This window comes from Ammospiza caudacuta, chromosome Z, assembly GCF_027887145.1.
Source record: "Ammospiza caudacuta isolate bAmmCau1 chromosome Z, bAmmCau1.pri, whole genome shotgun sequence".
Classification (NCBI taxonomy): domain Eukaryota; kingdom Metazoa; phylum Chordata; class Aves; order Passeriformes; family Passerellidae; genus Ammospiza; species Ammospiza caudacuta.
In genome coordinates, this window is record NC_080632.1 from 22,962,344 (window position 1) to 23,092,650 (window position 130,307).

At 42.7% G+C, this 130,307-nt stretch overlaps 2 protein-coding genes across 2 annotated transcripts; both read left to right on the forward strand.

Moving 5' to 3' along the window:
- Nucleotides 1–9,700: 9,700 nt before the first annotated feature.
- On the forward strand, nucleotides 9,701–35,661 carry SLC49A3 (solute carrier family 49 member 3). The gene is made up of 10 exons (XM_058823792.1): nucleotides 9,701–9,879; nucleotides 19,726–19,884; nucleotides 20,769–20,988; nucleotides 26,715–26,791; nucleotides 26,909–27,046; nucleotides 27,612–27,728; nucleotides 29,269–29,421; nucleotides 31,213–31,370; nucleotides 32,243–32,355; nucleotides 33,778–35,661. Exons 1-10 carry the CDS (start codon nucleotides 9,751–9,753, stop codon nucleotides 33,930–33,932), a joined length of 1,419 nt encoding a protein of 472 aa, XP_058679775.1. The 5' UTR covers nucleotides 9,701–9,750; the 3' UTR covers nucleotides 33,933–35,661.
- Nucleotides 35,662–51,155: 15,494 nt separating this feature from the next.
- On the forward strand, nucleotides 51,156–108,273 carry LOC131571349 (neuronal acetylcholine receptor subunit alpha-7-like). The gene is made up of 10 exons (XM_058824041.1): nucleotides 51,156–51,280; nucleotides 67,026–67,165; nucleotides 80,449–80,493; nucleotides 82,162–82,271; nucleotides 84,577–84,656; nucleotides 85,868–86,035; nucleotides 87,707–87,901; nucleotides 89,176–89,262; nucleotides 102,484–102,593; nucleotides 107,752–108,273. The coding sequence occupies exons 1-10, from the start codon at nucleotides 51,202–51,204 to the stop codon at nucleotides 108,271–108,273; spliced, it is 1,536 nt and encodes a 511-aa protein (XP_058680024.1). The 5' UTR covers nucleotides 51,156–51,201.
- The last annotated feature ends 22,034 nt before the right edge of the window (nucleotides 108,274–130,307 follow it).

Sequence of the window (130,307 nt, forward strand, 5' to 3'; positions counted from 1 at the left end):
TCAGATCTGTGTTATTTTCCAAGTGCATAGGTGAAAAGTAAGCAACCTCAGCTTTTTGAAATGAGTGCGCACACTTCCCCTCTTACATTAAAGCTTTCAGTCTACAAGGAAGCTCATGCAGCTGATGTGTTCAATGTGGAAATGAACAGCTGGATTTTAGAGCATTAATATAGTAAAATAAGTTGGTTTTGTGTAGTTTTTTTCCTTTACATTAGTGATGAGCCAGCATAGTATACTGCAGCACCAGCCTGAATGGCTGACTGCATTGGCTCTGCTATCACAGTTGACCTTTGTTTTACAAGCAACCAGTTCTACACAGGTCACCTTCACTGGCCTCTGTAGTATCTAATTTATCCCATGCTCTTTTTATGAACAGCTCCTCTGGGTAACACATTACAGTGTCTCTCTTCCGCATGTGCAAAGGCCACAATGACAATCAAATATCAATCTCATTATTTCTGCTGGAATAAAAACTGTTCAGGTCTGTCACGTGGAAGCTTTACCATCCATGCAGTCTATGAGTTTTTCAAAATCAAATGATAATTCCAGCTTCATAGTCTTAAGCCACAGGATGTAAACACCCCATCTCTTACACAGAGGCTAATTATTCCCTAAAAGTATTTAAAATTTTCTGTAACAATTTTGATTTTAAAAATTTGTGCTGCTGAGAATATTTAAATTGTGTAATTGCATTTTCAGATATATTAGCACATGTGACAGCACAAGAGAGAACAAATCAGCCTCTGGTGGATAAAGTTCTAACAGGAGTTGAGCTTTAAAGCATTTCAGTAATTCTGCAGGACCATAAAGAGAATTTAAAATCATAACAATTGGGATCTGTGTTAAATACTTCTGTCTTCATATCTGTTAGTTATACATGGAAACAAGAACTGGGTATTTGCTCAAGGTGGGAAGCAACTGTGAAATTCAGCACAAGAACACAGAAGAAGTTCTTTGTGAAACACTATCCTATTCTTACAAATTTGAAGACAGACCTGAACTATACCCTATGTATTTTCCTAACAACTCCGTGATACTGTAAAAAAAAATCATTAAAACTGAAAAAAGCATCAAGAAAATAGGCATGATTTTTAACTGGCTAGTTTTTACTTTCTGGCCTGGTGTAATAAAAAACTAAACAAATTGGTCTTTCTGCAGAAAACGTGTAGTTTTCATGCATTTCTTCCCCATATCCACTCTACCACATGAATCTTTTCTTCTGGTCTTCAAGACATAGAGTGTCTCTTTTTGGTTGAGTGGACAGCAGGCAAAGGGCAAGTGTGCCTTGGCTGGCTTGGAACAGGCGACAGGATGCCAACTGCCCAGCTTAACTCTACTTCTGAGCTTTTGGGGAGCTCACCAGAAGACAGAATACCTGACCCTTCTCTGCCTTTCCTTATGCACAGTGCTGTGTCTTCCTTCTTGTCTTCCTAGAAACCAATTTTTACAAAATTTATATGACAACAAAGCCATTGGGATTTCCAGCATGACTGAAACAGGTCAACACACACAAAAAGTTACTTATACAGATCACAGACTTTTCCCTTGGCAAAAGGAGGGGTCTTCTAGTGTGGCACTAAGCAAATTGTACTTCTTTCACAAATACTTGCTAGCTCTCATTTTCAGTAACACTGACTACATGCATGACAAACATAATTACTTTTCCATTTCTCATCCTTCTGGGCTGGTTTAGGTCCAGTTGGTTTGTTTTGTATTTGCTGGTCAGCAGCTATATCAGAAACAAAAGAAGGACTGAGATTAACTGGTTAAGTCTGGACTTCAATGAAGCTTTCACATGCCACTTTCTGCCACCACTGTGTAATAGAAATATTGAATTGCTCTTTTCCAATTACACAAACTGACAGCAGAAGACCAGGAGCAAAGCAAGCATGCATGCCTCCATGTGCTGTGGGTGTGAGAACACACTGCGCGTCCTCCTGCAGAGAGATTAAGAAGTCCCCTGCTGGGGATTTCTGGCATGCACAGATAAAGGCAAAACAGAAGAGGAGGGAAGTAACCTTGTACACCTTTGGACTTTGTTGTCCAAAATCCTCTGCCAGCCTATATACACCTTGGCCAGCCTGTATAATTGAGCTGCGCTCTACATCTGAAAATGTGTTTAAAGCAGAAGGAATGCATTAGTGCATTTGACTACTGAAAGGTAAAACTACAAAAGGTTTTTAAGAACTCTGTAGTTATTAGCAGTCAAAAATGACAACATCCTCTTTGTTGTTTTGAATTAGGTTTAGGAAGGAATTCCATTCCAGAAAAATGTCCAGCTGAAGGGGCATATAACAGAATGTGCATCCAATGACATGGTAAAGTCCTCTGAAGAGAAAATAAAAATACCACAAAATAGGTCTTCCAAACACTAGAAATTGAACTGAGATGACCGATATGCAGAAAAGGCCTAGATAAATTACCCAACTTTTTTTGTTTTTCAGCGAGAAGGAAAAGGAAAGAGGAGGAGGAGAGAGAGAAAAGAAGATAGAAAGGCAGAACACAGAGCTACTGTCTACTGCTTTCTGGGAAGATGAGCAATAATGTCTTGAGGTATTTAAAAACGATAATGGTATGGCCTTTGCACAGTATCCTTAAAGCAGATTTAACTAAGTCCCTTGTGTGCTCTACCTGGATAGCACCAACCATCTCTTCTCATCTTCACCTTTGTTGCAGTGGACCTGGAATTGTAGCTGTTGCCTTCTGGGATCATCAGGCATCTAATTGTGTTGGCAATATGTGGATCTTTCTGCAGATCTTTACTTCATTCATTAGCTCCCATTTAACATATTTCTTTGTGCAGAGAGCAAAGGACAAATCTGGGAATGTTTCTGAGAAAAAGGCTGTCTTGTCTTGCACATACCTGGGGTACAAGACCCAGACACTGCTGACCCAGTAAGACACCTTTGTGCTGACAAAGAAATAAGAAAGAAAAAAAGAAAAAAGAAGAGCAGAGACAATGCTGCCTCAAGAAAGTTAATTGTTAAAATTTCCTTTTACTTCAAATTGTAAATTGGACCTATTTTGTTTGGATTCTGCATTCGCTTATTTTAAATGGAGCATGAAATATGGTCTGATATAATGACTCTGAAACACTTTCAGCTATGCATGTTTGCAAAGCCCTTAAAATTAAAATTAAAATTATTACGTCTTTTTACACATAAAATACAATAAAATAGTAAACTAAAGTATTATTTCCATTTCTGTTCTTGAAAAATTTATTCTACAAGGTGCTAAGGAAGCTGTGAGTTCACAAAGGACAGATTTTTAGATAAACTATAATTCTACTTGCTTGTCTTGTATAAGTGGGAAAAATTGGTACAAGTATAAATGGAAACAAAATAACTCAAGGAGAACTAAATACAAAATAAGAAAATACTTTGAAATAGATAGGAAATTTTTACATCTTTCATTGAGTAGTCTTAGGCTTCACAAAAGACTGGCAGCAGAAATACAGCAGTCAGGAGTGTGTTTTACTTCACATTCATAGGATCCCTTTTCTAAGGCATGTGTAATTTTTTTTTGCCAAAAAAAACTGTTGTGAGACTGGATCTCCCCATTTGAAGTAATAGTTGTAGCTACGAAGACAAACTAGTACTCAGCCTTGGGAGAAGGAACATCTCCACAAGGAGGAGCGAGACAAAGTGTAGACAAGTCTTTAAGCTTACCCTGCAGAAAATTATTCCGAGATGAGACTGCATAATGTACTTGTCTTTCACTGGCACTTAGAGCAGCAGAGGTGACACAGCTTCCCATGCTTTTGGCAGCTGCTCGCAGTTCCCTTACAGCTGGTTTTCCAGGCTCACAACTGCCAGTGATGGCAACACAAGGAATCATTCCCAGGACCTGCCTCACTGTGGAGAGATTCAGACACTGGACGACTGGTTTGCTACTCAGAGTATGGGACATGCGTTTTGCTGTCTCCTATATTTTTTGTGATTTGACTGGCTTGTTTTGTTCTGTTTGTCGAAGCAAGCAGCTAATCTATGTCTGGAGGAAAGTGTCTGGTTCAGCAGTCTGCAAACATGCCAGTGCAGTGACTTCTGCATTCCTGTTTCCTCTCCATACCTGCCAGTAATGCGGAACTTGCATATGCAATACTCTCTTGCAGTCTGGGAGATACTTTGCTGCTGTTTTGCTCTGTGCACTCAATAATTGCTCTCTCTTCTGAAATCTTTCGCTGTTTCTGTTGTTTTTAATTTATGATCTGCTCCATGAAGGGTCTTAGACTTGTATCGTGGCAGTCTTTGACATAAAGATTTAAATAGTTTCTTTCAATTCACCTTCCACACTGTGCACTGTGGAAACACACCGTATGACTGCTGGCCTCCAGGTCTGCAGAATGAGTCTTCATAGCCCTCTCTGCTAAAAACCAAACAAATACATACTTTATTAGCATTAAAGCATCCAGATTTTAAAAAATTCATGATTCCCTGGGGAAACCTCCTTTTGCTTCTGACATCTAGAAAGAAAAAAGCAATGGAAAGTGGATCCATTTTTTTAACAACAGCACTTTTCACCATATTTTTGTGTAATGAAAATTAATTAAGTCTTGCTAATTTAAACATTAAAACATTAGGAAATGCCAGAATAAAAACTGCTTGAGCAATCCTAATTCCACCTCCACCCCCATACACACATTCTGTATTTCATGAGCTTGCGTGGCCTTTAATTACACTTTCAGATACCATGCGGGCTCCTTAGATAGTACAGAATGCACAAAACTAGTAAGTTTGCCTATCTCCTTCTCCTTTCTCTCTTTATTTTTTTTAATCTTACCAAGTTTTAATGATACATAGCAGAGAGGCAGCATTCCTAAGGTAACAAAAGTCCCTACAGTTTCCTGTGGCTGAGGAAAGAACCTATTAGCACGGCAGCACAGAAACCTGCAGTGTCAGCAGCAAGCAGATGATCCATGCAGGAGGATATTACCAATGCCCCAACCATGATGAAAGGGTTGCAACTTTCTCAGTGCTAGTCAACCCAAAGGTGCAGCCCCAAGATATCTGACTCCTTAGTTCTGCAACTCAGGACATCTTGTTCCTCACCTCTTGCACAACTCCTTTTCACTCTGTCACTCTTTCCAGCAGTGAGGAGATCTCTGAAGCTTCCACCAAGTGTAAGAACAGGCCATCTCAGTGTTCAAGAACAAAGGAGATAAATAAGGAGACCGGCTTGGGTAAATACGGAATTGTGGCAGAACTCCAGTGCAAAAAAAGAATATACAGAAGATGGAAGCAGGGATGGGCTATGCAGGAGGAATTTACAAACATTGCCTGGGCATGTAGGAATGGTGTCAGGAAAGTAAAAGCTCAGCTGGAATTTTAACTTTCATGTCAATAGTAACAAAAAGAGCTTCAGCTGCTAAATGGTAAGCAGCTGAACAAGGAAAATTGCATGTGGTCACTGAGCAGGGTATTTTACTCTTAAGTGGACACAATCAAACCTGAGGAACTCAATGCCTTCTTTACACAGCAAGGTCTCCTAGGGCTTCAGGCCAGGTATTCATGGAGGGGAGAGATCACGATGAGTGGGTGAATTAGGAGTTGCTGGAGAAAACTTGGCTTATACAAGTCCATGGAAATACAAGGGCCGTCTCCAAGGATGCTGAGAGACATCTGATTCCAGCACAAGGTTTCAATCATCTTTGAGGAGCCATGGATATCCCTGCCAACAGTAGAAATGTTGTATTTATACTTAAAAAGAACTTAAAGAACAGCCCAAGCAACTGCAGACTGTCCAATCAAGCTTCAATCCCTGGCAAAAAAGACCATACAAAAAGTTCTCGCATTATATTTCTGAACACATGAAGGAGAAATAGGCAATTGTGAATAACCAGCACAGGCTCACCAAGGATAAGTCATGACAGTGAACATGCCTGATTGCCCTTTTTTCATAAAAAAATGGGATTTGTGGATGGGTGAGAGCAATGCATGATATTTACCTTGAATGTAGTAACATTTTCAACTCTGTCTACCGGCGTTCTTGTATTTAAGCTAAGATATTACAGTCTGGATGTTTAGCCAACTGATCCAACTTTGAATGAGGTCAGAGGGTTGTGCTTAATGAGTTGTACTCTATCTGAGGGCTGCATTGTGGCATCTATCCTAGGACTGATCCAGCAGGAGAATCAGTTGCCCAAAGAGGTTGTGCAGTTTCCATTGCTGAGGGTTTTCAAGACCAGACTGAGTCCTAAGCAAACTGGTCTGACTTCATTTCTGCAGAATCTTAGGAGACAAGAGGGCCAATGTATATGTCTCAAACACCCATATCCAGATAGCTGTGGAGCCAGCCATGGATTGTTGGTGATAACAGCCAGGAATTATTGGTAATAATACACTGACAAAGAACAGGATGTGGCTGGAGAAGAGGCCATAAGGAGGTAGGGCAGCACATTTCTGGGACAAACATCCTAGTTCTGGCTCCTGGAGATGAGCACAACACAGCACAAGTGCAGGGATGAGGCTGAGAAGTGGGCATGGACTGTAAGAGGGGATTGAGGCCACCAAAGATCCCCAAAGCCATCCCCAACCCATTTCCAGAAAAGTCTAGAGGAGTGGATTGCACAGGGTTGCTAATTTGCATAGAAAGTGAGAAACTTATCTCCAGTATGAGGAGGTTTATCTGTAGAAGGTACCACCATAAATCCTGGGTGCACAGCTGCTCCCAGAACCCTGAACATACCATCAGCTGGATCAGTGCTGGAGCCAGGACTTTTTTTCCTTTCACTCTGTCTCCTCCTCTCCAATTCATGCCTCTGTTCTCATTCAACTAACCCCATTACCCAATCCCAGTGCCATGTGCTTACACCAATTTACACACAAAGAGTGTCATTTACTAATAAAACTTGGTAAGATTTTGCAGCCCCTCTGATTTGTAATTTCTTTCAACCATGTGCATCTACAAATCTTGGGTACTCCCCTCCCCCTTAAGCCACAATTTCTGACCTTGCTTGGAACCTGGATGATCCTGTAATTACCATCATGAGGGCTTAATACTTGAAAAGTGCTATGGGTGCAGAATTCTTTTCTGACACAAAGTTATTTCACATTCATTTTTCAACCAAGGTACAGAGATTTCAACTACTCCACTGCTGAAAACTTTCTTTCCCTTACTTACTGTATCAATTGCATAGTTGGATCTGTTCAGTATATCTTAGATATACTCACACATCGCAGACTACAGGTATCCCAGTACAAGTACCTATGAAACAAGAAACTGCTTAACTAAGAAGGAGAAATCTGGCTTATCCTTCCAGATCATAGAAACAAGAACAAGGATGAAAATAGGGACAGGATGGGAAAGAGAGGGTGACACTGGGGAGAAAGAGACTGATAGAAATACATTAGAAACAAACAAAGGACTAGGAAAGAATGAGAAGATGCAGGGCAGATGAAGCCATTCTCCTTCAACACTAATCCTATCGCTGTCCTGGTTGTGCTGCCAATAGAAATGGTGCCTCTGTTCATGAGGGATGTGGTGTAGAGTAGAGGAATGAGATCACAAAGAGCTGCTCGAAATACCCCTATGTTTCTGCAGCTCCAGACCGGTCCTTACAGGGTGCATACAACAAGGCAATACATCTAGAAGGACAAGTGGAGAAAAGGATTAATTTTATTCCCAGGTGTGGGAGTAAATTGTTCTGTTCCAAACATCAAAGCAGCTCTCTTCTGCTGCATTGTCCTTTTCCCTTTCTGTAGCCCAGTTTGACACTGGATTTCTGATGTCTGCACTCAAATGGCAGAGCTGTCACAGAAAGAACCTCCCTCACCATCCTGCTCCAATTTTTTCTGGGACCCTATTTCAAGTAAACAGCACAGGTTATCTTGACATAAATAATATCAAAAGAGGCTAAACAGGGCAGACTTGATTCTGATCTGTCCTACAAATATTTGAGCTTTTGACATATTTTACTCACAAAATAAATCAGTAAGGGAATTTCACATGGGATCTTGGTTTCTGACAGCATTGCTCAGACATCTTTAATGATAATAGAGATTTTAAGCAGAAGAGGGTGTGAGCATGGTGATGCTCATCTACACAGAGTCTTAGTGAAGCTGATTTTCCCACAGGGGTTTTTCTGCCAGGAAAGACAAGGGAGAGGAGGGAATGATGGTTCTTGTGGTGAGCACTGGCCACTGTGCCTTTCTGCTGTCCCACACATCTGGGCTCTTCCTAGCATGTTGGTGGATAAGTTTCTCTGCATATGACAGATCTGCTGAGTCAGGAGGGCAGTTCACTCATGCACACAACTCAGATCACTGCATCATCTGTCTTTCCAGAGCAGGGCAGAAGCTGCTGTGCATCAGCCTACAACATACAAACAACAGTGCACATTTGTCAGCATCTCACACACCTGGCAAACCAGGTCAGGCATTTGTAGATAGATGAACATGTCAATCAATGATATTACCTTAATATTCCCACTTGCTATTACAAAATGTCAACTGGTATTACTAAATGTCAACCCCTCATTCCAGCTAAGAGAGACTAGAAGGCACAATCTATCAGTCAGTAAAGCTGACTAGCTTGCTCACTAGCACAAATAACCCATGCTTCCTTCTACCTTGAAACAACAGGCTTGACATGGGCTAGAAATGGTTTCTTCTTCTTCATTTTCCTCTTTCTATTGCCTACTCCTCTCTGACCCCAGAAAATTTCAGCTAAAATTGTTCATGAGAGAATACTGGCATGCAGGATAATCTTCCTTGCCCACTCTTCCAAATATGCTCAATGCATTTAGCATAAAGTCGTTCTAACAGTAAGTGACCTCAGCCTCTTACTGAGAGGGTGATATGGTTTTAGCAGGTTGTGGTGAGGAATGGCACAAGGATTTCAAAGGCCTGAGCAAGAGGTGACATGGTGGATGTTAGTATTTTAGGGCCATTTCTGGAATCCATCAGCCTGATTTCTCAGTACTGCTGAGGCTGAGTGTTGGTGTGCAGTGGGTGTGTGAGGGTGATTACATCTCAGATTGACATAAAGATGCTGAGGCACTACCAGTGTTCATCTGATCTGGTTACAGGTCTTGTTTGAAATCAGTGGAGACTTTTCTTTTGCATTCCTTTGCATTTTTTTCCCTTGGTGAGTTTTTGGGTAGGAGATAACATCTAGTAGCGTGTCTCTACATCGAGGAAAGACAGCAGCAAAAGCAGTCATAAAAATCCATAACCGAACTAGATATACTTCGGCTGATAGAACCCTGTGGGTCTTACTTCTCCCCTTATTCTCCTCTAGTCCTTTTTCGACTGCAGTAAGCGATCACCCCTCAGACAGGGCTGCTCCCGCAAGGCTTCTCGCGGCTCATGCCACCACCAGCACCCCCAGCTGCGGCAGATGCCGCTCGGCTGCTGCCCGAGGCGACGGCTAACGGGGACTCCCACGGGAACGCGGAGCCGTCAGCGGGCATTAGTGATGGAGGCGACGCTGATGTTGTTTTTTTTGGCGACACACGAGCAGGAGAGGCAGGGCAGACCCCTTCCGCGCACCTCAGCAGCCCCGATGCGGGGCGCCGGGCTTTCCCCCGCCGAGGAGCGCAGCAGGCCACACCGCGCTCCGCGGGGAAGGTCTGGCGCCCGGCCCGGGGCGGCTCCGCAGAGAGGGCACGCCCGCAGCGCAGCCCAGCGCGCCGAGCCGGGCGGCGGCGCGGCCGGGGCCGCCCCGGGAGGCCGGGAAGGGCGGCGGGGCGGGGCCGGACGGGGCAGTGCCGAGCCGAGCCGAGCCGAGCGGAGCGAAGCGCGCCGAGCTGCGATGGAGGGCGCCGAGACGGCCAGCCTGCTGGGGGAGCGCAGCCTGGGGCCGCCGGCCCGCTTCAGGACGTACCGGCGGCGGTGGTTCCTGTTGGCCGTGGTGTGCCTGCTGAACTGCTCCAACGCCATGGTGAGTTGCGGCCGCCTCTCCCGGCGCGGGCAGCCGCTCCCCGCAGCCGGCCTGGGCTGGGACGCTCCTCCGGAGTGCTGGGGAAGGGGGCGGCCGCCGGCAGCCCCGGGTGCCCGAGCAGCGGGCGGAGGCGCGGAGCAGGCAGGGCACACAGCCCTTCCCTGCCGCCTCGCTGTGCAGCAGATCTGGAGAGCAGGTCTGGCCGCTGCTGCTGCTGCGGCTGCTGGTGCGGTGGGAAGACGGGCTGACATGGCTCGCCAGAGCAAAAAACACCTCCTGTTTCTTCCTAGAAGCAGCCAGGCAATCCTCAGGGCTCTGCCCCAGTGCCCTGTCTCAGATCCACCCCCTCATCCTTGGAGCACCGGAATCGGTTGTACGCGCACAGTTCGGAGAAGCGTCAGTCTGGCCGTGCCTGACGGACGGAATAACCGGGTTTTACTTTTGAACTTTGTCGTTCTGGTTATGACTTAGGCCTTCACGCTTTCCTTTCTGACGGGTGGGATCCGGGACACCGAGGGGTGTGACGGGGGAAGGGCAGGATGGGGCGGGAGGGTGTGTGGGATCTCCAAGAGCACAGCAGGAAGTACCGCAGCGTCAAGTCAGCCTGGGATGAAGCAAAATGTGTCCTGCAGCACAGCAAAAATTGCTGCCGAGTACACTTCGTGTGCCATGAGGAGACAGAGAAAGTGTTCATCGTCTCTGAGGGTCACATGTTTCTAGCCTAAGAATAGCAGAGCAGTGTTGAAACGCCATGGGAGAGGAACAGGAGTTAACTGCTGCATTGCTTTCCTGTGACAGCAGATTTATCTGGTCAGGAAAAGAAGCAAGCTTCCTTTCAGGGTCTGTTGCAGATGCAGAACACTATAGGAGTGATTATGCACTAAACGGATGGTTGTATGAACTTCTTTTGGCCTACTCTGCCTTGTTCTGAGAGACTTGAAACATTTGGATGCCAGGTCATATCCCACCTGTTGAACTGATTTAAATTCAGTAGTTATAGAGATAAACCCATACAGCTTCCTCTTATCAAGGCTTAGTGTATGAAAAAGAAGCCCAGATCTTTGCTCATCAAGTCTTTGAGGACATTGTTGATAATTATCAGACTGATGTAGAATTATTCATGTTCTTGAGGATTACCATGCTGTGAATGCAGGCTGTCTGGCAGACAAGATCAGGCACTGCAACCTGCAAACATGTAAATGCTTTGAAGGATGATTAGGTATTCCGTGATGCAAGAGTGCTGGAGTAGAGAAATGGAAAAAACATAGTGAGAATTTGGCTGTATATGGGGAAAAAAATTAATGCACCTTCTCAGTGGAAAATCAGTATATCCTTTAAGAGTGTAAAAAAGTGTTCTGCAGAAAAGCCCCGCTGCTTGCTTGCAGTTAAATTGGCACAGCAGATGAACATTATGTGACACGAAATAAACCCTGGAAGTGGACGGTGACAGCATGGGTGAAGGAAATTGTACCAAGCCTTTTTCAGGATGTCTTGTCAGATTTTGACTTTGCTGAAATCTTAAAGGTGAAACTTTAAGAAACAGATCTTTTCAGTATATCTGCAAGTATTACTGTGTCCTGTGTTTTGCTGAAAACTTTGTAGCTGTGGAAGATTGACCTGTTCTGTCCCCTTTGTATCTTGACAATTTCCTGACTGCCCATAATACTATTTTTCCACGGTATGAAATTAGGCCAGAACTTTACAACTTCAAAGCTGGGTGCCTAGTAAGTATCCTAGAGTGGAATTACTGTTTCTAAGCCATTGCAATGATCTGGAATGGCAACTATGCTAACATATAAAGTTGTAAGCAAACATTTCCTGATGCTAACGTTTCTTCTAAATGTTCCTGATAAAAATCACATTAAAATTGACGTAGTAGTTGAAAGTCCATGAAATCAAAGTGGTTGGTTGCTATTTAAATGTTACAGACGAAAAGATTAATTAACCAGTTCTGTAATGTGAAAAATTGCCCTGCAAGTTGTGTCATCAACTCCTGTGCAGATGTTGCGTGCAGCACTTTGTTTTATGTACATCTGTGTCATTATCTGCAAATGCATGTAGTGAGGACAGGACTTTTGAATTGTCTGGCTTGAACCACATTTGCTGGATCAAGCTTCCAGAATGATGCCTTGTATTCCTCATTCTTGTCCATTGACATGCAGTTTTCTATTAAGTACTGAGTGGGGGAGACTTTCAGTGTCAAGGAGACAAGGTAGAAGCAACTTAACTGCAGGTCAGCACATTTCGTCATGCAGCAAGTACAGGCTGAGAAAGGAGTATTTCTTAGTCTGGTTTAGAGTGTGATTGAGCAAAGCCAGAGCAGACCATGTGGTGATGAAAGAGGTACTCTTCCCTATATCCTCCTGTTGTTTCGTCGTGTGAAATCCTTGCATTAACTGGAGCAGAGTGGAGTTAATATGATATAGAGGCTTTTACACCAACGATAAATATAGCACCTTACTTGTGCTTCTGTTACTGACTTGAGTTTAAAAGCCTCTGTCTCTCCCTGCTGTACAAAGTGGGTACTACCTTATCAGGAATTTCTTGTCATTTCCTAAATAGAGCTGTTCGGGGAATTCCTAGCTGACAATATAGTGTGAAAAACTGCTGCCTTATCTTAGGAATGCCATAAGCAGACATCAGCATAATATACTTGCTGCCTGAAGTCGTGTACAGAGAGGATGTTGTGACCACAGCTAAACTTAGATGATTTATCCCCAGCTGTCTCTTGCAGCACTGCTGATGGGGGGGTTGACATAACTCTGTCTGTGGTTTCTCCCCAGATTTGTTTTGCCAAACTTACGCTGTGGTTTTGAGTATGATTTTCTTCATCTGAAGGCTTAATGTTTAAGAGTGTTCATGCTGTGCTTGCAGCTGCTGTAGCACATAGCTCCTCCCTTTTTTCCTCCTTCCTGCGAAGCTGAACAGGTGGGAACTTTGTGTTTCACAGGAGGGACTTTCTCTTGCTTTAGCACTGGAGACACAGAAAAAGACAGGAGAATGAAACCAAGAGAGCCCAGTGCTGTGCTCACCAGCATGAGCAAGCTGGGAAGGAGCAGGGGAGCAGAGGGTTGGCGCTAGCTCACACTTGGCCAAGTGGCTCCTGACTCACCAAGTGGAGGACTTACACTACCACTCAGTGTACTTGGGAGAGGAAGAAGAGCTGCACAAGTGGAGCCTGGCATGCTCCAGGGCAGGGTGCACACGCTCCTCACCCACACCTGTCTGCTCCAGCAGTGCCCCTGTAGATACGCGTGCGCACACTGCTGCTGCTCTTTTTCCTGCTACTTCTCTTGAGAGCTGTAGAGACTAAAAGAGACATCTTGGCAAGGATCTGGCCTTTTCTGAAGATCACACCTCTGTCCTAATGTCCTAAACTCCTGTGTCAGCATGGGTTCTTTCAGCTGAGCACAGGAGCTGTTTGCTTCCAAGCGGTGTGTCCCTTTTAACCTTAAAGATGAGGACTCTGGTGTAAGGACTTCATCATCCAGTTTCAGGGGAGAAGGAGGCAGCATCCATGTCACATAAAGACCTCTTACATCACCTTGTAAGCTGTCTTCAAGCACATGAAAGAATGCATGCTAGAGTTGGCAGAATTGCTGTAGGTCAAGCCTGTGTGGGGACTGGCGAGCTGTGCTGGTGCCTGTTACGAAGCAGAAATTCCCATTTCATTCCCATTTCACAACCCCCTTGGCTCCGTCTTTTAAAACTGTACATAAAAGTTACTGCAGGCATTTCTACAGTTTCATTCTATAGTCAGCTATACAGTATGTTGGGACAATGAAAAGTACTCCTTATAGCAACCCTCGCTAGCTGATACTGCCACTGACATGGCAAAGTGGCCTGATTCCCACCCTGCCTGATTGCATATGCTTGCTTTCTGCAAATACTTTCCACTTTTAGAATCTTGATTTGTTCATGAGGAAAGCAGGCATTGATTACCAGCTTGCCTTTTGTGAAGAACATGTCTGGCACTGCTTTTGTCAGGGTTGTACCTGGTTATATGTGTGGTGCATCAATATTGCTGCACTTAGAGACCCAAAAATCTTGCATCTGTCATGTATGCTGTTTTCAGCATACGTGACAGCTCACAGCTGTTGGTTACCAAAGTGTAGAGCCTGTGTGCAGTCCCACCTTCAGGCACCACCTTGGTACCACTGCAGACAGAGAGCTGGTGTCTCCCAGCCTACCTCCTGCAGAAATGGGAGGAAGGACAAACACTGGGCTCCCTTCAAATGGGTGGAGGGAAACCAGATCCTGCAGGTGAAATTGGTCCTGGAGAGTCTGTGTGGGAGTGGGAACAGTGAAGGCAGTAGGGTGGAAGAACTGAACCAGGAGTTCTGTTGGAGTTGTAAGGGGAATGAGTGCAGATCTTGGTCAAATTCTGGGAGGAAGAGAGTGGGACACCTGTAAACCCTTACCTGTCAGCTAAGAGTCTACAAGGATATCAGAAAGGACAACATAAAAACTTAAAAATGCAATCAGGATGAGAACAGCTGTAACCTGTTTTGATTACAGGAGTGCCCATGCAGGCCTGCAGTTGTCATAAGATCATGATCATAGAATCATAGAATGGTGTAAAAAAAGACTGGATGTGGCACTTGCTGCCATGATCTAGTTGAACAGTTAGAACATCGGCTGGACTTGATGATCTTATAGATCTCTTCCAGCCTTGAACTTCTGTGATTCTGTGATTCTGTGATTCTGTGTAGGTTAGAAGGGACATTAAAAATCACCTAGTTCCATCCCTCTGCCGTGAGCAGAGACACCTTCCATTAGACCAAGTTGTTCATCCAGCCTGACCTTGGCCACCTGTAGACATGGAGAGTCCATAACCTCTCTGTGTAACCTGTTCCTGTGCCTCGCCAACTTTAAAGTAAATTTCCTAATATCTAATCTAAATCTACCCTCCCTTAATTTAAGGCCATTCCTGGTGGTTCTACCACTGTATGCCTCGTGAAAAGTCCCTCTCCATCCTTCCTTTTAGCCACCTTTAATAAAGATTAAATCTCAGTTAATGGAGAAGGGACCAAGCAGTCTCTGGCTGGTGCAGGAGAATTAAAATGTCAGCTAGAAGAAGATTAAAGCAGAGGGCAAGAGAGCTGAAAGTGGAGCCAGAACCATTCCCAACGTCAATATTAGTCAGAAAGTTTGAATGTCAGTGCCCTGGCCCTGGTGCAAGCCTCATTGTTAAAGAAGATGTGGAAGGGCCCTCCTGTAGCTGAGGATATGAGTTGACTGTGGGTAGAAAACATTTCTGTCCTTTTCTTCTAGTGTTGGGGCATGGCTCCCCAGCCAGACAGCTGTGTGCAGGGGGAGTTACAGCTGTACTCCAGTGTCAGCTGGGACAGGCTCGGGGATCATCAGGGGCCCTTGTGTTCTCTTCCTCAGCTGCTAAGCACAAGTTTTTATAATGAAGAGTGTATGCTGAGGTATGTCTTCCAGACCAGACTAGCAAGCACTGGAGCTTTTGCTATCTTTAAACCTAAAACCACAGTGAGATGAAGGTGTTTCTAAGGCCTGAGCTCAGAAGAGGAGTGTAGGAGCTAAAATTCCTGCCTTCTTCCTGGAGAAGAAACGTCCAATTATTGGAGAATAAACTCCAATAAGCGTCCATTATTACACTCTCTAGATGCATATGTGAGGAGAGAAAGGAGAGAAAAGTCCATAACTAAATGCTGAAGGAGCAAATACCATGATCTAAAACATCAGTGAAATAACGATTGATATTGGATTATACTACAGGAGGAGCTGCAATTTGAAAACAACTAATGCCAAATCTATGAGAGATTGCTGGGGAAGTGAGTTTTGACAGGTGTCAGGGGATTGAGCTCACAAACTCATTGTGGCTTTTTGGCAAGCAAAGGTAAGAGTCCCTGTGATTTAGTGGCTCTGCATGGGTGTGGGAACCCAGGACATCCCTCTGGCTGTCCAGAATGGCCAAGACCCCTGCCAGGGGGCCCAGAAGCCCTGGCACAGAGCCCAAAACACCTGTGGTTTTGATTGTGACCCGTGGAGCAAATTACCAACCTTATATGAAGATCAGCAAGCCACAACAGTTTAAATAGAATAATAGTGAAATTATCACAGGGTGGAAAAGTAGATTTTGAGGTTTCTGGAATGAGGGTTCAGGGGGCAAGATGGAGGGATCTGGGCGTGTCCAGCCTTTCTCCTTCTTCTTCTTGGCCTCCATCTTCTGCTGTGATGTTGGCACTTTTAGACTGGTTTAGAGTAGAAGCTCACTGTCTAACATAGGTGATAAGTATTGGAAAGTTATTATAAACATTGTGTACGTAGTTTTTAGTAAAAAGATATAACACCACCCTGGGGGGAGGCAGAGTGCCCGGACTGTCTTGCTAAGCGGATCTTGGCAGGACAGGAGAAAGAATTTTATAGATAAGATGCAATAAAAAACCTTGAGACTGAGGAAATTAAGAGCCCTGACTCTTTCTTCAAGCACTGGTCTGGGAGAAGAGACTTTCAAACTCTTCTCGGGGTCACTCTGACAAGCTAAAGATCCTGACACATGGGCTTCCATGTAAATCTTTTGATTAACTTGCCGTGGTCCAGAAAGTGAACTGCTGCTGCCTTTCATCATTATCTATTCTAACTTGTGCCAAATTGAGAATTTTGTCAAAGTTTGCCAAAAGGTTTCAATAATTGTAGTACTAGCAGGGCTTTGAAGGAATATAAGCTGTAGTAGGTGAGTGAAAATTGCTTGCCAGCATCGCAGTCAGGAGTTTACCTTGTGGCATCTATTGAGCTGCATTTGGAGAAGCTCATGTGAGCACAGATGAAGCAGTGCCGTGCATAGCAAGAATGCATCTTGATGCCTTCTACAACTTGCACTGAGGCTCTGGTTTTGTGTGGCCTCTCGGGCAATGGAACTGCATGCAGCTTGACCAGACCACAAGGGTGTATTTCCACATAGTGAAGCTTGTGCAGGGACTGAAAATTGCAATGACTGAACAACCCTGCAAGAGGTATCTCTCTGTTTCTACTTTCTTTATCTGTTCCAGAAGACAACAAGCTTCTGGGGTCTGACATCCTATAACCCCACACATTGTCTCTCCCCTTGTATCTGTCACTGTGATCTGCAGTGATAAGCTTTGATACAGGCCATTAAATTAAGACTTGGACTTGATGGTCCTTGTGGCAACTTTCCAGCTCAGAATATTCCATCATTCTGTGATTCTGAGGTTTTGGTGTGCCAAAGATGAGTGAAGAAAATGGCCCTTGGAGAGTGCTGGAGGCCAGAATCTCTCTCTGTCTCTGTTCTCCATTCTTGGAGCTTACAGGACTTTGATCTCACCAAGAGAGAGCTGTATCTTCTTTAAGTGCTCTGAGGGGGCTTACCTCAGGGTGGCCCCTATGTAGGTGCCAGCCTTGGCAATGCAAAGTTTCAGAAAAGCATGTTGGATAAGGGCTCTAGTTTCCAGCAGAAGAGCTTATTAACTGCTGTGGGTGAAGTTACCATAACTGGGAAAACCAAAAGCAGAAGGTGTCATACTGACTGTGTATTTCCCTGAGTAGGCAAAACCCCACAATGCCACCTCTTTGTTGTAGGGGCATTTGGTAGCCTCTTTGACTACAGTTACATCTTGAGCTCCATTGCCCAGTTCTGAATTTCTGTGTTAGAGCAACACATGGTAAACAATGAAACATACTTTTTCTGCCCAGACCCATAAATAGACACACTTCCTATTTTGAGGGACAAGCTGCAACTTTCCACCCTCCATGCTCTCACATGGTTATGCTAGGACTGGAGCTCTTGCTCAGGATAGGAATATGGGGCAGCCCCTATGCTTGGTTTTCTGCATGAAATGGTTTTACTAGATCTAATGGAATTGTGCCAGTGCTTGGTCCCAGATCACCTAGATGCATACAGTCACTGAACAGAAAATGCTGTGCTTTGGCTTGTGGCATCACTTTCCTAATGATGTAATGCATGGTTGATCATGTTGTGTAGAGGAGCAAGGGGGTGAAAATGTAGCTGGCTTACAAAATGTATCATCTCTTTAATTGTTTCCTGGTAGAGTGTTTCATCACCACCACCCCTGCGTAGAAGGCGTTGAGGAACGCAGAAGTGCTGTTGTTGGAAATACACAGCTGGGATTTGTTTAGCAGCAGTTTAGCATCCTGTAAGCAAACTAATGCTCATGTCTCAGTCATGCTTGTAACATCTAAACAGTTACATTAGCATTAAACAATTAAACTCTCATCCCTGTCTGATGGAAATCTGGAAAGTGACCTGGATTAATCTCCTTGTTGTCTAAGAGTACAGTTTGCTTCTGCACCTAGCGTCTTCCTTCACCAGGTTGTAGAAGCTGAGTAAACACCAAATCCATCCCCTACCAGACCTTTAAAGGATATCACATAGGTGTGTCTGAGCCCAGCATGCTGATAGGAGCTCTGAATTGAATACAGGAGGTACAGCATGGCAGCTTCTTTCGGAAAAGAAGAAAGGGCTGATGCTAGGAGTCCTTGCAAGGCTGCTGAGAATATATTCAGAGCTTCTCTGTTACTACCATTTACTCATTGCCTCCCTGCCAGGGGAAAAGCCTAGCTAAAAAATCATTTGTGTGTGGCTGTTGTCACACGGTGACTCTAGGGAGAAGAAAAGCCCATCTCCCCTCTGCTCCTATATAATGTCACAGTTTTTATGGTCCCTGTCATGTAAGAAAAAAAAACCCAGGAACCCTGGAAATAACAAGAAACAGTTTGTAGGAGCACACCTTTCTCTGAGATTTTCCAAGTCTTTTTCAGTTAAGCATAAATGCCACATCTGATGCTGGGTGCAGGATGCAGGCTGTGAGGAGGAAGCTTGTGATGACAAAAGGGAGTACCTGGAAAGCAACTGTGGCTGTAGTTCTTTTGTGGAAAGCTATAACTGAAGTTTTTGCTCACATTTCTGCAGACTTTATAACCTTGAGTATTCAGCAGCAGCAAGATCATCCTGTAACAGTGAGGCAGCCTGTAATCGGCATCATTGAATGGTTAGGCCATTTGATAGGTTAAACCAGTCTTTTTGAAAAGCACTAGGATGCATCTTGGCAAAGAATCTACAGGAACATCCTCTAACTTGCAGTACCTCATTTTCTTTCTCATGGATGTGATCTCAGAACCTGATTTTAGGATCAAGCAGTTCTTGTCATTCTCATAAGAAACCAGAAGCAGACAGGAACAATGAAATCAGTGTCTACAATGAAGTTTAGGGAGCTGTGTTCAGATATGGCGCTGGAAGAAATATGTGGATAGTTGTTGAAGTACCTCTTTTGTGTGTACCTCCCTGTTAGGTGTTCTAATACATTAAATAATGCAATCTCTAGGTAATTTTATATCTGTTGAGCGTGTCTAGGAAGGCAGGGAATAATGTATCTCTTGGCTGACACATAGTAAAGTTCTTCTTACAAGGCCACATCCAGGTGTTAAAATGGAACTGAAAATACCAGTCCAAGTTTAAGGGATCTTAGCTGTAGAGAGGAGGTGGCAGATTCTATTTGTTTATGCTAACACAGAATGAGTCCATGTGGTTTCCATCAGGTAAGTAAATGCATCAGAGCCAACCTGTTCAACATGGGGACAGGAAAGGTACTGATTTCTACTTTTGCCAGCCTCCAGCATCAGGACTAGGGGACTGGGGATGAAGCAGTGAAATGTAAGGGGTGCTCTGGGCCAAGTAACTGCGGACACTGAAGGTTTGAAATTTTATTACCAGCCTTAACATCACAGTTTCAAGGAGAGACTAAGACAGCAAGCCTCCTCAAAACTCAGTTTGAGGGCATGCTGAATTATTATTCTGTTGGGAGTGTTCATGTTTACTGATTTTCAGTCTTTGTTTGGCAGCTCTGGCTGACATTTGCTCCTGTGGCTGATAAGACAGCTGCTTACTTCCACATTTCCCTGGAGACAGTCAACTGGCTCTCAATGGTGTACCTCCTCATCTCAATCCCATTTGGTCTGGTGGCAACATGGGTCCTTGACAGCGTGGGGCTCCGCTGTGCTGTGAGTTGAAGTGTTCTGCTTCCCTGAGGAAGTTTCACCTAGAGGTAGCAGTAGAAGCACAAATCAGTAACGTACACGCTTTGAATAGGAGTCTTCCCAAATGCTGCAGAGAATTAGCAGGTTGGAAAGGTTGGAAGCTCTATCCTAGTTCAGTAACATCACCTCTGTGGCGATGGTGGAGAGAGCAGTGGGAAAAGTCAGAATAAAGTTGTATGCTTGCCTTTTCCAGCTTTAGTTTTCATTGTCTTAGCCAACTGACAGGGACAGATATTGTGAGCTGACTCTGTGAAGTGCTTTCTGTAATTGGGTCAGATTTGCTATGGAAAAGTCTTAGCACCACAATTTTGTTGTCTGGGCCAGTTTAAGGAATAGCAGGACAGAGTGCAAGCAAGAGACCCCTATCAGGTTAGAGCTTGGCCTCTGCTAAGCCAGCTTGCGATCTGTGCACAATCCCAGAATTGTGTTGTGGAATGCAGCAGTGAAACACTAACATGCTAATAGAATAGAAGAACATTTGCAGGATCCATAAGCTGGATGATTCATTGCCATTATCTTTGGTTTGTCACAGCAAAATATGGGTGATGGCACAAACTTGATAGCAAGGTGTAATTAGCGAACTTCAGATTTCTCATCAATGTGGTTCTTATATGGGGCTGAGACAGCCACCTTGCTCCCTGTCACCCCAAGACATTCCCTAAGGAGGCGGGTAGGATCAGGAGCATCTCACAGTGGCCCAGAGAGGTGGGCAGGGTCTGCGGGCAGTGATTACTGACACCCAGTGTCTCCTGTAATGCGTTTGAGACCTTGCTCATGCTAATCCATTGTATTAAGTTCTTCCCGTCAGGCTTCAGCACGCAAACCCTGTTTGTTTCTGCTCACTGCAGGTGGTCCTGAGTGCATGGCTGAACATGGTTGGTAGCATCACCCGGATGTTCAGCGTTCTGAAGTTCCTGAGCTTGGGTTCCCAGAGTTACTGGTACCTGTTTGTTGGACAGTGCTTCTCTGCATTAGCACAGCCTCTTATCATCTTTTCACCAACAAAGCTGGCAGCGCTATGGTTCCCAGACCACCAGAGAGCAACAGCAAATATGATTGCATCAATGTGTAAGTGATAGCTGCAAAGTAACATTGCTGCCTCACAGAACTTGCTAGCAATTTGTTTGCCTTTCAGAGGCAGCAGGCAGAGGAAGTCCTTTGTACTTCAGCCATTTGCCCTTGCAGATACAGCTTCACCCAAAAGTCTTCTAGTAATGTGCAACAACACAGATGAACACGAAGTGGATATAAGCCACATCCAGGTGCAGTGCTCACCACCCAGACTCCTAACCTTCTTTCTCTCTTCCAGGACCAGGTTGTCATCTTTGCCTAAATATCACATAGGATGACGACAGCCCTTAATGTTACTAAGTCTTTAGTGGCCTTAATTTTGCAGTTTCTTAGGAAGGTGTCTTAAATTGCATTGTAGTGCCAGTGGTCACAGTTGCCAAGTTCTGTAACTGGATGGAGGGGAGGTGAGGCTGCTGTGGCAATTTTGCCCACCAGTTTCATCCAGTAGGAACGCTGAGCACATATTCCTAATTGGTATGTACGCACACACAAACAAAATATACTTGTCTGTCTGCACAAACATGTTGGGGATGCTAAATGGCAGGACTATCCATGCAGAAAGCACACTTGCCGTGCTAAGTGCCTGGAATCTGGGAAACTGGATAAGCAGATAAGCTTGCTCTAATCACATTCCTCTCTTGGCTCCTTTGGGCACAGAGACAGGATACCACACTTGATGGACCTGTTTCCTCTCTTCATGTGACACTTTACCCAGCAGCCAAAGAAATCTCTTCCTCTTTTCTCCAAGGACTTGAGAGGTGCTCCAGAAACCGGGCTGGTTCACTGGCTCCAGCTGTGAAGTCTCACAGTACCTCTATGTGTGTGGCAGCCCCATCTGTCCTTCCCTCAAAACAGCAGCAGCTGCCTTCCCTCCCCATTGCCTTGAAGCTGTAAGGAAGGGTTAGGCATGGAGAATGAAGAGCAACCCTATGCAGCTTTTCTAATGCTGCTACTGGACTAGAGCATGGGCACTGTTGTTTAGCAAGAATGGATCTATGGTGTTAGAACAAATGAATTATTTTTGCACTGCTTTTCCTAGTGCTGAGACAGACCTTCACCTTCGCTGCTGGAGAAGGAGCTCTGTTGTCAGGCTCCTGACAACAGGCATTACCAAGGACCACTGGGCACTCAGTGCTTCACTGCCCTGAAGGACTGCAGCCTGCAAACAAAGGGCTCTTTTAAGTGAGAGAGCAGCCAGAGAAGCTAAAGAGCATTTTATTCACACAGCATCCTCACAAATGAATCTAACTATGACAAAGAACAAACCTGAAGAGCAAGGAACAGTGGAATCCCAAGACCTGAAGCTGTTCAGTATCTGGCATTTGGGATGTCAGAGTGCAGGCTGAGTGGTGATTATTGTCTGCTGCAGCACCTGCATGTTGCTCTATGGAAGGCTTCTATTAATAATGCCTGGTTACATCCATAATGTCTGCTGTACAGTATCAGGATTTAATTTCAAGAAAATTTAAATGCTGTCTGGAAGGAGGATCTGCCGCAGCCCCAGTCTTTTAATCCAGTTTTTAATTAACTCGTGGGAAATGTCATTATCTCAATGCTCTTTATGCCCTGTGTATTCAGACTTGTTGCACCTGTCTGTCAGGTAGTTATCAGCTCTTCTCTACTTTGTCTTGAAAGACTTGAATGTCTCTTCTCTACTTTGTCCTTAAAGACTGAATGGCTCCCACCCAGGCACTTTAAAACCAAATTTCCCTTTGCTTCTTTGCACTTGTCTCCATTCTTCCTGTTGCTGATGTGAGCTTTTTGTGTCATCTTGCTCCAATTTATCAGTGCCCACTTCCTGTGTAATTAATGCTGAGCAGCACTCAGAATTCCAGTTCCGTCAGTATCAGTGCTGCATGCAGAAACTGGCTCTACAGCCTTCTGCTGTTAATGCCTATGGATAGGCTTCCATGGGCTTTTGTGATAAATATGAACCTTGCACCCAGGATCCTGCTGAGCAGCTGAAATTACTATGACTCAGCTGTCATAATGATTAATAACTCAGCTCAAGTGTTTGTTCTGCCCATCACTTATAGAGACTTACTCAGAGAGAAGCAGTGCAGGGCCAAGAACTCATCTCCTGTAAAGATCACAAGAAATTCTCCTGTGTCAGAAAGAGCAGGAATTGTCTGAGTGCACTAAAGTGACCTCTGCTTCATTCATAGGAGTCTTCATTTACTGAAGTTTGTTGGTATATCACTTTCTTCACCCTGAAGAGTTCCAGTGCATCAGGATCACTGACCACAAAACACCAAGCCCCACTGCAGAGTACTGCAAGCTAGTCCACCAGGATCTCTCGATCATAATGTATAGTTGATTAACTCAGTGGCCTCCTTTCCATTCATAATCTAGGCCATGCAATAGCTCTTCCCAGCTCTTCCCAGCGACTGAAATCATGTAATTACTCAAGTGGTCTCAGTCTTTTCAAATTTAGCCCAATGCTCACCTATACCTTTCCAATGCTCATCTACACTTTCTGGAACTTCTTCAACATGTTGATAGCTCATGGAAACAGCTGACTAGTTTACAGGCAGTCCCCTACAATGTCCAGTTGCATTTTACCCCAACAGAGAAGATGTAATCCATCTCCTTGGAAACTCTCTTTAATTGTTTCCATGTACTTAGAAGCAGGTAATATTTCACCGGCATCATAAGCTTGTCCTTTCCCAAGCACAGAGTAGAAATGCTACAGTTGTGTGCTACAGGATTATTAATGATGCCTCAGCATCATTATAGAACAGACAGGGGTGGAAGTCACCTCTTGGGATCATCTTGTTCACCCCCCTGCTCAACCACAGTTGTCAAGACCAGGTTGCCCAGGTTTATGTTGAGTCAGGTTTTAATTATCTTCATGAATGGAGGCATAGGAGCTTATCTGTGCATCTTGTTTCAGTGCTGAACAGCTATCACAGGAAAGAAGTTTATATTCAGGTAGAGTTTCCTGTGTTACACTTTGTACACCACTGAGAAAAGTCTGGTTCCATCTTTATAATTGCTGATCAATGTTCTTTTCTCCAAGCTAACTAGTCCCAGCTGTCCCAGTGTCCTTAGGGATGAGAGATGTTCCAGACCTTTAATCATGTCTTTGGCCTTTGACTGAACTTGCTCCACCAACTTGGAACCTTGTATCAAGGAACCCAGCATTGGACTTGGCACTCTGTATGTTTGTCACCGGGACTTAGCAGAGGAGGAGGAAAATGATCTTCCACCTGCTCTTCCTGATGCAGCCCAGCGTGCTGTTGGACACCTTTCTGCAAGGATTCATTGCTAGCTTATAGTCACCTTGCAATCCACCAAGACCCCACGTCCGTCTCTGCAAAACTGCTTTCCAGCAGCTTCTCCAGGCTGATTGGTCCCACCTCTTTAGTGGCTTCTCACATGACAGAATCTCCAGTCCTCTAATCATCTTTTCTCTTTTTTGGACCAGTAAATTCATGTCTCTCCCACACTGGGAACCTGAGAACTGCTCACAGTTCTCCAGATGTGGACTTGCTAGTGCAGAGTAGAGGGTAAAGACCAGCTCCCGCTGACAACACTGCCTAATGCTGAGCCCAGGATTGTGGTGACTTTCTTTATCAGAAGGCCATGTTGCTAGTTTCTGATCAAGTTAGTGTGTACCAGGACTCCCTGCCCACTTCTCCTCTGGTCCTTCTTTGCACAGGTGCTTTCCAGGTGGTGAGTCTGAAGGGGTACTGGTGAATGAGTTATTTTTCTTCCCGAGATGCAGCATATTGTATTTCCTTTAGTCAAACTTCACAAGGTTCCCTTCTGCCTATTTCCCCAGTCTATTGCAGTGCCTCTGAGTGGCAGTACAGCCATCTCTTCTGCAAGTCACTCCTCCCATTGTCACATCATCTGCAAACCAGCTGTGGGTGCATTCTGTCCTATCATCAAGGTAATCTGTATGGCCCCAGTATCAACCCCTGTGGTGCATCACTGATGACAGGGCTCCAGCTGGTCTTTGTGTCAGTGATCACAATCCTTTGGGCCTGGCCATTCGGCAGGATTTCAGTTCATCTCACTGCTTCCTTGTGTAGACAGTACTTCCTCAGCTTGTCTGCGAGGTTGTTATGGAGATAGTGTCAATTGCTCTTTTCTCATCCATCCAGCAGTCATTTCACTGTATTAAAGCTATCAGGTTAGTTAAGCATTTTTCCTTTTCACAGTTTCATCCCTCATGTGCCTGGAAATGGTGGCAAGGATTGATTATTCCATGACCTTCCCAGGGAACAAAGTAAAACTGAAAAGCCTGAAATTCCCTGGATTCTTTTTCTTGTTCTCCTTGAAGACAGGAGTGACATTTGCTCTCTTCCAGTCCTCAGGAGCCTCTTGGAATTGCTTTTAAAGGTAACCAAAAATGGCCTTGCAATGGAAACAATCTGTTACTTCAGCACTGATGCGTCCTATCAGTCCCATAGATTTGTGTGTCTGGCTTACTTAATGTTCTCCAACCTACTGTTTCTCCATTAAGAGTAAATCTTTATTGCTTCAAACTTTACCTCTGATCCCAGGGCTGAAGAGGTGAAGAAGGCATTGAATACATTTATGTTTTCTGTGTCCTTTATCACTGAGTCTTCTGCTCATCCAGCAAAAGGCCCACATTTCTCTTTCCTTCTGCTGCAAAATGCTTAAGGGTACCTTTCTAATTGCCCTTCACCAGGCTCACTAGGCTGGCTTTGGCTTTCTTAACCCCAACCCTGCATGCTAGTAGAAAAGCAGATTTTCTTGTTTGACTGTTTCCAGAATGTTGCCTTAACATTAAAAAATTGTTGCCTGTAATTTTGAATGTTCCCAACCTGAGTCCCAGGAGTGCTGCTTCACACACTGCTCGGCTCCAGCCCCATAATAATGCAACTGCCTCCTCCTGTACAAAATCTGCAAGATTCTCTGCTGCCATGTAATTTTTGTACTGGATAAGTAGCAGAGATCATGTTGTATACCTGCCTGGCATTTGCAAAGGAAATGTAAAGGCTTGAAAGGTCTCAGGAATCAACCTAGTGTGACTTTTTTGTTCATGGCCTTTTGACAAAGAAAAGTAATGGCATCCTGGTGACCCTCCTGAAGAGCATTGCCAGCAGCTTGAGGGAGGTTGCCCATCCACATCTGAAGAACTGTGTCTGGTTGTACATTTCTATATATAAGAAGGATATGGACGTATTAGTGTAAGTGCAGTTAAGAAGCCACTAAGACAATTAAGGGAAAGGAGCATCTGTCATGGCAGCAGAGGCTAAGAGAGCTGTGGCTGTTCACCCTGGAGCAGAGGAATCCTCTACGCAATGTATACATGCCTAATGGTATAGGGGAATACAGAAAGAAAAACACCTTTGTAACTCTTGCTATGTAACACCAGGACACATGATATGGATTCGCCCATTTTAATTTTGTCCCTTTAGCTTGACATTTACTGAGGCAGCCTTGTGAGAGTGAGGACATCCTAGTCCATAGTTGAAAAACAGGTTATACAGGAGTTAGGAAGGGAGTTGAAGGGAGATGGTTTTATAGAATGGATTTCATGCGAGTGAGACAACAGATGTGGCAAGAGTAAGACCACACAGTCAACTTCTCCAAATGTTCCCCTCCTGGTTCTCCCTATATATGCCTTGTTTTGTCCTTGTTCATTACAGTGCTGCACACTGCAGCTGTGATGCTGGCAGGCAGTAGGGGTGGATACATGATTCTGACTGCTTGCATGAAAAAAATATTTCTCTTCTATTTCCTTCCAGCCAATCCCTTGGGCATTCTTATAGCAAACTTGTTGTCCCCTGCACTAGTTCCTGAAGGAAAGCACATTCCATTGATGGTAAATGAGAACTGCTTTAATCAGTCAGCTGGGCTGATTTGGGTTCAGCTGATTTATTTGTTTGGACGTGGTGGAGCTGGAAAGACTGGTAACTTGTCTTGTCTTTTTGTTGCATAGCTGGGTATTTATGCTGTCCCAGCAGTAACAGCCTGTGCTCTAGCAACTCTGGGGATTCATGAGAAGGTCCCGCCAACACCTCCATCAGCTAGTGCCACCAACTCCAACTCACAGCCATTCTTCACAGGGCTCAAAATGGTAAGTGTTGCAACCTAGGGACTGCCATGCTGGAGTGAGGGATGCAGCCCTGCAAGGTGGGGATATGCTGAACAATCTGCCTACGAAACAGACTCTGAATGCCCCTCCTCCAAACCTGCCATGGAAGCCCCTTAAAGGAGATTCCTCGGTATTCCTTCCTTCCTCAGGGAGTGGAAGCTGCTCACAGCAAAGCTGCAAGAGACGCTGTCTGATCATTCAGCTGTGAGCTGGCAGGCGTTCAGATAGCTCAAACAAGCGGACTTGGGCTTATCCAAGAGGAGCATACAACCTGAATCTTCTAAACAGATGTGGTAACAGTTAGGATAGCACATGGCAAAGCAAAGAAGAATTTGAGTACTGAAGATTTCCTCCCTCCCTAACATGGTCCCCATTGTAACATGTCCTCTGGCTGAATTGCCAGGACAAAGCCACACCTTTGTCAATGGTCATAGGGTTACCTTGTCAGCAATTTCAACTGAGGAGTCAGAGTCACTGACCCTCAAGTCTGCTGTCACAGACAGGCCTTTTTCCTCCTCCACTTATTTACATTAATTTCTTTTTTTAGCTCCTGAGAAACAAGCCATACATCATCCTGGCAGTGTGTTTTGGAGGAGGAATTGGGATGTTCACCTGTTTTTCAGCTCTGCTGGAACAGATCCTTTGTGAAAAGGGGTATTCAAATGTGAGTCTTCCTCCTTTTCTCACCACTGTCCACATTGTCTATGGTACAATCAGATTGATATTCCCTCATAAAGGACTCAGAGCAAAATGAAGACAATTGAATATGCTGCAGTCTCATATCTTATTTGCTCATGTTATCTAATATAGATCAAGCAGCAGATTAATCCAGAACACAGTCAGACTCAGTATAATAGATGAACTGCATTTTCATTACTGCCCATGGCCAGGCTCCCATTTGCAAACAAAAATGTTTTCAGGAAAAAAGAATATTGTGATTTTTCTAAGCCACTCCAGAGCACTGCTTATGCAGCCTTCTGTCACCTAGTCCAGAGTAGAATGGGGCCCAGGCAGGCCCTAGAGTGAAGCTGAAGACCAGCTGGTGCAAGCACCTTTTCCTCTTTGGACAGATTTACATGAAGCCAGGGCAGTAGAAGAGGTCAGTAGTACTGTAACAACTGTTTTTTCATCCTTCTCATTACATCAGCAGGTGCTGCTTTTACAGTTCAGCACAGTATGTGCACAGCTGGTTCCTGCTGCTCTCCTCCTCCTGCTTATTGGGAGCCCCCCCCAGTTCAGGCATTTTCTCTCAGCAGGCTGCACTTCAGTCCTGGTATATGTATTGCCATGGGGGTCCTCTTAAAACACCTCTCCAGCTGTTACATATGCACATTAACATGTCTGGCTTCTGTTCACCCCCTCTTCAGCTCCCAGATCTGATATCTGGCTCAGGGGTCTATGGCCAGGTCGCATTTTGCACACTCCATTGGCTTTTAACTGGAAACCTTAAACTTTGCAGCCTTGCTTTATATGCATCCTGATTTGTCTCTGTGTGACTGGATTGTCCTGGCCCTTTAGCCCAGAGAAGCTATTCCATATACCCTTTCCTTCCAGTGCCACTCAAGGTCCCAAAAATGTTTTTCCAAGTTTGTTAAAAGCTTCTCTGCTTTCAGGATTGCTGTCTGTGTTTGAGTTCTTATGGAGCTCAAGAAGTGCCGCAAGCAAAGGGCAATCAGTGCAGGCAACAGAGCTTGTACCCTATCCCAGCCACTGCTCACTGCCTCTCTAGTTAGACTTTGACTCAGCTGATGTCTCCTCTAACATGCTTTGGGTGTGCCAGTGCAGGTCCCTGGTTAGAAAAGGGCCAGGAGGGTAATTATAGACATCAGCAGGCAGTTGGGCCTGTTGTCACCAGTATGGACAAATCACCTGACTGCCCCTGGAAGAGCCCTGTGGCTCCAGGCTGGAATATTTAATGCCAGAGACCTGCTATGGCTCTGCATCCAGCCTCCCTTGACAGGTGTACAGAGACTTGTCATCCTTTGGGAGTGCTGTCACTGTGCTGACCCCACACACTTGTAAAAGTACCTGGACTCTGTCACTTGCTACTCATAGCCCCCTGATGGCCTCAGCTACTGCAATGGGCAGGGAAGCTTTTCCTGCCTCAGTACATGAACCACTGGTAGCTGGCAGATGGGTCAGTGACATTAAAATGTCTTTCCTAACTGCTCTAGTTTCTCATTACTTGTTCTTCTGTCCTCCAGGATTTTGCTGGCCTGAATGGTGCACTGTTCACTGTCTGTGGTTTGTTGGGTGCTTTCCTGCTGGGCTTGTATGTTGACCGGACAAGGAAGTTCATAGAGTCCACCAAGATCAGTTTCTGTCTGAGTGCGCTTGCCAGCATCATGTTTGCCGTGGTGAGTTCTCCCTTGCGTTGTGCCATCCTCGTGGGCTTATTTCTGTTGCTATCTGATTAATCATCAACTTAAATCAAGGTCATTTGATGTCACAGTGTTTCTTAAGCCCTGTGTTATGCTTTGGGATTATCTCTTTGGGCTAGGAATTTCTTGTTTTAAAGAAAAACGTTTTACTGAGGATTTGACTGTGGAGCCTGAGACAGACTGAATTGGGATAAAGATAAATAGACATAATTTTACTTCTCCATACTGGATCACCATATTTGCTTACTGACTCCTGAGACCATTCTTTTAAACAAAAAAAGAAAGGGAATGGCTAAGTATTTATATCACAAAAATGAACAAGAATGTCATGTTTTTCCAACTCCTGCCTTTAACAGTGGTGAGTATTAGGGTTGTAACATTAGTGGGAAGGACGTAGTTATATTCTACTTCTGAAGTAGTTCTTTGAGAGAGACAAGAGAGGCAGAAGAGGAAAACACTTGAATTCAGCCAGGAGAGGAATGCACAACCTGGAGACTTTACACTGACAAGGCCAAGTTACAAGTACTGTACTCAGGCACAGCCATTGCCAATGGGAGCCATCACACAGCACGAATCTGATTACAGCACACAGCACCACAGAGGACCCAGAATGGTGCAGGTTTCTGCTTTCCCAGCAGTCTTATCCTGTGCATTTCTCTTGTGTGATAAAAAGTCCAGACTTTCACTAGAGGGTGATCACACCTTCCCTGGGACCAAGGCCCCAGAGATTGTAGTTCCATTTGGAAGAGACAGACAAATACAATGCTTTTGTCAATGTAGGACAAGGTGCCTAAAGCACACCTTGCATTTTCCCTTTTCATTTTCTGACATTTGTTTTGAGGATGATCTGAATATAATCCAGCTTGCGGGGACTCAGGTGAAGCGCTGAATAGGTAAGAGGCTATGTTAGGAGCAACAAGCAAACCTATTCCACCTGCCCTTCCCTCTTCACCTTCATCCCATCCAGAAGAACTGTTAATTCAAAGTGGTAGAACAAAAATCACCCATTGAAATCTGTTTGATCCCTTTGTGCTTTGAACTCTGATTCCAGACACATAGAGTTTTCCTTTACTTAACCAGTTTAGCTGGGCCAGGTTTGCTGCCATCCCAGGACAGACACCTTGTGTTCCTCTGTGGGAATTTATTACATGGTGAAGGAAGGAGGTACCGGCAGCATGGCTGCAAAGTTCTTTGTCTTTAGTAGCATTGGCTGAACAAGGTCATGCTCTTCCCTCTAGAGTTAGGGACAGGCTGTTCTAGGCACTAAACTAATCTCCACGTTTTGTAAATATTTTAGGTGTTTTTTTTGTTTGCATTTTTGTTTGGATCTTTTGATATTAAAATCCTAGTGTTACAAATGTGTGTCTGATTTTCCCTATCATTTAGCTGCAGCAACCCAGAATTCTCACAAGTAATCTAATGCAAACATAATTTCCAAAATGTTATGTTGCTTTGGGACATAGGTGTGTGTTTCACTTGGCCCTAGAGAGATGTTGAACAAACTACTGGTAAGTTACTGACCTGACCAGTGAAGTTACTATAGTACAGCCATACCAGTGCTTTTCAGATAATTCTGCTGATCCTCTCCTTACTTCAGTTCAACAGACACCTCTCCGTTTTGTAGCCTTCTGTTGACTTTAGAGGGCTGAAAGTAAAAAATTGATTTCAGGAAAAGGTAGGGAATATACTGGTGAGCCACCCCCTGAGACTTTCTCTGCAAAACAGTGCTGACATTGAGACTTTGGTATTGTTTTGTTTTGCCTGCAGACTTCTCGGTTCAGACATCAGGCCGTCACGTTGGCCATCACCAGTTCAATCTTTGGTTTCTTTGGTTTTGCTATCTACCCCATTGCCATGGAGCTGGCTGTGGAGTGCTCCTACCCCGTAGGAGAGGGCACATCTACAGGTCTGATTTTTGTTGCAAGGTAAGCAGGTAGATTAAATCCAACTGAAACATGAGCTTGGGTTCCAGCATTCACACACATACACAGCTAAATGTTTTAAAAAAGGGAGGACTTTGTGGAAGAGGCACAAGAAAAGCAGTAGGGAAGATGAAGGTCTCCATTGGTTGGCACAAAGTATGATTTATGCCCAGCACCACCTGCCTCTGAAGTAGATGGGGGCTGCATGGCTAATAGAGGCACCATTCCCACTACAGTACAGAGTTGAGTCAGTTCCCAGTACTCTGTTGAGGGACAGTGACTGTCCTTCCAGTTACCAATTTACCTGTCTAGGGCTGCCTCTGGATTTCAGCAGGAATGACTTGCTGGAGCTCTAAGCAGTGACACCAGTGATATGATGCTATGTGTTTGTGTCAGGAGGAGGCACAGCAGCAAGAAACTCAGTGAGGGGAGTCAGACACTGCCTTTGAAGGCTGTTGTCTCTTACTGGTTGTGGACTTAGTGACTGCTGCCAGCCAGCTGTGAATGAGGAGTAGGCTGAAGCCACAGCCTTTTTTATATCCTCAGTCCTGCAGTGAGAAGTGTTTCCAAGTCTCTGCCCAGTGAACATGCCTCAGGTTTTTGACAGGTGTAGATCAACACCTGCTCGCCTTCAGAGGGAGCGTACAGTGATCCTGCCACCCTAGCCCTGTGTCTGAAGTTGACCTGGACACCCTGTGGGACAGAACCAGTTAACCAAATGCCTGGGCCAGAGGAATCCAGCAGTAGCTTTCTCTGCTAGAAGGACCATGCTGCAGAAAGAGACATCATTCTCTTCCAGCTGGGGAAGGTGGCACTGTCTGCAGCACTGGTACCTCAGGCAGGTAACATAACTGCATGTTGTCTTCTCCCCACAGCCAGATTGAGGGTGTGATTTTAATGATTCTTCTACAAGCTCTCACTGTCCGTGTTTCTGAGGATCCATTTTCCACCTGTGCCCTGGACCAGGATGGAGCCCTGGACTGGACAAGTAAGTATGTCCTTGGGAAATGATGCTGGACACTTGGTTGCACCCCATGTACTCCCCACTCTTCTCCAGGTCTCAGTGTGAGGAACCCTGCAAGTCTGATTCCTATTGTAGAATATCTTCTAACCCCTTTTCTGAGTCTGATGGTGCACTCCTTGCCGCTCCTGCTAAACCAATCCTGCAAGATTGAAATAGAAAGAACTCTAAGGTGCCATGAATGCCACTGCTGGCTCTGGGTTAAAATTTCTCTTGCAGTCACCCTGCAGAGGCTTGAGTTTCATAAAACTAGAAAGCAGCTGTTCTAAGGGGAAGCCGCTGTCCATGTAGCATAACCAGGGCAGGTTTTCATATCGGAGGCCAAGGTTACAAATGTTTTGACTGAAAGCTACATCCCTTTATTCTGCACACACAGCTGCCTGTATTTGAGCTTTGTTCTCACTTACTCCAGATTTCCCTTCCTTTCCTAGCTGGTCAGAAGAGATAGCAACTGAGATCAACAGGAGCACATAAGTGTTTTCAGTGCGGGCTAAACCCTAGTCTTGATCTCTCATCTGGTTCATGCCACCTGGGGACACCGTAGGCAAAGGCTGACCATCACCTATTAAATATATCCTGCTTGGCTGAGCAGAAACTCCCCAGAATAAGGTCTGCTAGCTGTAAGGGATCAAGGCTTCATAATAACTGTCCCTGAAAAGCAATTTGACTGTTTCACCTATGAAAGTCTGCAATTTGCCATTTAATCAGATCAGAGCTGGATTTTGGGGTTAGGAACCCATTCATATTCCTTTCGTGGTCTGATAGATACAGGAAAAAAAACCTGTGGAGAAGGAGATGAAGATGTTCATTTGGGACACTGGTGAAATTAGAACTACTTCCAGGCTTTGTTGCATAGTCTTTTAGATATACTTTTTCTTTCTTTCAGAAAAGATTCTTTAAACACAAATTTGTCATTAATAAAAGTTCACGTTAAGTGTACTTTTCTACACGTTGCTCTCAGATGATATTACAAGAAGCACTATCTGTGGAGCTGTTCCCTTGTGGACCTCAAGTGATTTGATTCAATCTTTTTTGTAATGTTTTTCACTAACCCCCAGGACACAAACGTGTCCCTTACAGAGGGACACACACTCCTACAAGTACAGTGTCTGCTCTGATTTAAGACCTCCAACCTGGGGGGTCATGCAGAACAGTGTTCTGGAAGCCTTCCACATTTTAAGTAAATACTCTTTCTATGCCAGTGGTAGGTAAAGCAAGACTTGTCTGTTACCAAACTGGTCATGTCCCACTGTGGTCTGCACCCTGTCCTCAGGGGTATCCTTTGGCAGGAGGTCAGACAGAATGTGTTGTTTTGGGGAGCTGGCCTGTCTGTTTCTGCACCCATGGGGAGTTTTGGCTTCACTGCCTAAAAGCGTATCTCTCTCACAGCTCCGGTACTGGTGCTGGCTGGCCTCTGCAGTGCTATGGCTTGTTTCTACGTCATCTTCTTCCACACTGACTACAAGCGGCTCCATGCTGAGACAATCAGTGCTGATTTGGTCAAGGCAGAAGATGCAGCGACAGCACATGTTCCTGAATCCTAAACAGGCCAAAAGGGGATGCCAAGGGCCAGGACTCAGACTAGTGGGCATGGACCAATCCTGAGCTGGTACAGCTGGGATATCTGTGTCATGTTGCACAATAAGCAAGGACTAGAGCAAATAGCACCTTTGCTGTACATCTCTCAGCCTTGTGTTTATTTGGGGATCTGGGCTGTTAAGGGCTGTCCTGCCAGAAAGGTCAAAGTGGCAATGGACAACTATGCTCGCAACTAAAATTTTTAGCTGACTTGATTCAACCTAAAGAAATGCCACAGTGGAGGGTAGCATCATATTTCAGACGTTTTTAAATTTTCATGTATATGGATCAAGGGTGAAGGTTTCAGAAAGATGGAAGCTGTGCCTACCACAAACCCAGTGGAAAACTTCTATTTAAGGACTGTGGTACAGCATAACAACTCTTCCACTCATGTTGGAACTAATTGTGCCTTTTAGCTAAAGGGCAGTAGAAGCTAGAGCATCCTTCCATTCCAGTGGGGATATGTAAGTATGTGATCTGTAATGGAAGTCTGTTACAATAAGTCACTTTGTCTTCTACAAGAAAAGAAAAGCCTTGCTTGTACTGCTGCCTATAAAAGAAAATATCAGTAAGCAGCAGAAGTTAAATACAGCAGCATTTCTCACCCCTCTGCTTCCCTGAAAAATGCTGAGACATTCAGGATTAGCTTGTTTCACTTGGGATTCTGTTTCTTCACCTCTCTTGCAATTTCAGTGGTTTAAGTTTTCACAAGAAGATGAAATTACTGGTTTAGTATTAGACTAATGTGATGGTCTCCTATAAAGCATCACTCCTTGGGGAATGACACTGTAGTGCCTGGCATGATGGAAGCTGGCAGAAGAACTGGCAATGGTGACACTAGTGCAGGGACTTGCCATAAGTTTCTGCAGGTGACAGGGGCTTTGGGGCAGAGACCAAGTAAGAAACAACATCAAAAAACACCTGTTCTCTCTGCAACTGACATCTGTTTTTTAGTGTTAGATGAGATGGGAAGTGACACAAAAGATCCCATTTGGAGTTCAGTTACACTGACAATTACAATGGGCACAACTGGATTTTTCATTTTACAGTACTTCCATGGCAGTGAAATGTCCTGCTTTGAGTTCAGGTCTAGGTGTACTACCTAAGAAATTCTTACTTTATAACACTTAAGTGGTAAAAAAAAAAAAAAAAGTTGGGATTTTGTGATGCTTCATGCTCAGATTCAAGGGAATCTGAGTACTTGCTGATTAAGGGACCTTGATGCAAATTGAACCTGTGACTAAGTTCATCCAGTCCAGGTAGAGGACAGTCCCAATGCCAAGGACACACTGTGCCAGAGGAATACTGTACAAAGCAGCTCTATCAGTGCCTGAATTCTCTCTCCCATTAGCACCTGGATGGTTCTCCCTTTGTAAAACGCGTTTGCATCCTTCTAAGGAGCCTGCTTGTTCCTACAGCTACAGCTATGCTCTCACTAATAAGCACTGATGTTTGTCAAAAGGAGCAGGAAAGAGGTCTGAAACCCAAGTGAAACAAGATTGTTTAAGCCTGTCAGAGGAATGAGATAGCCGTCTTTTGCAAAACTAGCCGGTCAGTTCTGCAGCCCTGGAACTAACACACCAAACAGATTAACACCAAATTTACCTGCCACTTCTGAATTCCACTGTACTGGGAAGCAAGAAGCACTTAATACTTTATAATTTTATATATTTACAAATGTTTATGTTTTTTTAATAAAGGGTGGTTTAAGAAAGCATTAACCTCTTCTCACTGTATTATCTTTTAAAAAGTATTTTATAAATGCAAGTGTTTGATCTGCAGCACAAAGCACAGACCCCTGTATTTGCTAGATGTGCTTACACTGACAATCTGTGAAGTATAATCTCAGATTAATCTCAGATTCTTAAAATGACCATGTGAAATTAACTGCAGGATAAACTATGGTTAGCTCTGTTTTGAAGGATAGTTTAAAGGAGTAAGGAGATACTGCTAGCAACTGTCTCCAAAACCTGTTGTTGCCCTGGTGAGAGAGTCTGCCTTGCACCAGCTGAGACACTATTATCTCTATCCAAGCACATAAAAGAGATGATAAAAAGGGGACATTTTTCTGTATACTAATGCATGAGACATAGAGGTGTGTAAGGCTCTTATTGGATTCCTGATGAGTAGTTGCTCCCTCACTCTATGGTTTGTCATACCCTGACAGTGTGCCATAAAGGTGTGATGGCACTGCCAAGCAGTGAGGCCAGACAGCTCACACAGGTACCTGCTTTGCAGCATTAGCTGTTCCTGCTGGCTCAGCTAACTTCACATTTTGTGTTTAGAACAAAAGAGGCTCGAGTGTCCATGCTAGTCTGTAATTACCACCACAGCTGAAGGAGACTTTCTGCTGTGTACTCTTCTCTTCAAGACTGTGTAACTGATCTATCTCACAGCTCACTTATAGACGTGCCTTTCCTTGGAAAACCTATGGAAAATGTGAAGTTGAAATCTTAGCAGAACAGAGGGATTTTGATGTTAAGGCATGGGCCAGGTATGCTGGGGACCCGTGTCCTTTCCCTGCCAAAGAAGTGGCCTTCCATGACCCCAGCAGAGACCTCTACAAATAGGTCTGTAGGTGTCACTGCAAATCTGCAGAAAGCGTCCTGCAAAGGAGGTGCTGGCTGTAGTTGGGTCTCACTAGAGCCCTTCTGTTTTTGTGAAGTCAAAGCAGAGGAGATGGGACAGTCATGTCACTGCTCCCATTACAGCAGTGGATCAGAGAGAAGCCCTCTGAAACAGGCAAGGTTACACAATCTTGCTGTGGCTGCAGTCTGAGGTCTGCAGTTCTGGCTCTCCCCACAGCAGTTCTGTCTGGGTGGGGACAGCAGACACCACCAGGATAGATAGGACAAATCTCAGATTGCAGGAATAGACATGTTTCTCCTGGGGAAGGGACAGGCAGCAAACCAGTATGCAGAACACACGCTCAGGTGGTGCACCTCCTGCAGCAGGTGGCTGAGCTGCAGAAGGTAGCAAGAAGGGTGCATAACATCAGGGAGACTGAGAAGGTGCTGGATAGCTGGTCCCAAGCTCAGCCTGCAGTGGCCCCCCAAGGCAACGACCTAACAGCCAGAAAAACTCTCTCACTAGCACATATGGAAGGGAGGGGCTAATAATGCAGAAGAATGGAAGCTTGCAAGGACCACAGGGGGAAGAGACTTCCCTGAAGCCTGAAGTGCCCTTGCCTTGCATAACCACTTTTTTCCCCTGTGGACTGAAGAGGAAAGATTTGTCACATCATGAGAGGCACTAGAGCTGAGTAAGGCAGCCCCATCTGCTCCCTGCATAACAACCAGTAAGGCAGCCCCATCTGGTCCCACATCACAGCCAGCACAACTAAGAAAAGGCAAGGGGTGGTAGCAGTAGGTGACTTCTGAGAGGTTCAGAGGTACTGAGAGACCTGACACAGTCTCTGGAGAGGTGCTGCTTACTGGGGAGTCATAGCAGGGATGTCACTGATAGGCTGCTGAGCCTTGAACAGTCCACTGACTATTACACACTGCTGTTTCATTAATTACCCTCTCAAAGGGAAGATGTTTGAAAGGGCCAGTCAGGCAGGTAAATCAACAAATGGTTACAGGCTGGTACCTCAGTCCAGGTTTCAGTTTCTTGGACCACATAACTCACCTTGGGAAACTGGGTGTACTGAGGGCTCATGGGGTCTGTCTGCCAGGGAAGGGGAAGAGCATCTTCAGCCATAGGCTTGCCAGGCTGGTGAAGAGGGCTTTGAATTCAAGGTGTCAGGGGATTGGAACCTCAGTCCCTCTTAGTCCTTCCAGTCTGATGGGAAGTCAGCGAGAGATGGCCAGAGCATGGGGCGGGTCAGGAGGAGAATACATGAAAAGTTATGAAGGAATTCCTGACACTCCAGCCAGTAGGTCTGCTTCATCAGGGACTGAATTTATGCCACAGACATCACAGGGAATGAACAAGAGGAGTTAGAGATGGGCTAAGAGGAACCACAAAGGTATGGTAGGGTGGCTCCTACAAGCCAACAGTCCTATGAAGGGTTGGAATGAGAGGTTACAGATCCTTTTGAAAACAGGCAGGAGAGACAAGGAAAGAGTGTTGCTGTCTGTGCCAAGAACATGCTGAAGTGGATGGATTTCTGCCCTGGGATGGATGAGGAGCCAGCTGAGAGCTCATGGATCTGGATTAAAGGCAGGGCAGAGACAGGTGACATTATAGCAGGGGCTCACTACAGGCTGCCTGACCAGGAACATTGAGCAGATGAGTCCCTCTGTAGACACACAGGAGCAGCCTCACATTCACAAGCCAGGTCCACAGAGGGGACTTGAATCACCCTGAGAGCAGTTCAAGGAGAATATAGCAGGACATAAGCAATCTGGGAGATTCCTGGAACACAATGACAATTTCCTTCTTCAAGTGATAGAGAAGGAGACGTGTTAGGCAGGACCTTGTTCTCACCAAGAAGGAGAGGCTGGTGGGGAATGTAAAGCCCAGGAGCAGCCTTGGCTGCAGTGGAGTTTGAGATCTTCAGGGCAGTGACAAAGATGCACAGCAAGCTTACTACCCTGGACTTCAGGACAACAGATCTTGGCTTCTTCAGGGGTGTTTAGGGATAAAGTCCCAGAGGGAAAAGCAGCCCAGGAAAGCTGGTTGAAATTAGGGATCACCTTCTTCAAGCTCGGCAGTACACCCCAGCAAGGAGGAACTCAGGCAAAAAATGCCAGGAGGCCTATATAGATGTCAGGAACCCCTGGACAAACTCAAACACAACAAGCAAACACTCAGAGGATGGAAGCAAGCACAAATAGTCTGGGAGAAGTGCAGAGAGATTGTCTGAGCCACCAGGGAACAAGTAAGGAAAGCTGGTTTTTGGCCTGGTTTTTGGTAGTGGGGGAGACCACAGAGGTGGCTTCTGTGAGAAACTGCTGGAACTTCCACCGTGTCCAGCAGAGCCAATCCCTTATGGCTCTGAAGATGAGCATGTCGCTGGCCAAGGATAGAGATGACGGTAATGCCTCTGTGATAACATCTTTAAGAAGAAACCAAAACAAAGGTGGGAGCACAGTTTTAATTCCAGCCTGAGAAGAGGATGAAGTGAGAACATGTGAGGCACCAAAGTCAGTGGAGAAGGAGGGGCAGGAGCTGCTCCAGGCACTGGAGCTGAGATTCCCCTGCAGGCCGTGGGGAGATCACAGTGAAGCAGCTGTGCCCCTGCAGCCCATGAGGATCCACGGGGGATGCACAGATCCACCCACAGCCCACTGGAGGAGGCCGAGGGAGACCCAGTGGAGAGAGGGGTCCCTGATTCCAGGCTGGAGCAGCCTGTCCTTGGAGAACTGCACCCCCTGGAAGAGTGACCCATGCACAGCAGTTCTGGGAGGGAGTCACGTTGCAGTTTTGGGAGGACTGCTGCTCTTGAGATTCAGAGCCATGCTGGAGAAGTTCACGGAGAACTGTCTCCCGTGGGAAGGGACCCCATGGTCTCACAGGGGAAGGATTCCTCTCCCTGTGCAACAGAAGAAAACCTCGGGTGATGAACTGACCAAAGCCCCTGTGCCCTGTCTCCCTATGCTCTCCATGGGAAGGAGGGAGCGGTTGGGAGAAGAAAATAAGTTTTTAAGGGCTTATATTACTTATTATCTTCCTCTGATTTTGTAAGTAATAAACTCACTTTGTATCTCTAAGCTGAGCTTATTTTGCCCTTGGAGTATTTTCTCCTGGTTCTTAGCTCATGAGCCCTACGTTAAGTTTTTCTCTCCTCTGCCCAGCTGTAGCAGAAGAGGGTGAGTGAGTGGCTTTCATGGGTGCCTGGCACTTGGCACCCACAGTGTCAAACCACGACAAGTCCTCATAGACATAAATCTGGCCAGGGACAACAAGGGCAACAAGAAATTATTCTATAGGTATACTGTATAGGCACTGTAGCCAGGCTGTCTCAGTCACTGTCAAGTAACACCTGTTTTGGCATTGGCAAAGGCATGGTGACAGACATATTGCTGGGGATGGTCCTGATGTGAGAAGGAGGCTGGACTGAAAATGTCCTGCCAGCAGCACAGCTCTAAGTCCCCACTGAGATGAAGAAAGCAAGTGGGTAGTACCTCATGTACCTCAAATCCCCTCTAGTAATTCAAGCACCATGGGACCCAGACTTTCAGGATCACTATTTACAGTTTCCAAATTATGTCAAGCAGTTCAAATATGCCACATGTTCTGTGGAGGATATCTAGTTGCATATTCCCTGCCATCAGGTATGAAACTTCACAGAATATCTTTAGGTAGGTCGGGGTTGGGCACTTTTGGGTCCAGTTTCATTCTGCAAGAGTCCTCCTGTCTCACACTCTCCATAACATCTTGACTTTGAGAAATCTGTAACACAGTTCAGGAGTTGTGTGACCAAAGCAAAAGCTTTAGTTACCCGTGAATTATAAATACACTGATCAAGACATAAGAAATATCAAATTATTTTAAATACATGTGTAACTATACTCAACTACTGTTCTGCAAGCAGTGTTCAAGAACTTTTTAATACTTTGATGGCACAGCCAGAGACAATTTGTGGTTAAGTATGTGAACCAGTGAAGGGGCAAAGTAGGATTCAGGTTCAGAATAAAGGTCTTCGAGTAGCTAAATGTTGCTAGAAAGTGAGCACAAGACACTGGAAATAAGAAACATTCTAAATACACAGTAGCAAAAGCAAACCAATATAAACAGTGTGAGGAACAGGGGAGACCTCCACCTCATTTTGGGAGAGAGCATAAAAGAAGCTAGGCACAATGGAGGAAAATCAGAAGTCGTAAGACAAGCTTACTTTAGCCTCTGTCCTCAAAGTGCTTTTGTGACTCAGCGCCATTCCCTCCATGACTAGAAGCCACTCAGGACCATAGGCAGCAATGCTGAGAGGTGGTATCTGCTACATGGTACTCATAGCTTACTGAGCACTGAGCTACATACTCACAGGGTGGGAAATGAAGATATGATGAACAGCATGCAAGAACGAATCTTTAGCAAGAACTGTGTTGTTACAGAATAGATCTGCAATTCCCCAGCTGATAGATAAATACACATATATTTAGATATCAGTCATGGTTTGGGTTGCTTTGTTGACTCCAAGCCTTCCATCACAGGTCTCCGTGCCATTTCCCTTTGCAGGCTCCTACAGGACAGATTCTCAGAAAAGTCTGAGAAACCTGACAGCCTTCATTGAGCCTTGTCTGGCACTGAGGAAACACAGAGGAAAAGCTATAAGAGATGCTGCTGTACCTATCATGCAACCTCATCTTAACCCCCTTTTTCCTTGTCAAGCAAGTTGTGAATGGATAAGGGGAGGTCCGAGTCAGGGGCTGCTGTTTCTGGAAGCATGCAGTATGCAAAGGGGAGGCATGGCAGGGCTGAGGAAGCACTCATGGGCAGTGCTTGGAGTCAGCACGGACAAGACAAAAGCACTCAGGCTGCTTAGGTCAGCTAGGGTACTGACAGAGGCAGGCTTCATTCTCCCAGTGTCACCTGGGATGAGTGGGCTGTGCACCCTGCAACAGGGAAGAGTCTTCAACTGGGTAGAGGGGCTCTGCTTCCCAAAGACATCTTCATCTCTGAGGTCCTAACTGCATATGGATTCAGGAGCTTACAGATGTCCTGAAGGTGTCCTCAACGTCCTGACTAGTCCCACCAGCAAGCCTGTAATGGAGCTGGGGAGTCAGTCTGAAGTTGTTCCTCTACTGACAGTCACCAATACTTCCCTGGGTTCCCCCATGCTGTCACAATGGTCAAACTCCTGTGGCTAAAGCAGCAGCCCCTCCATATGGACGGATAGCCCTTGTATGCACACTGCTTTGTCTCTTCCCTCCCTTCCTTGTCCAGCAGTCTTCACTCTCATGGAGCCTTCTTGCCCACAGTGAGGGAAGACAGCACTTCCTACCTGTTCTGACTTGGTGCTTACTGTTTGTACCAGGAACACAGATTGTGCATGCACAGCACAATCCTGTTGATCCTCCAGATGTGGAAGGAATGGGGGATGATAATGCAACTCAAGGAATTCATGGCCTGGCCTCCCCCCAAATAAGTGCTCCTCCTCTACTTGGAGGAGAAAGAAAAGAACATAGAACTGAGAAAGTTACACATTCAAAAATCAAATAGTTGAAGCATAAGCATCCCTTGCCTAAGTGTATCACTTTGACGTTCCACAGTAATTTCAAGATCTTTTTGTAGTTGCCTGTGGGCAAGAGAGAGTGTCCCAAATGCTTTTATTAAGCCAACAGCATTGCTGCCACAGCCAGAAAGGAATGGCATGCAAAGCTGTTGCTGGTTAGTGGTATTGCTCTCAGCACTTGGCCCCAACTGCCTGGACAGCTGGGAGCAGGCCAGCTACGCACTGCCTGGCTGCTCTGCTAAGAGTGCCGTCTGCAGTGGGCTGGGAGCAAGCCTGAGTGCCCCCTCTGCCAGAGGAGAGTGACCTCCATGCTGTACTCGGTGTGGAGGGATGACAGCTTTGAGGAGCATGTCATTCCAGCCCACAAAGCACCACAGGACATGTTCCAGAGGAGGAGGTCCCAGCTGCTCCCCCATCTGCACAGCCCTGCAACGCTCTGGCCATCAGTGGGAAGAGAGCTACCTCCAGTGGCTGAAGGTGAGTACAGCAAATGAACTACAATATGTGTGAAGTTGTACTCATTGGCAAGTGCCTTCATTTAAAGAGAAATTTGGAAAGGAAAACTAACCAACCCACCAGACAATCAGAAAACAACAACAACAACAACAACAACAACAACAACAAAACCTCAGCAAAACAAACAAACAAAACCCACAAAAATCCCAAACAAATCTAACACAAAAATAATGGACTGCTCCAGGTTTGCATTTCTGCAGTTGATCCCAGGGCAGATGTTTCCAGCCAGGGTGACTCTAAGGTCAGCCCGTGCCCCACCACTCAACCTCGCAAGTTCTCCTCCTCACCCTGCGCCCCACATCCCGGGCTCTGCTCTCCTGCCGGCTTGCACTGCCTGCTGCAGCCTCACTACGGCAGTGCCCAAATCCCTCCTCCTGCCCGGAGTCACGACTTGCTGCTGCCCTCTGAGTCAATCCAGGCTTGTACCCTGTCAAGACAAGAGCCCCAAGAAATTCAACAAGGGGGAGTACAAAGTGCTGTCCCTGCTTGCAGTGAAAGAGAAGTGGGTGAGTGTTCAGAACAGGCAAATGAGAAAAGAAAGGCTGAAATGATGAATTTAATTAATTCAAGCCTTTGTTAACTTTTCCTTTTCTTGGCTGGTGAATAAAACTGTAGTGGGTGGGGAGGCAGAGGAGCTGTCCTGGAGGAACCAGGCATTGTGCAAAATCCTTTGGTGTGAAGCTAGCACCTTACTTACAGAAAAGTTGCAAAGAACCTGCCAGGTAGTTGTAAAACTTTATGGCCATTGTGAGTCTATTTTGCAGGAAAGCAGCACACCTCCGTGTTTAAAGCAGTCCTTTCAGACAATCCCCCTTGTAGAAAAGAACTCAAATTTTGGGTGCTTTGAGTAGAATTGGGCAGGGTAGGGAATCTTGTAGAGGCAGCAGGAGCTATGGCACATCACAGTATATCTGGGGTTTGGTGAGACATATGTGGAACCTTTGGCATGGCCCTGGAGAAGTCTGAGAAAGTCTTCAGAGGGTTTAGGGTTTAGGTTGTTACTGGACATTTTAGATGAGTCTTTGGGGGCAGCTGGATGTGATTTCAGATGTATTTCTGGCTCAAAAAAAAGGTTTCAGGGTGTTTAGTGGTTGCAGCCCTGGACACAGGATATAGGAACTTTTGGGAGTCATAGACAAGCTTGTGGTTTGTTTGGCTGCTCCTGGAAGGGACTTGCGGATGTTTTGTGGACTACAAAAAAGGTTTATGGGGTGTTTATAAGAAATTATGGTTTATGGCTCTTTGAAGAAGGACTTTCAGTGGTTCAGAAGCAGGGGCTGGGAAATTGGGGGCTCTGAGGCAGGTTTGGGAGGTTTTGAGGGTACTTGGGTAGGGTTTGCAGGTATTCATGACACCTAGATGGCATTCTCCAGGTCCCATTCAGAGGACCATTCAGACGTATTTGGACGCCTTGAAAGCAGTTTTGGGAGTGTACTCTGACAGAATTGGAGAATACCAGAGATACTCAGGTAGGCTGTGGGGATAAGTGGAGGCACCCTGGAACCGGACTTAAGAGGGTTTTGAGCTGCTGGCATGGGGATGGGGGTGTTTGGAAACATTTAGGTAGGGTGGGGGGAAACTGCTGAGCAAGGTTCAGAGGGAGGAGACTAGAGCAGGGCTTGGGATGTTTGGGGGCTCTAGGACAACTCAGGCATCCTTGGGTTTAGTCAGGCAGGGAGTTGGGGTCCTGAAGCTATTGCCTCCAAAGGAAGGCTACAAAGATGATTGAAGAGCCTTGAAGAGAGGCCATATGAGTACCTGAGGCACTTGATCTATTCAGCTTGGAGGAGACTGAGGGAAAACCGCATCACATTGTTCAGCTTCCTCGTGAGAGGAGGTGGAGGGCAGGCATTCATCTCCCTGGTGATCAGTGACAGGACCTGAGGGAACAGGGTGAACTTGTGTCAGGAGATGTTTAGGACATCAGGAAATGGTTCTTCACCCAGAGGGTGGTTGGGCACTGGAACAGGCTCCTCAGGGAAGCAGTCACAGCAACAAGCCTGACAGAGTTCAAGAATTTGGACACCACTCTCAGGCCCATGGTGTGATTCTCTGGGATAGTGCTGCGCAGGGCCAGGAGCTCGGCTGGATGATCCTTGTGGGTCCCTTCCAACTCAGAACATTTGTGTTTCTGTGATTATGAGAGGCTGGGTCTTAGAGGCCTCGAGCAGAGCTCTTGTTGTTCGAGGCTGTGGGGCTGGTTCGGGCTTTCCTGGGGGCACTAGAGTGGGTTTGCGTGTGCCCAGCGACAACCAAGAGCCCCGAGTTAGTGTGGGGGGCCTTTTTAAAGTGAGCGCAGGTGTGGCCACGGGCTGGCTCAACGCAGCAGGGACACGCTCCGGGCCCGTCTTTGCCGCTGTCCGGCTCCCGCCAGCAGAGGACATCCCGCCGCCGTCCCTCAGCCCTCAGCGCGCTCCCTCCGCAGCAGCGCCGCCTCCTCACGCTGCCTCAGGCCGTGCCCACCCTCAGGGGGCGCCGGCGGCCGCCGCGGTGGAGCAGCGGAGCGGCGCGGCCGTGCCGGGAACAGCGCGGGGTTGCGGAGGCCCCGCCGCAGCGGGCAGCGCGCAGGGCCGCACTCATGGCCCCGCCGTGCCCGCGGCTCCGCGGGTTCCGAGGGGACAGCGCCCGTCTGCCGGGCACGGACAGAGGCAGCGACGGTGGAGGGACACTGCCCCGCGGCGAGAGGGGGAGAAGGAGAAGGGCAGGGGCCGAGGAGTGGGGATGTGTTCGAGAGTGGAAGGGAGAGGAAAAGGGATGGTGAGTCAAGAAGTGGGGGTAGGGAGAATGAAATAGGGACAAGGAATGGAGGAGGAGGAGGAGAAGAAGCAGGAGAGAGCAAAAGGAGACAGGGATAAAGAAAGAAGTCTGGAGATAGGGAAATGAAGGGCTAAGAAAATACACAAAAAGGTTACAGAAACAAGACAGGGCCTGGCAGTAGGAGGAAGAGAAATTGGGAAAGAGGGGCAGAGTGGAAAAAACGGGAAGTGGGGCAGAAACAAAGAGGAGGCATGGGAAGCAGGAAGGAAGCACAGCAGGAAGGAGGAAGGTGGACACTGATTTGGGGAAGGAAATGTAGAAGTGGGAAATAGGACAGTTAAGAAGCTCTGCAGGCCTTAAGGATGCAGGCTGACTCCAGGAGCACAGCTCCCCTCTTGGCTGTGTCCCTTTCAGCAGGACCAGAGGCTGGCATTGCTCCCTCACCAGCTGAGCATCCACCATGTCCGGTGATGCAGACTCCAGCAGCTGAGGAGGCGGAATCGCCCTCTGGCTGAGCTCTGGTGCAGTGCCCTTCACCTCTATGCTTCTCTTTCTCTTCTCTCTGCTTCTCTTGTGTGGGGAAAGGACAGAGCAGGGCCTGAAGAATCAGAGCCTGAGCCTTTGGGGTTAAGGGGCTACTTGTAGGCTTGCCTGACAAGGCTGGAGCTCCTTGCACCTTGCTTTTGTTGTGCAGCTCTTTCCATGTGCCATTGGAGCATGCAGAGTTCAGGTGGCAGCTCCCTTGTCACCTCAGCTCACCCACTAGGCATCAGCTGCCTACAAGAGTGGGAAGCCATGAGATCCCTAGTTCATGCAGACCCTCCTAAAACCATCTGTCTCCCTTTGCACCAGCAAAAGAAGTGGACCCCTCCATAGCTCATTTCCTTGGCTTCCTCATCCTAGCACCCAGCAGAATTTGGATTACCCCAGCCCAGCTCCCTGCTTAACCAGCCAGGTATATTCACAAGCTGCAGTACTTTCCTGTCCTCCAGCACCCCCAGCCTCACCAGCAAGGTCACTTGGCCTGTGTATGTGTGGCCTGGTGTCATCTGCCTTCCTTGGAGAGGAGCTGAACCCACTGAGTGGTCTCTGCAGCTTGACATGCATGGTGAAACCCTGGTGATGTGACTTCTGAACAATGCTCTGTGTCTTTCAGCACTTGACACCTTTGTCAGAATTCCCCAAATCACTCATAACTCATCCAAACCACTCCTGGGATAAAGCACTTTCCAGTACTTCCTGCACTATGAGGGCTTTCTTCATCCTCCTTTCTTCCTGCGCAGCTGTTAAGGTGTCATTGTGGCCAGTTGTCCTTTATCTCTGTTCGCTCACAGCATGAGGTGCTGAGTTTGGCTTGGAAGTCAAGTCAGTGCTAGAAGGGCTGACTTGTTAGTGAGCCCCAGTGCTAGAAGGACTGAGTTGCTAGCAGCAAGCAACTCATGGTTAAAGGTGGTAGAAGAAGAGCTGTCTCACCTGCAGACAAACCCATCCACAGAGGAAGGATGCCCAGCTCCAAACTTGCAGAGTTGTACCAATGTGACCCAGAGGAGACAAAACCTCAAGAAGAGGAGCAAGTCACATAACTTCCCAAGGTCAGAACACAGTCTGAACCCCTAAGTAGAGCTTTGACATGGACCTTGTCTATAAGCCCCAGTTTGCAGCAGTCCATCCCAGGCTTCACAGGGAAATGGCAGTGAGAGAAAATGTCCGCCTCTAAGGTCTTTGGTGAAAAATCCTGGTTTCTGTATTTATGCCATCTGCTTCTGTAGGAAATGAGCAATGAAAATGTCCAGAGCTGAGGGGCTGGTGTACATCCTTACTATAGGATCTCAGCCAGAAGGGCTGGTTTTATCTTCTCTGGGAAAGCCTTTTCCAGTGGCAGCGCACTTCAGGTGGACATGAGAGAGGAGGAGCACGACTTGAACAATAATTTTGTCCTCACTGTATCCTTCCTTAACTACAGCCTGTGAGAGAAGCACACCTTCAGGCCCCTGCACCGATGATGAAACCTATGTAAGCAGCAATCCCAACAAAGAACCTGGTTGCAGCTCAGTAGTGCAATAAGTTGTGTTTTGTAGACTCCACAGTGTATATTTGGTTGTAAGACATGGTCACTTCTGCCAGATGACATGGTTAAATGGCTGTCTGTGGAACAAAGCAACCCAGGCATTTCGAAGAATTCACCTGTAGCCTAATTTTGAAATGTGATTAAGAGCTGAGAATCGCAGAAAAGGACCTAGACTGCAAAGCCCCTGGATTCTGCCTGTCTGCATTTGCATGCTCAAAGTGGGATATTGCAGCACCAAGTCTCCTACTTGCAGAGTGCCATAGGTGGATTTTCCATCCTCGTGAGATCAGTGGCTTTCAGCCTGTGCCCCTGTGAGTAATTTGCAAAATGGAGCTCTCAGTTGAGGCAGCCGGGGCACTCAGGAGTCACTCTTGCAGGAACAGAAATTATCTTGGAGGGGAAAGCTCCATCTGGGGAGCAGGGAAGGTTTCTTCTTGAGGGACATGGGTATTACGTCCATCCATCCTTGGGCCAGACAGCAATTGTGGCCTCACTTTTCTAGCACTACAATTGCTGCTGCAGTGTCACTGACAGGCAGTGAAGTGGTTTGTCATCCCCAGCTGTCTTCAGATGCCACTGCACATGGCAAGCATGGCCATGGAGCTGGACAACTGCTGTCCCATCTGCCTGGACAGCTGGGATGACACTGCCTCTCTGCTTCTGCTAAGATTGCCTTCTGCAGAGGGCTGGGAGCAAGCCTGAGGACCCTCTCTGGAAGAGGAGAGTGACCTCCATGCTGTACTTGGTGTGGGGGATGACAGCTTTGAGGAGCATATCATTCCAGCCCACAGAGCACCATGGACCTGTTCCACCTCAGAGGAGGAGGTCCCAGGTACCCAGCTGCTCCCAGTCCCCAAACTCTGGCCATCAATGGGAACACAGCCATCTCCAGTGGCTGAAGATACAGCAAATGAACTACAATATGTGTGAAGTTGTACTCATTGATGAAAGCTTTCATTTTTACAGGAATTTAAGAAAAACCCAATCTAAACCACAAATCATGGACAAAACTATGCCCCACGTTGTTGTACTGTGGGGATGTGAAGGGAGTAGAAAAGGAGAAAAGGAGAAGTTTAGGTGCAGCTGCCCTGCAGTCAGCACAAATGTCTGGAAGAACAGGCATCTCTGCTGTTGGACCTTTTTCCTAACCCAGAGATGCGACAACTGAGAGGTGTTTTAAAAGCTTTAATTCCATTTTTAGTCTCATGAACAGGGTGTGACAATACACATGTTATAATCCACGCCATCACAATCAGAAGATGACAATTTCCTAATTACATTACACTATATGCATTTCTTGGCCTGTCAACTTTTTGCCACACCATGCTGTAGATGCCTTAAAGCCAATCATCTAGAACTACCCCTCATGTGTCCTATTACAATGTAGCTTTCATAGTTCTATTTCTTCAAAGCATCTAGTCTTATTTGTAAGGCCATCCTGTGAAACTTTTTTCTAGCTCCATTTCTCTCTCACCAATATCTGTTCTATTCCATGACATTTTTAAGTCAGCATTTCTTGTCTCAAAGCTTGCATGTGGATGCATGCTATGTGGGCTTTCTGTCAGGCCTTGAGAACTCTACAAATCCATTTCCCACACTCTGCAGTAGGCTCTGCTCAAGTGATCTCCCCTGCAGGAAGCTGTGATCATGTATCAAACTCACGGATCTCCTAAGCACTTAGCTGCTCCCAATCCCCATTGCTCAGCAGCAGTATCAGACCTGAGACTAGGATTCCTGCTGCCCCTAGTTCCCACAGCACTGCAATAGTCCTGCCATCAGCTGTGTGGCCACTGCCCTGGGCTCAGTGAGCATCTCCTGCACTACGTCTCAGCATCCCTCCTCTACCTTGCTGTTCTCCACTACCTGCTGTCACAGTTGCATTGGGAGCAGAGGCAGCTGTTTGAGGATGGTAGGAAGCAGCAACAGTGCAGTGCCTTGTCCCATCCAGCCTGCACTACTTTGGCTCAAATGAGGCTTTGTTCCAGCTTCTATGGGCTTCCCTGCACAGGCACACAAGGAGCTTTGCCCACCAGTTTATTGACACCATCACAGGCCCAGTGTGGAGGCCCAACATCAAATGGGCCCGGAGGTCAGCAGTGCAGCTGGAGAGTGGGAGAATAGCCCCTCTACAGTCCCTGATGCCACTCCAGGGGGTCTCCCAGGCCAGCCTTCATGGGGTCCCAGCAGCAGTTCCCATTCTGTCCCCCTTCCTACTCATGGGGAGCAAGAAGGAGCCTGGGAGAATCCAGAGGAGGCTGTGCCTGGTTGTTCCACGTGCAGCTGGTCAATGAAAGCTCACCTGGGGCATCCAAGCAAGCCTCCAAAGGGAGGGCCAGCAGCTCTGAGGACCCTTCCCAGACCCCCAGGAAGACAGCCCACCATCCAGTGACAGGATTGAGAGGGCCTGAGGATTCAGCTAAATCATTCCAGGCTGCAGCTGGGGTATATGCCAGCCCCTTGTGGTCTTAGCCTTCCAAATCTATTTAGCGTTTATTAAAAGAAAATGAAAGCATGAAAACTGCAGAACATGTTTGTGTGTTATTAACTAACGCTGGTGGTGTTGCTCTCCCCACTTGTAAAGTTTTCCTCCCCTTTCCTGGTTCTTTGACCTCTGATTTTTCATGTGTTTCCTGAGCATTATAAGTTTGCGTTTCTGCAGTTGATCCCAGGGCAGATGTTTCCAGCCCGTGCCCCACCACTCAACCTCGCAAGTTCTCCTCCTCACCCTGCGCCCCACATCCCGGGCTCTGCTCTCCTGCCGGCTTGCACTGCCTGCTGCAGCCTCACTACGGCAGTGCCCAAATCCCTCCTCCTGCCCGGAGTCACGACTTGCTGCTGCCCTCTGAGTCAATCCAGGCTTGTACCCTGTCAAGGCAGGAGCCCCAAGAAATTCAACAAGGGGGAGTACAAAGTGCTGTCCCTGCTTGCAGTGAAAGAGAAGTGGGTGAGTGTTCAGAACAGGCAAATGAGAAAAGAAAGGCCCAAATGATGAATATAATTCATTCAGGACTTTGCCTCACCTTGCCTTTCTTTTGCTAGTGGATAAAATTGTGGAGAGGAAGGGGAGCCAAGGTGAATGCGAAATCCCACTGTAGACAGCTGGGGAAGAGGGCACTCAGAGCAGCTCCCTGCATCTGGTAGAAGCGATTACAGGAAGGGGTGCACCAAAAATGGACAGGAGATTGGCTATTTTCATATTTTCAAACTTTTGCACTATTGAATCCCCCTGCCACCTCTGCTGGGAGAAAAGGCAGGTGTGTACCACAGGTGCTTGCTGCAAGTTGCCCTGGCAGCTGGGAGGGAGCAGAGGGGGACACACACTAATTCATTTCACTGGGAAACAACTCTAGAGGCACTCGAGTGCAAGCACTGGAAACACTGCAGCCGTGCTGTCTCGAGTTAGGTACAATATGTGGAGATGTGGAAAGCGTCTCCGAGGCAGCACACTCCCCCTTCTTGCAGTACACAGACAGCTGTGTGCGAGGATCACTTGCATTTGCTCCTGACCAGGGAAAGGCTCAGTGTGTTGAGCAATGTGAGTCCAAAGGAATGTAACCTGTTCCTTTGTGTTTGGATTTACTGACCAAGCACTGAGCTGTCTTGGCTCCTGGGGACTGGAGAAGCACATGAGCAAATGCACTTTTCTCCCCTGGTGGGAAGCTGGTTTGATGCCTTATTACCGTAATTGCCAAATCCATCAGTCATTGCAGGCTGTTTTCAAGACTTCATTCTCTTTCACCCTCTGCTCAGGAAGGAGAGCCAGCTTATTTTGACAATGCTCACAGAAAGGTGCTTGGCGTTTGTTTATTCTGCACTGTACCTCTGGTCATCCTTGTTCTTCTCACTCTTTAAAGGTAAGCTAATCTCTGTTTGTCCAGGGCTTTCATTTTTTTGGTAGTGGTTTGGGTTTATTGTTGCTGTTGTTTTGATTTTTTGTTTGGTTTTTGTTTTTTTTAATCTTCTAAATGCTAGTTACATCCAACCCCAAATATTTTTCTCAGTAAGTCTTGTATCTGCTTATATTTTGGACTTCATTAGAGTCACATGCTGGTTTAACTGACTTTTGTAATCAGTTTGGGTAAGTTTGTGGATCTTACAGTGCTGGGATCTTACATTTTTTTAGAGAAGGAAGAAGCGTGTGTGTTTGGTTTTGTGCATTTTTTTTTAATTAAAAGTGAGTAATTTTAACTTCCGTAAATTAATTGAAATGGTTGTGTTTCAAAAGAAATATTTTCTTGCTTTCCTGAAAAATGTAACCTTACCATGGTTTTTTGACAACAGGAAATTATAACTTCAGGCTGAGCAGAATGATTTGGGAATGCTGTAGGTGTGTGAGTGCAATGGTGTTCTACAGAGAAATACAAGCAGAAGAAAATTCATAACTGTTTATTCTCTGTGCATCATGTAGAAATATTAAATCTGTATAAATATATAAATGTATTAACTCTGGTTTGTTTTTATTAAACATACTCTTAGTATGCTTAATAAAAAACATTAAGACAGAGATGGATATATAGCTGAAAATATCTAATGAAAATAATGGGATTCTGTAGTCTAAGGTGTCAGCTCTGACTAAGCTGTCTTCAGAAGTTTCAGCATGGTGCTAAAAAAATAGGAGCTGTGTGATTATTTCAAAACATTCAGGATAGCAAGGCTGACAATAAAGTATTTTTAAGTGAGAATGTTGAAATAGCCCCAGTCATGAAAGATATTTGGTATTCTACACAAAATGTGCTTTTATGGGTCCCTTTCAGCTGCAACATAAATACCTGCAGCAACCAAAAATTCTAAAACTAAGTATTCTAGGTGTGAAGGACCATATTTTGTTTCTCACAATTTATGTATAAAGAAGGATTGTCTTTTTAAAGCAGAGAAAGTTGTCCATCTATTTCAGAAGTGCAAGGGCACTAGAAACTTGCATATATGGGATGTTGCCTAATTTAATCTGCCTAATGTAGTAATGGTACTGCAGAAAAATATTTCCCCACCTTGCTGAATTAAGAACCTTGCTATCTTCAAGATATTTCTGTGCTGCTGTAGGAGCTGAACTAACAGGCGGGTTATAGCATCTAGTTATGAGATAAGTAATTTTGTGGACATTCCCATTTTGAGTAGTTGTGGGTCATGTAAATCCTGCCTTTTAAATAACGAGTAATCACTAATTAATCAGGGGGTGCCTAGTTTATCTAAACAGCACATGAAGACAAACTGCTTTTATAAATAATTCAGAGAATTTTTTGTTAGGTGCTCTTACCAACAGCTTACAAGTGTGCACTTTTACAGAAAAATGTGAAAGCAGAATAAAATTAATCTCTGATAATGTTGGTCTGTAACTGACTTCTGCTTTACAGATTTTTTTAAGTAAAAAAAAAAAAAAAGAAAAAAAGAAAAAAAAGGGAAAAAATACCCAGAAAGACCTGGGAATTGAGCAGTGGGGGCAGAAGAGAAAAAAATCAAGATGATATTAGCATGTTATCAGTAGCAGAGTTTTTTGTTTTTTAACCGTAAATGCAGATGAACTTCCCCCTGGGTTCCTTAGTTCACCCACAAGGAAGTCACACCAAATTCAAATCATAGCTAAAATCACTCTCTCATAGCACTGAGTTTTTTCAACATTGTTCATAGCAATTTATCAAGTACTGAAAACTCCTGTAGGGCTGTTTGACAGGAAAGTTGTCACAAGAACTAGATAAAAACCAAACACAACACATGAAGAAGTCAGTTTTTTTCCCAGTTCTTTCCTCAACTGTCTGCCTCATCCTGACTCTTCTTGCAATAATGCTGGAAGCCCCAGTAGTCATGTCATTTAAGTTGGGTCATTGCAGCCCTCCTTCTCAAAGGGCTGATGATGCTTTTTTTGAGACATGGGTCTAAGGAAAAATCAGGAAACTGGTTTTCAACCTTCCTGTATCCCAGGTGAATACTGTCAGGGTCAGACATCCCTTCCAGGCCAGGGGCAATCCTTGAAGAAGCACCCAGAATGTAGAAGGACCCAGTGAGTCTCAGCAGCTACCTAACAACTTTGGGTGGAGAAACTTGAAAAACCTAGTCTAGGGATTGATTGCAAAGGAGGGATCATTCCTGCTCCTTTTTTTTTGGGTGTGATGCAATCTGAGGGATAGGGTGCAGACAACCCTGCAAGTACATTCTGAGAAACATGTCACAGTGACCACAAAGATGCATAGCCTCTCTGAGGTGTTACCTTCAGATCAGGGCATGGTCACCTAGAGGGTTTGAACAGCCAGGGAGGTTAAACACACACTTGGCTAGTCTCCAGTCAAACCATGTATTCTAATTACTGTGTCTTTATATCCTTTTTTTATTTCTCAAGTGAGACCATTACAGTGCCCACGTGCTGCACAGAGCAGAGTCAGAGCTCTCAGGTTCTTTGTTCTGTACACACTGCCATCAGGGTCGTATCTGGGCAAGTGGCCTTGAAAAGCCCAGCAAAGGCAAAGGCAAGCTGAGGACAACAACCTTTCTCTGCAGTCTGGTGGGAATATAAGTGCTCAGCTGTATGGGACAAATCCTGTGGCAGGGGATGCTGCAAGTGAGCTAACCAGCTCAAATATGTAAATGATGAAGTAATTCAGCCTGACTTGGTGTACCCAGCTGGTGCAAGCAGCTTTTCTTTGGCTCACTCATAAGACAGATTTGAATTGCAATGCTACACCCAATTTCGTGCTTTTTCACACCTTTGCTTATTTCAATGGGGTCTAGTGATCACATCAGAAGAGAACTGATGATCTCTTGGAGCAAATCCTCACAAATTTCTTGGTTCACTTCCATGCAAGCAGGTGCTGTTTCTGCAACAGCAGAAGCATTGGCAAGATAGCCTCAGAAGGCCAGATTCCCCTGCTGGGTGACAATTTCTCTAATGTGAGCTAATTAGACTGAGGTGACACGAGTTGAGAGATCTGTGTAGTAGGAAGAACAAATAATGTTACGTAAATATCTGTATATAGTTAGGAGTCCAAACTTCAGGCCTCAGCTGTTTAAGCCTGATAGAACTACAATGATTTAATCAAACTTAGTTACTCCAAAGAGACACAGTTGAACAGATAAAAGGATTTCTGTGCCTTATGGGAGAACAGCGTAATATCATTGGTAATTTAGGTGGTTGGTGAAGTAGCTGTATTTTTACATCTCATAACTGTTATCAGAGTAGAACCATATGTGAAAGTTAAATCATTTAAAATCTTTCATACCTTAATTAGAGGTCTGAAGGTTGTATTCACCTCAACTCTCCATATTGTCTGTGTTGATGCACTGAATGATACAGTTCCAAAGATAACAATGCAGCTGATGCACATTTAAAATAGAAAATACATGAGCTAGGTCTTACCTTGTACTGGTAGCTCTTTTCTTCCATACTGATGGCATAAGAAGATGCCACACATGCAACTTGCGGACGTGGCAAATTGCTGTCAGATTCCTGCCACTACTTTAATATCTAATAGCACAGACAGCAGAGCTGCTCACTCTGAATGCTGAGAACGTGCTAAGGCATCACATGTGCATGGAGCCAAGGGAATAAATGTACTTGTCCATGGCACGTGCACATATACTCTGTATCAGGAGCTCTGGTGCTATTGATATCTCTCAATACATTTAAGACAGGGTCCTCAGCAAACCCCTATTTCCTCTGCGTTACTGTCTGCTACAGTAACTTGCTGTTCATGCTTGCTTCTTGAGGTTCACTTTATAGTTCAATGAACCAGACCTTGTGCTCAGTCAGTAATCTTCTATGCGCATTCACTGGCACAGCTCTAAGGCTGATCTGTATTATCATGGGCACAGCTGTGACAGTGGAGCTGGCCCAAGCTTCTGAGAAGTTGCCAGGCTCCAGGAGAGTTGGAGGTATTTCCATGTGCATTTGCTGATAGGGATCTGAGCTAAATCTTGTATTAATTCTTTTCAAATGTAACTGGAAAAAGTGGGCAGGTCCAGAAAAAGCAACTGAGTCATGACATCACCAGTGCCTATTGTTGCATGCAGCTATTGGTATAGCAGTCTTGCATGTAGGGAAGGGTCCAGAAGCGGATGAGAAAGTAGCATCCATCTGGTCTTTGGGATGATGCCAGATGGCACCTTGGGTACCTTCAGCCTTACTTCAGCTTGTAGAGTTTTCTGATGGCCTCAGAGCAGAAGTTCTTGTTCCAGGTAGAGGTTTTATCTCTTAAAGGCAGCTTCAGAACTTTTCTTTCTCTCTGGTTTATTTTTCTAAGGCCTGTGGAAAAGAAGATGAGTTAGTTATGGTGGTAGCACATACAATTTCATTTGCATGTGACAAGCAAGGAGGGAGGTATAGTCTCTTCAGCTCTGAAGTGTGATTAAAGTAGATGAAAACCCTTTGCATCAGTCCTGACATGGTTGTTTGAAGATGTCTACTGACTAGAGATCCTACATAAACTAATTAAGAAAGAGATCAAATCTGACTGAGACAGGTAGGACTAGCACTGGCAATCAGTATCAACCCAGGAAATGAGAAAGGCAGACAGGAGTTTATTGCTGTTTTAGAACGCAGTCCTGAGAAAATATGGCTTAAAGAATGAGTTTTGCAAATCAAATACTTTCTGCATTGAGCAAAACAGCTGATGAGAAGGCTGAGACCAGAACCAGATGGAGTGTTTGGAAGTAAGACTCTCCCCACCCAGGGCTTACAATTAAGTCAGTAAATTGCAATGGAAAGGAACCTGTAGTCAGCATGAGTACTTATGTATGTAAACAGTGAAGTGCATGCGTCTCCATCTTGCGTTGCTGTCAATTGGCTTTGCTCAATTAGAAAATCTGTGCTTAATGGGGTGCTGAAACAGATGCCTGCAAACCTTATCACCATTCAGAAATGTGTATTTTCAACACTTTTGCATCCCACAAGGTTGAAGAGAAAACCACAGTCCTCATTTCTATTCTTAATGCAACATAGATTTGATCAGAAAAATTACTTAGAAGAAACAGGCAGGCTTGAGAAGGTCTCATTTCTCACTGAAAGCTCCAAGAGGCTGAAGTCAGTTTGCAGACTGGACTAAGACAGTACGTGGTGTTCACTGAAGCTCAGCTTTGATTACATGGAAAAACATCACTGGTCACTTAGATCTTCGCCATACAAAAGGAGAAAATTAAGTTGTAAATGGGAAAAGATGTGTCTGTGGCAGCTGAGGTGAGGGAGGGTCTGATCTATACAGGTTCATATAATGGTAGAATAATTTGGCTGGAAGGGATCTCCAGAGGTTGTTTAGTCCCACCCTTCTTCTCTGTTGGGTTGTTATCTGAGGAGTCAGCCAGCAAACATCTCCAAGGACAGTGGTGTTCCTTATGCAGAGTACACTTGATTAAAAAAATCTGGGAATGCCCCATCATGCACCTTTATCTTACCGGTCTTGTCCCTGTGCACCTCCCAGGAGAGCCTGGCTTCTTCATGATGGAGCCCTTCCTCATGGAAGCTGAAGGCAGCCAAAATAACTCCCCCTTGTTTTCTCATCTCCAAGCGGATCAAAAGCATATCTCTTTAACTGTAATCCATCTGCTGGGTTACAGCCTGTTGTTTGTGGCCTCCATTTCACTCACTCCAAGGGATCAGTGCTGCCCTGTGGAGGCTTCATGACGCAGAACTAACTGTGTGTCATGTTGTGGGTCTCATTGAGTGCAGGCTGGCTGTAAAGAATGATGCCTCTTCATGTTCTCACCACATCTGAGTCGGTGCATTTGGGAAAAACCAAAAGTAGAAAGTCATATAATCATGCAGATAATACTTTACATAATTCTTAGCCATCTTGTGGGGTTTTTTTGAAGATCCTGCAGGAGTGATAAAGTGATTTGATGGAGTGCTTTCCCTTTAATATTGTGTCATTTTAGAAAGGTAGTCAGCAAACTGAAATCCAGCTTTTATAACAAATATAACAATGGGAAGAAGAGATCAAAACTTAAATAAAAAGTTGCCAGGTAGTTTGCAGTTCCCACTGTTTCAAGTGGCAAATGGGCAGCAACTTTGAATTAAACCTGTTCATGTTCAGGCTTCACACACAATCCGTAAATGGCAACTGGGTAGCTGCAGGAGCTCCAAGCAAAAGCTTTGCCTTTCTTTTATAACCAAACAGCTATCCTGTAGCATACTGTCTGCAGTAGCATTTTGTTCAAGGTCTGAGACTTCTAATGTAATTTCCAAAGATGTTAGGGTCACCAATTATAATTTAAATTTATTGGATTGGTATCTCAGCTCCAGCACTTCAGCACTCCTGACACCATCTGATCTACTTATGTGTTGCCAGATCATATGAAAGAGAAAGTAGATCTAAGGAAACCGGTCTGTGGGTAAGGAGAAGAGACATCCTTCTCCAGAGGAGGTCTCTGTCAAGTGGACAAATTACTTCACCTTTGGGTCAAAATGCTCTAGCAGTCTCAGGAATTCTTTGCTGGGGAATACAAGAGGGCAGTCCAGACAGTACAGAATCACTTTCTAATTTTCAGGCTCATTCTGGTCTCGCTCAGAGACCAAGCATCCCGCATCTGTGACATTGCAGCTGTATTACAGGATGACAATCATGCTCCCTCTGGATGCACAGGGCACCAGTTTTGTTTTAATATTGTTTTGTCTGCACCAACATAATTCGGGAGCAGTAGACTGAAGTTACCAAAGCTTAAAAGCAACAAAGACAGGACAAAATCACGCTCATTCTCTAGAAGTACCTCAATTTCACTGTGATTCATTTTTGCTCTTAGCTAGGATGAGTGACTCAGCCAATGCAGGTATGGCTGGCAGGGTGCAGCAGGGAGAGACCAATATTTCATATAATCACTAACAAAACCAGGACCTGAGCCATGTACCCAAGGAAAAGACAATAGCATCTAGGGTTCTGAAAACAGATCAAGGCTAACCAACACTCAGCTGTCACTGAGACCTTGATACCTTTAAAGTCTGGGGGAAAAAATCAAACAACAAAATTGATGTAAGCTTTTAAGCCATTTTGTATGGATATAAGTAAATCTGGACTGAGTCAGCCAAAGCATAGTACATACAGTTTCAAGTGTCTTAGGTCAGATCTCCACAAACCTTGTTTGATTGGTCACAAGTCCAATTTCCTCAGAGCCAGTAATTTACTTCATCAAGAGGTATTAGAAGCAGCTTTTCTCTTCAATGTGAAATAAATTCAGACTTCTTGCTAAGAATTTTCACACCTTTATTTACAATTCCCTTTGTCTTTGAAGACCTCAACCACCAAAGCCTCAGACTTGTTTCCCTTAGAAAAAATCCCTTGATAACAGCCACTTCTGCTGCCAAGACCTCTGAACTGTCACCAGCTGATTGGCAGCGCAATATCTCACATAGACAGGCAGCATGTTTGACCTGACTTAGTGACAGCTCATGGCTGCTGCCTGAAACAAGGCTGAGTCTTATCTATAGGTGTGCTATGAAAGTTCTGCTCCCCAAGTGTGAAACGGTTTCAGATTTAGGAAACATTTAGAAAATGTCTCTCCATATTTCCCAGTTCACATACTAAGCACTGAACAAATTAGGAGTCATTCAAGGTGCAGTCAAAATTTTCATCTGACTAACCCCCATCCCTTTCAGAGGGCTCTTACATTGTGTTTTTCATTATCCATCATTTAACTTCTGGTGTTGTAAAGACAAACCTGGAACTTTGCATTTTCAGATTCATGTTCACTAAGGATGTTTGTGTCTTGACTGTGCCTTGCAGCCAGTGGAGCTCTTACTTTGTTCATGGACAACAGCTGCAACTTGAGTGATGAGGGAAAAAGGCAGGAGAAGCCATCTCTAGCCTTGCCTATTGCATCCTCAATGACTTTGCTGCTTAGCTTTGCTATGCAAGTACAGGTGGCAGGCTGGCAAGGCAGCAGTTCATAGTTTGGGAAACTAGCTGTCTCTGGGATCATAACCAGCTGATGAGCACTGCAGAAGGAAAAATGGAAAGAAGCACTGCAACATCTCTCAGCACACTGGGCAGTTCCTTTTCATAGTGTTATTGTCTGTATCATTTCCACTCCAGCCTATCCTCTACATTGCCCAGAGTAGTTTAATCATATTACCATTGCTTCACCAATAACATGTTAAGGCAATGGTTTAGAGCAAGATCTCTCCCTCATCTTTGAACCATAAAAAAAGGCAACAAGCTTTTTTTCCTGTTAAGGACATCCCTGTGACTAAGGCATAGCTCTTGGAATCTTTGCTCTCTTCACATCTTGGGACAAAATGATCATGTTTCTCTTTGTGGAAAGTTAGTATATCTCAGTATATAAACTGAGGAAAACTGACTAGAAAAGGCTGATTGCTGCTCAGGCAGGGGTGGGGTGGGCATAGATCAGTGGGTGGCAAGCAATTGTGTTGTGCATTATTTTTCTGCTTTGAGTTTTATTTCTGTCTCTCTTTTTGTGGTCTCCCTTTTCTTCATCATCATCATCATCATCATCATCATCATCATCATCATCATCATCATCATCATCATTATTATTATATTTCATTATGGTTTATTATTAATATGTTTCATTAATATTATTGTAATTTTTTTCTAATTCTTCATCCCCTGGAGGGAGGGGAGATTGTGAGTGACTGCATGGCACTCAGTTGCAGTGTGGGGTTAAACCACAACATCATTGCAGGCTCCCTCACTGCTATTATCTGCACTGGGTTTAGGAAAAAGAACTCCTCCTACCTATTGTTTTTGTCAGCTTAATCAGACTTGCCTAACTGTTTCCACAGAAATCATTATTACACCTGTCAGTTAACTTATGCCTTTCTCAGATCTGAGCTCTCCACATGTGTAGAGTGGACTTTTGATGGGGAGGTGCAGACTGACTTGACCCTTTTCAGAGCCATCTGATAATGCTGTCTATAATGCCATGGCTTCCACATTGATGCCACTTAAAGGGTGAAGCTCATAGTGCTTTCCTAAGAAGAGCTTTCCCTGGGTTGACTGGTTTGGATGCTGAAACCCATAGAGATGAAGGGATGTGACAAGATGCTCTGAAAGCCAGTGGGATCAGGGAGTGCAGAAGGCCAGTCCAGTATACTGATGGCCATATCACTGGTGTCTTGCTTTTATCTTACGGTTTTGTTTCTTCCCTTTGTCTTCCATTACTACTCCTCTCCACAAATCCCAGGATAGTTGGCAAGAGTTGCTTCCAGACAGCCACAGCACTCTGTAATATGTAACAAGAGGTGTCCTTCTCTTCATGACTGCTCCAGATTCCTCCTCCTGTGCTCCCTATGCATCTAGTATTGTAGCAATGACTCTTGTATTGCACAGAGCTAATTCAAACTAGCATTACACTAAAAGTGCATTTTTTGCCTTTACTGGCTGTAGCTGCTTAGGTTTCTGACCTGGAGTAATGAGACAGTTTAAATAATGTTGATAACTGATTGATTGAGAGGCATCCCACTGTTAATACCTCAAAGTGTGTCTCTCTACCTTACACACATCACTCAGCCTTTAAAATACCCACAACCAAGCCAATAGGACCAAAAATATAAGTTCATCCTTTCATTATATCATTTTAGCATGTTGTCATGGGCCTAGAGTCTTTAAGAAAAAACCTTTCCTTGCATACCTTTTTGATACCCATTGCTGCTGGGAACTCTTTATCTGCTATGAAAGAACAAAAATGACCCTTATCAGGAATATTAGGCACTTCTTGCTTAGGAAGTCAAGTAATTTCTCACATTCCTCTGGATAGCTGATTTTTGTGTGTATGCAGAAACAATCTGCATAGCGAGAGACAAAGATTAGAGTCAAAGATTACCCAGAAGGGAAGTAGATTAAAAAGAGGTTTTAAATGAGAGAAATATTCAAATACACAACACATAAACACACACACGCAGACGCACAGGGGGTAGAGGTAGCTGATGTGATTCCATTGTTTCTTATGTGAATCCGCTTCCCTGAAGGCACGATGGCGTGCATTTTAAATCAAAGGGCATTGAAAGAAATAGTGCATTTGCAGCCACAGATAAAAGTAACAATGCTGCACATAAGAACAAAAGCAGATGGGACATATCTGTGTCTCTGGAGATTAAGTGACATATGGCAATGACATGCTTTACATTCTCAAAAATCTGCAAAATATTCAAAAATAAGTTGTTTTTTATAGCTACCAAATCATTAGAACATGCTTCATTTTGTAAATGCTCTTGCCATTGCAGTTCTTTATGCGAATGACATGGTCTGTGAAACAAACTGCTTTTTTCCTGATACTTTTCATGTTGCTTCCCCCATAATTCATTATTGCTTGTAGTGTGTGTGTGTGTGTATGTTTCCTGTGATCATTCTGTTTGGATTCTGAAAGTAATAGCTAAAAATCCCTGCAAAAGTACAGTGATAAACTGAAATGAAAATAAATAATAGAAGGAGCTGTGGCAGGAAGGTTTTAGGAAAACAGTTTTAAGTTCTAGGATTTACCTCTGATAACCATAGTATTTAATGGATTTTTCCTCTGTAAATATTCCAGCTATAAGAAAATGAACTACAATCATTACCCAACTAACAACACTTCACAGTACAATGGCACTGATGTGTTTGTTTTTTATAAATGCCAGAACTTTACTCATTTTCTTTTATGAAACAAGTAACAAACAAAACAAATAACAAACAAATAAACCAAAACAAAAGAAACATGTCAAAGTAGCAGTACAGAGAGAGAAAAGTGACATAGATGTGGTGAAATACTTGCGGAAGGTACAAGGGGAGTGAATAAATGTCACAGCTACGGTATCACTCAATTTTGAGACCTTTCATGAAGTATTGGGGAGCAAAATATATTAAAGCAACAATGTGATGGATCAGAAACATACTGTTGATTGTAACTTACCATGTTCTTCAAAAGGATTATATAAATGAAAGTGATTTTAGGAACTGTCTTTGAAAACAGAAAAGAAAACAAAGAGACATTTTATAATTCAGAGGCATGTTAGCATGCATATATGTTAATATAAAGTAATATGGAAAGACTATGATATTTTGTCTGAAAGCCATCATGTTAGGTACCAATAATCTTGTATGAATAAAGTAATAACTTGTATATTTGGACTCAAGTATCTGCCTAAAGAAATGAGCAACAGCTAGAAAACAGAAGCTCCCCCTCCCCAAAAGTTGAGAGATTATGAAAACAAAACCAGGGAACACTATGAAACAGATGTAGAATGGTTGATAATACAGGTGTCATCGTTGAAAAACTAGTGGAAATCCATGTTCTACTACCTATCACCTTGTCAATATTTCATTATTTATTCTTTGCTGTGCGCAACCAGCCAGAATGTGTCTCAGACCTGCATCCTCAGTTAAGAAGCTGACTACTTTGTGAAAAAACCTGGGGAACTGGAAGGGCTGGACTCTTGCCTTATAGCTTGGGGACCTTGGCATGCAAAGCAGAGCAGGAAAATCAACCAGCCAAGACCAGGCATGACAGCACAGCTCCTGGAAAGGAGAGAGCATCTGTCCTTCCTGGGGGCGCCATATGAATAGTCTGGCCGGACCTAACTGCAGGTTCCCTTGCTGTGCAATTCTCAGCAATTACATCCTGGAAAGAAACATTAAATACGACTATAGGATCTATGCTCAAAAGATTGGTAGCAGTTTATAGTCTATATGAATCATTCAATCAGTGGGCTTCTTGCAGACTTCTTTGCATATGCAGAAGCACAGAAGGAATTTCCAGAGAGGTGTTTAGAAGTTTAATGTAGTGCACAAAAAACTGCTTTCCATAGAGCTCTTAACTGCCAATCCAAGGGTTGGTTGCCTTGTGCTTTCCAGTTGTCTGAAAACTCCAGGAGCAGTTTAGGGAACATTTTCAGAGTATTAAACAATAAATCTTGAGGAACAATCCAGCCCTTGATCTGGTAATTCCATGTTTCCTTTCTGCTGATAAGCCCCAGCACTGGATCCAGCATTCCAGGTCTGTATCACCAGTGCTGAGTAGAGAGAAAGAATCACTTCTATTGATCTACTTGTGTGGTTCTTCCAGTTGCAGCTCAGGATGCTGGTGACCTTTGCTACAAGGGTGCATGGCTGGCTTATAGTCAGCTTGGCACCTATAAGGTTCCTTGGGGCTTTTGTGCTATCCGTCTCATCAGACAGCAAGCCCCCAGCCTTTTCTGGCACCTGGGATTACTCCTCAGGTGCCGGACAACTTTATACTTTTCTTCATTGAACTTCATGGGCTTCCTGTCAGTCGTTTCTCCAGTTCTTTAAGGTCCTTCTGAGTGGCAGAAAACCTTGTGCTGTATCAGTCACTCCTCCCAGTTTTGCACCATCTGAAAAAAAACCCAGCTTGCTAAGGGTGCACTCTGTCCCATCATTCATAACAGTGTTAAATATCATTGTTCCCAGTATCCATCCCTGGAGCACTCCACCACTGGCTGGCCTTCAGCTGAACTTTTTGCTGCTGACTGCAATCCTCCGAGCCTGACAGTTCAGCCACTTTTCTGCCCAGTGTTCACTTATCTAGCCTGCAAGGCATAGACAAATGTGCGTGAGAATTTTTCAGAGATGGTGTCAAAACTCTTGCTAAGCTTGAGGTAAACATCCTACACTGCTCTTCTCTCAAATTTTAATGAGTCTGTATGTTTTCCTACTGCTTCAAAGATACTTCATAGACAAGGGAGACACAATCATGGGCAGTGGGTCATAAAAACTCTCAGATCCTTTCCTTAGAAAACATGCCCTTTGCAGTTACTTTTACTTACCAGTAACATAGGCAAGCAAGTGTGGCACTGGTTTTGGGAGACTGACTTTGCAATGAATGTTGACATCCGTCATCTAGCCTAGTTTAAAAGATGAAACAGTGCCACTGCTTTTGGTTAAACTTGCTGTGACTGAGGGGTAGTCAGTGGTAAAGCTTATTCTACCACTAGTCCTGGGAGATTCAGGCTTCCCCATCACCAGCAAGCACTCCATTTAGCACACAGAGTTGTAGTGTCAAAATGCATTAGCACAAGCATAGGAGAAAAAAAGCAGAAATCTGTCTCGAGTATGAAACATTAAATATTTGAAAATTACAATTTAAAGAAAAAGGCTGTGAACATGTAAGTCAGACTAGACTTCCACCTCAGTTCCCTTCTCCAAAGCAGCTGTAGCAGAGAGATGGCAGCGTGATTAGGCTAGCCAGCTCTTTGTGGTACCAACAGCTGCTGTGGCACTTTGCCAGGACACCCCAGGGCTCCATTGCTTCTGAATATATGTCATTTTGTAAGCAAAACCATGCAGCACAAAAATATATGGTCACCAATGCCAACTCGGCAGACTAAGAATAGATCATCTATGACTGTGTTAACAGCTTTGAATTCAAGAGATTGCAAAGTACCAGGATTACATTACAGAGAGGAAAGTTGAAGAAAGGGTGAAAAACTAAGTGCAGTTCTTGGTTACTTCACCTCACAAAGTTTAACAGGGAAAGAGGCTTGACTTCAGCACGGATGAAGCTCATAGTGCAAAGATAGCTTTCCAAAGCAAAGGGTTATGCTTAGATTTCTGCAAGCCCCCCGTCCCTTGGGGGGCTCTTCAACTCACCCTGACAATGGTAGTACCAGGGCAGTCTAGCAGCCTGGTTGGGTCCAGAAACTGGTGAAGGGTGCTTTTCCCCTTTTAAAAGCTGGGGGAGCCAGTTTAAAAGAAAGGTTGAAGGCAAGTATTATGTAAGTACTCAAGATGAGAGCAATAGTTCGGAAATTAATTTGTTCCCTAAAGCACAGGAGCATGGGTGGGTAGGTGAGTGAAAGGACAGCAAATCTGCTCCAAACTCAGAGCATCTTTCCATAGGACAACATGCGGGATTTTCACGGGTTTCCTTCACACACAAGACATTTATGATGGAGTCTGGTCCTGCTGAGGTACTGGAAAATACTAAGGCTATAACAGAGGACTTAAATCTCTGCTTAAGTAAGCAGGGAAGATTACTTAAGATGCTGAAGAAGGGACATTGTGGTCAGAAAGCACATTGGTGAAAGCACAGCTACCAATACTGAGGTGTCAACAAGGGCTATTGAAGGCTTGCTTACAGCATTTGCTCCTCTGGGTGCCTGTGATAATGTAGAATGTTACGCAAGAGGAAAAAGGACTCATGAAATTGATGTGATGGTGTAATTTACCAAACTGAACCAAAATACTCTTCTTTCTTGTTTACTAGGCACTGCCGTGCTAGAAAGTCACAATCTCCCTTGAGTATCAGCAAAAATGAAAAGAACACAAGTTAAACAGACCTATGGAGTGTTTGTAAACTAAATTTATTATTAGTTTTAAAAGGCATGGCTGCTTTGTTGTAGGGCAGCTTGTCTCAGGCTTGAAGGGTTTGCTAAGCATAGTAAGAGGCTGGGAAGGCAGAATGGGTTGTTATAGTTTGTTTGCACTGTCAAGAAAATATTCATCAACCTCTCTGAGAGAAGTTTTGATCTCAACGTGCAGAGCTCTGATCAAGAAGTAAAAACCGTCATATACAGAGAGTGGCAACTGCAGTGGATAAAAACTACTTCAGTCCAAAATAATAATGATTTAGAGTGTAGATTCTCTCCCAGGGATTGAATTTATACAGTTCAGAGAATACACACTCATGTTGACAGGACTGATTGACCTCAGGGAATCTGCAGCCCATGACCTTCCCTCTCTTAGGTGCAGCTCTTAAGTAGAACTCAGGCTGCCACTAGCCACAGCACCGAGATCAACAGAGTTTTGAGGAAACTAGGGTTCTGAGCAGTGTATCCCAGAAACCTCCTTGCTTTACTGGGAGTCACCAAACCTTTACCATCCATAGTTGTCATCAACCGTGACATCCATGAACCTGGAAGAGTAGGTTAGGTGGATGCTCTCCACATCCACCCCAAAGGTGGGAACTAGGGCATCTTGGAACTTAAGCATAGACTGAAATTCTGCTAATCTTCAACATGTTCAGCTGCTTGCATGACAGCTTTGTGTGGAGTCAGTTCTCAGTGCAAGCTGAGTTAAGCGTGTAATACCAGAAATTCAATGTCTCTGTAATAGCTGTTAAATACTCTAGACTTCATACCACCACCTCAGTAGGTGTTAACAAAGTGTGCTGCCATGGAAAAGAGTCAAGGAAAGTAACCCAAAACCTAGAAAAACTGAAGAGGGTAGGAAGAACAGTTGTTACTCTTTCTTGAGCATAGAAAAAAGCCTGATACATCAGCTCCAAGAAATAAGGGTACCTGTTACCCATATAAACACAATATGGCTAAGTAAATGCTGGCTCACAATAGCCAGCGTCTAGGAAATAAGAACAAGCAAATCAATGAATTCATTTGCTTGCCTTCCAGGAAGCTGCCTGGTAGTTTTGGAGCCTCAACCCTACATCAGCAGGAGGGACTCCAAGGAATGGGGATATTCAGTCAGAGCCCCAGTTATGTTCAGTAACTTCTGAATGTTACTAATGAGTTAGAGTGTTAGTAGTTAATTTTTTTGAGAGTTCATCATTCACATATGCAGAAAAGCTGTGTCACATCCATATGCAGAATTTGGGTGATATCTTTAGGAACTGCTTTCTAATTACAAACCTAATAAGAGGGAGTTTTCAACAAAACAGACAAACACTGCTGGCTGTGTGACAGTGTGAATGACAGACACCTTCTTTCTTTTCCTCTAGTCTCTCAGCAGGGGGAAAGCCAGAGACGCTTGTACAGAGAACTGCTGCGGAACTACAATCGTCTGGAACGACCCGTAGTGAATGACTCCCAACCGCTCGTAGTCGAGCTCCAGCTTTCTTTGTTGCAGATAATTGATGTGGTAAGTTACTTGCTGTTTTCTTCTCTATGGCACCCATTCAGCATAACAAATATGATCTCTCATCTAGAAGACATATTTTTCCTCTTTATCAGGCTATCAGAGATGAAAGCAGTCTGTCTTTTGCTAAGCATCCTCCCAAAATGCTGGAGTACATGCTTTGACACTTTAAAAGAGTGAATATCATCCTAAAAGCACAGCTAGTTCTGACAAAGCATGAGCTTTAAGGAAATGAATTATGTATTTTTTTTCCATTTGTTTTAAACAGAAAAAATAATTCAATCAATTAGAAGCCATGTGTTACTACAAATTATTAATGATACATTCTTCTCAGAGCTGTGTGGGATGCAATAACTGAAGACCATGCATGCATTCAAAGCTACCATCACTGCACTTACACTTTTTCATTAGATATTATAATGGCATTGGCCTCTTCTCCCATCATATTTTTACTGTGCACTGCGCTGAATGAGCGTGCCCTGAGATGAGTTTAGAAATACATAAAAGTAAAACCTGGAGGCACAGCCCTCTAATTGTCTTGACTGGAACATGCTTTTACAGAATTGGAGATTTGACCCACGGAAAATTTTAACATAATAATCCAAATCCTTTTTTTCATCATGAAGAGGATTCTGTATGATAAACCATGATATATATAGACAGGATTTGTTTCGTCTACATGAGAAAAACAAGCAATTTTGACCATCTTCACCCTGTCAGCAGAGCAAACAGGTGAACACACTGGTGCTCTTACCTTCATCCTGCCTTTTCCATAAGCAGTATTTGGAGCTGGTTTCTGATACACTGTCACTGTTACAGAGGGAATAAGGAATAGAGAGAGAGATGTGGAAATATATGTGCAGTCACAAAGCAATTTAACAGAAGCCTCAAATATTTAAGCTTTTTAAAACTCTCACAATCTTTCTGAAAATGTGTAGTATGCCAGTTGCTCTCCCTGGAGAGGCAAGCAGGACTCTGAAGGTGTAGCCCCCCAGCATCACAGCATGCAAGTGGCAAGTCCAGTCAACTGTGGTATTCCTGGAGGCAGGCAGGAGCCACTCAGATAGTGTATGCATCTTTCTGTTTCGAAATGTTACCAACTGCACTGAACTGGAAGAGAGAGGAAATCTGTACTGTCAACCAAAGGCCTCTACATGAATGAAAGAGCAAAGATTTCCTGCAGCTAATTTCAAGTAAATTTCAGCAAGCAATTCTAGGTTTAGCAGAGGTGTCTCAGCTCCAAAGATCTTCCTTCAGTCCTTCTTTATTTCATTTTGGCATTTTCTTTCAACCTTATTTGAAGGTTGTGGGTACTAAAGGGCCATAGAGCTGTAACTGTACATTTTCAAAGTCAGGAGGAGTTACATAAAACAATTTTCAACTGTGTTTCACATTCATATATAAAACCCAACCTTTCAGGAAATTGGTATTTTTTAAAAGTGCTTCATCCACATTAAGTCAATGTCTATTATAAGAAATGTAGTTCCAGTGTTTCCTTTTGGTTGTCCACAATAGGAAATAGGTATGCTAGATGTTCATACCTTTCAGAAATGAAGCTTTTTTCCGCTACATCTTTGTACTCAGTACAGACGCTAGATGTTAATCTGTTTTAATCAGAACCTGTTCCAGGCTTGTGGTCTTGCAAACTGTACCCAAAGTGTTTTAAAAAACACCCAGACTTACCTGAAATTTTTACCTCAGATGATGTGAAAAGGTGCCTGTCTCCTCAGTGCAGGACAAAAAAATTACATGGAGGTTGAATCCCTGTACTGAAAATGTCATTGTGGCATTAACAATGTGGCTAAACCAACCAGCCTGAAAGTGCACAAAACACTGGTCCCCTGGGTCCTTAAATCAGGAATCAATGCAGAAATATGCCAGCAACAAGCACTGTACTTGTAAGCCCCTCATCCTCCACTGCTGGCTGGACAGATGGCAGTGTCTGTCTCCTCCAGCTGCTGAAGTAAATGTCTGTTTAAAAGGAGGCTCGTTATAGCCACAGCGATGTAAAGAAAAGCAGTCAAGCTACAAGGAAGAGGTAACCTCTGTCAGCTAAGACACCATGAGGCAAACTAAGTGGCCATCTCTGCTCAGTCAAATGGGAGTCTGGGGTGAGTAGACTCTGCCTTCTCAGCTGCTCTGCCTGGTGGAAGACAAAGCAGATGGTGCATAGCTCTTCACTTGGGGAAGAGGAAAGACAGCATCACAGTTTTGTCAATGGTGTATGCATTAACAAAGGGAAAAACCGCTCTTTTTGAGGACCTATGTGTCTGGTGTAACATGGCTGGTCTGTCATTGCTGTAACAGAGCAGGATGATAGGCAGGGCCCCAGCATGAAGGCATTTTTTACATCATACTCCCTGGGAAAAAAGCACTCCATGCTCAGGAAAGTGTCACGTGCCAAGACATACTACAGCATTGCTGGACTCACTGAGATACTTTGCAAGCAGTCACTGCAATGGGCATGAGACAGTGGACCCTGTTCTGGTTTCCCTGCAGGAGAAAACAATGTTAAGAAGATGAAAACAAATCTGTTTCATTGTTGCATGGAAATGAGAAGGGGTCTGCCGCTGACAGTCAAAGAACCTTGTGCCTTACCCATGCCAAGACCTGTCATCACATCTAAAGCACTTCTATCTGGGACGGGTTCCATCACATGCCTCCATAAGTCTGTTTCCTACACATACTATATTAAAATCTAATGAATCCTAAATTCAACTTCTGCTGACAGACTGCTGAGAACAGCATTGGTGACAATCTAGTTGCACACTGCTACACAGAAAAGACTGCTCTGAGATCTCTGTGGTTTTCCAAGCAGTAGTACAAGTAACTGCTTAAAATCTCACCTCCTCTTCTAAAAACCCATCAAAGAAAATGTCAAAGCATGACTGCTTTGGATTATGTTTTCTGCTTATTTGTGCATGTATTTGCCTACACAGGATATGTATGTTTTTTAGGATTCAAAGCTAGCCATTGTACTCAAAGCTGAGAAGAACATGTTATCTACTTGTCACAGTTGGGGTAGGCAAATGCAAATGAAGACTTTGGGGTTCGGACTTCTTCCCAAAATTACATTAATTCGTAACTACGGCCATGACAGGCCCATTACATTCAGGAAACAAGTGAGCAGAAAGAGGGACAGTTACCTCCCCTGTTTAACAGCAGGGTTCAGTTCAGTTTGCCTTGTCCTCTGTGTGAAAGGACAGCTTCATGCTGAGCTGTCTCATGTATGCCATTTCTGAGGGTCACTTTGTTTGGAGCCTGACGTCCAGGCACTCCCTGTGCATCAGGAGGGCATTGGCTGGTGATCTCTCTCACAGAGCACTGTCAGAGACTGCCAAGCTCTGCAAACCCAAGCACGGGTAGACATCAAAGAGTACTTGGACCAAAAATTCTCATCTTATTTTGTTTGAGAGCCCAGACAGTTGATGAGGGTAGAGTAATAAAGAAATGAGGCATGGCATTTTCTGCAGCAGAGGAAATGCAAGCGTTTTCTTTTGGCACAATGTGAAAGGAAGCTGATAGGTGAAAACTATTTGTCATCATGAATGATTGTTTTAATTTCTCATGTTGGCATCTGCAGGAGACCTTATCTGAAGAGTCTTATATGTGGTTGCACTGTTAAATAATTAAAAAAAACCAAACATCTGTTGATGTCCCTGCATATGGTGGAGTTCTGTAGTACTTTTCTCCTCCATGTTCAGCCTTCCAGCTGCCACTGTCAGAGGTCACAATGATAAAAAAAGGAATTGCAAGTAACCAGTGGTAAGCTACAAAAGTGCTGAAAAAATTCTCGAGCAATCCATGAGTCATTATGCACTTCCAGAAGCCAAAACATACATAATCTTCATGTATTTTAGGCTGTAAGGTCAAAACAAATACTGTGTCTGGAAAAATTTATTATGGACTGTTCTGATCCAGTTGCAAAATGACTTTTCAGTGTGTAAAATGATTGTGCATCCTAGGGACTGCAGGGTTATCTCAAACCTCATGGTTACGATATCACAAGGTTGCAAACAATCTCACTTATAAACTACAGAGGTTGTTGCCATGGTGTATCAAAGCTCTCCGCATTTTTGGAAAGCAGCAAGACAAGGTAATGTAGGAGTTTAGCAGAACAATAAAAACAAAGATTCACTTTGGATTTTTTTCCTGTAAACTGGGTCTGTGCCTTGCTGTTCAGAGAAGACAAAAGATCTTCACATACTTCACCAAGTGCTCAGGTGCAGTCACTATCACTATAAGCAGCATATTGGCTTAGCAGCATAGATATTTTTGCCTTCTGTACCCAGACCTTATCAAAATGTTGGATTCAAACTTAAGCTTCCACTGGTTTCCTCTAAATCAAAGAATACAACCCTGAAGGAGTTGGAGTTTTTTGTTATTTTGGGTTGGTTTGTTGGGTGTTTTTAGAAACAGTTTGGTAAGAGACCAACTTTTAAATGCAGGCATCTGTTGACATTGAAGCTCCCTTCACCAGCCTGCTCATTTCTCAGGTGATCTGCTCATCAAATAACAGGACTGTTGAACTCTGTCCTCAGGAACTCAGACCTTTTTGCTGAGGAGTTCTCTATGTGAGTGAGAGTTGCCAGAACCAGAGGCTGCCTGTCAGTATACTGTGCCAGAAGTTAAAAGTGAGAAGGCAGGAGGGGATGCTATGACTGGCCCTGGGATGCATCCTGTCTGACACAGCTCTCCTAATGTTAGGTTTTTTACAACATTTTACAACATTCAGATCTGAATGCCTTTAGCAGCTGATATCCTTGTTTTTAAATTATTTTATTTCATAAGCTTTCTAGGGCTGGTTCTGCAGGTGTATTGAAAGGCCAGAAAGTTTCAGGTTTATTTTCTAGCTCTAATTCACCTCTTCCTTGTTAAACTTACCTTACAGCATCTAGGTCATTCCCTCCCACCTTTCATTCTACATTCTCACACATACAAAGATCTATGCTGGGTGTTATGTTGTAAACCCAGATCAACATACAAGCAATTCAAGGAAACAAATAAAAATATGCAGTGCACATAAGCACCTATTCATTTGTTATTCCCAATATAGTATCAGTATTTACAAGATTAAACTATAATCCCTATAGTACATCCCGTAAGAATCTTTTACAGATAGATATCTTCAGCTATGTAAGCTTGACCGTTCAACTGACTCTTTCAGCCCTTCTAGATTAAAGTATCTTTTTTTTTTTTTTTCCTAATAATGCCTTTGTATTTATTTTGGGCTTCCTGCATAGCTTTTGTGAGCAATGTTTACTCTGTATCTCCTTGAAAGACCTACTCTACCAAACCACATATCTTTCTGGAAAGTTTTTGTCACTCTTACCTTGCAAGAGACAATTCAATGAGACCAGAACAGCAAGGCTGATGCAAAATGGTGCAGCTGAGAAGAAAAACAGACTAAACACCATCATAAAAGCTGAAAATCAATTTGTGACCAAGAGCATTAAAATTCCAGACAGAAAAATTACAGAAAGGATTTTAGACCAACAGATTCATTGGAGTTAAATCCCAAAATCTCTCTCTTGGTCACAGAACTCACTTAGCGTGACCAATTTTCAGCTCCAGGAAGAAAAAATAAAATTCCTCTCCATTAGCATTGGAGGATATTGAAAATTGGGAAATTCAAAGCTAATTGAGCAATGAATTATTATTTTGGCTGTCCCCTATGTGCCAGACATTATCAAAATGCCAGTCTCACTAAACCATTAAACATACGTCTGAATTTGCTAGTACAATGAAATTAAGCACCATGGGTAATATGGCTTCCTGACTATTACTACTTGCACATGCCTGCATGAAACATTATGATGGAGTTTTAATTACCTGAACTTTACAGGCATCTTTTTATTTTGTATGACTTCTGCCTCACTCAGCTCAGAGTGGAGGCAGCTCACTTAGTGGGAAGAAATGCCATGGTTTGTTTTCTTTCAGCATGGTTCCCCAAGCTGCACATAGTGGCAGTGGCTCTAACAAAAGAAAGGCTGGTTTGCTTCTGAGAATTTTGGTTGTGGTCATCCAGCTTGGGCATTTCATGATAATTAAACAATTTTCTGTCTGACTGGTGAAAAGACTATTCTCTGTTGTTTGTAGATGTAGGAATTTAGATCTTGAGCTCATGTATATTCCTTAATTTTGGGTAACTAATCTGAGGCATCAAAGATTTGCAGTAAAACAGTTAAGCCAAAGCTGTTGGGGTTGCCTTGAACCTAGTATTTCTTAGTTTCTCTGAGTTCTCTGAGGGTAACTCCTGAGAGACAATGAGTTCAGCTCTTGAGTAAAAAACTTTCCTCCTATTTTCTATCCCTAATCACAGGCTTTAAGAGCTCACTTGAGTTTTGGAACATACCTACATTCCCTTATTTTTTGCTGTGCTGTCACACCAGCATGGTAATATAAAAAAAAAACAACACAGGGAACCTTGCAGATAGGTTGAATGTGGGTCTCTGATAAGTACTCAGGGTTGGTTTTCTCACCAATTCTTCCGCTGTTTTCCTTGTGATTTCAAATGCTGAAAAGGGCAATTAATAATTAATATCCTAGAATAAAGATTTGTGTCTAATCTTGTTTGTTTGAAGCACCTGCCAACTGTGCACAAAATACATGGAGGCTATTTCAGGAGGAGGTATCCACCCTGGAGAATTTAAAAACCACCTACATGCTACGTGTGGATATTTTGGGATTTTAATGGCGGACTGAACAGCTTTTGTATGGTGACATAACACCCTTTCCCTCAGGAACTAAGCACGTATGTCAGTTTATCCAAGCAGTAAGAGAGCAGCACTGTGCTGCAAGGCCATGTGAGGCCCTCTGACCCAGCTTCTGGGGCTTCCATGAGAATTATCTTTGAAATAGAGGGACAAAGCTGGTGGCTTCACTTTTCCCAGGATGTCAGAGAGCTCTGGAGCAGGGAGTCCTGCAATTTGTAGGTCTTTGTGGAGGAACTTGGAAGTCAAACAGTCTCAAGCCCAGTGAAGCTACATTGTGTCACAATTCACACCAATGAATGAGATCAGTTCCCTCATCTTCAGGGTAAATTAGTTCCTAAGTCAAGTACCCACAGTCCCAGGCAGTGGTTGGAAGTAATTTTGCATGCGCAGAGCAAGAACAAGACTGCCTTTTTTCACCACAATGGAAATTGGAATGTTGGGAGATGCTGAGGGGTAAGGAAAGTAGGACGCAAATCAAGTAGGCTTGGGAGACTCTCACCAGTTGTGCCAGTGAATGAGAGGGCTGCCTACTCTGAGGCCCTGACTGGCAACAGAAACTGGCATTTCTTCCCTTATTTCTTACTTCTGCTCTTAGCTTTGGGGAATGTGTGGGTTTACTTGCTGCAGTGGCTTTTGTATCCAGGCCTTTGCATTTAACATCCATGTCTGGTTGGTCTCTGACATTGTGAAAGCCTTGTGGGACTCCTTGACAGGGAGTCAAGGCTTTCACAAGGAGTACCTCTTGAGGACTTTTGATAACCATTACACAGCCTAAGGAGTATGGCTGGCATCCATGTGTTTGCAGGCTTCTCTGGCACAGTCCCTCTTTCAATGCTGTGCTTCTCCGAGTACCGGGTTCTCTTAAACTCTCCACTGTCACCACAAGCGATTGCTCCTGGCTCAGGGGCTTGTAAGGGTAGGAGTATAATCTGACAGGGGCCAAAACCTCCAATATGTAAAGTTCCTGTCTCAAAAGCAAGTGGATAGATTCTGCTGAAAGCAGCAGATAGAGATGCAATGGTAGTCCCCCAAACTGGGGGGGAGAAGAATGCGGCTGGTTAAAGATAGTGGGACAACACAGCCTACACGGCCTACTAACTGCCTTTGTAGTAGCTGCTACACAGTGGGAAGACCGAAGGCAGATTGCACTTCTTGTTGACAGTGAAAGAACACATTCCTCTACAAGACAGGAGGGAACCAATAAAGGCATGACCTCAAGGAGAAGCCAGTGGCATCAAATGAGAGTGTGATTCAAGATGAAAAAACACTTATTTGAAATCACTTCCAGCCATTCATAGGAGGAAATCCTGAGCAACAAAGATATCCAGCTATGAGCACTTGCCCAGATGTATCTTCATCTTGATGGGCAACAAAATACTCAGCAGATGTTTGTTCTTTTGTTATTGCTTTGTATTTTTGTATTTCTCCCTAGTCTTTCGCCTTAGCTCTGGACCCTCCTGTTGGATTTCCATCTTCCTCCTGAGGGTGCTTTTTTTTTGAAGAGATTGAGATGAAGTACTTAAACTTAAGTTATCCCTACCTGGTTGATGTTACCATGACAAGGTTTATTTCAGCTTCTTAATGAGAGCCCTGAAATAAAAAGGCTGTCCAGCAATACTTACTTAAATGTTGCCAGGGCAACCTAGGCACTCCTCAAAATTACTGGCTCTGTGAGCCTTCAACCATTCAATGCATTTGAGTTTTAGATAATCAGCTGAAAATTGCGGGTAGATTGGTGGTTCAGCAATGGAAAGGAGTGCCTGTACAGTTGTAGATTGAGTATACAAGCATTTGAAAGCTTGATCAATTCCTTTGGATATTTTGAACAAGATCCCACTCAAAGATCAGTGTCTCTGCTAACAAAACTTTACAAGTCTCCATGTCAATGTTTTCATGTTACTTGACTGCTTCACTTCTCATCTTCAGATATTCAGGTATAAAAACAGTGGGAAAAAAATTTCAATTACCTGAAGTGTCACACATGACCATTGAGAGTTACTTGTTCAATTAGGGACTTTTCTGATCATTGTCTTGAAATAGTTCAGTGGCTGATTCAACTCCGACTTCTGTGGCTCTGTGAGAGGGCAAGAATTAATGACTCCTGCTGATCATGTGGTAACAAATGTCTTGCTGCATAGATGACATGTAATCATATGATGTGACTACTGAACCAGGAAGGGCTTTGGGTTTTTTTGTCCAGGTGATGTGACCCAAGTAGTTATGGGTAGTTAAGGGTGTTGACCTGGCAAGGGAGCATCTGACAGGCAGTGGTGCACAATGTAGGCAGATGTATATACATTGTAAGCTTTAAATTTAGGGCAGGGAAAAGAAAACCAAACTAAAACATTCACACGTCACAGCATGTGCACCAGAACAAACCAAACTGTCACTTTACATGGGTCAAAGGTGGTAGGAATAAGCAGATATCCAGGGCAGAGGATTAACTGGAGTAAGGCTAGAGATAGAAAGGGGAGAAAATGACCCAGATAAATACAGGAAGGATTTAGAGAACAAGTGTTGCACTCACTTGTGACCACAGCTTTTCTAGCATTTTTAAATACTAGAAGCAAAATTATTTGTCTGAGCTGAACATTTGCAAACCAGGAGAACTGCCAGAGGAATGATGGAACAGCACCTCTGGGAGCTGATAATTTTCAGCCTCACCCAGAATCTTTGCAGGACTGCTTTCAATGCTTTGCTGCAAAAAAAGATGGGAGCTGACCTCTGGCCCAATGCAGAGGGAAGGTCATTCCCGAGGCTGACAGTGCCAAGACAGGAATCTTGAACAGAAAAAGCAGTGTGAGAGATTATTCAGGTTTTCTCCTGGGAGGAAAGGCATCCTCTCAACTAACCTTTAAACCCCTCTGCATAAACCAGTGACATAGAATGAGGGAACTGCCTCTAGCACTTCCCAAGCTCAATAATTACCTTTTAATTTCTGCAAAGATAAGTAACCAGTGATCTCCTGGGACAGACTTTGTCCAAGTTAATTGTTTGTGTGTGTCTGTGTAACAGAAAGATACAGTCCCTTCTGTGCTAAGCTATTTTAGGGGTGCATACAGCACACAGGTCATGATGAAGATGGCAGGAGCTGTAATTCTTCTGCAGCTCTGGAAAGGCCAGACAATCAGCCTACTGCAAAGGCCAAAGTATTTCCTTACAGAATGCAAAGCTACCACAAAGATAGAAAGCTCCAACGACACCTCAGCTCTAAAATGCCTCTCACTCTAACAGGGTTAGAGCTCAGACTCAAGGTTCCCATGGCCCTCCTCTCCTTGGCAGCCCCAGCAGGCACTTTTTCCTTGGTCCCTCAGGGTCCTCCTCCAGAAAGGACTTAGCAGGAGAGCTACACCTGGAAAAATGCCTGCCCACTATGAAGTCAGCTTTGCTGCTTCTGCAAACCAGGTACTTTTGTAAAACTCAGATCCTTGTTTGAAAAATGTTCTATTCTGTCATGCAACAAGAAGGACCCATCAGGCTGCATCTGTTGACCAGCGCTACATATGTAAGCATTTTCTGTGTTTTGCCAAAATGTCAGATGCCATTTAAGAGCTCAGCAGCCTGAAGACAAGGATGGGAATAGCCTCTGAATGGCCAAGAAAACATCCTGAAGTGACTTTATTGTTTCACCCAAGCTAAGAGAAATGTAAGCAGCCCTAAGCCCTTGTTAGACCTTGTGGTTTTACTGCTATCTAAACACCCGACAAGGAAGACCATCATTGCTCTCTAGATAAGCATTTGAGAACTCAAAACTGTAAGTTTTACGTTGACTACGAAACATATCTAAGCACAGTAGACCTGTGAAAAAGCAGGCAAAGCAGACCCAAGACAGTAAATTTAACGTTACGTGGAATACCTGTCTGAATAATTATTTTGAGTCAAAGCTGATTAGTCAGTTATTAGTATTTGACACACAGTTAAACAGGTAAAGACAACAAACTGTTTTGTGAAATACAGAAGTCAGCCCAAGATATCTTCCTTTGCAAGCTGTCTAGTATAAACTTACTATGCCAGAAAAAAATTAGTTTCCTTGTAAATCAGAGCCACTTATGAAAGGCTCCTGATGGAAGGCATCTGCACATGATGGAAACCCCCAGCCTCACATTGGACTTTAATGCATTCCTGTGAGGTTTACATAGGTAGATGACAAAATGAGGAATGTCCCTTCTTCCCCTTCCCTGCAAGTTTCAGTGTAGATGGGAAAAATCCTTAGTTCTGTACAGCAATGGCATTGGCTGATTGTTGCTGATCAGATTTTTAATCATGTTGTTCAGGCTCTTTTAACAGTACACAGAAGGTCTTTGTTAGGAGGACATGTGCAGCGTACAGGTATAAAGCATTCTTTGGCTAAGTGCACAAAATATTGTTAGTACTTGATGTGCAATTCAGATGACCATCATGCTTGCCCCCAGAAGACCTCAGGAGTCACTGGTGGCCAGGAATGCATCAATCAGATGGGCTGGTGGTTAGCCTCTGAGGATCCCTGAGACACAACCTCTGTGTTTCTGGGTTGCTTTCATTTACCAGGTCAGTGGACACAGATAGCTCTGATGACTCTATCAATTACCAGCTCTGGGGTTATTCTTTACTTTAGAATTTTATTTTTCAAGATGGTGTTTGAATCCTCCAGCATCTAAAAAACTTGTCTCAACAAGCCCAGTCCTTCTCTTATTTTTCTACAGATTTTCTTACAATTGCTTCAACCACAGCAACCAAGGGAACAAAAAAGGGTGCAGAAGGACCAGGCCTCTGGAGGTGGGTTGTAGTTTGCATATAGAGAGGAGTACGTTTGCTGGAACAGCAAAGAGGAGAAAGGGAAATGTATGATCAGTGTAACAATATAAAATCACATCTGATTTTTGTGTGGCATCTCACAGCAGCAGAAGCAGTGCAGTCAGGTCTTAAGGGGACTCAAGAAGAGGTACTGTGATAGACAGTTTTATGGGGATCACTATGGCAAAGACCTGCTTCCTATCTGGAATTTAGCTTTCCTGGTAAAAAGGAGCCTGGCTGCAGAGCCTAACTCTGGCCACAGTGCCAAATCAGGAATCCTCCAGAAGTTGATGTTACAGCTGGACTCCTTGCTGGAGTGTTTCTGTAATAGTCAATGATGTCTCCCTTTTTAGGTTGTTGTATTTCTGGAGCTCCAACAACCCAAATGTAAAAAGAGGAGATGATGCTACAGACGAGGTTCATGCTGAGAATTCAGCAGTACCAGTGGTCCAGTGCCTGCTGTGCTGGGGAATCGGTAATTAGGAAACTTCTCTGGGCAGTTCTCCTTCATGCCTTAGGCTAGGAATCTGCAGCTCCTCCATGGGACACAGAAGAAGTAACTCCAGAGGACACAGATAACCAGACACACCTAGGGTTGCAGTGAGATGTTGCAGTTTGATTTTGAGCAGCCCTTCCCTGACACTTCTGGGAAAGTTTCTTTGCATATGTACTGTGAGGGTGACTCAGGAGGGGAGGAGGGAGGAAAGGCAGAACGAATGTAGCTTGAGGTGGGCAGACTGGTATTCTTCCAAAGTGAATATGGCAGTTTAGGTTTTTCTATGCGTTGGAGAGTAAGAACTGCAATAATGACATGACCAGAGAGGGCATGCATGTCCAAGGAGCTCTCTGTATGGTTTAAATGCGTGCCAAGCAGCTTGCAATTGCAATGTCTCCCACCTGAGACACTGCAGACAACCACATAAGCTTCCTAGGGCATGGACACACACAGGGACAGCTGGGCATACAGTGAGCCAGGCCCGCTGAGCAGCATTGCCTCAGCTCCTGGGAGGTGCAGGGCATGGCTGCTGTGGTGTTTGGGAACCTGTGTATCTGCATCACAGTGACTCTGCAGCCCTGCTTCTCCATCCCCACGGTGCAGGTCCTGGACCTGCCGAGTAACTGCAGAAAGCCAGGAACAGAACTTGGGCACCAACAGGGTGGTGAGAACATCTTTGTTTCTGTTATAATAGATTCTTCCCCATGGTCTCTGCATGCAGGAATGAACCTGCAGACTCCTGCTCTGTGAAGGTGTTGTGTGAGCTCCCTCTCATGCAGCATTTGTGTCCTTTTAGCCAAGTGATAGCTTCAGCCTAAGGCCAGCCCTTACTTTCCTTTAGCCAGAGCTAACTTACATAGCAATGATACTTGAAAAGAACAGCACTTCTGGCATTATTTCACCATTGCATTGTAGTGGCAGCAAACACAACATAAAATCTCTCCAGCTGTGACATGTAGTGTGGTACTGAAAAACATCTTGTTTTGAGCAGGTAGCTAGAAGGTAAAACTTGGTAAGGAATTCATCCCCAGAAAAAGAAGTTAATCATCTATTACTTTCCTTTCTATTGTTGATCAGTTATGACAAACACAGGGAGTCTGTAGGTTTAAAGGATAAGAAAAAGAGCCAATATTGTCTGGGCCAAATAGTGGTGTTTCAGTGAGCTCACAATCTACTCCATGGATTTTGGTTTATGTACCCCAAAACTGTGGATTCTCTAAAAGACACAGAAACTCTTCCATCTCTAATCAAACTCTTTCCTCCCTTTTTTTCTTGTCTTTCCTTCCCTCTTTTGTTCAAAGGATGAGAAGAATCAGGTGTTGATCACCAATGCTTGGCTGCAGATGGTGAGTAACCTTTGTTAGTAAAGAAACTCTAATTGAAAACTACTGAATGTGATTTCTTAGCAGAAAAGCAAGACTGCTATCTTATAGATTATGTATAATGCAATACAGGCATTTTGAGTCCTTTAAAATTTCTCTAGTACTCCTTTTAGAATTGAAAATTAACTTCAGGAGACTACATTAATCCTTTGGAATGACCTGTTGACCTTTTGAGCATGGAAACCAACTGCATTGTTTTGCCAGCGGATGTAGTGATCTAGTAACAAAGAGTCCAGAGTTAGAGTCTCATCATAGCTGAGAATAGTATCTTCAAGGGGCTCAAGGCCCTCTCCATAACCAGTGATGGAGACTTATGAGCAAGCCAAACATCCAGTAAAACAGGCACCTGCACCTACCACTTATTGGAAATTTCCACCTCGGCCTGAGACTGGGAGCCAGGGCATCTGTCCCTGAACACAGAAGTGGTCACATGCAGACTACTCATAGGGGGTGGTGGGTAGTCCAGGGACCACAGATGGCCCAGGGCTGCTTTGCTGCTGGCAGCACCCAGGCAGCTCTCTGGGATATTGCCTTCCCTTATGCTTGACAAACCTCTTACATAAACATTCCTCCTCCCTCTTCTGCAACCTGCTCCAGCTGAGTATTCACCTGCATGCTCACACAGAATAAGCAAAACTGACCTTCACTAAGGAAAGGGACCTCCTTTACAGGACGGAATTTCCCATCAGGTCTGCCTGGCTGCCTATGGTGAGGGATACAGTGTTTTCTTCTGCTGCATAAGCAGATCTCCCTAAGGGCCTGTTGTCAGGAAGGAAGCAGTTCTTAAAGGAAAAACCAGTGGGAGACTTGAATGATTAAACTTATTCCACTTTGATTTTCACAGCCAAACACTATCTCATATTAATATGTTCAGCTGAGCAGGCTGTTTCTTCCTCAGCTACCCGCTGGGATTTGCAGCAGAAATGCGCATTTTCATATTGCAAAAACTAACTGAGACAAACCTGTATGACTACAGGATTGTTAGGTCAGAGCCTGTAGGTGTCCTGTCCTTTGCAGAGTTGTTCCACAGATTCAGATGTTCTGCAGACATGTTTCACTGATTAAGGTTTCCCTTGCAAGCCTCCCACTGAGCTTCATTGTAAGTCAGAAGGTTCTTCCCAAAAGCTGTTCCTGCACCTTTCTTGAATTAACTGTGTTGAGGTGGAGGAGATGGGATCAGAAACAGTCCCTTGGCATGTAAAGTTCACTTGCCTACCTCTCATAGCAAGGTGGTTAGTAAAAGAGCCACCCAACCTTTCTAACAGATTAAATTATTTCCACCCGATGAGGAGACTCAGACCATGGTCCACCTACACTAACCACCTCAAAAACCACTTTACTTCAGAACCAGCAGACCTCATGGAAGTGCCTACTGCCAGCGGATCTGCCAGCCATCCAGCAAAGGTTTGGGATGCCTGGACACAAGATGAAAAGCTAAGGACTGTCTTCAGTAGTCACACTGTTATTTCCTCTATATATGCTAGCCTTTCTTAATAATTAAAACCGAGCATTAAACTATTATCATACTGAGGCTATTGCTATTGGCAAAATCTATTCCATTCCCATAATATTACAAAGACCTTAGAAGACTTTTAAAAGCTCATATAATCTGATGTATGTGTTTGTCAACAGTCCTGGGTTGATGTTTACTTGTCTTGGGATCAGTATGAATACCCAGGAGTGCAGAACTTGCGATTTCCTGCCGACCAGATTTGGGTACCAGACATTCTTCTGTATAACAGGTAAGCAAGATGTGAAATGGCTGGTAGGAGACTAGAAGTGCAGAAAATCAGCTATGCTTCACTGATACTAGGGGCCTTTTGCCCTCTATGGCTTTCCCCTTATCCTTAAAGAGTAACAAAAACAAGCAAGCATCAGTGAACACATTTTTCTAGTAGCCCATCTGATCTTCCTTGCTGTAGTTCCGCAGATGTCTTCTTTAACTTTTTCTCAGTTAACACAGAGAGGAAACTATTACAGTCTCTTCAAAATTACTGTATCTGCAGGAGAGCTACTGTCCTATATGTGTCATAGTGTTTCTGATTGAAGTAAACAAATGGATTTTCATCTCACTTCCATTATCACATATTTTATAAACCTCTCCATCGTTCTTCTACTATGAACATTCGCTAATCTGTTTTTCCTTCTATAGAGATGAATCTAGCTCTCTAGACAGCATTGCTGCAGTGTTGAATGAAGTGGAAACTCTCTCGACAGCTGTTTCCTTAATGCTTTCCAGGAGAAGGGGATTTGGGGTTTCTCTAATAATATCTTAATTCTGGACTGATTTTTTTATCTATTGCAAACCCCAGCTGTTGTTGTTCAGCTCTGCTGTCTTACTAGATTTTCCCTCTTATGTCTTTCTCTGACAGTTTTCAAGGTAATACTTTCTAATTACACAGATTAAATTTCATTTTGTTAGTTTCCAGAGTTCACCATGATCTATATTCCATTCCAAATCCTTACTACAAGATATCCAAAGGAGGCCTGGAGATGCCTAGATTGTTTAAGTGCTTTACTTTACCTCAGCTTTGCTTCTTACTGTCTCTTTATTCCTTTTCAGTCTCTAAAAATGAGGTGTACAGCTTGGTCCATATTACTGTAGTTTATAAGAACATGCTGAAATTCAGATAGATACCAGCCTGCTCTTAGGAAGAAAAATAGATTGATTTGATGCAGTTGGCCCTTCACAAATCTGTGCCAGATGTTTCACCCCATTTTCTTTGAAGTTAGGCTGATGTCTATAATTTCACCTTTAAAAGAAGTCAGAATTCTCTTTGATCTCCCCTAATTCACCATGCCCTTCCCTCTTCTCCACAAGCTCTCACAGATAATTGTTAATGCTTCAGAGGGTATTTCGGCCAGTCCTTTCAGTTCTCAAGAGTAAACTTCATCAGCTCTGCTGAGTAAAATCTCTCTTATCTACATTTCCTTAACCTGTTCATCCCCTGTTCTGCCATGGACTCCTGCCACTGTGTGAGAATGGGTTGCAAAGAGTGAGGGACACAGGGTGTAGGAAACTGCAGCTCTCTGCACCCTGTTGTTTTTTCCCTTCCTTTCCTCTCTTCCTTGTCCCCTTGTACTTATAAAACCCCTTTTTGTTGTCTTTTATGTCTTTGATAAATATCACTTGTTCTGGACTTAGGCTTTTCAGTGCCATCCCCTTTGTTTTGTACTGGGGACTGAAGACTCAAGACATGAATAAAAAGCAGACCAGAAGAGTAATGGAGGCTCTGAATTTTTAAAATCTGGTAGAAAGACAGGGTGTGCAGGATGGTGAAGTCATGCAACACAAACCTGCACATAGCCAGTACAGGCAAGGCTCTACAAGCTAGGGGATCCCTCTGTGGCTAATCTCTTTCTAAAAGACCCTCTGGAACAAGCCCCCAGACCTGCTTCTTTGAAGAATCGTGTTCTTGTCTGGCTCATTACCCTTTAATTATTTCAGAATTTTGGAATAGTAAAGAAATTCTTTATTCTTGGTCCCTCCTGCTGTTGGAGTTTCAATGAATCTCCTCCTTCAAGCTCCTAAAATAACTTCTCTCCAGTGGTTTCTTCCAATGCTGGAAGCAAACTCTTGTCCTCTCTGCATCTGAGGAGACTGCAGAGTTGTTATGTCAGGCCACCACTGCTGTTACAATGTATCTGTTACTACAGATATCTGGGTAAGATAACAGATAAGGTGATTTAGGTGGTGAGCTGACTCATTTTGACAAGTGCCCTAGAAGAGCCTCATTGTCCCAACTGTCCAGTTTTGGGATACAGCTAATGTGGCACTTTTGCTTCTTTTCCTTCTGCCTTTTTTCTGAGACATGCAACACTCTGCTTCTCACTTCTTCGAGGACATTGCAGCATGCAAGCAGCCTGCCAAGGTGCAGGCTGAGAGTAACTACGAGGAACTGAGATACTTATCAAGGGACACTTCACCCAGATGTAGGAACTTAATTCAGCCAAAAGATTATTTTTATGTTGACAGTTACATCTTGACTTGCACATCAGCTTGCTTTTTCTTTATTTTGTTCTGTTTTGTTTATACTGTGTTTACAGTGCAGATGAAAGATTTGATGCAACTTTTCATACAAATGTGCTGGTGAACTACTCTGGATCCTGCCAATATATTCCTCCAGGTAGGGCACAGAGAGTATTTATTTACTTTTAATCAAATAATTTCAAGCAGGTTTCCTTCGTGAATGAAACAAATGGTGTTTAAAAGCCCTCTGTGGAAATTTTGCAACCTAATGTTTGCAACCTTGCAAACATTATTAGACTGTCTAATAATGGGACAGACCCACTATGAAAATTTAAGTCCAATATCAGTGGCATTTACACTTTATTAAGCAGTAAAATATTCCTCTTACCAATTTACTCAAAACATCCAGAGGCACCCCTAAGTAAGGCGGTGTGCACTATGTCATCATGTTTTATGTGCACTCCAGCTAGGTCTCTGTTGTGTGGAGAGGTGTGTGAGCAGAGGTGACCCCAAGAGCAGCACTTGCTCAGCATTGAAGCCCCGCTTGCCAGGCTGAGGCTAAAATCCAGGTGACAAGACAATATGGGATTGGTCTCAGCCAGTGGGGCCCAAGTCTCAGTCTCTTTTAATTTCTGTTGATGATTCCCTGCCTGCGTGTTCCAGCATCCAGGACTCACCTGTGAACAGAGAGGCTATTCTGCAGTTGCTCACTGTGGTGGACAAAAAACTTCCTAAATTTTGTGTCATAGCATAGCACTGTCTCCAAGCAGGTCCACAGGGCCCAGTAGGGATCAGCAATCATTCCCTGATGGCTGCTCCCCTGTTGTTCCCTACCCATTAGACCCCTTAAATCATCCCAGAACATGAACTAGACACAACCAGAGTTAAAATCAAGGCTTGGTTACCACACAGATGATAAAGGCCATCACCAAGCAAGGTTTAGGAGACCAATGTATTTTAAAAGGGCTGTGGGCCTGAGGCATGGCCTGTCCAGGAACTCCTTTCAAAGAGCTAGTCACAGAGCAGTAAGCCCCTGGCGTGTACTCTTTGCTCCTGTCAGACCAAGCAACACTGCCTGCAATCTACTAGGGCCAGCTGGCACTGGGAAACAGGCTGGGCTGCTCCTGGTTGGCCACAGTGTCCCAGGCAACCTACCTCAAGGATGCAGTGAGAGAGATCTTCACTGGTGGAGGAAGGAACATTATTCCTCTCATGGCAGCATCTTCCACCTGCAGTACTTGTTTGGTTACCCCATGACTGTATCACACAGAATTTTTGAAGAGGAAACTTGTTCACAATCAGAGACAGATGAGGGTAAGATGAAATGCACCCTGCACATGCTTGATCATGACTGATTTCTGTCCACAGGCATTTTGAAGAGCACATGTTACATTGATGTCCGCTGGTTCCCCTTTGATGTGCAGAAGTGTGATTTGAAGTTTGGCTCCTGGACTCACAGTGGCTGGTTGATTGACCTGCAGATGCTCGAGGCTGATATTTCCAACTACATCTCAAATGGAGAATGGGATTTAGTGGGTAAATTGGCCAATGTATAAATTTTCAATAGTCTAATTTTCAAAGGTAAACCTCAAATATATAGAAATTATCAATCAATTGGACATGGAATGCAGATATTAAAAATATAGATCTAAGAAGAAGTAAAGAAAGAGGAAAAAATCACATATCAGAGACAGCCTTTCAGCAATGTTCATTGAACTGTGTCTGAAAACACTGTGTTCTGAAGCAATTGCCTGCCACTGAGTACATAAATGAAAGCTACTAGTCCTGACGCATCTGAGCAGTTTGTCAGTACTAAACTTGGATGTGTCTCTTGTAGGTGCATGGAACACTACTGTCACATTTACTCAAATACATCAGCAAAAATGATTGGTGTAAAAAGTATTTCAGCAACGCTTTTACATAAAAGGATCTTTCTCACCCAGAAAAGCATCAAAATGTCTCCCAGTTCACAAAATGCACAGATTAGTATGTCTCTCTTCTATGCTTTGGAAAGTACCTGTATTTTCAAAAGAATTTATGTCCAGAACTAGTTATTCAGAGAACTAGTAAGTTATTTTGAGCTCATTTATGTAGCTGTAAGTCACAAGCAATGTTACAGCAATTGATGGAACTTAGACAACTGCAAGGAGAGGTTACGAAAAATATGTTTATCTTCTGGTCCGGATATACAGACAAGGAAATAAGTGCCCTACCCAACTGCATGCAGTATTTTTACCATGCAGGGCAGCTGAGAAATTATATTCAGTTTTATGAGAAGCCAGAAAACTCCATCGTGAAATCCTCCTAAAGTCCAACTATTTTAGAGCAATCCTTCCTTTCAGTCCTCCTTTACAGTGGGTATTTTTGTCCAATAACTTTGCATATGTGATTAAGAGTTTGTGGTTTATCTGCCTTCAACCCTGACTGGGGGAGAACAAAACAGGGACTTATTTAGCTCATACAGCAAAAGCATTAAATAGCACCTCAGGCAAGCCATGGCTATATCCTTTAAAAAAACTTTTCTAAGCCTCTGCCAAAATGCACACATTGTCATATCATCTGTCATGTCCACAGAAACAAAAGAGAAGTGAGCAATTTTGGCATGAAAGATACAAGGTACTGACTTCTTCCATCTCTCCTGATATTTCCAGTGCTCTTGCAGTCCCCATCATGGAGCATGTCAGGCAATCTGCTGCAGCGGGATCACCATGGGCAACCCTGCAGTACAGCTGTATTGGACAGCTATGTCTCTTAACCTTCAGATATATAACAGACTTTGAGCTTAACTTGGCATCCTTTTTGAAAAGTAAGCCTGTCTGTTTTTCCTGACAAAAAAAGGAGCAAAAATGTATAGAGGATCACAGAATAGTAAGAAGCAGTGGCACTTGTCACCCAGAAAATCTGCTGCATGTGCTAGTGAATATCACATCAACAGTGTGTTACCATTCACAGAATGTAGGAAGGCAGAATGCACATTGTTGAGGTTGTGATGCTCAGGACTGTTTTTTTGTGGCTCAGATGAGCTTTATTAGCTAAGCTAGGTTTGAATAACTCAGAAGGCATGAAAGCAAACCCTAGAAAACACAGAAGATGGACCAAGAATAGCTGAGGTGACACACATTGGCTCGTAAACCATCACTTCTTGATCCAGGGAGGTAACTGGGAGTCCTGCCTCTCTCCTCACTGCTCTGATCATCCTGTCTGTAGGTGTCCCAGGGAAGAGGAATGAGATGTACTATGAATGCTGCAAAGAACCATACCCAGATGTGACGTACACCATCACCATGCGTCGACGCACCCTCTACTATGGCTTGAACTTACTCATTCCCTGTGTTCTCATATCTGGCTTAGCACTGCTTGTATTCCTTTTGCCAGCTGATTCTGGGGAGAAGATTTCTTTAGGTAAGTGCTAAAATATTCATTTGTTTTATAACCATCCTATAAAATAGGAAAATAAATACCTCATGGCACTATGTTGCTCAACGAAGAAAGATTTCACTAGAAGAGAGCAATAGAAGTACTTTTTTGGTTACAGGAGCAAGGAAACAGCTTTCTGTATGGCATTCACACATCCTGTGCTACACATAATATCTTGTGGCCTTGGAGGAAGCTGAACTTGTTGCTGGCATAGGAGGCAGTGATAATATTCTGTAATGCCTGTTGTTATGTACTTTAGTACATCTCAATGCATTTCACAGCTCATTGACTCTTGACTCTCTTTTTCAGATGAAACATACTAGGAAGCAAAGAGTGGAAGAGCTGTGAACAGCAGCAGCTGGGCACTGGATTTTCACCTTAAAAATTAGCTCCCAAAACACCTAGTCATGTGTCCCCTGTGAACACAGCCATGGGAAGGGCTAAATGAGATTTACTGTTGTGTGTGTTGATAAAAATGGGAAGGGTCTCCTTCCAAGAGGAGATAGGCAAGACCTGTAAATACACCAGACTGGGCCAGCTGAGATCTTAAGAGTTAATTGTGCATGATTCTGTCTCAGGACAGAGACTTCTAAATCATATGAATTGTCCTCAGTTTTTTGGTTAAAAAAATGTATCTGAGTAGCCTGCCTTACAAAAAATAAAACACAGGCTATCAGGGGTACAATTGCTGTCTATGAAATAAAGGATGGGGATAAGGAAAAGAGCTATTTGAGCTGAAGTACAATGTTGACATAAAAATATGAGCTAATGTTAATGCATTGACCTTTTGATTTCTCAGTATCAGGATGGTTAAGTTTAGCAACAGCCTTTCCACATAGAATAAAGAGCTTCTTTTATAACAGGCTGCATGTCTTTGAGGGATGTTATATAATATGTGATAGCAAAACCTAGGCTGCTGTCTGTGCAAGTCTCTCCTAGCCCTTAACAATCATTTGGGTTTTGTGCAATGTTTCGGAAAAGCACTGTAGTTCACCAGTTTTGCAAGCTTCGTTTCACTCAGCAAAAAAGATTTCTCCATTACTTTGAGAGAAGCAAGGGTTTGTGTGTATTAGAGAAAAGGGAAAAGAGAGCAGATAGAGTTGCATCTAAAAACACTCACACTTTGTGGAAGTTCTAATCGTCATGGGTTTGCCTTAGCTGTATATCAGGACAATGCTTTATTTAACAGCAAAGACATCAGAGGAGCAGCTGCAGAGTTCATTTACCTTATTCTTCCCAAATATGTTCACTCCCTCCAGGTATCACCGTCCTTCTTTCCCTGACTGTATTCATGCTGCTCGTGGCTGAGATCATGCCTGCAACTTCTGACTCTGTCCCACTAATAGGTAAGTTGATTTTCACTGCTTTGTGCACTGTGTATGATAACTCTCAAGAGCTGTTCAAAGCCAATTTGAGGACTGACTGTTACTACAGTTTTGCATTCAGCAATGTCAGGAATGTCAACCTGGATTTCACCATGTGCATGTATGAAAAGGACCTACATGAGGTTACAGAAAGGCACTGGAAATCATAGATAAGCAGGTAACTGCAATCAGGGATTGAGAGGACATAGACTCTACATGGCAGAAAATTAATTTTTCTTCTTCTGCATCACACCACCTCCCTGCAATTACACAAATCCTTCCTGCCTTCCCTCTTCCCTCAATCTGAAGAGCAATTCGGGATACAACAGTCATAAATCAAGTATATCATTGAAGCATTTTTAATGTATACTGAAAACTACGGGGCAGATCATCATCTTGGGATTGTGAGCGAGACAGACATTGTTACAGCCTCTGTTTTTATAGGACTGCTCCTTTACCTTGATCTCATGGGGTCTTATTGCAGGGTAGACAAAATAAACCTGTCCTATTTTACAAAGTAACAAATGAACACTACCTAAAAGACCTGTGATACAAACCAAGACTAAAGTATACATTCTGGACAGCAGAAATGAACAAAATAGTCAACAATATATCTGGACGCTGATGTAAGATGCATGTCACATTTGTATAATGAAAGCCTCAAAAAACTTATATAATGACTAGGACAAAAAAAAAAAACATTTACTCAGACAGCTTCATGGTCTCTCTTCAAGGCTTTAAGACTAGGCCTGACTCTGAGGAAGGAGATAAGCATGCAACAGTAGGTACAATGGCACCCATAGGCAAGAGTTTCTGAAAGCCTCCAAAAAACTTACTCATCTCAGTGAAAGTCAGCAGGACTCTTAGCTTTGAGTCATACATGAGCTTCCAAAAATCTAATAAAAGCTCTTTCTGAGCATGTACCTCGGACACAATGGAGACAGACACAGTTCTAAGAGAAACTTGTGTGCAGGAAGGGGAAACAAGCCATCTTGAACCACTGTTGACATAATTTTGCTGCTTATAATACAAAACAAATCCCATTTAGAATTTGTAAAGAGGTACACTTGCCTATGGCCAGTCCACTAGCTTTAACCTGAACAGTTTCTACTAATACAGTCTTCTATCACAGAAGGTAGGATTTGTACCGAGAAAAACTATGAATAATTATGTATTTTTACGGACTTTGATGTTGCAATGACAGGCAATTTCTGCTTATCAGAGAATTCCTAAAGTTGCTGTAAATGCTATCTACTACTCTCTCATTCTCTGCAAATATTTTAATTTGTTATTGCAGATAATCATGGTGGTCAGGCATGATTTATTCTTATTAAATTTTGGATGTCTGTTCCCATCCCCATCCCCTTCCTCAACTGTCCAGAAATGTTCCCTGAGGACTTGCTGCCTGATGTACCCAGGGAGAGAGTCAGAATGACAAAGCTCTTGTTCTCTGGATTGTCCTTTTGAGAGGTGGATGCAAAGCTGTCTTTCTCCATCTCCTTGGTCTTGCAATCATCCCATTACGATTCTTGATGATCGCATGGATTTGGGCAGGTTCAGATCTCACAATCAATCCATGAGTCCTTCCTTACTATTGCTGGTTGTGTTCCTCATCCTTGAACCATCTCTAAACACAGACACATCAGAGACCTTGATGGTGCAAACTAAGGCAAAGTACACACTGCCTTGATCTTATCACTGTTCACTGTCACTGAATCATCCCCTTCTTTCAGCAGCAAGTCCATGTTTGCCTTGTTTAGCTGTTTGTGTAGTCTTTGTGTAGTGATGGAAACTCTTCCTGTTGCCTTTGATACCCACACCAGCTTCAATTAATGAGTTTTAACATTTCTGACACCAACCATAATGACCAGAAAATGCTCCCAAATTTTCATTTTGTAGCCTGTCTCTGCTTCCCCCATCTCTTCTGCACTGAAGCCCTACCATGAGTTCATAGTTTGGCTGCACTCATCTACTGGTGTGCTTACTTATTTCTTACATTTGCAGGCACTGTGCTTAAACTCTTGCACTTTTCCTGTGCTGCTTTATCTTTCAGAGCATTCCCTGGTAGGATCCCAGCTACTAGTTCCCCAAAATAACAAGTCTGTTCACCTGAAGTCCAAGGTCTATGCTTTGCTGTTCTTAGTCCTCACTCAATTAATGGTCCTGAGCTTCACTATTTCACAATAGCTCCAGCCTAGGTTGCCACTGATTATTATGTTCCCCAACAGTTCTTCATTGCTAGTGAAGCACAATGTGCACCACTCCTGGTTGTACATTATATATGTGCTGCCTTTTGAGCAGTCATCAGGGTAGATCAAGCCCCTGGTGGCAATGAGAGTTTGTGAGACAGAGGTTTCCATGAGTTGTTTTAAGAAATCCCCATGTCCACTGTCTTGGGATGGTCTATTATGCACTCCCATGACAGAATCACTCCTTTTGGCCTCTTCACTGAAGCGGATCCACAAGTTCTCCAGCAGCTCTCATCCATCCAGACAGAAGCCCTTCACACCCAAGTGGCTCCTTCATATAACTTCTTTTCCTGATGAGCTTCTGGTAGTGAGAAATGTCCCTCAACATCTCAGTTTTCCAGTAACATTATTTCTTCACAACTATGTGCAGAGTTTCAGTTGAGCCTGCATATTCCCCAGACTTAATGCATTTTTTCACTCTGATGGTGAGATCTTCTACCTTGTTTCACAATTCTTGAGGTCTTTCTTGCTCTGACTACCCAATACTATTTTTTCCACCCTTTTCTGCTACTTCTGCATTTACATATGGGTTGTTACCTCCCTTCCACAGTATTTCTAGTTTTAAATCCTGCCTTTATCTTCTTGCTCCACACCAAATTTGCAGGGAGACTGCTTATCCATTTGGCTTCTGTGCCCAAACAGCTCTTTTTCAGTAAGTGCTCAAAGCTGGACTGTGCACTTTTACATTATCTTGAGTTCTGAAAACCTTATCCTTACTCTAACAGAGTGACATAGCATGCTTTCCTCACAGTGGTCCTACAAGGTGATCTCACAGAGAATATTTTAGCTGCTAAATAGAATATGCCAGGTCATGCTCATAGTTTTTCAGTTTCTCAGTGTGATCTCTAGTTCAGTTAAAATACTCAGAATTAATACAAGGAAGAGGAGTATATTTGGAAAGCTCATTCCAGTTTTGAATAATCAGCATGGTTAGCAGCAGGTTTCAGGAATGAACAAGTCTTCTAAAGCATGTGGTTTGTGAAGAATGCAGATAATTTGATCTTGAAGTAGAAAGATCCCATGCTGATCTGCTGAAGAGTCACTGTTATTGGTCTTCATGCATTGGGGTGCAGAGATACTTTGAAAACGTGACTCCACATGCTTTAAAAATCTGCATTATATTTTTAGGACCTGAGTTTTTAGAAACAAACATGCATCCATACCTCTCTGGATCTGTCTGCACCCTCACAGCCTTTGCCATTTCAAAGCCACTAATGCCTAACATGCACATGCTGTGCTTTCTTCTTCTGACCTCGGCTTTAACTACTGATCTCTAAAAATATGGAAAAATATCACAGCTGCTGTTGGAGTGTCTTTATTGAGGTAGCAAAGGAGAACTGGTCTAATATGACACCAAGAAAAGTACTAACTTTTGTGATCTGGAACATATTTACAGAGTAATGTGGAAATCATAAGTTAGTTCCTCTCAGTTGAGGGGAACTTCAAATTAAACAAAGAAACCACCTATCAGATTAAATAATCAGGAGGATTCAGGTGGGACAAGACAGCTTTTTTGTACCTTTGCAAAATTGGTCACCCCTTCCTTGGTATGTGTTCTGCATTTTCTGTCTGTTTATAAAGCTACCCAAAGCAGAGACTCTCTTGGTCCACATATCCAATTTCCCCAGACGAGAGATTCCCATTTCTCAGCAGCCTACCAACTATCATGTTAATATATATTAAAAGAGGTCAACTTCTTTTTCTGTAAGGAGCAAGTGACAAGACTTGACCTAGGAATCAGTAGCTGGCAGCTCAGCGCCTTAGAGCACCAGAACCCTACTGCTCCTGCTGCAGGGTAGAGCTTTCATATGTTCCAGTTGGACAGGTTGTCCCCTGCTCTCACTCTGCTTTCTTGGGGCATTCACATCAGTACCTCCTTGCCCAGCAGCATTCTCACTCCCATCCTTCTCTAGCACACCCTCCCTTTTGGGGAAAATATTTATTTTCAAAGCCCAGTTTTCAACAGCACACATCTATGCAAAGAAGGGCACCAAAATATTTCAAAACTTGAATCCTGCCCTTCCACAGAGATTCCAATGGAAGGAGAAGGCCGAACCAGGGAATGATGTCTCTGATTCTGTTTAAAACATTAGTCACCCATAGCTCAGCAATTAGCTCAACCTTTTAAATAAAAAGAGTCGAAGGCCCATGACATCTACAAACACAACAGTTTGGCTAGAATCCAGCACATGTCAACTTTATGAACAAAGATTCTTTCTCTACAGTGTACTGGAAGTCCCTCCTGGCACTTAAAACCTCTAGAGTATAGCTCCTGAAAGCCTTTCAGACCATGGCTATACAGCAGCAACTGTGTCCTAAACTTACCCTTTCTACTGTAGCTTAATCATGCCTTGCGGGAAGTGTGTCTTGCTGCAGCCATGATTTTACTTACTTTTAATTTTCTTTTTAAAGTTACTTTTGCCAAGAGTCCATATAAGTAGAAAACTGGAGTTCATTACTTGAGGAAAGTTTGTACAGAAATGCAGAGAACTCCAGATGTGATACACAACTAAATTACTGGTCTGACTGTGCTAATAACTAGGTAAAATCATAAAGCCTGTATGATACAGCTCAGGTATAAGACAATTGGTTTTTTTCTCTTTTTAAAAACCTGTGTAATTATGCAGATTTGTTCTGAACTATAAATGCCAGTAATTTTGTGAGGATTTCATGCACCTTCCAGTCCCTATTATTGCACTTATCCAGTGCATTACATAGGAAGATGTAACCATGTCTGACTGTGTTGATTTCCTGCTTCAGCAACTAAATCAAAATTGAACAAATACTGCTATTAAAAAGTACTGTTATTTTAATTAGAGCCTTTGTACAAGATCAGGCTCTGCCTCTTGAAGTCAAAGGACTAGGTAATTAATCTGAAAACTACATTGGAGGTATTTAGCTCTACACTGTAAGGACCATTTTTTAAAATAAAGATATTGTGATCCATGTTAAGTGAATGGTTGAAACAAATTATTTTAGAGGTATTTTCAAACCTATATAATTCTATTATTCTAGGTAAATAATAGTGGACAAGGATCTGGTTTTGGTAATGGTTATATGGCCACTTCTCTGGAAAGGATGAGTTCTTTCCTTAGGCAATAGATATACGCCTGAATTCCTTTAAAGTCTTCATATCCCTGATCTGTTTCATAAAACAGTGTTTTCTATCCAAAAGCAACCTTATAATTAAGATTAGGAAATCATGCATTAAGAAGTCACTAAGGAACAAATTCCTCGAAGTCAATGCAGATTCTGAACTGCAACTCTTACATTTCATTGCTATCGTTTGGCTGGAGTCTCCTTAAGATTACACAGTTGGTAGTAATGTGGTCCCACATCCAGTGGTACCAAAAAAAGCAGTGACCAGAATCAAATTTATCATGCACTGTTGTAGGAAACTCTTCAATAATGCTTCAGGATAAGTTGCTAGTTTGGGCTCATGGACTTAAAAAAATTAATCTCCTAATGTAACACTTAATTTCTACCAAAATCAGCCAGTTTTTCAGAAAGACTGATCAATCCACAGCCCATGTTGTCAGACACGGCCAAAAGCCATTGCTCGGAAAATTTGGGCCAAGGCTGTGAGGAGCCTAACCAGTACACCTTCCTCAGTATTCTTTTCTCCTGCCTGCAATATCACCTCCAGAGGGGCAAAACTTTTGGGGCTGCATGGCACTGTCTGCACTTCCCCCCCTTCCTGCAATTCACCTCTGTTTTCCTGTGCTGCAGTCCCACCACTGTGAGGACAGGGTGGCACCGTACACAAACCTTAAATGCCTGCTTTGAAAACTCCACCCAGCTCTTTGCACTTGTATGGAGTTGAAGCTCTGCAGGCTTTGAGTTCAGGCCCCAGGTAGCACAGAAGGTACAGTCACACAAAAAGCAGCCAGCAGCACCCACGGCTGGACTCTTCCAGCTTCTGACTAAAGCTGCAATAAGCTCTGACTTAGCAGCTCTCTGTCCATCCTAGCCCATGCTCTGAGGAAGTATCATTTTCAAAGTACTTTGTCAAAGCAGATAAAGCATGCTTCTGCCCAACAGCCAAATCTTGAAATGAGATATTCAGATGTATCAGGCTGGTCAGATGATTTGTTTCTTCGGTAAACACTTTTTAGACCTTGTAATTTGAGGCTTCCCCTTGCACAGGAGAAGTAGTTAATAATATCTGATTGTCTTCCATGCAAAAAAAATTTCAAAGTGCTGCAAATCCTTATTTTCTACCAGCTCTCTCCAAAATAACACCACTGTATTTTTCTTTAAAATGAGTTTATAGCAGAAAGTGGGGAACACCAGGAAGCTGGTATGTGCACAGTGTTTGAAAGGTTCATAAGTACAAGGAACTGGCACTTCCTATGATTAATATTCATGTGATGCTTGACATTTTGGCTTGATGTATCAAATAAAGCGCAATAAAAATAAAGTTATCTCCATCTTCAGTTAGCAAAATCAAATTTCTCTGTCTTATTTTGCTAAGCTCCTCTGCTTTTTTAAAAATCACAATTTACTTGCTGCTTAGGGCTCCATTATAATGATATTTTCCAGTTGTGTCCCATCCTTGCTGCTCCTTATCATGCCTACGCCATTTCAGTAAGCATGAACACTTTGCACTGTAGTTAAGTACCTTTGCAGCAGATGCTTGGGGTGATTTCTTGCATTTAGTTATAGAGCAAATGAGACTGGAAATTACTAGGACAGGGAAGCAATGTGGTGCTTTGTTACCTTCAGGAGTTACAGATTGTTTTAAGTTAGGAACATAAGGCATTAGTTGCTCTCCCTAGAGAGAAAATTAGATTAATCCGTATTATATTTTTTGTCATCTTACAGTATGTTCTCAGCTGATGCCATCTCACTTTATTCTGTCCCTATGTGAGTTTTAGAGTGCTTTCCCCCCCATCCTTTCATGGTCCTGCCTGGTACCTTGTCAGAATCAGGCCCCTACTCAATCTCTTTCATGAAACAGAAATTCTCATTCATGGCAGCTCTTAGAGTTTAATCTCCATGATCAGTGATGCTTTTCCAAAGCCAAGAGTCTTGGATGTTTTTTCTTTACAGAAGAATACAGTCAAATGAAATTAGGGAACAGTTTTACTTTTCAAACTCCCATGTCTATTCTTCAAAAGCATGTGGAAGGAGAAGAGTTTCAGAACACAATTTCCCTAATCGTATGTCCACTTATGTATTTCTTTGCTGTCTGTGTACAACAGTAAGTCATAAAGAGGCTTTCTCCTCTATCTTTGATTTCTCGGTCTCTCAGTAACTCTGCCATTACCATTTTTAGACTGTCACAGTATCTGCCGAGCACCAGGCCTCATCCCTACCATAGGAGAAAAGAAGAAGGATAGTTGGAAGCCCCTCTGCCAGTATCTGAGGTTTTCATTAACCTACACAGGCTTTAGTTCTCTCACCTGGGCCATTCCAGAAGTAGGAGCAGTTAATATCTCATTCTGAGCTCACAAGAAAAACAAAGCATTCAGCCTGAATGACTGAAATTACCAGACTTAGAGTGGCTCCAACCCAGTTATTTATTTCACATGCAAAAGCTGATGTTTTCTGAAAAAATAGAATAGAAACAGGAGTACCAGTGGGAGACATCCAACATACAACTTGATCAATGTGAATATTTGAGCACAACACTTTCCTCCTTCCCCTAGTATTTCACAGGAACAAGACTGTGATGGGTCACAGTGCAGATACACTCTCTTGCTTGTGATTGACTATGTTAACAAATCTGGGTCTGATGATAACTGCTGGCATGATATGATATAATTGATATGATATGACATGATATATGATACTATACCACTTCTCCATGACAAAATCAAGACAAAACATTCATCTTAGGCATTCTGTTTTGTTTACCCTTAGCAGTCCTTGAAGTTAATCAAGTTCCACTTTAGTAGTACGTCTTCCAAAACATCTCTAAAATAATGCTAAAGTGCTTCTCTAACATCAGATAATGACAAAAAACATCCAAAAATGCTCTTCAAATTATGAATTGCAAATGATTGCTATATTTTTGATGTAGGTGACATCAAAGAACAAATAGCTGCCTGCAAAGAACAAATAGCTGTTCTCACTGACTTTTTAGAAGATCTTCTGACTATCTGTGGTTTTATTAGATCCATATTTGTTATTATAACAGCACCTGATCATCTTCTGATTGTCCTGGGACAGATGATGACAACTCCTAGATGTTAAAACTGCTGTCCAAATTGTTACATAATTCCTCTGGCAAAGAAAAGGAAGAATATCAATTGTACAAGAGCAAATATTTCATACTTCTTGAGATCAACCAAGCATCCAAACCAGCTGTTCTGTTCACTCACCTCTGCTGAAGAAAGCATCCTACTGGTTTTAAAACCTATGAAGAGCATTTAGAAGTGACTGGTACAGACCTCAGTTTCCCTGAGGCATGTTGAGGGGCTCCTAACACAGGGTGGAATTCAAACGAAACCGTCTGTACTAATATGGTCATGCAGATCGTGTACACTGCGGTGAACGATGTGGCTAGAAGGGTTAGAAGTAGGGCTCAGGTGTTTAGGTAGGATGTGTTTAGGCTTTCAATGATTTGGTCTTTTGAGTAGAACCCTGCTAGGAATGGTGTTTCGATTATGGCGAGGTTGCCGATGGTGAGGCGTGCAGTGGTTGTGGGTAGCATCTTTTGGAGCCCTCCTATTTTTCAGATGTCTTGTTCACCATTTAGCCTGTGAATGATGGAGCCTGAGCATAGGAAGAACATGGCTTTGAAGAATGCATTGTCTAACAAGTGTCTGGTGCATTTTTCTGGCTTGTGGCTGTTACCCAGAGCAGTCACTTCCAAGCTCTGCCTCAGATCAGGTGAATTATCATCAACCAGATCCTTGGTCTTTCACATGCACCCTGATCTGGGGTTGCTGTTCCTGACACTTCCCACAGTGAAGGGAATTGTTAAAGATTCTAAGCTAATCTAATAACTAGGAGTTACAAGTTGGACACAGAGGGATGTTTAGTGGGAGTTGTTAAGCATTTTCCTCTTGCGGTTTAAGTAAAAGGGACTGAGCTTCTTTGTAAAACCAGATTTGCTTTTGCCTCCACCAACAGACACATGGGCACAGGACTTTGTGGGGGCAACAGCTTGAAAGGCCTAAATGAATAAAAAGGATTTAGGATGTTTCCTAAAATACTGCTAGAAAGGTCTGGTGGCTAGGCCAAGGCTGTTGCTTGGGAGACGAAATCTCATTGGTCTCTTGTACCCCACCATGCTCCACCTCACCGGAACACATCCTATTTCTGTGCTCAGCCACATCAGTGGAGACCCAGAAAGAGAGTTTGCTAATTCAGGGCAGTGTGGGGCTAGGGTAGAATGAGTGAAGACTGAAGCCTTGTGGCTCTAAGGGAAGTGTTATCCATGAGCATTGTAGCTTGATCCTTTAAGCAGAAAGGCTTCTCTTCTCACAGGCTTGCTGGAGAAGGCTGAGTCATAGTCATAATCAGAGAGGGTGTCAGAGGTTATGTTGAGTTCCACTGTGGGGAACTGCAAGGAGTTTTTTTAATAATGGATGGTCTGGAACGAAATTAAGCCAAACAAGGCAAATGTTATATCTGAGAACCATTTATTGGTAATGAAAAGACAAAATAAAAAGGATTTACTCTACTAAAGAGAGCTAGAGAAGATGGAGCAAGAGGAAGAAAAATGGGAGCGAGGGAGAGAGAGAGAGGAGAGAGAGGGAAAAAGACGACGCTACCTCCAGAAGTTGGGGAGCGCCCTCGCTGTCCCGAGGCTGTGCACACTGCCTGCCTGTGGGCGGATCTTGCAGTGGCTGGACACGAGGGGAGAGGGATCGGGCCGGAGGGCAGGACCCTGGACAGGGTCGCGGCAAGGATCACGGTGGTGGGCAGGCTCGGAGGCGAGCAGGGTTGGACGCAGGTGGCTCAGGCAGGGATGCAGAGACGAAGCAGGCAGGGCACTGCTCAGAGACGCAGGAAGGCAGGGCAGACGCACGGGTGAGCAAGAGCCAGTGAGGGCAGGAGAGCCCAAAGGTCAGCTGGGGCCAGGGCAAAAGCTTAAGACTCAAGAAGCTCCCAAAAGGACAAAAGGCAAAGGATAGAACAGGCCCTAAAGAGACCCCAAGGCTTATAATGCTGATACCTTTTATGCCCCCAGCACCTCCCAAAGTCTGCCTGCTGACAGGAGACCATTGGTCCAGTCTGATGTCCCAGAGCAGTCCATCGGCAGAGACCTTTTGCCATCTGACTGGAGAGTGTCTCTGGGGTACAATGTCTTCAGTGTTCCCCTGCTCATGGGACTGCCTGTCCCATATGGGACATGAACTGGTGGCCAGGCAAAGTCTGCCCAGAGACAAGGCTTTCCTCCATCTTCTCCTAGCTGCCTTCTGGATGTGGCACATGTGCAACCCTTGCCCTGCGTGCCTCTGACAACCATTGTTGAGGCATAATAAAACTGAATTGGCTCCTCACAGGTGAACAGGGACAGCAGCCCTTGTAGCTGTCACCAAGTGATGGGTTTTACCTTGCTGGTGCAAGGGCAAAAGACTGTCAGGAACAGAAATGAGCAGACTGGAAGATTAGGCCATGCTTTTAAGGAGGTGCATGGAGGACAGCACAGGAGTCTTCCTCATCAGTTCTCCTGCTGCAGTAAGACTATGTTTTCTGCTGCCAGGAAAGAGAGGATGTAGGATTAAACCCTGGAAGAAAAGTCAGAAAATGCTGAGTAAGAAAGGATATAATTTCAGAGCCATACCTTTTTTTTTTTTTTTTTTTTTTTTTTGCCTTGTGGGCATACCCACGGAGTTCTGAGGGCTTTCCTTCCCTTCCCTTACAGGGGAGTGGTCAATGAGTCTGGACCCAGGGTCTTGGCCATCCCTGCCTGGTTCTAGATTGTAAGGACAGTCAGGGTTTTCAGTCCAGGGGATGCATGGGCATATGATCTAGCAATTTCTTTGTGATCAATGGCTATTCGTTCTACCTTCTCCTGTCACACAAAAAGAGGCACAGCCTCCTTTTGTGTGATAGGAGAAGGCAGAACTAATCATATCTCCAGCTAGAGATGTGAAAGACCAGCAGCTGTGCCAGTTATTGCTATATTTTTCCTCCACTTTCACTGTTGTCTCTTTAGGACTGCCAAAATCCATCCTTAGAGCTGTGCTGGGCATTTCCAGGACTTTGTGACTTCCTCTCTGAATACAGCACCTGCACCTACTTGATGGGCATAGATCTACCTGCCAGATTTCAGAGATGTCTTGTACACATTTGACTGCCTCACACTAACACATAGGGCTCAAGTACCGTGCACTGTGTCCTCCATCCTTACTTTCCAACTGAAGACTTCAGTGTACCTTGAATGGGAGCACCCCACTCCTCCCCTCAAAATGCAGATGACACATCTCCAGCTTCTTCCTTGCCTACCACCAGGCAAAACTATAAAATATCTTTCTTTATGGGTCCCTGGATCCCTTCTGATTCCCAGGCTGTTCTGGAGAGAACTGTTTTCTATTTAACAGCTGTTCTATACAGCAGTTTCCTGACATCTGTTCCTGGCTTTACAGCACAAAATACTTGGGAGCATCAATGCCTTTGCTAGTCATTGGCTAGGATCTTGAATCAGATATTATCAGGTTGTTTCCAAGTTTAACCAGGTGACTAATTTTCCAAGGATATGTGAAAAATCTTAGCTAAAGCCATTTTAAATGGACTATTTCAGGCCTTTGAAGTCTTGTGGCATCAAAATACGTAGAGTTTAAGGAAGTTATTTACTCACTCATGGTAGTAATTAAACAAACAATATCAACACTGCTGTGTTTCTGTAACATGGGACATGTAACAACTTCCATGAAACCTGGTTTGCTCTGCTTCTGCCTGCTTGTTGACTCTCCTCTCTATGAATAAGTGCAATAGAGACCTTTAAATTCAATTCACCCTTGGGACTATTCTTCTAATCTAGATACGTAATTCATTTTGTCATGAAAAGCCATACCTCTTGAAGCAATTCCAGCATTGTTTTCAGGATGGCCTTAGAACCTCATTATTGTAGACAAGCTTTTTGCTTCCAAAGCAGTAGGATTTGATATTAAGAAACACAGGCAGAAGGAAACTTGCTTTGGAGCTTTGATTGATTTCTTTACTTTTCCTTCAGGCTGCAGGAGGAAGGAGGGCTGGGGGTGCAAGAGGCTGCAGTCTGGGGCAGTGTGATGTGCTCTCCCACATTGCACCACTATGTCAGCCAACAGTAATGCTCCCTGGTATTTTGCCACTGAAGCCTTCAAATGTCATTACCCCTTGGGCAATTCTGCTTTACACTCCAGCACATCAACCTCACTTCTGGCATGAGGAAGCTGTACTGCCACTTGGGACATGTGGCTTCAAGCCTCAGTTCTGGCTTTCAAGATCTTGGTTTCTTTCCTGCACGGCAGATTAAAATTTAGCATTCAAAGAGGCTTTAGTGTACTTTATAGGAACTGGAAGAAGTGGTCTTGAGTGCTAAGAAGAGTAATGAGAAATATGCCTAGCCACCTGGGAGTAGTAGTGGTGCAAAGGTGGGGAACTGGTGGCACTTTTTGGAGGGATGCAGAGGCACCAAGAGGACAGCATCTCCCTCCAGCACCTCTGCTGGTACCATGGAAGGCCTAGGACTGGGAATGCTGGTGTTCAGTGGTGTTCAACTTCTCACTGTCCTGGCAGCAGGCACAAAGGTCTTCTTACTGTGAGGCCCTAGACTCCTTTTCAGGGACAAAACACAAACAGTTTTCACCTTCCGTGTGTTCAGGGCCTTCCCTCACAGGAGAGAAGGGAGTTGAGCAGATACACAGCTCAAATGCTCCAGTGCAGCAAACCAGAGAAGAGGGTGTTCAGATGTGATGCAGTGCTTCTCAAATGTAGATCTTGAGGCATAGCCAAGGAATATTATGTGCTCCTTGTACTTCCCCCCCCTGTAACCAAGTCCTCCTTTTGCTTGCAGCTCAGTATTTCGCTAGCATCATGGTCATCGTTGGTCTGTCTGTGGTGGTAACAGTGCTGGTTCTGCAGTTTCACCATCATGACCCCCAAGCAGGAAAGATGCCCAAATGGGTAAGCAGCTTTGGTGAGAAACATTCAGGAGGTTACTACTGAAAGAAAAGAAAATTGTCTAAAAGCTACAGTAAACTTGTTAATTGTTATAGGTGAGAGCCAGAAGTAGTTTTCCATTAATTTGAAGAGTCAGTTACAAGCAGCATAGTTGATGCTTTTGTTTGCAATTGAAGGGAAAGAGCAAGCATACTAAACATGCTTTTCCACTGAAAACAGTTTCTCCTATTCTCCATAAAAAATAGTTCCTCCTATTTGGCCTTTGTTTTCAATATTGTGATGGAGTGGTTGGGTCATTACAAAGTTATCTCATTCACCACCCAAGTGACAGAATGTGCTAAACAAGCACTAGTCTCTACTGGGCAGTTTGTCTGCTGCCATCTGATTTATTCCCAGTGCATTAGCATGTGAACCCTCTTTTCTCTGCAGCCAGCAGACTTTGTCAGCCCAGAGAGGTCTGGCACCAATGCCAGCTGGCTTTCAAATGGAATGTTTCCTTTAGATTTTCAAGTTAAAAGAAAATTATGTTCTATCTATTTAAAAGATTTTAAAATAGGCAAGATATGCTTGTGTTCAGAGAATGAAAAAGGACAAAAGCAGAAGCAGATAGTCACAGTCAACTATCTACCACCCTGTTTGTAGGAGACTGGTTATACAACATCCTCTGATATCTTGTTCACCACATTTTTCATGCTACACAATTATCCTGACATTTCCCAATTATTTCCCAAAGTGCTGTATGAGTAAAGAACCTCTTACTTTCAAGGTAGCAGGGAATGTGCATTCTGGATGAACCAGCTTGTAGGCAAAACCTGAGGGCACAAATATGGGAGACATTTTTTAGATATCATCATGGACAGATTCTGCAGCAGTGTAACAGAACCCATTTTATTGCTTTTTGACTAGCCCAGACACAATGCCTCATGTTAGTCCACCTCACAGGCCCTGCAAGTCAGCTCTTGCTCTCTACCAGTCTCATGTTTTCTTGTCTGGAAACACAAATTCTCCTTCAGGAGAAACCTTGTTCAGTGGCCTGACAGCTGAACTGACATACATTACACAACATACCATCAGGAAGCAAAAACTGAGGAAGGCATAACTGGGAAGTGCAGATGATAGACTGTAAAAGGTGTAGACCAGACAAGTTTACAGAGCTGAGGGATCTCAGGAGGAAAAATGTGAATGCCAAGTGTGTAGGGAAGAGGCTGACCCCATAAAAGTAAGCACTTATGCTCTACAAGCCATAGCCAAGGCTCAGTTGTTAGAATTTGTGTTAGTCTCTATTCTTTTTGTTGCTGTTTTGGGGTTTTTCTTTTTTTTTTTTTTTTTTTCAGTTTTGCCTGTCCACCTATGTCAGGTGTTTCTTGAATGACTTTTGCTCAGTAAAAAAAACCAAAAAACTGAAGTGAAGAAGTAGCTTAAGAAAGAAGAAAAATTTTTGCATTACATTTTTCTGCATTTCCAGTACCAGCTGCTGCCCTTACCATTTACTTATTCCCACAATGTTCTCTTCGTGTCAAAGGCAGGCATCAGCTTATTGCAAGCTCTAGCCCTGATTAATTGGATATTGTTACAGGATTGTTCTCACCTCCTGCTTAAATGGATTTGTCTGCTGGAGTCAGTTGCAGGGAGAGGCATTGGACAATTTGGCATGTGTGGGAGCTTCTGCAGACCCAGAAGATTTGAATGGATGCATTTCCTAAACACAGCTGCTTTCTAAACCATTTACAGTCGAGCAGTTTTTTTCCCTGCCTGTCTCTCAAGGGGTCTGTGCTTGCACTTTGCAATAGAAGAGGGAGGAGAGTGCCTGTTAGTGTCTATCTTCTCTGTAGGTGTTCACTTTCCTTATACCATTGCTTAGAATTGTGTCTTCCTTTCTATTAATCTTTGATGACTTGCAAACCAGCTTTTTCCAAGAGAGGAATTTAAATCCAAGGTGTTCAGTCAGGGCATTTGTTGGCTACTCAGTTGAGAAATGAGAGCTGCTGGCTGATGGACACTTTTGATAATGTCTGCTGAGACAGCATGGAGAAAAAACACTGAAGAAGGCCCAGCTAAGGAGCTGTTTGGGAGTGGATAACATCAGGTATGGACTACAGCTCAACTGACCTTTCTCTACTGATAGCCAAGACTGTTTCATGGTAAAGAGATATAGAGAGACCAAGCACTGAGGGAAGAAGGGTTTTTGTTGGAAAAGGCAGGAGAACTCTGGGTCTTTGCTGTGCTTAAAGCAGGTTTGTTGTGTTTCAGGCTTCTCTGTTGATATGGTTGAAACTTGGACATGCACAGTTCTCCTAGGTGCAGATGTCCCTTATCAAGAGAGCTTTAACTGGAGACTGTCTGCTCTGGGCTAGGCCAGGCTGGTGGCTGTGATGGAAGCTAGCAGTATAGCTGTATTATAGATAGGAGAGGCTCACAGAGGGGTTGTTGACCTCTAAAGACAGCTGTTCCTGTGTACTTCCTTCATAGAATTCCATATATGACAATGCAGGTGAAAGTGTAGATTCATATTTTCATACAGCTGTAATCCAAAAACCTGTATGCTGCAGCTGTCTCTTGAATTAATTGTTATGACAAGAAGAGATTGATGCCTGAGTGTCTGTGTTTTCAAGGAAATAGGGCATTTGAAATCCAAGCTAATTAAAAGCTGTGTTACTGTCTTCTGGGTATTTATTTTTCTATGGGAAATGGGTTTGACTGTAGTTTTATTCCCTAAGGAATAAAAACCCTGTCTTGAAGGAAAAAGCAGCATTCCGATATAAAAGTGCTTTTTCACCTCATGTATCCTTTCAGAGTTAAGGCAGATGTAATAACATTTTCTAATAAAAAAGTTTGTCTGACTAAGTGTTTTGGAATTTCACATTCCTATAGAATTAACTTCTCTCTCCCCTTTGCAACCAACACTGTTGACACATTGCTAGAAATTAAGACCTTCGTTTTGTTTCATGTTGTCCCATTTTGTGTCCATGAGCAGTCTGAGCACATTATAATTAAGTTCAATTAAAGGCAGAATCTGTTTTTCAGGCTGCAACACTATGGGTAACTATTTGTTTGTGGTGACTATGGAGAAAATAATGAAATATTTAAAGCAAAAAATTATGAATAATGGAAAACAGTCTTTCAGGACTTTCATAGTTTAAACCTAGCTGGCATTTAAGTACCAGACAGCCAGTTGCTCACATCCCAGCTCCCTTCCCTTGTAATGGTGAGAATAAAACTCCAACACTTTGTGGGTTGACAGAAGAACAGTTTAATAATTGAAACAGAATACAATATCATAATATGAATAATATTAATTATAATAATGAGTAACAATAATAAAAAAGAATAACTGCAATGATGAGAGAGAGTAATAAAATGCAATAGAAACAAGTGACGCACTATACAATTGCTCACCACCTGCTGACTGATGCACAGCCTGTTTTTGAGAAGCAATTGACGGCCTCCAACCAACTCCCCACACTTTATATCCTTTTGGAAGATCCCTCTGGCTAGTTCAGGTGAGCTGTCCTGGCTATGCTTCCTCATGGCATTGTGTGCACGTGCTCACTGGTAGAGCACAGGAAATTGAAAAGTCCTAGATTCAGGGTAAGCACTACTTTCCAACAACCAAAACATCAGTATTTTATCAACATTATTCTCATACTGAATATAAAACACCATGCTGTACCAGCTACTGGGTAAAAAAATAACTCTATTCCAGCCAAAACCATGACAATGATGAAGAACAAAACATTGACTAGAGGGAGAGAAGCAAAGTGGCTCACAGAAAATGGTACAGGACTGTGACATAGAAGAGCTCACATTGCAGAATTAAAAAATTCTGTAACTGCCTTTCACTGCTCATTGGTTTTGGCTATTATTATTATTATTCCTATCTGTGATTACTTAGGCTTCCTCCTTTATGAAATTATGCTTGTCATTACAGCAGTAGCTCCAAGTGCTTGTTGTAATTTTCCCATTCCTGTATCTGTACTGTGCAAACGCAGGAGTCAATTTTTCCTGCATCTGAAACATTTTTGCAGTCAAAGTGTCATCCCAAGTCACACATGACCAAAGTAAGCAGGATTATGCAGGGAGTCCTTGGGAGTCAAGGCTCAAAGGGAAAACCAGAGGCCACATCTGTTTCCTTCTTGATGTCAGATTGTTTGGCTTGCAACCAGGATAATAAAGTCATCAAAGAGGCCTATATGCATGGAGGGTCCCTCTCAAGTGCATTGTAAATGCCCTTTTTGAGCACATAACACCTGGAGGATCTTATAATTACAAGATTTTCCTAATTTAGTTTGCTGCTCTTCACACAAGACATTACTGAATCCACAGCCTTTTTCCTGCCTTATATGTTACCAGTAGGAATTCTAGCAGGCACAGGCTCAGACCGAACATCTGAAGGTCAGTTCACTGGAAAAAATTTCTGGAAGCACTCTCTGGAGTTAGCTCACTTAATGACCTTGACAAGGAGCATATGAGGCACAATCTGCCATGTGCACGTTAGAGCATCTTGTGTTGCACCAGCACACAGGAAAATGACAGCAGTTAATAGCGGCACTTAGATTTTGAACTGCTAAATGTAATAGATTTACTCTTTTGAAAAAAAAAGCCTGCTGTAGTTGAACTCCTCAAAGAAATATAAAATAGCTTTCAAAAAATCCATGAAAACCCAACCAAGGTCTTTTAGTTAGATATAAATAATAGCAATGGGGATGGGAAATGTTCTAGAATCTGTCATATTGTGATTTTTTTCAGCAAAATCTAAACATTGACACCCAAAAATATTTAACTGTATCTCTTTCCTTACAATCTGAGAAAGGTTTGAAAACCATGCAGCTAATTTTGGGCTGTCTGCTCAATTGCAGACATCTCAAAGTGTTTAATAAAGGTGAGTCTCCAAGGACCATTTTGTAAAGTAAGATTTTTACATCTCTTTTGCTTTATAAGCTAAGTGGGCATTGAAAATCCCTATGTTCAAGACAGATCCAAAAAAGGGCTATCCTTAGTAGAAGGCTAGACCCTCAAATAACCATTTTGAAAGCAGATAGCTGGAGAATACAGAAATCCATCAGTATTTCTAAGAAACTGTGCAGACTAACTGTAATAGTCACAAAACCTTTTAAAACGATGAAGAGTCTCCTGTATTTCTGCCACGGTAACTCTCTTTCAGGTCCGTGTCGTCCTGCTGAATTGGTGTGCATGGTTTTTACGAATGAAAAAACCTGGGGAAAACATAAAGCCCCTCTCTTGCAAGTACAGCTATTCCAAGCAGCAGCTGAGCGTGAACAGCATGGAAGTGAGCGTCCTTCCCGGGCACCAGTCCAGCAACGGCAACACCATCTACAGCTACCACGCCATGGAGAGCCCGTGCTGCCCGCAGCAGAACGACCTGGGCAGCAGAGGTGGGAAGATGACCTGCCCCTTAGCAGAAGATATTGAGCTTGTGCAAAAGAAAGCTTTAATGGACACTCTTCCAGTGATGGTGAAGATCCTGGAGGAAGTCCAGTTCATAGCGATGCGGTTCAGGAAACAAGATGAGGGTGAAGAGATCTGCAGTGAATGGAAGTTTGCAGCTGCTGTCATAGACAGATTATGTCTGGTTGCATTTACCCTTTTTGCCATCATTTGCACATTTACAATACTCATGTCTGCTCCAAATTTTATAGAAGCTGTTTCAAAGGATTTTGCATAAGGTTTTCAAAGATGAGCATGATAATCAAAAAGTGAATATTGCCAGTAATTTTACTAGATAATTTAACTCAAATAGAGAAGTGTACTTATATGTGCTAACATACACAGAAGGGGATTAAAATAATTTCAGGACATAATTATTCCTGATGTTAGTGATTGTAGTTACTGAATAGTAAATGTATTGAACTCCGTTACTTATTTCATAGGCTAGTGCCACATGTAATTTTGTCATGATCTGTGGTAAGTGATAGACAAGAATTCAATACATTACAATACTATAATATATTTATTACAAGTTAACATTAGTATCAATGTGTTACTTTGAATTTGTGAACTTTTGGATATCGTTAATTTAAATGACCATTGAAATTTTTTGCACAATTTTATTGTTTTCGGTATATCTGTGTTTTATAATTATTGTTTGGTGTGGCTGTGACATGCACTTCTCAGATTTGAAAGACGTATCTCCACAGTCTCATGATGCTGTATATTGTATTTATGAGAATAAACCATCATCATATTAGCTCAAGCTAGCACAATGACTGCAATGCTTTCTTGGTAAATTTGTTAAGACTGTATCTTTCCCAGAAAATCACTTTGGGTTATTTTTTTAAATTTAAATTAGGAAATATTGGTTTTGACATTGGAAAGAAATTTCTTTCTCCTTGTTGACAATCATCTATGTAATTTACAATGCTTGCTTAACTGTTTCTGTCATCTTGAAAGTCTACTTAGTTTAAAATATCACTGCTTTCTTGGAACACAGTTGCCAACCTAACACTAACAAACTCTGTGCAATTAAGGCAGAATCTTGTGGCTCCATAATTTCTAGGAAATGGTCAACAGATTTAATTTGGCTCAGATTTCCTATCCAGTCTATACCACTGAAGTAGTATTTTTTTGAAAATTCTATTAGTACAGTTTCCTTTCTATGTGGTCACTAGGCTTTGTTAAAAGGAGTGCATAAAAGACTAATTTTATTTTGCTCAATTTTAATGTATCAATGCTTATTATGAAATTTCTGTCCTTAAATATTCTCTAATATAATGTCTCTATGTTAATAAAACATAATTGAATTATGCCACTTCCTGGAATATAGGGGGAAAAAAGCTCTATTCTTAATACCAGCTTTTTTCTACCCAGTACTGTGGATGGGAGTGACACCTTTTTTGCATGATTTTATTTTCCCTGCTGATCACAGCAGAGCTACAAAAGAACATGATCTGTTGTAGACACCTTTCCCCTTTGGAGTAACACAACACTTTTCTGAATGTTTACTAGAAGAAAATAGCAATCTATTTTGTTCTCTGGCTGACTTTCAACTTACTGTTCTTCCAGGCTTAGTAAAAAATTAGGATTTCCCCTATCTGCATGATGGGATCCTTCACACCATCATCATTAGAGAAAGAATATGATCATGATTTTACTCAACAGGAAGTACTTCCATCTAAAATGGATGGTGAAGCTGGTAGTTCTATGGATTGAATAAGCTACTGTTTCTTAAAGGAAAAGGTCCCTCAGCTTTTCCACTATGGCCTTTATTAGGTGGTGATACCTGGCTTTAAATGGACACTTCACTGTTTTGAATGTTAAACCTCTGCAGCAGTAAGATTAGATCACAACCATGGATTTATCATACTTCTTGGAGTTGTGTTCAAAAAAGCACCTAAGGAGGTCAGCCTAAGAAGGTCCTGACTACAGTGACCTGTTTTATATTTCACACAGTTTTCCTGGTTACTTCAGCTCCAGGTGCAGCTCCAAGTGGTAGCAATGGTAAAATCCCCTGCTAATTCCATCCATATTTCAGAGAGAGCTCTTCTTCTTGATAGGAGCACTGTGCTCTAAGTAACTCCTTCCAAGCCTGCAGAGAAAACTGTCAGTACCTGGTGATTTCTCCTGTGCATTTTGCTGCTTCTGCTTACAAAATTGTCCTTGCTGAGGTATAGAATGTAATTCAGGAAGGTTTTTCCTAATAGAAAAACCTCAGTGAAGACCAGAATCATTCTGAGGGTTTGGGTTAGTTATAGCAGGCTCTTCTCTTGGACAGCAGCTGAAATACTACTTTCATTTTTCTGTTAGTTAAAAGTTTAAATATCCCATTATTTCTGCAACTTGTGATAAAGGATGCAAATTGAACTTTAGAGCACTTGTTCAAGGACCACTAATATTTTTGCTTGAAAAGCATTTTTGTAAGTAATTTTCAGTGACAGGATAAAAAAGGCAAAAGCTGATGTTAAAGCACGTAGTCAGAATAACTTAGCATCCTCGTGCAAAGCATTTCTCCCTTACATTAAATGAGTTGTTGTATAAGAGTATTTTTAACTAGATGCATAGACCTTAAGATCAGAATGAGGATGGAAACTATCTGAAAACAACAGTGAAAAATTAGTTTAAATAACTTTTTTTTCATATGTAAAAGTTGATAGAAATAAAAAAATTCCATTTATAGGCCATGACTTTGTACTGTTAGATTGTCCCTTATAGACATGCCCTAAAACTCTAATTGCAATTTACAACTCTTCACAGTGGACTTAAACGACTTGCTGATTACTTTATCAGATTGTATATGAGGCAGATCCTTTTGCTATCCACTTATCACTTGGCTTTCTGAAAGGCAATAGCATTGCTACACAAAGTTTGTAGAAAAAACAGTGTAAAATAGCACAGAAAAATGGTTACTGTACATTGAGAACATTGCAGAATAAAGTGAGAACCAATCTAAGATTTTCCTGAGAATTATAGCACACTCGAAAGATTGGGACATACCAGTTAGTGTTGTGGTGTATTTATTTCCAGGAGAAGGAAAAAAATCCCAAATTGATTGCACAAGTTAAATGGCAACAAGAAACTAACCCACAAAATCCAAGCACTTGTAGAAATTTTACACAAGGAATGATGACCTTACTGTCCCCTGATAACACAGAACATGATAGTAAAGGTCATTGTGCACTTTACCTTTCTGAGGAGCACCCTATTTCCCAAAATGCACAATAGGTTTCTGCAAAAAAGCTATTCAGCATAATAAAATGAGAATCTGCCTTGGTTTATTTATCAAACATAAAGAACAATTCATAAAATCAAACATAATCTTTACTTTTGACTCAGGAGTTAGCATATCTAGACACACACATGAAAGTCTGTGGTTTCTTTGGTTTTGGAAGTCAATTTTTGTCTTGCAAGTTTTCTAATTTATCTACCACCATGAGAAATACAGCTGTGTAGCTTCCAACAGCGAATGTCAAGTATTTCTATATTACAGTAAGGTTGCATACGTCTTTCATTTGAAATTAACTTTTCAGTATTGATGACAATAAAGAAATAGGGGATCATGATCTAAATCCATTATTCTGAATTACCAAGTGCCTAGGAAAAGAGGATGCTATAAATCAGAAGAAAGTTAATGAAGAACAGGACTAATCTGGGATTTTAGACAATAAGAATGTTTAATATTGAGAAACCCCCAAATACTGAGAAATCCCTACAGAAGTAAATAAAGGCAAAACATTTAGGGTTTGAAGGCTGAAATGCCTTCCCTTTTGTGAGGCTCCTCTTGGCAGAATTTGGGACAAAAATTTAGAACTCTGTTAAACTCTTGGTGAGGTTACATCTGGGTTAAGGGATTGGGCTGAGCAGTGATCCTCTGGCTGAAAGGCTTTCCAGAATTACATACCCAGTTTGGAATTAGATGCTAAATAAGGGTTTCTAGGTTTGTTTTTGTTTTTTTTCTTTTCTTGATGACAAAGAGACTAAGGGAGAAAGGACATGCAACATATGAAAACCCAAGTTTCAACGTAGGTAAGAAAGCACATGCTCAGAATGCTGCTCCTTTTCTCTCTTGTTGAATGACCTAGAGAATACAAAGGGCTCTGCACTGGCCACAGTAGAAGAGTATCCTGAGTTTGTTTGATGCTGCAGCTGCTAAAGCTAAACTCCATCACAACTACTTCCTGACACCATTTCAGATGGTCTTCAGATCTCTGACTCTGGCTCCTTGTCAAGTCTGTTAATCACACAAATATTTGCACCATTTTTCTCCTGTCCAAGTATGGGACTAAGAGTGGCTGTGTCTCAAGTGCTCTCAAAAGGTGCTTAATCTTAACTTCCAATAACAGAGAATTCAGTTTCCCTAAGAAATTATTTGCATATTTATTACTCCTTGTTAATATCTAACATATAAATGAATCTAGTCATCTCAATCACTTGAAAACCCCACCTTTCATGTGACAAAGCAAAATGTCAGGATTGTTAGCTGATTAAGTATGAATAAAAAGAATCTTTATGGTGATAATCATGATCATTATTAGCAATCAAAGTCCTAATCATGGCACAGTTATTTTAATATTGTGAATACCTTGACCATGTACCAGACACAATTTTGGATAAGAAAGTTTACGAGTTCTTCAACACATAGAGAATTTATTTTGTGAATGAAAGCCTCTGAGTTGTTACACAGGCTGTCAACACACTACCTCTGTAAATTTTCATTTAATGGAAGGAACTGATGAAGACCTTACCAAGTAAAACATAGGTTTGACACAGACCAGATGGACTTGTCCGACTGAAGGAAAAAATGTGTTGAACCAAAAAAACCCAACAAAACAAAACAAAACAAAACAAAACAAACAAACAAACAAAACCCCCCAAAAAACAAAAAACAAAAAAAAAGCCCCAAAATCCAAATACAATTAGAATGCAGGAAAAAAATAACTGAATGCAGGAAAAAAACATTCATTCATTATGATGGAAAACTCTAGAAAGAGATATTATTGAAAAAAAGAGAAAATTCAACAATTTGATTTTCAGAACACATACTTAACTCTTACAGACACTATATCTTCTTGGATTTTTACATCCATTTATGAGAGAAAACAGGGTTTAAATTCCAGACCAATGACAGGAATAGGGTACTGTGCCTTTAGGAGTATCCGTTTCCTCTATAGAAAATTATTTTTGGTGAAATAATTTGCATGGTTATACAACATATACAACATCCAGAAAGGGGAAGTACACATGACACGGTACAGTGAGTACTAATAAAAATAAATTTAAAGATCATATCTGTGGTACTCTCAGCTTTCAGGCACATGATGTTGCATTCCAAAAATTTTCATTATTAACATTCAATGATAGAACATAAAAATGGGAAGGCATCCTTAGAAATCTCAATATCCTCTAATTGTCTGCCTCCCTCTAGGTTAAAGCTGTACATTCAGCTATTTTTGCAAATAAAGAGGACTGGGAGGTTTTTTACACAGAAATTTCATGTCATAAAGGAATGGAAAAACCTTCCTCATTGAGAAAAAAAGCATAAAAAGCAAAAGAAAATGCAAAAAGGCTTGCTTATAATGTTTTTCAAATTGTGGAGGAGAAAAAATAGTCTTGATGGTGTTTCAGGTAGAGATTTCTGAAATCTATGAAATACACCATTTTAGTGGGGCAGATTGTGGTAGAAAAAGGGGGAAGGGTTTTAAACTACAAGAAGAGATTAAATTAGATGTTAGAAAGAAATTCTTTGCTGTAAGGGTGGTGAGACACTGGAACAGGTTTCCCAGAGAACTTGTGGATGTCCTATCCCTGAAAGTGTTCAAGGCCAGTTCAGATGGTGCTCTGAGCAACCTGGTCTCTTGCAGGGAGGTTGGAACTAGATGACCTTTAAGGTCCCTTCCAACCCCAAACATTCTATAATTCTATAATTCTGTGGTTTGATGATTCTATGTCAGTACACACTTATGAAACCTTTCACTCAGCAAAGTTTAGATTTCATCTTTCATGCATTCAAATGTTCACTTTCCAGCTCAAACAAATTAAGGTTTTGATAAGAAAAATGGAATTTCAAGGAAATCCTTATCTGTCATTGGCAGGTACCTGCTCTGGTTATGAAGTGCTGAATGTTACACTTGCAGATCAGCTTCACATTTCCTCTGCAGTTCCAAGTAAGTCTCTGGGACCAATAGATTCATTTGTGTAGATGAGGGATCCTCTGTGGCTGTGAGCTGTGGTTTAACCCCAGCCAGCAACCCAGCACCACACACAGCCATTCTCGCCTAATGTCCCACCAGCAGGATGGACTGGGCAGAGAACTGGAAGGGTAAAAGCTGGAAAACTCACAGGTGGAGAATAATTCAGTTGCATAGGGAATGCAGAAACCACACACACAAGCAAAAAACCCCAAAGAGCTCATTCGCCATTTCCCATTGGCAGGCAGGTGTTTTGCATCTCCAGGGCAGCAGGGCCCCTTCAGGCCTCACAGCGACTTGGGAGGACAAATGCCATCACCCCAAATGTCCCCTCCTTCCTCCTTCTTGCACGCAGCTTGAAATACTGAGCAGGATGTCAGAGGGTCTGGAATGTCCCTTTGGTCAGCTTGGGTCTCTCCCCAGCCTCCCATGTACTCCTAGGTTCCTCACCAGCTTGGCAGTGGGATAAAGCAGAAAAGGTCTTCGCTCTGTGTAAGCCCTGCTCAGAAATAACAAAAACATTTCTATGTTATCAACCCTGTATTCAGCACAAATCCAAAAACACAGCACCTTACCTGACGGATTGAAAAAAACTAACCCTACCCCATCCAAAACCAGTACATGGTGCTGTCATTATCCCAAGGACTTGCAGTCAAAAGCATCCCATAAACCAATAGAATATCCTCAGGACACAGACACTAAAAAGAACATCAAAAAGTGAAAACAATCATTAAAATGTCACAGACAAGGAAAGCCAACCAGAAACCCAGAATCCACTCAGCATAAAATATTGAAGTTCATGAAGGAAGAGATAAGGTCAAAGCCACAGAGAACTCCAAAAATAGATGTACCAATATTATCCTGAATTCCATTTTAGTTAGAAATAATTCTGATGAAAAACTTTCACTATTTTTTATGATCTTATGAGAAGGCATATGATTAGTAGTTACGAGTGCATTTTTATTTGGGTAGCAGTGTCAGTTTGATTGTATAAAGAAAAATTACTGCAAAGAAAAAGTCAAGATTTTTCACTTTATGGTTAGTAGTAGAGTGTTGCATAAGTAACCTTTGCATATCCGTAGAGTCTTTCAGGCTATGAGGACTATCCAAAATTGCAGGTGATAGCTCCCTTTTTCCTTTTATCTAGGGGAAACAAAAGGGAGATATCCTGACATGAACAACTAGCATCCATGTTCTGGAACTCTGTAGCAAACAAATGGATTTCCATTTAGAGCATTGTTTTTTGTTTACTTCGCTTGGAGGTTTTGTTGTTGCTGTTGTTGTGGGGGTTTTGTTTGGCTGTTTTATTGTTTTTTTATTGTTGTTTTGATTTGGTTTTACTTTTGGATTGTTGGTGAGGTTTCTATACCCTGTAAAAATCCCAGTGGAAAAGCAAAAGTGTGGAACAGAAAGACTCTTGGTGACTTTTTGACCATGACACTACAAAGTCAGAGTATTTTACTGAATGTAATTTGCTAGTTTTAACACTGCATACTTAAACTGTACTTGGAATTCATAGCTAAGTTCAGCCCATCTGAAGCACAATTAAATTATGCATAGTGTGGTGATGACATGTCCTTCTAGTCCAGTGTCAAACTAAGAAGACCAGCAATTTCCATGACATGATTGTGCCTTCCTAAATGGAAATTAGTTTCTACAGCTTTGCAGATAACAAGGAAATAAAAGACCACATATTATATGTTGAGAAGAACTGACAATACAAAACATGTTTATGGTTAATGTGAACATCTCCACATATGACCTGAGTGTTTAAATAATGCATTTTTTCAGCACTCTGAATGCTGAGATACCTTGACTTCATAAGGAAGTCAGAGCTGAAGCAGTTTTTTGCTAGTTCAGAAAGTTTCCAATTATATAATTCTGTGCAATCAAATGTCAAAATCCCTTGCTAAATTTATGTGATTCTTACATAGCATAGGCATACAATAATGAGTAGAAGGAAATGGAAGTGACAAAAAAATAATCATCTGCATTAGTTATTGGGTGCATAACATTCTGAACAGGAGAAATTGAAGGTTTAGGACAGTGCAAAATACATAATCTCAAGCACTAGTTCAACTCCAAACATAAAATTTGCCATGCCCTGTTTGTTAAAGTCCCTTGGGTGTTCTTTGAAGATGTGTCCACTGAATACTACCACTCTAGCAAACCTCTCCACGAAATTCCTGCTGCTGCTGAATTTAAAATGAACATGCCCTGGGATTAAGTGTCCCAGCATACTCTCCACAAACAGATCTAAGGTCAGCAGAAAAGACTGCCAGAGATTCAGGTTCTCAGCAGGAGTTTTTTAAAGGCAAGTAGTGCTTGTGGTAATGAGGAGGACACCTAGAGACTTAGCTCTCTCTAATTATGTTAAGATGTCCTTAGCCTTAATTGGAATACTGCTGCCAGAAACATTCTAGACCACACACCTGGGAAAATGGCATTAAGCACACAATATTCAAAGTGGAACGGGAAACAATAGCTCCAGAGAGATCAGACAGATGAAGGGAATGACCCTATCTCAGAGGCTGATCCAGTGCAATCACCTGGAAGGCTCAAGCTGTGGAGGTGCTGACTATCACATATTCCACAAGCACTGTGTTTCAGCATTTTCTCTCAACTGCCCAGAAGTCTCTGTCTTGAAGAATAACAGCAGATTGCAACCAGATGTCCAGGAAGAGACTTGACTTACAGACTTTTCAGTCAGCTGTGTGAATTTTAGATTTTAATTCCAAGTTACCTTCAGAGAAAGGAATGCAAAGCAAATTTGGGCCAGCTTTTTCTTTAATATCTCTGGACAGGTCTCCAAGTTAAAGCTGAGAAAGGTCAGGTTCAGTATGTGCCATCTAGAATGGCTATCCTGAGGTGAATCTTGTACAAAGATTCCTGAGGCTTCAGAGGATATGTTGCATTGGCCGACAGCGCAGAAACCTCATTATTTAGAAAACTACTACAGATGTTCTCCATTTCTTCTGACATACTCAAAAAACCCCAGCATTACCTTTTTTGAGAGTTCCCTCTGAATTCTAAAAACAAGACTTAACAGCATTGTCACAAAATCAGAATTGGATCTCTTGTCTCTTATTCCTAGTTGTTTTTTTTTTTTTTTAATGATTGCTTCCACAGGATAATACTACGCTTTGTATTCAACAATATAACAATCTCAGCTTTTGATGTTTTGGTATTTGTTGGAGTTTTTCAATAGCAAAAAGCAGCCAGATTTATACCATGGGTAAGATGGCCAAGTGAATATGTGGGCTTTTGGAAGTGTCCATGACAAGCATCTGCAAAACACTAAAGATTCCTATGAAATTGTCAGAATTCAGTGGTGAGAGAGAGAAAGAGACGTGTTCATAAGGAGAAGTGTCTTTTCCACAGTTCCTGGGGATGCATGAAAACCGTCTGACATAAAGACCAGCTGATCTTCCAAATCTGGATAAGGCAAAAAATAAGCCACACATGTATCCATGCTCTTCTTCCATGGCTGTTAATAGATGAAAACAGAGGCACTGTTTGTGGTTAGACAGCAATAAGAATGTAATTTTAGACAGATTTTGATGTAATAATACTATAGTATAGTAGCTTTTGTCATTCCCATGTACACAACAAAAGAGCTTTCCTTTTATCTCATTGACTAACCATCAAAAAATCGTTCCAGCTTTTTGTAGCTCAGGGATCACATTTTCTACCACATTCTAGTAGTCTCTTCTTAGCAAGATGACAATCAGTTCTACTCTCAGACGGACAGTGGAGTACTTCTCCACTGAGACAGGGTTTTCCAGGTGGCACAACTGAAGTCTGTGTCATGGAGTTCCCTAACAGAAAAATGTGACAAAGGAAACAGGGGGTTTGTGCAGTGGCAGAAACAGCCATTCAGGGTTTAGTCTTTAACACAGGCAGAGTTTTTCCATGGTGTTCACCACTTCTAACAGACAGAAGGGAAATATTTTATTGTCCTTTCACAGAAGTGCAATATATAAACATCCAGTAAGAATCTCTGGTGTGCTCCTAACATTTTCCTTTGCATCAAGACGAAATCCCACTCAGAGCCCTGTGATACCTTGAGGCTGGATATAAAATTGTGGCTGATACCTGGCATAGGAGTATTTATCCATTGCACAGTGAACATTTGAAGTATAGGGCACATCTACTGAATATTTAGCAGTGGTTCACTGTGCTCATAAAACATGGCACCCATCAAAAGAGGGACAAGCACCCTTGTCTAAGTCAGAATTTATTTATAACCAAGCTCAACATCAATACCACTAAGTATCTGTAAAAGTTCCCAGGAATACAGACAGAAGTGTCCTGATATGCAAATCCAGTAAGAAATTTTATATGTTTAAAAAGTGATTATCTGAAGTTAAATCTGTTCTTCCATTCAGTCATCCTTTATAGATGTTCTCTGAGTTTATGAAATAGTCTCAGAAGTAAGGCTAGTAAATACTAGTGGTAGATGTCAGGGAGTTATTCTCTCCACACATAGAGAGAAACAGAACATGTATATTCTTTTCTGACTGCGGTGCAGGAGCTGTGCACTGCTCTGTTTGTACTTAGCACAGAGAAGGGAACTCTGGTAGGGTCTGCTGCAGTGACCCATCGTGAAGCTTTAATGGGATGGATCCCTCCTGGTGGACAGATCCAGAGCTGCCTGATACAGACTGACTGACCAAAAAACCCCCCAAAACTGCGCTGCCTATACTCAAAGCAGAATTAGTTAGATCTGGCTTTAGTAAAATGGCTACAACTGTAAAGTTACTTTTGTTTACTGACTGAAAGAACACTTAAGCTCTCAGTACCAATTAATTTATTCTGAACTGCTCTATTTTAAGAAACATTAGCAGCATATCTTCTCTACACTTCTAACCAATAGAATAGATGTAATGAAATACTGATGGTTTTTTTGCTTGCAAGCAGGTTTGCTAAAGTAGCTTTGAGACTGAGGTCTAGCTACCAGACCATAATCATATTTTTAGTGAAATGTGGATCCCTGCTTTCCTTTATCAAGGGCATCTGGAGAGTGATTGAAAGCTTTGAGTGAGGTGTCTGTATTCACACCTCAGCATCTAAATGCCTATTGTCATTGTTTTGAGTCAGCTTCAGAACCTTTGCTTTTCACAGACATAAACTAATGGCGCAAGTGCTTCGACCTCCATAAAATATGCTGGGACTCATTCATAGTTGTGTATGGAAACACTCATCTTGCATTTTCAGCAACAACTTATGGACTCTATGCAAGCTCACCTTTCTAAAATTAACTTGGAACATTTGGTGATTCACTGCAAAGTACAAGCTAAAGGATTTGGGTAATGTGAAGGCAGTAGATTGAACTCTTCCTGCACTTGTTATGTGGACTGGGTGAAAGAACTCTTGGTGTATGATGGGCATATAAGTTGCTAAGACAATAATTTCAAATTGTAAGCAACAGAAAAATCTGTGCAATAGCAGACTAATACAAAAGTAACTTCCACTTTCTGTTTTGTTTTTCAGCTATTTCATGCCATAATAAGAGATGTCCTAAATATTCAGAGACATCTCTTAAAGAAAAGAAACATAATACACTTCAGGGCAATTAAGATTTTCACTACAATGTCGTAAACATTTCTAACATAAGAATTTAATGAAAATTATTAACCGTGTGATTAAGGGTAGCTGGGAATAATGCAGCCTAATAATTATTAGTCACAATGCTTTTCATCATGTTCTATGCAGAAAACAATGTTTAGATAACATCCTTTCAAACATACTACAAAACAGAAAAAAATTAAATGCCCTCAGAATTATGGTCTAACCAATAATAGTATTCCTATAGGCAAACAGGGGCAAGCATTTTTGAGAAAAACATGACATGAGAGTGAATGTATTGGCCTTGCTTATCTATCAAATGCACAATATTACTGCAATGCCTATTTGGAAACATAAAGCAGTATTTCTAAAAGGATTTGGAAGTCTTAAGTGATTAGAAAAATCATCTCTACTGCTCAAATAAATTTTCCTGATGAGGTATCATAGCAACAATATGCAACTTTTGTTCCACTAGGGAGAAAACCATGTTTCTGGTGAACAGCTTATATTTAACATTCCTTACATCTTATCACATTTTATTTTCTGATAAACAACTTTAACACTCATGTCACCTAAATTGCATAAATCTCACATATGATTACCCATAAGAGGGGCCAGTGAAAATTTGCCTGCCTTGATTTACGCTGATGTATTAAAGAGGGTTGGTGTTTGTCGCCATCCAGTCTCAGTGAAGTTGGTGAGAATAGTTCCACTACAGTCAGAATCCATCCCTGAGATTTTCAGTATTTTTCCACAAAATGTCCAGTGCTTGCTCTGACTCCAGGAGTCGGGTCCCCCTTCCCTGTTCCCATACAGTTGGTGGGCTCATCAAACAGTAGCTTCTAGAAAACAGGAGAAATGAGCAGAGCTCAGCTAGAGGAGGAGCTGAACCCAGGTTGAACTCAATCTTCCTGCACTTCATTTTTCTAAGAAACATTTTCTGAAGTGCAAGAGGTTTTATTTTCTGATTAGGGAAACTGAGGAAATCCTAAAAGTAGGTGTTTCACCAGCTGAAATTACCACAACCTGTGATTCTGTCCTGCTGCTTGTCTGAGCTGTGATCTGTTGGTGACAAAGTGCTCCACGCTGCACCTGCGAGGGCAGCAAGGCAGCAGGAGCCAACACGATTTAATCTACTTGTTTAAATGGTTTATCCCACCCACCTGCTCTGACATCTCTTCAGATGCAGTGGTTTGCAGCACTGGCAGGGTGGGGCACCTGGTGAGAGGCTGCTAACACTGCAGTTTGTCCCTGCAGAATGTTTGTTAGCATCACTCCTAACAATGATTACTGTTTGGGGTCTTGTTTATTTAAGCACTTGAGTTATAACTCCCAATATTTATGCTGCGTAGCACCTGTCTATACTTAGCAAAAGAACAGTTTAGCTTAAAAGAAAAAAGTGTAATAATAACAGATGCTTTATATTCACTAGTCAAAATGTCTTTGTGAAGATGTTCAAAGCACAAATGAGAATTCATGCTCAATGATGCTTTATACAACAACTTCCATTGATTAATCATGATTTATGATTAAAATTTTTTCTCCTTTTAACATTCAAAGTGCAAAAAAAACTTTTGAGTATTACAAGCTTTAACTTTTTATGCTATAATACAGGCACTATTTCATTAAGTAAGATCAGGATCACCCTAAGTGCACTTTTGTTAGGAGTAAGTTTATTGAAGAGAAAACTCATTTTCATTTTTTTCAGTCAAGAATGTTCACAATATAGAACAGCAGCACCCATAAGGATGAAAGTGAAGCTGTCATACCAGGAAATTTGGACAACATATTTCTAGCAAATGCTTGAACAATTTCATCTCTGTTTTTTCCTGATCCCTGTGCTTTTGTTTATGGCTGCAACTCAAGTATTCTTACAATTAGAGTATTTATCTCTTTATGCTGTAGAGGGAAGAGAAAGAAGAAAAAAATGGGCATCCTTCAGAGAACTATTCAGAAGCCTCATCCTGTCTTTTCTTCTTTTTTCTTTGTTCATAGGATACATTTCCATGGAATATTTGGGATTATTATCCTATTTACATGGCTCACTCCAGAATTTAATATTGGTATTCTGCACCAACTTTCTACTTACGCACCAACTTTCTCAGCTATTTAGGAAGAGAATACCTACACAGGAAAAATCCATTTCCTAAATTTCATACCCAGAAATATACTCTATTTTTTAAATTCTGCACCATTCTAGTCCATTGAATTGCAGACTAGGAATACTATTTAAATTTAAAAGATATGCTTGCAATCAGATTAAAATGTTTATTAATACTTCAAGCTGATCATTTTAAAGACAATTTTCACTGATTTCTACATAAAGAAGCTTATTCTTCTCAGTATGTTTCTAATTTGACCATTAAACTCCTTGTATATATTACTAAATGAGACCTCAAACATGAGGAAATGAGTTAAAATTTTAATGATTTTACTTCATTATCTTAGTTCTAGATGTTATTAATTCCTTGTTGCAAGCCCATAGGAACAAAGTTTATTAAATATTGTGTTATTTATCTTTCCTATTTTCTATGGGAAGAGTTCTCCTTTATTTTGCCAGTAATTCACATTATTGCTATAGAAACCTAGCTGGTATAACTAATTTTAGTTTATGGACACACACTGGAGCTTTTTTCCCCCAAGTAGAGAGCTATGGAACCCCTACACTGATTTCGTTCAAAAACTGCTTCTAAAACCTGAAGCTGATACCATCTTCCCAAAAGGACTGGTATGTGTTTTGTTGCCTAATGGATTTAGAATAGGAATTTAAATAATAAGAAATCGTCTAGAAACTGTCAGAGAAATGGCAGAATTATGATTTACAGTTCAGGTCACTCAGAATGATACAAGGTGAATGTGACAGTGTTTCTAAAGTCAAGGGTGGTCATTATTAAATACAACAAGCATAGGAAGAAAGCATATCTTATCAACTCTTTTGATTAGCAGAAACAAAGACAAAAAGAGGTGAAATTACTTACCCAGGGGGTCTGTGGTACAATTAGGAATTATACAAAATGCCTGCAATTCTACCCAAAAACCTTAAGCACAAACTAGAAATTTTTTTCTTCTTGTTTATGCATCCATTAGTTGGTTTTTAAGGTCTCAGAATTCTTATCCCGTGTGTTTCTAAGCATATAATATTACTTTGATTCAGCTGCTATAAATGTCCTGCTTAAGAAGATTTTAGAGGATTACTAGGGTACCCGTAGGAAAAATGAATAGGATTTAAAAAATATAATGTTGAGAACTTGAGTATGAATAGCTTTTTAGTATTCCTTCAAAGTGCTCCTTTGTGAAATCAGAAAGTATAAAACCACTATCCCACAAAAAGTGATTGATTTGCACAAAGCCATGGATAATATATGTGCTAGCATAGAACATAACATGTATAAATATTAAGAAGTTATTTATTAAAACCTGAGTTGATAGGAAATGGGCTGAAGAGAACATCCAAGAATCCTCTGTTATGCAAGAAAAGCCGGATCTAACAAGTAATACATCCATTTCTCATTATTTCTGCTTAACAAACTGTGATCGTTAAATCAAATTCACCCTTTCATCTACAAAGTATAATTCATTTAACAAAACTATTTTAGAAATGTATTTAAGAAAAATATACAAACTTGAAACTTTAGGTTGGCATTTCTGGGCATTTTAAGGAATCCTGCACCTACACTCAAAAGAAAGTTTCAATGTATTCTTTAAAGTCTCAGCAATTGTCAACCACTGAGCAGAGTGCACTCTGGTTGCAGAAACATCCATTTATTTATGACATCCATATAAAGTATTTTCTTGTTAATTAAATAGGTAAAATTAAAAATCAAACTATACATATGTTATCAAAATAAACCAAGGATTTTCCTTGAAGCATCTGAAGATATATGTAATTCGCCATAAGAAAATATCAGTGTGAAGATGAGGATGGCAAACTTTTACATAGGTGTGGCAGATCACTATCAGCTTTTGATATCCTCAAGTTGAACCCTGAAACTGAGGGGTTTGGTCCCATTAAAAAACCCAGATATTATTCTGGAATACTCTGTCTTGACTGTGGAGGACAATCTGAAAGTTGACACTTTTTCACACACACCCCCATCTGTTCTGCAGACAACACACAGATGACAAAAAAAAGATTTAGAAATCCCAAGATCTGTTTCAAGCTTGAGCATTGAAAAATAAAACACACAGCTAAAGTGAGCCAAATGAATCACCTGAAGGTGGTCACTGAAAGGTAGAGTGTTTATTTGTTGCTCTTCTGCTCTCTGACAGAAGAAGGAATCAAATAAAACCATTAGGTCGGTTTATGTATTTACAGATAATACTAATAAAGTAATGCTTAAATAATCTACAAGCAAGATTTATGATAGAATATTGCTAGTGCCAGATCTATTGCTAGATAAAATATTGCTAATGGAAGCCAAGAATGCTTCCCTGCAACTCTGCCTGCTGATCAGAAAGCTTTGCATATTGGAAATGAGGGAAATCAGCAATATTTAACCATAGAAAATAACAGTTTTCTATATCAACACCTGTGAAGACTATGACTGAATTTTGGCATATTGCTTAGATGCATTGAGTGAGCTTGATTTTGGATAAAGATTATTGCTTCTCTGTATCAAATAAAACAGGTAGGAAAACACTCAACTTTTCACATTCGTGGAGTACAAATATAATACCTGAGTCTGAATAAATAATTCCACTCAGATTGTCAGATAACTGAAATATTTTCATCCTTTCCTCGAAATATATGTACCTGATTCTGTATATTTGCTGTATTTTAATGTGCCAGCAAAAAGTATCTTCAAGACTTTATAAGGCTGAGGCAGTTTCAGACGCAGTATTGACAGATTTCTGCTGAACATAAAAATGCACAAAGAAATATTATTTCATATTTCTAAATATTCTGAGTCTTCTGATTGATCTAGGAGGTTTTTTTTAATTGTCATGTACACAAAAGTGGAAGTGCCCTCATATCAGAATCAGTTCTTTTCAGTTGTCAAAGTATAATGCAATACTGGTAGTACTATAAGCATATGTGTCAAGCAGTAAAAATGATGTAAACGTTGACTATTGGACATCATACATAAGCAACTGTATACCTGATTTGAATGTGGTCATGGTTGCAGCTGCATATTTATGCTTTATGGCCTTTATTTGCCTCATTACCCATGCGAACAAACAGCTAATTTGGGTCATCTATTTGTATATGTGCACAATTTCCTATATAAACAGAATGATGCATGTGCAAAACAAGCCCTTGTTTTCAATTTCTTCACTTGCAACTTCAAATTATGATCTTTAGTGGGATCATCTACCTGCATGAACTATTTTTGTCTTAATTTCACATTATGATTGAACGGGTTTCTAATTCTATATGGAAATACTAGTTTCTTGGTAAGAGATAAATGAAACTTCCTAGACATGTAAACCTTCTAAAACTAAATTGGTATCAGTACCAATCAATGTGTTTGATTACACATGGGCACACAAAGAGACTCTCTGAAAAACACAAAATGCATTTTCATTTGGCTTGTCAAATGAAAAGTGGAAACATTTTCAAGGGAACAAGAAAAATTATGTCAGGTATTATTACGTGCTCTGACTTTTATCTCAAAGGGCAAATAATCGTTATACAGTAAACAAGAAGTAAAGGTTAATAAAGTGAATATGAGAAGGCTAAAGAAATGCTGTGCTCTTAAATGTAATAGAATTAATTTTTGTTTCAGGACAACTGCTAGAAGAAGAATAAAAAAAGAAATCCTTATATGGTCTGTGTGGAACATGGAGATGTTTTACAGCGTTTGTCTTCGTAGGCTGATACATCTATATCTGAGAATCTAATTCTGAGTTACCTTGTGGTTTTACGTTTCCACACATTTTTTTCCCTGTCATTGGTAGTTTTTCCATTTTTAAGGGTCTGGCAATTTATGGAAAACCAAATTATAAGAGTTGATATTCTCATGAATGACACATTTCTTTGAAGTCCTTGCTTAAAATCTAGAAAGAAAATATCTTTTCTCTAGAATAGTTTAGGAGTCAGGGCTACATAATACCACAGCAATACAGTTGCATTTTCACATTTCATAAGAGAAAGGAAGAAAATAAAAGGAAACAAAGAAAAAATATTTGAATAGACACAATTAATTCTGCACAAGAATCGTTAGAATAATCAAATATTAATGTATATGTGTCGCAGACATTTCTCCACAGAAATCCTTTATTTCACATTTCTGTCTCTTCGGGAGCCAGAGGCCCCCGAAGAGAAGGTAAACAATTATTATCAGCTGCTGTGGAATGCAATAGGATTCACCTTGATTGGCTCATTTTCTATGTTTATAATTAAGGGCCAATCATCAGTTCAAGCCAGGGGACTGAATCCTTGGCCACAACTTTGTTGTGGGTTCTTTTCTATCTATTCTTAGCTTAGCTAGCAACTCTGCAAGCCTCTCTCTATATTCTTTTTAGTATAATTGTAATGTATTATATCATATATTAATAAATTCAGCCTTCTGATCAAGATACAAGATTCACCGTCTCTCTCTCACCAGCAGCGACCCACTCAGGCCGCTGTAATATATATGCACTCTCTTATATAGTAAATCAGTTTCAAAGGCAATGTGAGGGCTGCTTATGGCAGGGTTACAAAGTTGGTGGATGAAAGTGACTGAGCTTATCTGGACTTGTGCAAGGTGTTTGCCACTGTTCCACACAACATCCTTGTCTCTAAACTGGAGAGATGTGGGTTTGCCAGATGGAGCACTAGGTGGATGAAGAATTGGCTGGATGTCACACTCAAAGGGCTGTGGTCAATGGCTCAGTGTCCAAGCAGTGGCCAGTGGCATCCTCAGGGTTCAGGGCTGGGACTGGCCCTGTTCAACACCTTTTTTGCCCCATGGATGGTGGGATCAAGAGCAAGTCTGCCACTGAAACTAAGCTGTGGGGGGCAGCCAACACACTGGAGAGAAGGGATGTCACACAGAGAGACCTTGACACTCCAGGCTGGTGGGTCTGTGCAATGGTCATAGAGTTTAATGAAGGGCAAGGTCCTACACCTTGTTGGGGAAATCCCAAGTACAAAATCAGTGTCAGTGGGGAATGAATAGAAAGCAATCCTGAGGAGAAGTACTCGGGAATGTTGTTGGACAAGGATCTTGACATGACCTGGCGACGTGCACGTGCAGCACAGAAAGCCAGCCTCATCCTGGGCTGCACGCCAGGAGGGGGCCAGCAGTGGGAGGGAGATTAATCTGTTTGTGTGTGATCCTGCCTGGAGAGAGCTATCCTGAAATCCCCACACAGGAGGTACATGGACCTGTTGGAACGAGTCCATTGGAGATCCACAAAGTAGATCAGAGGTCTGGAGCACCTTTTCTACATAAACAGGCTGAGAGAGTTGGGGTTGTTCAGTTTGGAAAAGAGAAGAATCCAGAGGGCCTCAGGGCTCAGGGCACATTCCAGTACCTGGAGGGGGCTACTAGAGATCTGTACAGGGACTTTTTACAAGGGCACGTAGTGGCAGGACTAGGGGGAATGGCTTTGAACTGAAAGAGGGTCAGTTTTATGGTAGAAAGATGGTAGAAATATTTACTGTGAGGGTGGTGAAGCACTGGGGAAGGTCCAGAGAAGCAGTAGGTGGCCAATTACCGGAAGTGTTTAAGGCCATGTTGGATGAGGTTTTGAGTAACCTGGTCTTGTGAAAGGTGTCCCTTCCCACGGTGGGGAGTTGGAAACAGATGATCTTTAAGGACCATTCAAATCCAAACATTTCTGTGGTTACATTATTGTAGTCCAAACCAATTCTGTAACCTAAACAAGCACTTACTTTCTTATGTCAAAAACCAAGTCTTTTGAAACTCATGGTGGGCTGCGTTCTGCAGATCAAAATGGATTTTGCCTAAGAGGGATGCTTGAAAATTTATTTCAACAAATATATAAGGGTCTTTGACTTAAGCTTTGCAAAAGAGTTCAGGACAGTATGCCCAGTTTTTGGGCATGTTTGTATCTTCTAGTGCATGGGGAAGGTGACTATATAAAATATGTGGTATTGGGCAAAGAAAGCACTTTTATATTTCAACAGATAGGAGATGTTTCTATAGAAGCTCTGCCTCATCTTTGCAGCCATTTTACTCTGTTATACTACACACAGTTACCTAGATTCCCCTACCATTGCTATCATAGGTGGAAGCTATGACTCCAGTAGAAGTTGGGGCAGTAATGATGCAGTCTTAAGCACCCTGAATTTAGTACCAGGTATAAAGACTAATGGGTAATACATCACCAGTTCTAGAGCAGAATGTAAGAGAGGTATTTGTAAGAGTGAAAAACTGTAATAACCTTGCAGAAAACACTGCAGTGTTGTGAACGCCCTGTTCAGTAACCTGTGGTACCAGAAATAAATTGTCTAAATCTGTCCATTGTTTCCCTCAATACATTGAACAGATGCCTGGTCAGCCTTGAAGGGAAAACTTCAGGCAAAAAAGTAAGCAGACAGTATTTCTTTGCAAATGTCATGAAGGTATGAAGTCAAGCAATGGTGGGTTGCTCCTGCTGCAGAGGGTGAGGGCACTGAGCTGCTGCCTGCTCTGCAAAGGCATGAAGGCTCTCTCTGTGGATGCTCTTTCTGTGAAAGGAAAAAAGAGATAATCAGCTGGGTAATGGCTAATGCACTCAGCAGAAAAGATAACGGTAGAGTTCAAAGAGGACAGCAGTAAAGCAGCTGCATAAGCCAAAGACTGTGACTGTGACTGAAAATGGTGAGATGTGAAAGCTCTTTACTGTGAGGAAAAGACATTGCATTTTGTGTTAGAAGATAAAAACTGGAAATTTGCTTTTCATCTTGGAAAAGGTAAATGGTCTCTGTTAATATGGGAAATTTGGGGTTTTTTAATATACTTATATTTGGATAGGAGACTTCAAGAGGTTACCTATGATTTGATAGGCAACATGTAAGAATATTTAACTATTCTGGGTATAAGGACTGTATGTGAAGTCTTTAAGTTAGAAAGTTCTTCTTTCTGAGGAAAAAAAAAGAAAAAGAGGTTTAAAAAATCAAAACCTCTGAGTAATATTAAGAATATTTCAAAGGCACTCAGTTTTGACTCATCAATCTGAGTCTGAGATCAGTAGGGATCACGCATCCTGGACTTCAGTTACAATATCCTTTGTTTCACTGAAAGCTTCAGTTTTAGAGAGTATGTGGAATTCAGCCCACCTAATTTTAGCCTTCAGAAAGAACAGTGCATTTTTGTTAGCCTGCTATCTTGGACCCTCCCCACTCAATGGAACAAAAAGGGCACCTCACTAAGGTCATAATAAATCAGGAAGAATATCTAAACCAGATGGAATAAACATGTTAAACAGATGGAATATGCTGTGTCTACACAGTGCGTGTTTTTCCTCCTTCACCTCCTTCTCCTTGCTTTTGTAAGGGATACTAGAGACAGCTCAGAGAATAGATCTATTAGCTTTATGCCACAATTAAGCAAAATACTTCTGCCTGTCAGCAACCAGCATTCACCCTACCTTTAGTTTGCCATGACAAGCTGTATTAACAAGAAAAACATCTTTGGGTTCTGCAAATGCTTTACAGCTTCCATCTGGCAGCCAGTCGGCGGTGTCAGCTCTGGGCCACGTTACATAAGCTGCCTTCTGCAGAGCTGCTCTTGCCCGGCAAGCGCCAGGAGCAGAGAGCCGCGGTACAACTGCTGCGCTTGGTGTCCCAGGCAGGGCAGCCCACGGCCCGGCCTGCCCGCCAACCGCGGCCTCAGGAAAATATCACCCTCATTAAACTCACCACAGATGCTCCAAACGAGAGACGTGAGTGCTTTCCTCTCCCTCTGTGTTTGAAGCAGAATGCAGCGCGTCCTTGTGTGGAGTGGGTTTTGTGCGGTTCTGGAAACGCGCAATGACCAGAGCACGGATCACGCACTGTCCCCCGGGGCACACAGAGGGGTACCTGACCTCCTCTCTGCCGGCTGTGGCTGAAACACCAGTGCTCAGGAAAACTCCTCTGAATTGCCACTGCAGTAGTTCTTGGAAAAGCTGAAGCTGTCAATTCAGCCTAGAAAAATTGCTTAAACAGCCCTTTGAATTCTAATCTCTACTCGAACGTTGATCTCCTGGTTTAGACTCTGAAACAAGTTTCCATCATTTAAAATATTTTTTCCCCAACATCTAATCACCTTTGTAAAACAAAATATATACATTTTGTATATATATACATATATTTTGTATATGTAGACATATATACAAAAAATATACATACACATACACATGTACATATACATACACATATACATATATCTGTATTAAAAATATACATCTGTAAAGAGATTTTCTTTACAGATGTATATTTTTTTCACACAGATTCTTCCAGATTTTTTTCTGAGTGGAATGAATGAAAATGGTCATGCAAGCGGTTTTTTTAAGTTACAGCAGCAATTTTCTCGAGAAAATATTTTAAAAATATAAACAAAAAACTCATTTTTGCTCTCAGCTTTGGAAATCTTTA

What these genes read in the sequence shown, in the direction of transcription:
- SLC49A3 (XM_058823792.1), top strand. Translation starts at nt 9,751, where the DNA reads ATGGAGGGCGCCGAGACGGCCAGCCTGCTGGGGGAGCGCAGCCTGGGG. An exon ending in CCAGCATCATGTTTGCCGTG is followed by an intron (nt 29,422 to 31,212) that starts GTGAGTTCTCCC and finishes TTTTGCCTGCAG; the next exon opens with ACTTCTCGGTTCAGACATCA. An exon ending in TGGAGCCCTGGACTGGACAA is followed by an intron (nt 32,356 to 33,777) that starts GTAAGTATGTCC and finishes TCTCTCTCACAG; the next exon opens with CTCCGGTACTGGTGCTGGCT.
- LOC131571349 (XM_058824041.1), top strand. Translation starts at nt 51,202, where the DNA reads ATGCTCACAGAAAGGTGCTTGGCGTTTGTTTATTCTGCACTGTACCTC. An exon ending in CTGCCAATATATTCCTCCAG is followed by an intron (nt 84,657 to 85,867) that starts GTAGGGCACAGA and finishes TTCTGTCCACAG; the next exon opens with GCATTTTGAAGAGCACATGT. An exon ending in TGACTCTGTCCCACTAATAG is followed by an intron (nt 89,263 to 102,483) that starts GTAAGTTGATTT and finishes TTTTGCTTGCAG; the next exon opens with CTCAGTATTTCGCTAGCATC.